Here is a 130,759-nt window from a genome sequence, read left to right on the forward strand (position 1 = left end):
TCCTGCCAGAATCAATAGCTTCCAGCAATGCTGTTGATGGGGAGATGTGTTAGTGAAACAAACTCACTGCAGTCTGTTTTCAATGCTTTTGGCGTGTATGCTCTCATTGGAGAAGAGCGCAGGGAGGGATATGAAACAAAACCACAAAACTCATTTTACGTGACACCTTATCCCACCCAGAAGCAAAGAAGCACTTAAATCCTCACAGTCGTTCTCTGAATGGTGCTTCTGTCAACAGTTGAAAGCAACATTGCCTAAAGTGGCATTTATCTTTGGGGCTATCTATCAGATTCCTTTCTAATTTTGCTGCATGCATACTTCTTGCTGTTTACGCCGTACATGGTTAAAGGGAGTCTTTGTTAGTTCTCCACAGGTTATGGCAAGGTCAGGACTGAGCACCACGCATCCTTTCGCTTCCTAAATATCAGGCCTTTAATCCCAAAGGCTCCATCATGGAGGTGGAAATGCACTACAAGGATACCTTCTCTCCAGTCTGCCTGTAAGGTTACCTCTGCAGACAAAACCTGGCAGACACATGGGAAGCCTTCTCTGGAAGACTGCCCTGAGGTCTGAAGCGTAAGGATGAGTTTATGTGGGATTTCAAGCAGAAATGAGCCACTTTCTTCCTGCTTTAGGTTTATGTTTAAAGAGCATCAAGAAGGGATTTATCCGTGTGCTGACCTATCCTGGACTTCTGAGACTGGCAAAGCACTGGAGTGACCTGGATGGTTGTCTCACCTCTGGCCAGGGCTGCACGAGGTGTCCTTGTCAACTCACAGCCCTGCTCCATTTCCAGGAGGTACAGGGTTGTCTCTTTTGCTGGCCATTTTGAGAATAACCACACAGTATTTACACATAATTAATTTGCAGCCCATTAAAACTGGAAGGCAAATCCTGCTGCCATTGGCTTGTCAGTGGACAAGTTTTGGCTTACCTATGGTGGCAGAGAGACGTGTTACGATTTAGGTGTTCAATAGTTTCTTGTCCAACAGACAAAAATTAGGACCTTGATGAACAACATCAACCATGCCTAGTGCATTACAGGAATGTGTTTGTGTGCCAAGGAGGCTGCGCCTCCCTTCTCTCCGCTGCCCCTAGGAGGAAGGCCGAAGTGCTATGCGGCGTCACAGCTGCCTTAGAAGACAAGCCACCATCTGCCACTGCTGTTTGAGAGGGACAGTCTCAGTATGCGTACCCACAGCCAGCCTGGGAAAGCACTTGGCAAAGGTGGAGCAAGCCCACCCTTTATGCCAGCGCACAGGGAGCTGAGTCTCTGTGTTCAGTTCATCCTCAGGAACTCCCTGTCCTCTGCCACTGAGAGGCAGAAAACCAAAGAACTGAGCAGTTGCACAGAGAAAAGCCATTTGATGTTGAATGCTGTCACAGGCTTCTTAACCATCTGATACACAGATGCACGGAGAGCCCCTTCTGTGGAGATACCTCCATGCGTGCCCCACTCACCATGCAAAATCTCAGGCTACAATGAGTTGTCAGAAAGGGGGAACTGAGTCTAGATTTTGGGGCAAAAGTTTACTTATGATCCCCCATTTGAGGAGACAGATGAATAACCCACGTTGACAAAAGATCTGCAGAAACAAATTAAGAGAAAAGGAAAACACCATGGGTATTTGAAAGCCTGCATGTTCCTTAGCTATCCAAAGTCTTCCATCTCCTTGAAGGGCCATGAGAGCTTGATTGATTCCTCTGGCTGCAGGAGAGGAGGTGAGGGGGGAACAGCTTTAATACCTCTGACTCCAATCGGTGAGCAGTCATGGTTTGCATCTCATGAATTTCAGTAGGAGTCTGACAGAAACAGAAAGCTCCCTAGCTGTTTATGGTGCACAAACAGCTGCTTGAGAGGAGAAACATCTCTGCAACAGATGAGTCTGTCATAAAAGTCATTCCTAGATTTTCAGGAATTTCTGGTGGTATCCCTGTAGAAATCCCTTCTATACCACAGCTGTCTGAGCCAGGCTGAGAGCAAACATACAACCTCTATCTCAGATGCCTGTAAATCTGATAGAGAAGGCAAAATTAACACCAGGCTGACTAAATTAACTTCAGTGAAGTTAATTCTTTTGATTTACGCCTGTGTGCCCAGGAGAAGAATCAAGATCTCTAAGCTCTATCTATTTCACCATGTTTTGGTTTTGTAGCACTAAATAAGATTAATGAACATGCATTAAAGGAGGAACAAATGTATGTGAACAACTTCATGGATAAATGGTTAAATTCTGGTCTGTTTTACAGCGGTGTAAGTCTTATAGACAGCGTTACCACTGGTGGCACCTCTCCAGCAGAGATTTGCTGGTCTGACAAATTTCATACTTACACCAAGGTACGCTGGAGCAAAATACAGACAGCGCAATTGGGCAAATGGCAAATGAGCTGAGATATCCCTGTTCCATTGCCACTTGCAGAGGATAACATTTCCAGCAATTCCATTTATTCACTCCTGTGCAGTAGGCACCAAAATCTTGTAAGAGCCATTAAAATCTGGCAAGGGGCATTTAATGGGCACCAACAAAATGAGATGACTGCATTTAACAATTAGGAGAACTATTAATCCACATATGTCACGGAGAGGAATAGCAGCCTTTCTCCTACGTGAGCAGTCACACAGAGTTTTTCTCAGCCCTTTGAAATGTTTATGTGCACACTGATGTGCCTATGTGGGTGTGTAATCGTGCCTCTGTGCAAAGTGGGACATACAGTGAGACACGTCTTCATTGAAGACAGGGTCACTTATAAAGTTTTCTTTCTAATCTTTCCCTGACCACAGCAAACATTTCAGGGCTGTGAGAACTTCCTTTGCTACTCGTGTGCCTGGTAAGGACACACTTCTGAATAGCAACCACAAGGGAGAATTGCCCTCATCGACAGCCTTGCCCCACCAGTGCTCTGTTCTCCTGCATAGTCTCTGCTATAGCACTTTTTGGTAACTGGCTTTTGCTACTTGATCCCCCAGGAAAGCCAAGGCAACATTTTACTGCAAAGCCCTGCGTGTGCCCGTGTGCAGCTGACGAGGACTTCTTTCTGATGGGAACTGGGAGTAGGATGGGTGAAAAAGCTGCAGAGCCATGTGCTCAGGGCTTGTAGGAATGACAGCGGTGGGAATCAATAAACAGAACAGGAGGATGAATGCACATGTCCACACTCCCTGGAAATCCCCAGGCTGCCAGTACAGCCTGCCTCGGGAAGAGTTAAAAGTGGAGCTCTGGAAAGTTTGGCCAGATGACTTCCTGATGGAGTTTATACAAGCGTAGTGTGCACAAGGACGTATGTGCCTACGTGCCACTTCTCCCGGAGCAGCCTGAGCCAAGCAGAGGGAGGAAAAAAAAAAAATAAAAACATCACAGATGGGTCCAGGCTGGAAACAAGCATCTGATGAATGTGCGGGGGTCATCACACCCCTGTCACTGCAAACCCGCCCGACAAATCTGCGCGATGCCTCCTCTGCTATGAAGCCCCCTTGCCACAGAGCAAGAGTGCAGAGGGCAGAGGCAGGGGTGAGACAGGGCAAAAGGGAGGCAGAAGAGAACATGAGCAAGAGGAATTTGCAGTATCCCAAACCAGCTGGCAATTGCTCAGCTTTCAGGACATCATCATCATTCAGGGAGATACTGCACTCACTGGAATGGCCGGGCAATACAGAAGTGATGCAAAGGTGATGCCAGGGTGATGCCAGGGAGACTGCAGGGAGATTCCAGGTTGATGCTGGGGTGATGCTTGCAGGGGCAGTCAGGAAGTATGATGGTATGCAGGCACATACACATGAGCTGGTGTCATTAAGACCTAGCCTGGATAAAAATGTCAAACACTAGCAAAAGGTTGTTAGCATGAATTGTGCAAACCTGTGCAGGACTTTGGTACCTAAACTATCCCCTCTTCCCCACTAGCTGTGCACGTGCTGTCTAGATGGCAAGCCCTCAGTGTTACCTTAATGCGCTCATTTGCATGTCAGTCTATGGAGTTGTGATAGCCAGAGCTGCTAACCAGAAGAAAAATGAGCTTGCATAGGCACAGGAACCTAGTTCTCACTACCACGATTTCTTCCAGGGAAGGACTTGCAAAGATGGCTAATGATGTCTTTGCTTTCCTGTAGCTGGCTATCCTGTGCCCCTTTCAGCCCGGGCTGTTCCTTGGGAATTAGTTGTTGCACCCAAGTGGACAGTAGTTCATGCAGTGATTTACAACAAACTTATCTTCTAACTCCTTACTCCAGCTTTGTTTTAGATTTAAGACTTCAGTATTGTAGCTATATGGAAGTGGAGGCATCTCCTAAGAATTCTTTGGCTTGTGCAAGAGTAGGGAATGCAGAACTGGCATGGGACCCAAAACAACACTTGAGATTACCAGCCTCAACTGCCTTGAGACTGCGAGCCTTTACTACTATGTGCTGATCAGGGGCCCTTGCTGACCTCTCAAAAGAGAGGATCAGGGACAAGGAGGCAGGGACAAATCAAGGAGTATGTGGAGTGGCCTGACTGATGGACTGGCTGGCTCTAGACCGGTCAGCAAGGAGGCAAACTCTGTATTACTCACATTTAGCAGTAGATCAACCTTACTCCCAGTTATGTCATTTCTCCAGAGTGCATTCGCCTCCTCCTCCTTCAGAGCAGGGTTAGAGGGCACCATCTATGAAAGGATTAAGCATCAGTCCCATTAGGGATGCTTAGTCAGTGAACCCGTGCTTCTCGTTGCATGCTTTCAACCTGCTGTCATTTGATAATCTTGTGGAAGGGTTTACAAGTTTGTGCTGTCTCAGAAATTTCTGCCTGTTCATTGCAGCTGTACTCAGAGGGGATGCTCTGCGTGCAGTAAGTCTGTTAGTGAAACCATGACTAATTGCACCAAGAGGTCAAAAGGAAGGTCTTCTGAAGAGCTACTGTTGCAAACCCTGCCTGCATTCCCAGAGTCAAGCCAGGTTGCTTACAGATCCATCGCCAATAACTAGGAAGCTGCAGATAGAATTCACACAACGCGAAGCAAAAATAAAAATTAAATAAAATTCTTTTCCCAGCAGTTGTGCTGACTTTGGAAAGTAAAAGATGTAAATAGTGGAAACTTGTCATCTAAATAAAGTGAGCATATTCACTGGTTTCTTTTAGATCAAAATACTAACACTGAATGCTATCATTTGAGCAACCAGATTCCAAAAGTAATGCTACTTTATTCAGCTGGATCCTATTTTATTTTATTTTTTAAATTGAGCCCAAAGCCTTATCTTTGACTGGAGCAACCACAAGTCTTAAATTCTGAAGTGTGATTCTCTGGAAGGCAGTTTTGACTTCTGACTTACTCGAACCCTTTCGTGGGTATTCCCATCTTTACACTTCTATCAAAGATCTCTGCCATTTCCATCTCGTTTCTCTAATGCCCAAAGCAAAAGAAACCTGTTGTGTTACAGTTTGCAGTGCTGGTAGTAGAATTAGGAGGAAGATGTGTTATGTTTTGCATGGGTAGCAAGACATCTGCTACAGATGAGAAGTCATGGGGCTGACTTTTGCATTAGATTGCAGCAGATTCAGAGCTGATTTTCTACCTTTTATCACCCTTTTATCACCCTCCCCACAGATTAGCACAGGATCAGGCCAAGATAACTATGGTTATGATGAAATGAGATAGCAGAACAGAAGTGATTTCATCTCAATGCAAGCATTTCACACACTGGGTTGTCTCCTATTTGAGCTGATGTGTTAAAGAACAGAGCTTGTTTACCTGTGTGTAACTTAATCTACTCTGGGTACACAGCCTGCATTGCATTGCAACCAGCAGTGTCCCTGCTCCCAGATTGCAGCCTGAAACACAAGTGGGGAGCAGAAAGCATGTTTCAGGCTCCCTACCTGAAGGACAGACACCTAATGCCAGCCACTACAGTAGTCTTCCTGTTTGGGTGGGAAGGACAGGCAGCATCAAACAATGAGCAGATTCATACCAGATTTATTCCAAACCCTAAGAATTAGATCCGTCTTTCCTAAGAGACAAGCTCCCTTTCCAAAAAGAAGAGTAAAATAAGGTCAAATACTTTCAATCCTAAGCAACATAAAATGAAGAATAGCAAAGTTTGGTTGGCATCCCGTGTGGTTTACCAGTGGTGCCTGGGTTAGCGGGAGGAATGCAGCATTCGCCTGCACAATGCAAAGGCCAGCAAGCCCTGTCGCAACACCGTGTGGCAGCGGAATGACATCAGGTCACATTACATGGGAGTGTGCCACGCAGAAAAGGTCATACCCTGGGCTCCGACCCAGCCTGCCCCACTTGGAAAGCGCATTTCTACACCCAGAGCTGGCTGCCTTACTCTGGAAAATGTCTGCTTAAGCTTAGCTCAGGCTCCAGGCTGCAGGCAGATGCCACCTGAGCCCCCGGCAGTGGCTGATCTCCAACAGGAAAATTCTGAGCAAGCACAGGCAGAAGGGAAAAATAAAGGAATTGAGAAGGAGGGCTCGTTTCTTAGAAGGGAAAGAGGAACAGGTCACTGTGGGTCTGGCCAGCTGGTACAGGGTGTTTCACAAACACCAGACCTATATGAACTGAAGTGGGTGCCAAGACCTGTCCAGAAATGAGCGTGACCCTCCTAGGACAACCACAGCTAACAGCTTCCCTTGCAGCACAACTTCTCCCTCTCTTTCTTCCTTTTGGAGTACTTCGTGAGCTGCTGCAAGCTAAAGGTAGATGCACAGGGGCTGGCAGATACCAGTAGTGCCTAGTAGTGTCCCCGTGGATATAACCAGTCCTGTCTGTGTCCTCCCCACCTGCTATGCATTGCTGTGTGTCACCGTGTTATAAACCAGCAAAGCTGTGCCCTTGCAGGCACCAGCTCTCTGTGACATGGCTCTGTGTCCCTTGCCCATCCATTGGAACAGCAGTGAGGCTGGTTTCTGCCCAGTTCCATAACCCCTGGGGAATGGTGAGCAATGTGGTCCCCAAAGTTCTTCAGTTCACTCAACCATTGGTACCCAAAGGAGTGCACTCCCTCTGCCATGCCTAATTTGTTAGTTTTGTACCACCAGATTCTTACTAAGGGATAAGCTTTGGCTTATCCCCATTTTTTAAAATGATTACCAGTTCGGATACTTGCAGACCTGCTGGTCTTGCTGCTGTAGCAAGTTGGGAAGGGAAGCATATCCTGAATTCCCCTAGTTTTTGGGATGTACAACAGGGCTCGTGTGGCTAGCGATGAGGTCTAGTATACCTAAGGAGTGGTGGTGTGGTTCAGTGCTCAAGCTGTAACACATAAAACCTGGCTTAAGGCAGGTAAAGCAAATGTAGTCACTAAACCACTCACACTGCCTGTCTCTAAAACTGCCACATAGCATGTCTTTCAGACAAGGTGCAACACAGTCATTTGCATCTGTTAGTGAGGCAGAGGGAGGACACTTGAGCTTCTCACAAGGGCATGTTTTTCATCCATTTGGCACCTGTGCAAAGGGTGATGCCCTGGCAGAGTGACTAAGCCATCAAGGAGACACATTGTCATGTGCTCTGACCCTAAAATGAGATATCGGCTCTCTGCAGGCCACACAATCTAACCTCTGCTTTCACACACTAGCACCTTCCACATCCCCTTTTGTCTTTCCTCATACAACTGCTGTGGCAAGCACAGCACCTGCACCTCAGTATCCCAAATGCATCTGCCTTCCCTATACTGGGCATTTAGACTAGGATACTTGGCTCAAAGCCTAGGCTGCTTGAACTGGGCTGCCGATGAAGTCCTGCCTCTGCTGAAGCCAATGGCCGTTTAACTTCAGTTTCAACAGGGAGCTCATTTTTCCCTATACAGTGATGACTTGCTGCTTGGCAGCAACCCTGCAGGACATCAGACAGAGCCCACATCCATTCTCATCCCCATCCTTCTCTGAGAAGCAACTTTTTCATTCCTCAGTTTCCCCCTCTGTATCTCAAAGGAAGCCCAAGTTGAAAATGTACCTTCCCCTTCCTTACGAAGTTCTTTGATACAGAGATCTAAAATACAACATAAAAGCTAACACTGACCTTCACTTTCTTTTACTGTGTCCAGACCTATTTAATGCCTATTTATGGCAACCTGGTCATTAGCATTACAAGAACAAATTCAGCACAAAGAAAGCTTTTAACCACTGAAGTGGGGCGTGACGGGCTGTCAGGACAGCTATTGTACAATACTTTCCTCCTTGCCCTATCAAAAGACAAAAGCTGCATTTGATGATTAAAGACACAGAGACCAGAAAAGCAACAAAAAAGGAATTCCTCCTGCAAGAAAGGAATTCCATATTTCCTAAACCCCACATTTCTCCTTTCCTCCATGCTGCTAGGTCCCCGTGGGCCTCACCACAAGGGTATCAGAGCAGGGCTCTTCCCCTAACTTTCAGTTCACCTTTTGCAGCCCCTCAAGTCAGTCCTGGGCTAGGTTATTCCAGTAGTGTTAAGAAAGCTTGTGACGCGTGCATTTGTTTAGCTGTTCTGTTTTCAGATAAACAACAGAGCAGGCAGCTGATGTGGGATGTGGATAGTCTCTGTGTCAGGCAGGGAGCTGCTGCCACTTGCTGGCATCCTGTCACGTAGAAGTGAAAAGGTTTTTCCCTCTGCATTTCTTCCCATTTCAAGGATGAAAATGCATTGAAAGGAGGTGATGCACCTTTTGCTGAGCCTGGTGTAACCGTTCATTTATGTTTTCAGGTTCTCTCATGGCTCACTTAGCATCTATGGGCTTTACTATTGCACATTTCCTTTCATTTTCTCTCCATCCCTCTTCCTGGAGCAGGGCTGCTTAGTTCTAGCGCTAGAGCCAGGAGAAGACCAGACGCTTTTGCCTCACTGAAACTCAGAGACAATGAGAAGAGCTGAGTTAACCAAATCTTTCATAACTCTCCCTCTGAACTAAAATCAGGCTGGAATGTGATATTCATGTTCAGATGCGCATCTGAACAACAGTGAGATTGCTTCAAAGAGAAAAAATACCCTAAGAATCCTATTATGAAAACATAATGTCCTGGTGGGTTTAGTTGTAGCAGTTTCATGTCCCTTGAAAACACATGCACAGGCTCCCACTGTATGTACACTATATATTTATTTTGTCACTATATCATTTCTTGTCTTTCATTCAATTCCATTTGAAAATGTCCATCTGCATACACTGCCGGCAACACAGCAAAGCAACTCCAGTCTTGGTCTTAGTCATCAGTCCTAGGGAAGTACCCACAACTCTGTGTGAACAATGCTGTGGAACACACGGGGTTAGTATTATTTTCCAGGGGTTAGTAGTATTTTCCAGCTTGGATATTATGGAAGTGAAAATCCATAACCTCCTCAAAGAGGCACTAGGTTGGGCAAGTGGATGCAGTAAGGAAAATAAAAATGCGAAATAAGACTAGATCTTACGAAAGAAGTGCTTTATTTTGGGTATCACACCCTGCAGATATTTGGAGGATGCCGTGCTGTCCCAACAGACATCTTATGGTGCCCACATTTCCTGGGAAAAGAGGCTTAGAGTTGGACTCAATCATCTGAAAGGCCTTTTTCAACCTAAATGATTCTATGATTTTATGGTTGACACAAATAAGCTGTAAGGAGGGGATTCATTCCTTCCAGAAAGAGCACCACAAAATGACCGGGGGACACTTTCTGCTGAGGAGGTGAAACTATCCTGAGAAAACTGATTGTTTTCTGACTGTTGGTTTAGCTAGAGATTAGATAAAGCTAATATAATGCAGTTCAGTCATACTATCTAGGTTAAATTCTCAACACAAAGATAAAAATTATGACAGAAAGTTGCAGGCTTATTCCAGCAGAAGTCAAGGGAAGGGAGAGCATTTTAACCACTAACTCAAAGGGTCCTATTTTACAAAACAAACCTGATTTGCAAGTTGATATCTGGTCCATGCTCACAACATCCTTTGCTTGGCAGACCAAGAGTATCACCCTGGGAAATGCCCCAGAAACAATTTCTCAAGCATGTCCTTTTATGACCCTAAATATCTATTTTCTTTATTCATTTGCAAATATTCTGCAATGTGTTGGGGCTGGCCTTTAATCACTGGGGGAAAATATCAATCCACTTATATATATGTTCACAGATTCACAATGATTTTGCAAATGACTTATCAGAAACCTTCAGGGTCACAGTGACCTATAAATAGGTATTAATGGTAGCCTCATTCAAAAAAATCTTATCAAATCCTGCTTACTTTCCAAGCAGATTCTGAGCAAATAAATTAATGCATCATAAGCCCTTTTTGACTTTCACCCAATTTACAAACACAATGCCATCTTCTGTGTCAGAGCAAATCCAGTTTCTATTACACTGATCAACCGAGTTCCCAATGAACCTAGAGTCTAATTCTTCCTGAAGCCTTCTTAGAAGTCAAAGTCCTGGCTTGTTATACCACTATAGCTACCCGAAACTTTTGCACGGTCAAGTGGCAGCCAAATGGAAAAGAAATGGACTCAAACCAGGATGGTGATTGAGGGAGAGAATAATACTAAGCAAAAGGGATGACTGCCTCAAGCTCCCAAAACACTTCTGGAAATAGGATTAAATAATAAAAAAGTACCTTGAAGCTTGAAGCACCTCAAGACTGTGAACCAAAGTAGGCAACATGAGGGAGAGGAAGGGAGCTAGGTGAACGCAGAAGCAGTTTGGTGAGCCCTTTCCCAGAGAAAACAAAGCCCATAACCCAGGGCTGAGGGTAGCAAGGCAAAATGCAGCAAAAAGAAGATGAGCAAAAGGAGAGGCTGGGGCCAGCTGATGTCCAGAGCTGTGGCCACAATGTCAGTGGGAGTGAGGCCAAAATGGCATTAAATCTGCAGAAGCATTGTCAAAATAGCATTCCCCTGGCTGAAATGCCATGAGTCCGAGGGTCAGCTATAGGCCAGATACTGCAACTGAGTCAGGCAGCTCCCAGGGACACATGTTCCATGTTCCAGCACATCCAGCAGATCTAACTTTGGCTACACCTCCTGTTATCACACCCAGTGCTTTTGTCAAACCACCCAATGGGTCCACAGCGCCTTTCTGTGGGACAGCAGCGTCACTGGAAGAGCATGGCTTGTGCAGCACGAGCCAGGGGACATGAGTTAGTACCTGGCAAACTACCCCTGCTCCAACTCTGCTGCGTTTGTAGCCAAGGAGCCAAGCACGTCCCTCCCAGCACAGCAAAGACAGGGCTCGCAAGGAAAAGGAGCAGCTGAGAAGAGGAAGGCATTTGAAATGACCTGATGAGGCTGTCCATGCTGCCTGTGGAGTTGGCTAGGGAGCAGAAAGGGTAAATGGAACGAAATAATGATCAGTTAAAATATTTGTAATACATGTAGAATAGAAGAAAATAGAAAAGGAGATAAATTATAGCATGCTAAGATTGAAAATAGTAATTTCCACTTTCCCTTTATAACGTACTCCCTCACACACACACACACAACTTTCTGCCTGTTTTTCTACAGAAACAAAGCACTCCGATCCCCTTTCCTCCAACTTCAATAATGTTTGAACTTATTGGACAATTTTTATTAAATTTACTGAGAGGCAATGATATCAAAGATATTTCATTCCCATAAGAGTTCATTCCCAGGCAGAGAAAAGGATTTGTCTTATTTGAGAGACCAGTATAAACACACTGTTTGCCAAGCAACAGAGAACTCAGGTGTGCACATGCCTCTGCAGGGGTGGGGAAAAAAGAGGACGAGAGCGGTGTCCAAACACCACTAACAGCTCTGGCCAAGCTCATATGGTCTTAGACATTGAGGCCAGTCAAACACTACACATGCTGTCTTGCTGGTAATGTGTTTGGGAGACATGCTACTTGCAATGGCACAAGACAAGCTCTCCTTTTGCTTGCATGTGCACCACAGGTTTCGATTATGCCCTCAGGCAGGGTCAGTGCTCGTGCTGAGGTTGGGGGAGCACAGTCCTAACCCCTAACACCCACCTGCAGGCACCCGCCTGCCCTTTCTTCCTGGGGGCAGAGCACTTTCCTGCTGCTGAAGAGCAAGTATGAAGCTCCCACCTTCAGGCCATTAGACATGGATGCTCTCCTCCTGCTTTTTGGCTGTATATAGCCAGTGCTAAAAAACAGCCTGCATAAAGCACTGGAACAGGAATGGAGAGCGTAACTGAATGATCATATGCCTGGTAGGAGGCCAAATGCTGACAGCTAAAAAGCCTATACGGGCTTGTTAACCTACTAAAATATCATAACTCTTTCCCCACCAGCACATTCATACATGACTTCTGCCACAACAGGTCAGCACAGATTTATTTAAGAGGTCTGTGGCACAAAGGGTAGGCAATACTAGTTGGATTCTACTAGGAGGTTGGAGAAAAACAGTAAACAGCAGCAAACTCTTGTGCTGGTGGTGAGCATAAGTGCTTTCGTACTTCTCCTCTTGCTGATTTATAGCCTCCAATGGTGGCTATAAATCTTTTGCTGCGACTTGCAGTGGGTATTTACTAATTACAGCATCAGCACGTCTTGTACCAGCCTGTGCGTCCTCGGGATAGCCTACCAAAGGAGCAGAAATAGTTTTGCAATGAAGGCAGATTCAGGGAATGAATGTCTCAGCACTGATCTCTCCACTGCTCTGGCAGAAGAGCTCGGAAACTAAGGATCACAATACAGAGAACAAGGATGTTAATTCCTCCTAAATAACAGACTGCGTTTCCTCTGCCCTTCTGTTCTGGGGAGCTAATTACACAGATTCCCAAATCAAAGAAATACAAAACAGTCTGCAAACGATTGCAATGTTGGTGTGTTGGCAGTCCAAACCATGACATATGGTTCTCCAGTATGCCATCCGAGGGAACAGGCTCACGAGCAATGCTCATTATGCAAAATAATGTCATAAATAATAGAAAGCAACTGATTTTAGAAATGTACTTGAGGTGTCCTCCCCACTTAGCCCCACAAGAAGACAGTCAGTGTTTCACAGAGCTGCTGCCGGCCTGGTGATAGGCTCCCAAATGTACCTCCCTTGAGGGGGAAGGAAGGTGAATCATATCCAGGCAGGATCCCCGCTCAGTCAATACCCACACACAAACTGCGAAAACAGCACTAAGGCGTTGCAAAGTCAAAATTTTGGCACTAACATTCCCTGAGTGCAGTGTGTGTGTGTGCATGCGTGTCCCATCAGCCCTGTTTTGGAAGCACCCCACACTGGTGTGCCACCCTTCATGTCAGTCATCAGCGGGATTTGGACCTCGAAGTTCACCACCTGAACCCCCGTCATGGACCTCATGGAGTAAGGGATGCCTGCACAGCTCGTCTGTAGGCCAGGATTGGAGAGGCATGAGACACAAGCACCCCAAGGACTTTAACATGCTTTTGCCCACAGCACCTGCATGGAGGTTCAGTGGTCAGCAGTCCCAGCTGAGGTGAGCATCACTCCTGGTGGCACAGGGCTTGGGCCATTCCCCAAAAGTGAGAGCCTTTCTCTCTCCACCTCCTTCATACTGCCCTTGCCCCAGCTATTCCTCTTCCTCCACCCTCGTAGCACCCCACTTCATGCCTTTGAACCTGACCCATTGCCACCACCCCAGCTCTGGTCAGTTCCCCAGTTCATCCTCTATCCCCATGAGCACCTCGGCCCTCGCCCAGCCAGCACACCTAGCCTTGAGCAAAAACCCCGAGGACCACACCACTCCTCCCTGGCAAGTGCAGAAGTGAATTTCCCTGTGTGAAGGTTAAGGCTAGAGCTGATTTATTTTCTTCTTACCCTTGGGGCTACAAAGTTCAGCTGCACAGAGCAGCATCCCGCACTGAGCGGCTCAGGGCACTGAGATTTTGGCCCAGAAGACAGGTAACCCAGTCTCCTTTGCCTGCATCCTCAACCCATCCTTCTCCTGCCCCATCAGGACCACAGTTTATTATTCCAGGAAAGGCTAAAAGGGCACAGTGCCATTGCACTTGTCTGCCCTGCTGCACACTGAAATCCCAAATTCTGGTGTGCTGATGGCTTCAGGTTGCCTTCCTCTCACCCCACCTGTGTCTGGCCTTCAGAAAGGCAAATAGAACACCAGTATCAGCACAGAGGAAAGCTCAGAGAAGCCACAGAAGCCTTGTGCCTCTTGGGAAGGAGACAGCAGATAAACAGGATTAGGGAATTTTGCATAGCTTAACCAGCCAGTTTCTGTAGAAAGGAAACGTAAGCAGTGACTGCATCCCTAATTCAGAGGAAAAGCCTTTGAAATGCCTGCCAGGCGAAACATGTTAAGATACAGGCTACTTTTCCTCTGTAAGAGGGTGCAGTGCAGGGAACAGCCTCCCTCTGCAGAGCTCACCCTGCGCCAGGCAGAGTTTGTGGTTCGTAGCTGGACAGTGAGCCCTGGAGACAGGTAAAGCAGGCCTGAACCTGTGCTAGAGGCTCCAGCTACTGCTGGGATTCAAACAGGCAGATCAGCTGCGAGATGTTCTGTTACAGACCAGACCAAAAGATGTCATCAAGGATTGGTTTCCCAGCAAAATCTGGATTTTTTTTTTTTCCCACCTCTTCTTTTTTTCTACTTTTTTTTTGGTTGTTGTTGAAAAGAGCAGACCTGAAAGCTAAAATATTTGAAATGGGGTAGAAAAGGGTTGGATTTGGGATTTTCTCTGGAGCATTTAGCTTTTCAAGTGAAAATGGTTAGTTTTCAGCTTTCCAACAGAAAGGCAGCTATTCCATGGGGAATACCAGCATATATCTTGCCAGCTCTGACACCTAGTCTAACAGCAGCAGGCATGTTCTGCAGTGGTGAGGGCTTTGTCCTGCAGGAACGTGATATTAGAGGGGCCACCCAGCATCACATAACTGTGATCTCGGGAGTCTCACACCCTTAAGAGAAGAAGACATGCCTGTCACTGTCTTCTGCTCTGGGACAAGGGGAGCTGCCAGCATCTCTCCTCTAAAGCAGAGTCCCCAGCATCCTCTCCCTGCTCCTGATCATGGCACCAGAGGATGACCGCTGATTTTTGAGTGAGCTCTGTGTAAGTAAGCACATAGTGAAGCTTGCGAGGGCTCTGCTCATTAAACCCATGGGAAGCATACTGGGAGAAAGGGCAAAAGCACTGTAACACTAAGTTGCTGCTGTGTGATCAGCTCCATGCTGGTCCAGCCCAACTTGTATGGTGTCACCAGACTGCAGTGTTGGTAAATACTTGGTATTATCACTAACAGCTGTTAGCTGACACTAACCTCAGGTTTGTCTGGGGATGGTGCCTTGAAAGCACAGAGCCAGGTATGGGCAGTTTAGTGGAGCTGGGGAGAGGGGCGAGAAGAATATGAGAGCAGAAACCATCACAGTCTAAGCACTCCTTGTGGCACACCTATAGGGTGCTTTGACAGGGATGAGTCCCACTGAAACAACAGTAGCATCCATCATTCCAGCCAGAGGACAAGTAGCTCTTCCCACTGCCTCTGCCACAAAGCAGAAATCTTCAGCGAAGAGCTGGGGTAAGCACATGGGGACAGAAACTGGCATGAAAAGACGGAGCTGTTTGGGAGCATGGCAAAGCCCAACCCTGAGGTATGACTGATCCATCTCTCGGAGACATGGAGGAAGGGGTGCACACACAGCAGGTCTGCAGCAACATGCAGGTCCTCTGGCTGGGAATAAGGCCACCAGTGCAGAGAGTGGTGGTGTAAGGTGGTGATTTCCTGAGTGCCCAGGGTACTCATCTAGGGTTTGGCCATGTCTCTTAAATGAGGGGAGCAGAGCAGCCCTCGGGCAGCTGTGGGGGCAGAGTGAGGCTGGTGTTCCTCAGGAAGGAGATCCAGTTCAGGGCAGCTGGTCCCATCTTTGCAAGTGGGCTGAGTCTGCAGGTCTTGCATCTGCAGAGACAAATCAAACTCCAGCACACACAAACATACAAGAAGCTGCGCTCCTGGAATAGATAGTACTAACCATGTCCAGCTAAAATGAAGAAAACTCAGGTTTTAGTTAGTTCATTATTTCTTTGCAGGCAGTGATTCAGAAAAGCTTTTCTTCAAAGTTGGTCTGGACAGCCTTTTGTTAAAACTTACTTTTCCCCTGCACAAGTGGCACCCATCACTAGCGAGTTATATGAGCAAAGAATTAAGTGAGGAATCATGTCCATTTCCGGGCATCTAATTTGAATTTTCTCTCTTTCGCATTGTATGATATTTGTGCTATCCCTCAGGGTACTCTTGTCCTTGGATGAGAATTTAGTGTTGCTCTTAAATCCTGCTTGGATGGTCTTCCAGCAAGCCCCAGACACATAAAAGCTTGGTTGCACAGCATGCGAGATGGGATCATCTGTTTTGTGGCTCATGGAGTAGGCATGGGAAGAAGTTGCTTCTTCAGACATGTGGTGGGCAGATTTCTGAAGCAGCCACCATTTCCCTTCTCTCCTGGTCCTGGGGTTCTGCAGGTAACCTGCTTTGTTGGCCCACTCCACAGGGCCCCATGTCCATCCACATCAGCCACCTGCATGGCCCAGCCATCGCAGTGTGTCCAGGCAGGCCCTGTTGAGCCAGCAGGACAATGCTGAATCAGCAGAGGTTGGCAGCACCCAGAGGCAATGCCCATGCCTGGGAGGAAGGTGAAAGACCTTGGGTGGAGGAAGGGACGGTGGTCCTGACAATGCAGTTAGATGACATTCCTATGGAGATCCTGGCAGCAGCCATGCTCGCTAGCAGGACAGAGGATGGCCATGCTGGTCAGCAAGATGGGCTTTGTCCTGTGCTGTCCTGAGCACCAATGCAGTTGGATGCTAAATATGCATAAATGTTGAACCTGAAGCTTTACCCTGGATCGTGCCCTAAGACGAAACTGAACTCCCTCTCTGAGACTTTCTCTCTCATATATACTGCATATCAAGTTATATCTATGAAGAGATTGCTTAGGCCATTAGAGACAAGCAAGAGAAGCTGTAAGTAAAGAAAATTTGTCAGAGAAAAGTTAAATACCATCTAACCCCCAGCAGTCTGAAGTACTAGCTCAGCTGCTATAAAAGGTGAAATTAAACAAGTCAATCTGTAAAGCTGTGCCATTTTATGCCAGATAAAGGAGCTAGCTTCTCATCTGCTGGACTATTTCATCATTTGCTTTTCCAAGAATCTATCTCTCTGCTAGTAATGATGTCAAATAAATCTTCACTAAAATGTAAAAATGTTTATGATTATACTTACTGACCCGTTCCTTTATTAAATGAGGACAATAGGATGATGCCCTGATATTTGCTAATGGGCTACTCCCATCTAACCTTTTCTTGTTCATCCAGAGCATCTGTTTTCATTTCATCATACAATAGTTGCCAATAAGATTAAGTCGATTAAATTAAAGGTCTATTATGTTCTTCGACACCAGGCTGAGACCTTTTTTTTCCCTTAGTCAATGCACTGAGAAGATTTTTGATAGGGCAGCTGGGAAATCTGGAGCAGATTCTCATCTGCTCTAAATTGGTTTAGCTTTCCAGAAATCAATAGAGTGGCATCATCTTACCCCAGCTGAGGGCCTCAACCCTGATGTGTATGAATAAGCTTCAAGCCTGTTTTGGGGCCAAGATTTTGATCTGGAATTACTCCCTCACACCATCTCAAAGACCTTGTCTGCTTATCAAAGTATTGTAGCAGTGACCTATAACATAAGTGGTGCGGTTACACGATGATCTCTTCCCTATGTAAATACCCCTATTCCAGTATAAATATGACCTTTCAGATTTAACTTTAAATGTGAGCTGTTCCCAAGAGGCGTAAGTGAAATCAATAAGTGTGTAATGTCACACAGTAGTGTCCGTATGAAGAGGCCTGCTTCAGTTTTCTGATATAAACCAGCTTTCTGCATTTTTTTTCCAGTAGAGACAAGACCTTAATATCTCATTCAGTGATTATTTAAATAAAAAGGCAAATAGAGGAGGGATGTTTTACATCCTCACAAAATCCTATGCTCTAGCTTTGAAATGCCATTCAAGTATCCTAGGAACTAGTAGTGGATATTACAACTATGAATGGTTTTCATTTGTGGACAACTCTTTCACTTTGCCACATCTTTGAAATTGACTGATTTCTGGGCCAGGCTTCCAGTAATGTTTTTCCCAAATCAGCTGCAGCTTAGAAAATGACATTTAGCTATTCCATCCTTAATGAAAAGACTAAGGCTGATAAGGCAGGGTGTCCATAGCTTATTCCCCTGCCTGATTGTGGGACAAATGCTTTGTAAAGGGCTGAGTGTGCTCCCCACACAGCTTGAGGGGAGCTCAAATATCCCCGGCATGACTCTCAGCTGGTGTGGTCCCCAGTTCTGTCACATCACCTATTCACCAGCAGTGCCTCTGGCACATCTGATAAAAACACGATCAGGTACAGCCTCTCATGCGGTGGGGCAGGACAGATGCCTCCAGTCAGTCAGTGGGAGATGCTAGGTTGCAGCCAGGGGCTCCAGCCCACCCAAGGGAGCGCCTTGGGGCAAGACATCTCATAGGAGACATACAAATTCACTTGCGCGTCCTAAGCAGTTGCAACTAGTAGGTAAGCCATTAGCAGCACTGGGGATATGGCTTGGGAAGGTTTGGGGCCTGCAGTAGGAGGCTGGCCTCTCAACTACCAGGAAACCTTGGACTGCAGCCTCCAGCAGCAGGAAGCGTGCCCTGCCTGGTGGAAACCCTACACTCTGGCAATCCCCACAGGGTGTTGAGACTGGGGAGCACCTTCTCCAGACACAGAAGAGTGGCAACCACTTGTAAAAGATGTGCTGCCACATGGTCAGGGGAGAAAGGAGCATCTGCCAGAGCAGCTGGGGACTACCTCGAGGAGGCTTCCCAAACAGTATTGGGCTGCAGTCCCATAGATTCCTGGAACTTGCCAAGTGTTTTCCTTCAGTCTCATCTCATAAGGTGGGGATGAGACCTGCCTTTCTACAGCCTGAAATGGCAGGCCTTGGGAAGGCAAAGGGTATCGTGTGTGGCTCAGAGTCCCAAGATATTCTGATTAACCCTTTGGATGCCATAAAGAAGTGGGCTTGCTCAGATCATCCCATTTTCCTTTTTGTGTTTTAGTGTCTTCCCTCCAGTAATAAAGACTGCAGTTTTTTTCTGTAAAGTTCTTATAGAGCTAGTGAGAATGTCAAGAATAAACTTAACCAAAACACCATCATCTAGTTTGGGCGACAGTCTTGGATGCTTTATTCAACTTGAAAGCAGTGAACCTCTCTTAATACTCTCTCTGAATGTTCTGTCAGAAATCATCTACAAACCATTAAGTCATCATATCAGTACTGCTATTGTATTTGAATCTCCAGCCGTTTGTTAGCAATCATCCTGAAGAGCTGGTGCACGAGTAGAAAGTGTTTTAATTGTCTTCCTGAAGACTTCATAGAATCATAGAATAGTTAGGGTTGGAAAAGATCTTAAGATCATCTAGTTCCAACCCCCCTGCCATGGGCAGGGACACCCCACACTAAACCATGCCACCCAAGGCCTCATCCAACCTGGCCTTGAACACCGCCAAGGATGGAGCATTCACAACCTCCCTGGGCAACCCATTCCAGTGCCTCACCACCCTCTCAGTAAAGAATTTCTTCCTTAGATCCAATCTAAACTTCCCCTGTTTCAGTTTGAACCCGTTACCCCTTGTCCTGTCACTACAGTCCCTGATGAATAGTCCCTCCTCAGCATCCTTATAGGCCCCCTTCAGATACTGGAAGGCTGCTATGAGGTCTCCACGCAGCCTTCTCTTCTCCAGGCTGAACAGACCCAACTTTCTCAGCCTGTCTTCATACGGGAGGTGCTCCAGTCCCCTGATCATCCTCGTGGCCCTCCTCTGGACTTGTTCCAACAGTTCCATATCCTTTTTATGTTGGGGACACCAGAACTGCACACAATACTCCAAGTGAGGTCTCACGAGAGCAGAGTAGAGGAGCAGGATCACCTCCTTCGACCTGCTGGTCACACTCCTCTTGATGCAGCCCAGGATACAGTTGGCTTTCTGGGCTGCGAGCGCACACTGAAGCCGGCTCATGTTCATTTTCTCATCGACCAACACCCCCAAGTCCTTCTCTGCAGGGCTGCTCTGAATCTCTTCTCTGCCCAACCTGTAGCTGTGCCTGGGATTGCTCCGACCCAGGTGTAGGACCTTGCACTTGTCATGGTTAAGCTTCATAAGGTTGGCATCAGCCCACCTCACAAGCATGTTGAGGTCTCTCTGGATGGCATCCCTTCCCTCCAGCGTATCAACCGAACCACACAGCTTGGTGTCATCGGCAAACTTGCTGAGGGCGCACTCAATCCCACTGTCCATGTCACTGACAAAGATGTTGAACAAGACCGGTCCCAACACCAATCCCTGATGGACACCACTCATTACAAGTCTCCAGCTGGACATCGAGCCATTGACCACAACTCTTGATGGCAAAGTTAGCACAATCCCCATCAAACCTAGACAAACTCTGCTGTGGAAGGAAGGCAAATAAAGATCTGCAAGAGACCCTTCACAGAGACTGAGAGGACAGAAAATGTTTACCTGAAAACCTTAAGACAAACTTAGGAATTAACACTGAACAGCTTTGTGTGGATTTCCAAGTGAGAGACTTTGTAAGCAAAGCTGCTGTCACCATTTCTGACAGTGAAACAGCTCCTAACCCTAATTAACTCAAAATGTTTGGCATCTTAAAAAACCTTTCTATCAGCCAAACCTCCACTGCAGGTCAGAAGTTTCCCTTTTCTTACTTCCAAGTTTTTCAGTTTACATCAGGCATTGTATGAACTACATGCAACCTCACACAAGATCCAACACCACAGCAGCAGAATGATTTCTTCATCTCCAGATATCCATCATGCCTACAATTCACTGATTCGCTCATGATAGAGGGCTTTAACAGGAAGTAGAAGAATAAAAATACAAACTTGCTGAACAAGATAATCTGAATTACAACCTTTGCAATGAAGCTATCCTTTCCTTAAAGAAAGATCTTTCTTTAGATCAAGGTGCCCCAAGGAGATTTAATGATCCCTTTGACCAGAACTGAACTGTTGCTGTGATAAGGATTAGCCTGGGGGCTGCAGAAGAAAGTGCACCATGCTCAGGGTAGTCCAGGGCGGCATGCTCAGTCATGGGGCTGCCCAAAGGGTTTGCAAACAAGGGACATCTGAACTGCTAAATCATATGTGGATAGAGCCTCCACTGCAAGCAATGGTCAGATGGCAAAAGCATACAAGAAAAGCTGTGTTGCATGTGCTTCTCATACAGTATAACACAGGAAGGAGTGGCTGAGAAGCTTATCCCTGACTGCTGGGAAACGGGTGTCCCTTGCTAAAAACAGCAGAGGTGTGTGGTTCTGTGCAGGATGGGCTATGCAGCAGCAGCTCCCACCCTCAGCACCCTGGAGAAGCTGTCCATCACCCAGGCAGCACCCCACGTTTGCTGAGGAAAGATGCTGCAGGGTATCCCTGGGATCTCTTCAGGCCAGACCTGCCAAGGAGGTCAGCGACCTGTTTTAAGAGGTCTGCCTTGGCTGGTCTCCTCCCCTGGCTGTGGAGGCTCAGTCTGGGCCCTGCTGCATCTAGCTCCAGGGAAGGGAGTACTGTCCCTGAAGGCTTTCACCTGGGAAAGTGGAAAACCATCAGCAGCTCTTGGCAGGAAAGTGCAATGGTTGTGGGAGAAAAGAACTATGATCTCATTATTTAATGCATGGACAGGGGTGGGTGGCAGCAAGAGAGAAGAGCAGTCATTTGATAGTCTGATTTACTGAGCAGAGGCTATTTACAACAACATCCACAACACAGCGATGGAGCTGCAGCTTTCACAGGAGTGACGTGTTTGAGCCCAGTTCTAACAGCCAAGGGGTTCCTGTGTCACAGGACCTGGCTTTCCTTTCCTGCCAGACAGATCGGACACCTAGAGTGCTTTTTTTCCTCCCTCCTCTTGCTTGCTAATGGGAAGAGGAATTCCATTGCATTAATCTGGGAGCAAAAGCCAAGAGAACAAAAAGCAAATATTTCACGACTTACAAAATCACAAGAGCTGGCAGCACTGCATAGATTGGTCTGTATGTTACCCATTCTACAATAACTGGGAGAAACTTAACCAGCCCACTGGCAGAGACAGGGACACATGGTGCCTTGTAAAACTCAGAGCAGAGGACAAACTGAAAAGGTAGTGTAGCCCAACTCCCTGCAGACACAGAACTGCAGCGTTAAGAGTCTTGTGGATGTAGTCTCTCTGTGTGAATGCCCTTGTTCCCTGCTGCATTTCCAAATCCCTGCAGGTTCCAGCACAAGCAGGTATTCCTTGAGCTTTAACCAAACTGCAGGGAAAGCAAAGTCCTTATGACAAGAGCATGAATTAAGAAAAAGAGCTTATTAACTCAAGGCAGTTGCCAAGTCAATGTGTCCAGACTGCATCCAGTAAATGCTCCCTGTGCCTTGTGGGCAGACCAGCTTTGATTCCCATCACCTCTGGCATTTCAGTGGCAATCAGCTTTTTGCAGTGTAAACATGTCCTCAGCTCACTCACAGTCCTCTGTGGTTCCCTTGGGACTTGCTTGATATAACATGATCTTCTCAATGCCACCACAGTAAGGACCTGTGAGCCACATCCTGTATTCCTCATGCATTTGATCCTTTCAGAGCTACAGAAATGCCACTCTAAGGCTAACATATCAAAGAAAAAGTTCAAGATGCCCTTTCAGAAAAATATCATGGTTGGATGCTTCGAGTCTTCTCTCAGGTCTGGAACTTCAAAACCAGTTCCCTGTATGGAGTCATGGTTTAAAGGAAAGGAACAGTTTGCATCTTGTTTCTAGACAGCCATTTGTTAAAAATGCCAAGACAAGAAGCTTTCCAGGGAAGCACACTAGCCTCATTTCTGCCTGCTGAAGGACAGCTATCTGAAACAGTCACCAGTCAGACTTTTCCCCATGGAAGCACACCAACCCTAACATCCTGCAGCATCTGCTCACTCCAGTTTGATTTAGGAAGCTATGAAAGAGGTTTCACTGATATAAAACTGTAGGAAACAAGGTATTCTTAGACAGAGTGGTTATGGAAATGTAGTACCTTTGCAGGACAGAAATAAGACAATTTCTCTTGACAAGAACCAGCAGTAACAGAACCACTAACACTGGCAAAACCAGACATTGTGAAGGAGTGAGAGACACCCGGCAAAGCTAAGTAAATACACTACAACAACCAAGATAATCCCAGCAATCTGGCAGGTAAACAGAACAGATTTTTCTCTGTCTATTCATACACACATGCGCATCTATATATACACATGCACACATGCAAGCATATATATTCAGGTAGAAGCATTATTCAGACAGACATCTAATTTTAAGCTGATGATACCCATTAGAGCAAAGAGTAACCAGCAATTTGGAAGCACTTGGAACCATTTCCTTTTGTGGGTGTAGAGCTGCTAAATTGCATTGTAGAGCAGCAATGTCTTTCTCTTAGAATGCTGCACAGCCCCAGAAGGCAGGCTGATGCCTCCATTTCCCCATCTGCCTTTCACTGCAAGTCAGAGCTAGTCCACAAGTAGGATTTGCTGCCTTATCACCACTTCTTGCCCCTTTCACTGGAGTTAATATCAGCCTGAATCTGGCCTGGTTCATTTAAACAAAGCCACCAAACAAAATATCACTGTTTTCCTAAGCACAGATGGATTTAGAGAGCCTAGCATAGCAAATAGCAATGTAAAACTCACTTGTTTTACAAGTACAATCTTGCTGATGTAAACCTAAAGACATATGCCAAGGGAAAGTTTAATAGTCACCTGGAAAAAACATTAACCTGAGTTACATGCACTTTCTAATGGCATATTGTGCATGTAACAAAACACCCACAAACAATTTTGGGACCAGAGATGTTCCCCCTTCTAATTGTTTTCATCATGGGGACCGCCACGGCTCTTACGTGCACTTTCGACTGCCGCTGTGAAATATGTGTTCCCTGTTTGTTCTTGTTCTGCCTCTGCAGGAAATCAGAGACTCTGGCTTCCTGTAGGCTGCAGATGCTTTATTCTTTGTATTCCCCAAATAGGAAGTCCTGGGGTCATTCTGCCAAATATATGGAAACTTAATTTCATTTCAACACAGGATTAATCACTAGGAAGTGTCAGGACATTGATGGTCTGATAACAAGACAGTTACAGCAGAAACCTTTTATGGGCACCAGGGCCAAAGCATTTGGCAACAGACATGAAGCTGTAAGTCTCAGCATCGAATGGGGAAGGAAGGCTACCTGATGAGAATTCATGCCGGCAATTGTAACAGCAGTGTTTTTTTAATGCCCTGTAAACCTTACCAAACTTTTAAGACTCACTATATTTTAAGAGGAAGGTAGATTGGTTTTGATGATTAACCCCTCTTTTTGATGACTAAGCTCTATGTTTTTTTCTCTACAAATCATAATCATCTGCGGTAAACGTCCTCTTGTTTATCACAGCCCAGCAATGGCACACCTCCACTCAGTTGAAGGAAAGGCTCCTCACTTCGAAGTCACAAATCAGTCCCCTGCTGCCACTGCATGTCATAGGGGGTGCAGATTTCTCAGGCTAATGGATATAATGAGAACACTGGAAAAAACAATTGCTAAATTTTAGTTCATAAGCAATTAAACGGAGTTTCACTAAGCATGCTCAGACTGTTTAGAGCACTGTTCAAACACAGCCAATGCCACACTGCTGGGAGGGTAGCAACGGTTATTACTAGCATTGCAAAGGCTGGGAAAATGAGGTGCAAAGATGGAGAGCTTGTCCTTTACCCATTGAGTTGGGCTCTTCATCAGCACTCAGGGATTGACAGCATCAATCTTCATGCAGTGTCCAGCTTTTGCTCAGGGTTCAAGATAGTTCACAAAAGAGTTGCTTTACCTTGGTTCCAGTTTGAACTGATCAAGTCCAAACAGCATGACCTTCATGACACATACTCCTGTATTCCCTTGTGTGCGGGCTAGCTGTTACAGGCCCCATCTCTTATATTGCACCCTGCTCAGCTCAGGTACAACACAGTTTTATCATGACACTGGGCTCTGTTTACCTTAGCTGCAAGTGGGACAGAAATGCAGCTCTGTAAGGGATTAGAATGTTTTACGGCAAGCCATTAAGGACAAGGGTTTTTAATGGTTGTGCAAAACATTTCATGAATATAATGTCATCTCCTGCCTTAGAGGAAGAGATCTGTGACTTGTGAAGAGATCATAGGACTTGTGGAGACAGTATGCTTCTAAAAACATATCCTGTTTAGCATTTTCTACAAGGAATAAACAGGGACGGAGGAATCTCCTTTACAGAAAGCAAGAATCCCTTCATAGAGACCACCAGGTGTGTGGTACTGTGCCCAAATTGTTCTTGCGCAATATACAAATAGAATTGTTACCTCTTCTTTTCTAAAAACATGCTGCAGCAACTGACTACTTCAATTTCTACCCTTCTGAGCTGTGTGAAACTTGCTATGGAAAAGCAGTCAGATCAGCCTACTGTGCTTCATGTGCCTCCTCCATCTCCATCAACTGAAGTGGTGATGAGAAGAACTAGGTGTGTAGAGGGATGTCCTCTGCACACTGTATGGGATTATCCAGCTACCACCAATTTCCCATGCAGCAAAGCTGAGATGCTCACCAAGGCCTTGAGCAATCCCACAGACCATTTCACCTGCCAAATCTGACACTACAATAATGTCCCTTGATGAGCAAGACAAAAACATCAACACTGTGTCCTGGGAGTAAACTGCTGGAACTGGGGATTTGTGCTGGCCTTGTCCCCATCCTGTGGCTCGGATGAAGTTGGGTCAAGGTGGCAGTGGCTCTCTGGGGCTGCCTGCTCCCCATATTGGCACTTGTGGTGCTGGGTGATGGGAGAAGGCAGGAAAATCTTGTGCACCAGTGAAGTGCACAAGAGGATGGATGCTGACAGCCATAGGGAACCTGCCTGACTCACACAGCCGCTCTGTGCCTCAGTTTACCTGTCTCTACCTTGAGACCCCTAATGTTGCTCTTTCTCAAGGGACAGAGACATCTACATGCATTTGGAAAGCACTTGGGCAGTAAAAGTATGGTCCCAACAGCATTCCCCTCCCCATGTTAGTGTCTAACCACTGCTGCCACCCACTGAGTAGAGACCCTGGGCTCAGTGCTCAGCTGTGAGAGCATCCTGGCCCTGGGAGCATCCCGATCCTGCAGGGTGGAGTAGCCCCAACACGAGGAGCTGGGGGAAGCTGACCCCAAGCAGGGTCTCAGTGGGGCAAGGGGAGTGGGGCAGAGCAGGCTGCCAGCGTCAGGCTGTGTTTGCCTCTGTGCAGCCACAGCACAGCAGGTATGATTCATTACTTCTTCTGCAGTACAGTTTATGTAAAGCTGCACTGTGTAAATAGCCAGATGATACATGAACGTCCTCCTGGCTCTCTAATTAGTGATGCTTCTGCTGGAGCTTTTGGGTCCAGCAAAGGTGAAAGGAGGCTGGTTCATTGCTGAGCACCGGATGAATGGCTGACAGCTCTCAAGGGGAGGTAGTGGCCTGTCAGAGCCGTCTCCATTAACCTGGCTGTGAGCAGTGGGAGGCAGTGAGTGACAGGTAGGCTGAAGGGTTGATCTGGGGGTGAAAGCAACATTGGTCAATTTCTGTATCACTTGCCCACCCTGGGTTAGGCAGGTCTGCGCAGCACCTGCCCCGAGCTGGGGAGCATCCCCTAGAATATCCCTTTTCTCCCTGCATCTTCCCCTGCAATGCCATGCACCATGTCCCTGAGCACCCAGGTGGCTTCTCCAGCCCCATCAGTGCACCCTGTCCCCAGAGACTAATGCTCCTTCATTCCAAGCAATGTCGCACATCACCCTGCTTTCCCCCTGACAGCTCTTCTTGGTGGATTCTGTTGGCTCTATGAGCAAGCCTGCTTGGGGCACGTGGATGCATTGAGTAAACCTCCTGGTTGTGTAATTCATAGAATCACAGAATCTCAGACTGGTTTGGGTTGGAGGGACTTTAAAGCTCCTCCAGTTCCAAGCCCCTGCCATGGGCACAGATGCCTTCCACTGGACCAGGTTGCTCCAAGCCCCATCCAACCTGGCCTTGGACACTGCCAGGGGTGGGGCAGCCACAGCTTCTCTGGACAATCTGTGCCAACGCCTTACCACCCTCACAGGGAAAAACTTCTTCTTAATTGTCCTAGTGCTGTTGGTGCCAAGAGGCACGTAACCAGCATGACAGAGGCACTTGTTTCTCGGGGGGGGTGTCTGCCTTCTTGCAACCATGCAGATGGTTTGGGCTGGGGACCACTTTGGGAAGGGTGGGTATAATGGTGCAGGGAGCATGGAAGGGATGTCGCAAACATAGCAAACAGGACAGCATTCTCAAGCAGTCCCCGCATCTCAGGAGATCAACATCCCCCGTGTGCTAGCAGCTGGGGATGGAGCCCTCACTGGAGGAGCCTCTCCTGGAGCAGTGTAAAGCTGGGCAGAGTTAGAACTGTCGCAGTGGGAACACTCAAATGCCGCTAAGGACGTCTTATAAGAAGCCAGCAGCACCCGTCCCCTGGGGTGATGGCTGGACTTGATGATCTTAAAGGTCTTTTCCAACCTAGTTGATTCTATGATTCTATACACAGCTGGTGGAGGGGGAAGCCTTGGGCCAGCAAAGCTCCCCCTTCCTTGTAATTAACCCCCTTCTCATTCAGTGATGTAGTGTGCACATTCATCAAAATTCAATAATAAGCCATGGGATTTGAGCATGTGTTTAGTACTAAACTCACGGTTAAACACTGTGCTGAATAGAAACGGAGCCAAAAATTGGCTTACGTGCTTTGCTGAATAGAAACAGCTTGCTGCAGTTCAGGATCAGTGGAGAAGGGAGATTATTCTGTGAGGATGATTCACTTCACTCAAGCCCAGGCAACTCCAAGCTCCACAAGCCAGATCCCACCCTGCTTGTAAAGGAGACTTGAGAGCACAAGAGGCTGGAATGGAGCAGTGAGGCATACGATGACTGCCAGACACCCAGGATGTGAAAATAACAAATGTAAAAACGTTCGCTGCAGAGTGACCCTCCCTCGGGGTCTAACGTGCAGAAACGCTGCATGAATAAAGCAGTGACCTTATCTAAGTGATGCATGGCAACTGAGTCAAACCACTGGCACTTCAGACAGCTTCACTTAGAAGCACTTGTCTACACTAGAAAGCCTTTACCAGCAGCTAAACTGGCTGATTTATGTCAGCAGTATCTCCTAAAGCAGACTAAGCTTATATTTGGAAGGGGGTGACTTGGAAGATTTATCTTAATGGCATCCCTGAATAAAATAATCTGTGCTGTGCTGCTTACTTGACAGGTTTTCCTAATCTAACCTGGTTTGGGAAATAATCTCTTTTCTCCAGAGAAACGTCAGAACACCAGCTTGACTGAGGAGGCCGATGCAGCAGCAAACACACATGAAGAGGGCTGCCTAGGAGAAATGAAACATAAAGATGACAAGAAGTAGGAAATTTGGGACAAAAAACAGGCAAGGAAAGGTTTCCCAATGGTAAACCATTTATTATTGCAGATGAAATCCACAGGAAAAAGAGCTAAACAGCGTACCTCAGAAAGAGTCATGCTAAAAGCCTGTCACAGAGAGTTTACATTAGCTGACAAATAAAAGACATCAAGAAAGGCATAAAATGTTGCCCTAAAGGACACATCTTTGTAAGAAATGGCCAGGCTCTGGAGGGCAGAGCAACCGGGGAGAAGGAAGCTGAGAGACCTAGATCATAGAATCATAGAATTGTTTAGGTTGGACTTAAGATCATCGAGTCCAACCTTTAATCTAGCACTGCCAAATCCACCACTAAACCACATCCCTAAGTGGCTCTCCACGTGTCTTTTTAAATGCCTCTAGGGGTGGTGACTCCACCACTTCCCTGGGCAGCCTGTTCCAATGCTTGACAACACTTCAACTGAACAAATTCTCCCAAATAGCCAATCTAAACCTCTGCTGGCACAACTTGAGGCCATTTCCTGTCATCCTATTGCTTGTCACATGGGAGAAGAAACCAACACCCATTATCGCTAGAGCTTCCTTTTAGGTAGCTGTAGAGAGTGATAAGGTCTCCCTGAGCCTCCTTTTCTTCAACAATCCCGGTCTTTTCAGCCACTTCTCATAAGACTTGTGCTCTAGACCCTGCACCAGCTTTGTTGCCCTTCTCTGGACCCGCTCCAGCAAGTCAATGTCTTTCTTGTAGTGAGGCGCTTCACCTCAAATACTTGAACACAGCCTCACCAGCGCTGAGTACAGGGGGACGATCACTTCCCTTGTCCTGCTGGCCACACTATTTCTGTTACAAGCCAGGATGCTTTTGGCCACTGCTGTCTCATGTTCAGCTCACTGCTGACCAACACCCCCAGGTCCTTTTCTGCCAGGCAGCTTTCCAGCTGCTATGCCCCAAGCCTGTAAGGTTGCATGGTGTTATTGTGATCCAAGCGCAGAACCTGGCACAGAGCCTTGGTGAACCTCATACAACTGGTCTCAGCCCATTGATCCAGCCTGTCCAGATCCCTCTGTAGAACCTGGGTCTTCTTTCCCACCAGCTCGGCTCGTTTTTCAGCACATGAGGACAGCCTGCTCCTGTGCCTTTAAGGTTTTCTACTTGAAGCATGTCCAGCCTTCCTGGACTCTTTTCAGTATTGACTCCCAAGGGACTCCATCAACCAGGCTCCTGAACAGGCCAAAGTCTGCCCTCCAAAAATCCAAGGCAGCAGTTCAGCTGACCTCCTCCTTACTTCTCCAAGAATCAAAAACTCGGCCATCTTGGGATTTTGATTAAAGGATCCTGCTAAAAATTGTTGAGGTATCATCTGTTTCACTATTTAAATTCTGAACTAGAACAGCCCCCCAAAAAGTGAATAACACCAATTCTTCAATTGAAAGGTTTTACCAGAAGCCCTGTGAAGATTTATGATGGGCACATGTGTACCCCAGGGCAGGAGCTGGCTACAGCCCCCAATGGCAGGCATGAGTGGCCTCTAGCTGGTCTCTGTGCCGGCCACTTTGATCTGTGGCAAGCAGAGATCCCCTGTGCAAAGGAGCTGGCACCAGTGAGGTGCCTTCAGGACCAGACCAAGCCCCTGGGGGAGGCAGGTTTTGCAATATCACTGACATCTTTGTGCATCTGTGCAGAGCTGGGGTCAGGAAAAGGGGCAAGGGGTCCAGCAGGGGATATACTGAGAATAAGATATCAGTGAGCAAGAACTGCATTTCACAGAAAAAGGGAAAAAACAAAACCAAACCAAAAAAGCCCAATTTCAACACTTGTTCCCCACTCCATGCCAGAGAAGGAACTCAATTTTGGATGGTCCCAACACAGAGAGAGGAGGGAGAAGGGACCAGGGGAAAGGGTGAGGGGAAAACGTGGAGTGCCTCAGCAGCAGGCAGCTCGGGCTGGGGTAATGCCAGCATGGCTGAGGTCAGACATGAGGAGCACTTAATCCTCAGCATGGCCATTCATTTCCTCACTGTTTTAAAAAATACATATGTTTACAGGACCTCTCGGGGAAGGGAAGTTCTGTGAATCAGTGTCTGACTATTAGCTGCTGACCCAGATGAAGGCATTAGCAAGCTGGAGAAGACTTTTCATGTCGGCTCCCCAGGCATCCTGTTAGCTGTGTGCCATTAGAGCTAACCTCACCTGACCTTGCATCACTGACATAGCACTAGTTATGTCTTTCATGGACCTAAGCTCACCTTCGGGGGCCTTCTCTCCCTGCCTTGAAACTCTTCTTTCAAGGTCCTTGGCTTGTTGAAGTATAAAATCTTTCGGTTTCATAATAGGAAGTTCTTCAACAGGAGGTACTTTCTCTCCATGCTGCACTATCCTTGGAGATTCTTGTGGCAACCAAGTTCCTAACTACTTTGAGGTACTTTTGATCATACCATTGCTCTGCAGAGCACCCCAAAATACATACTGTCGGTTTCCAAGAACTATGGATTGCCAAAGAAAATCTTTCAGCTGCCCATGTCCTGCTAGGTATTAAAGAGGCATTCCTTTATCCTTGTCAGCAGCCATCAGGCTCTGAAGTGCTGCTCTGGGGCTGAAGGGTCACATTTGATTTCAGCCTCTGTCAATGAGGCCCTTCCTGTACATCACAGCCCTGGCCCCGGGCCAGAGAGGTTGGTGTTCAGGCAGTGTGGCTGCTGCAGCCTCCCTGGGTTCCTCATCTCTTCCACAAGGAAAACCCTCAGAGGAGAAGGGTCACTGGGAGCCCTTGTGAATTAGACAAGTTGTAATTTTTCTTGATGGCATCTTCCAAACTGCTAGCCAAAGACATCCCTGGGAGGTGAGGAAAAGCAGGTCAGACCAGCCCAGGGAAGCATGGCCACACGGTAAGGTGACGTCCGAGCTTACGGAAGTGACGGAGAACCTTAACAATGTGAATGGTTTCTGGTTGAATTAGGCACCTGGAGGCACCCCCAGCATGGTTTACAAAAGATCCCCATCTCCCAGTAAATTTATCTCAATGGAACCTGGGGACCAAGGGACCTCCCAAAGCCCCACTGCTCCACGTGCCACACAGAGATCATTGCATGTCTGGCCTTCAAGAGCCATTGATATCATTCACCCAGCAGGCTTTCAGTCCCGAAGGCTGGGGCCCTGCCACCATGGAAAGCATCAGCTTTCCATACTAGCCAGTCCCTTGGCAGGACAAAGCAGAGCCTGAGCAGTCACACTCACATGGTTGCATGTCCATTGAATTAGCCACAACACATAGCCCAACGTCTGTGCGGCTTTACTCCATCACCCTTGCCTCGTGCCAGCTTCAGGAGGACATGTAGCACCTGACCTAGCATGAAAGCTGCTGTAATAACATTAACCCTTCCAAAACCATGTTTTCTGGTGAATAAGAAGCATCAAGGAGATTCAAAATAGCAGCTCACTGTTTTGTGGTATATGGTTGCGGTAGATTTGGGGTAGCAATAAGTGCCCTAAAAGTTGATTTACTACCTCATTGAGCTACAGCCTCTACTAGATGGGAAATTTGAGTAACATTTCCAGAAGTACCCAAGTACTCCTGATAAATTTTACTGCCAAATATTAATTTCCTACATTTCCTCTTTTTCCTCCCACTTTCTCCCTGTATTCCCATTATTGTTTCAGGAGCGAAGAATTGATGTCAGTGCCATGAATAGCTCTGAATTCATTTGGTTACAGCTTTGTGTAGGGAGATTATTTATTTTTTCATTGGAAGGTCTTATTGCACTTATTCTCTCCTCCTCCTTTCTTGCATTGGCCTCTTCTTCCCTGCACTATCATTTGAAGACTCCCCCTCAAGCTGCTCTCGTAATGGAGGCATCACAACTGAGTCATCCCTTCGCACCCAGCTCCTTGCTAACCCACCTCTTGCTGTTTCCTTCACAAGGGTTATTCACTTCTTCATCCTCACATCCATCCCCAGCGGTCTCTGATTTGGGCATTTCCACCTTCAGTCACTGCTGTTTCCTCCTCTCTGAATTTTCTCTTCTTTCTCTGGAGTCTGCATCATCGAAGGTTGTGCCTGCCTCTTTTGTCTACCTGCTGTTTATTTGAATGCCTTTCTCAGATAGCCTCCCAAGCTTCTGGTCGTCTTCTCCTCCCCCCCGCTACAAAAGTATCTACCTCATCCTCATCTTTACGGTCATTGTGGAGGCAGCAGGGACAGGCTCGGCAACCTTTCGTTTTGATAATTTTCCATGGCAAACAGATTCCCCTGGTTGTTTTTGCTTTTGTTTCTCTGCTCTAGCCACTGCAGTCCTGAGACCTCCTCCTAGTTCTCGCCCTCCTCCTTCAGAGGCAGCTCTGAGGAAGGAGGCCTGGCCACTCTTGAAGGCTGGTGATGCAAAGTCAAAGCCTCTCCAAAAACCTCTCTGTGCCTTGTGCTGTTGAGCCTGATTCAGGAGGAAGCTGTAAGCACAGCTCCAGTTTGAGGTGCAGGAAGGGCGAAAGGAGGAGACCATTCCCTCCCTGGTGCTCCCAGACACACTGCTCGGGTTTGCGGGCAGCTACCTCCCTTCTCTCCAAAAAGGCAGCTGGGGTAGGACAAAAACTGCTGCTCCCCACACCAGACTGTAATCAAAAGAATCATTATTTGTAACACTACACACACTGTTCAGCCACAAGTCTAGGGGCAGGTTGCTTGTACTGAACCAAAAACATTGGTTTTTCCCATCCCTCCAAGAAAGGACAGGACATCACAGTCCTTCAGTTTTCCAGGTCCTTCCCCCCCAGCTCCTCTTTCTTTGCTTGTAAGGCCATCTGTAGATCTGGGGACGCAGAGGGTTTCTTTCTCAGGCTGCCTGTGCTTGAGTGTCTGGGAGCTCAGAAATACCTGGGTGAGCATCACAGGAAGAGGGAGTCATACCAAGTGTCTTTCAGAAAGGAGCTGAGGCTCCTTTGAAGAGTTTGAGTCCCCAAATCAGAAGCAAGTCATTATTATCACAGACAAAACACACTTCAGAGGAGTGGGATGCAGCCAGGAACAGTGACTGACAGCTGACAGCTACCACACCGCAGGCTGCATGGTTTTTTACATCAGGAGCTTCCATACCACGTCCTCAGGGAAGGACTGAGATTATCTAGATCATACCCTTTCTCACCCAAGCAGCAGCTCTGCCCTCCAGTACAAGCAAAGCCTCTGGAATGTGAGACTCCCTGTGCATTAGCATATCAAAACAGGCTGTCACACCATGAAGTGTGCCATACCAGCATCTTCGTGGTTGTCACTCAAGAAGTCCAATGTCCAAGATGGAGGTAGAAGACAGGCAGGGAGCTGCCCTTCCAGCTCATCCAGAGACCTTTCTTTCAGAGGTATATGAATACAGTCTGCGTAGCCAGGACATCAGCTGGCAAAGCTCAGTCACCCAAGTAAAAGGGAAAGTTACAGGAGGTTTTGCCAACAAGAAAAATAAAAAAGAGGAAAAAACAAGTTCAAGTGGCAACAAATAATTCACCCAATAACAGCAACAACCTTTCATGAACTTGTTGGCTATTCAGTAGCTTTTGGTGCACTTTTTATTAGCCATATGGGACAGAGATTATATGATCCTATCCAGGTAACATTGTTAAACCAGAAAAAGATACTACAGCAAAACAGCCTTTTCTGTGGCTTAATTGTATGGCCTTGATCCAAACTCCACTAAAGTCAATCAGAATCCTTGCCACTGACTTAAAAGACTTTATACGACTGAATACTCCCAGCAGGGCTTTAATAGGAAAAAAGACTGAAGTTTAAACTGCAAAATACAGAACATAATCCATACAGCAGGAAAGCTGCTGACATAATTCCACAGCACAGGCAACTGCCACTGATGGGAAAAAGGAGATTCTGACCTAATGGGAGAGCTTTAGGGTTTTCATCTTTGTTTTCTCTTTATGGACTTGAGGAATGCTTTGGGATTTACATCAATAAACTGGTGCCTAACTATAAAGCGTACACTGTCAGAGGGCCAAGGTACACGTCTGGTCTGTGCATCCTGGAGAGGTAGAGTGCGTTGACACCCAGAGTTTGTCTTCTTACTGTGCCAAATCTTGATTAGGTTGAAGTGAATGGAAACACTTCAGCAGGATGGTGATTTAGCACATTCTCTGGAAAGGGCTGGCACTATTGCACACTCTGGACTGGCTATCACTTTGCAGAGTCCTTTTTATAGATGCTTTTTGTTTATAAGCAAAAGTACTTACATTAACATTGCAAAAACAAATAGTCTAATGTTACATTTTAAGGGCACATTAACTTGAAAGTGCAGCCAAGTTTGTTGACTAAAATGATTTACACAACTCTAAGGGCACTAAATAAGTATTTCTCAATGTCTCAGCAGCAGCTCAAAGGAGTAGAAGCTAAAAATGTTACAGCTCAACAAACAGTTCTGTGTTCCTACTCTTGATAAGTACAGCATGTTTCTTTGCAAAGGAAAGACTCAGGGATTGCTTCAAGGAAAAAAGAAAAATCAGAACAACAAACCAACAAACAAACCATAAATAAAAAATAACACAAATAATTTCTAAGTACATACCGTCCTCTTACCCTCCGTCTATTTCCTCATATCACTTCATTACAACAGCCCCAACAAATCATCTGCAATATGCCCAGGATTCCCTAATTACCTTCAAACAGGCTGCTGGCTGACGGAGAGGCAACCCCTGGTACAGCTGTTCCAACAGCCCTTTGCTTGGCAGGGACAGGGAAGTCCAGGCATCAGCAAACTCCATTTACACAAGGTGATCATCCAAGGTGTCCCAGTTGCCTGAGAGCTGCCAAATATCCTCCACCAGCAAATAGTTTGATGTGAGGTGAGTGTGTTCAGCACCACACATACATCGTAAGCACCTCACAGGGGCAAGCACAAGCCTTACACACGGCCATGGGGCCTTATGTGTAATTCCAGTTTGCAGATGCACCCCTTGATCACGGATAGCTCCCTGTCAAAGGTTATCATCGACTGAGAGCTCAGTTGGGATCTTTATGCAGTTCACCAAAGGGAAGTGCCTAGGTACCTTGTCAAGGAAGCAGTATAAAATGGAGGTGGTTCTTTACAAAAGCAGGCAAGGGAGAGGTAAAATGAGCAGCTGGAAACTGAATTCAGGAAAACATTGTGCTAACAGACATCTAATACTGAGAGCAAACATTCAAGAGACTCATTCCCAAGGCACAATACAAAATCCCTGTTACTTGATGCCTGGAGAAACTTTCATTAAAGACATTGTTCAACCAAAAGCTGTTGTGCTTGATTTTAGGAACTGGAGGATAAAATTCAAAGAAGTCCTCCATCATACAAAAGTCAAGCAGGGTGATCACAAAGGATTTAAAAACAGTGAAGAGTATGAATGCAACCATTTAAAAGGTCTGAAAAGCTTTTGTCTCTGATAAAAATGGCAGAGAAGCAGAATGGGAGAGTATGTTCTGCAGCTGGACTGCAGGCAGGGAAAATACCAAGATACTGCTCTGTTTGGTGACTTCTATGGCCATGGTGCCAAACAACAGAGATCTTCATTGATGTGTTGACCACAGCAGGCCTAGTGAAGCATGAGCGTGGCCAGCTTTCACAGCTACAGAAAGAGATGAGAACCAGTGTTTTATGTCATCCTGTCACACAGCACATAAATATCTCCTAATAGAGGCATGCAAAGAACTTGCCTTACTTCTTCTGCTAAGTCAGCTGAGAGTATGTTTTGTTGTTGCAGTTAAAATGGTCCAACTGCTGAATGTGATATTTGGGGCATACATCTTCCATGACATATTGTCTGTCTTTTCTGCTGGTTTTCCTTCTTTTCTCTGTGAGGTAGCAAGAAAGCTTCATTCTGAATAGGCAGACATCTTGCAGACTTGATCTCAGGTCCTCTTATGATGCACATTTATTAGGTCTGTTTTGTCACAAGAAGATGGCTGGTCTTTTGCCTGTGATATCATCATTCGCCAGGGATGATTTTAAATAGAGCAGACGATGATCCTGTTATGTAGAAATGTTTTCCGCTAATTATGTTCTGTCACCCTGAGCTAAAAGGATATAACATCTGTATGCAAACAGTTCCTACACTGATGCAGCCTGAGACCTGTTTTCTCTCTGCACTTTCGGTGAACAATGCAAGACAGAGCAGGTAAATGCTGCTTTGAGTAACATTGGCAGTATCTCTGCGATACAAGGAGAAGCCCATGAGATGAGCTCTATCTCCTCAATAGGGGATAAATCAGTACTCTTGAAATCAGTATGTCACCTTATTTCGACATCAAACTAAAGCTTGATGTGAAAGTTCAGTCAGGGCTGAATCTGGCCCCATGATTTATAGTGTTTATTAACTTAGGAGCCAGCACAATAGTAAAATATCTCAGACATCTCTTTAATCTAGATAGTTTATATCCAGAACTACATTTAACTATTGGAGGATGGGAAGGAGGGAGACTCACAGTTTGGACCAGGTTTTATTGGGTGCAGTGGGAACTGCTTCTTGGATGCCTGCCCTGAGGAACAAGACCTGGAGAGCAGCTCCAGACTGTGGGTGAACTCTGGCCTTGGAGGACAGAGGAGAAGCAGAAGAGTAGGGAGGGAAAAGCATGTCCATACAGAAGGGCAAAGGCACTTTGTATTTCCCCAAAAAATGTATGCTACAGGGCAGGAGGCTGAAATGAGAAAGGCATATGCTGAGCTTGGCACAGGAGACAGTCTGACTACTGTGGCTGCCCCAGAAGCAAATGGGAATGGCTTCACAGGCTGCACTGCACTGTTCAGATTCCTCTCCTTTTCCCTCACTCTGTACCAAAGGACACTGTATATCTCCTCTGCAAAGGATACAGACCAAAACCTGGGGCCAAGCTTTGAAACTGAGAACATGTCCCTTTCCGCAGGCTGTGAAAGAGGGGTCACACCACTGCAGCTGGCAGGACTGACCCCTGCTTCCACAGAGGCTGCTGAGGGACCAGCTGGGAATGGAGGGCACTGGAGGGCCCTAAGGGTCCAGCACCTGGCTACTGAGCCACACACAGACCCTAATGTAAGGGTTGTTGTTATTTTGGATTCACTAATGACTGGGCTGAAATCTGCTTCAGTAAGGAATTACCTCCAAATCACCTTCTGTTTGGAGGGTCATCAAACAAAATCTTAACAATTTGCAAATTTCCCCTCTGGCACACACAGGGGAATGCACTTGGATTTTCATATGCATATGCATTTGGATTTTTAAATATGAATTTTCATGTTATCTATAACATAAAGATATATATATTTATATACACGTATGTATATAAAACTCAAGAGACTTTTAAAAAGACATTTAAATGCAGTAGAAAATTGTCCCACTTCCCTTCAGGCAGGGCCCTGAAATGCCTCTCATGGCCAGATGGTATTATTCCCTGCCTTTCTCCACAGATGTCTCAAGGTGGTGGTGGAGGTTTGTGCGTGCTGGAGAGCCAGAGCCCCTCTGGAACTGCTGAGGGACCCGTGCTGCCCACCCCACACAGGCTCAGCAGGGAATGGACCTGCCACGGGTGAAACTGGGTGAGGCCAGGCCAGACATTCTGCACAGAAAAAGTGAGGCTGTTACCCATAGGGTGCTGCAGCTGAAGTACTTGGCTGCAATATCAGGGCTGGCACACCGCAGACCTGCCACAGGTCCCAACGCAGATCTGCTGTGGGTGGCACAGGCACAATAGTATGCTTGGACCAAAACCACATCCATCCACAACTGCCATGTTGAATGGTTTGGTTCATTGGGATGGTGACAAAGACTTAATGAGGCTTTGCTTTATCCATCTGCTTGGTCTTGGTTAGCCTGTGCCAAGATCTCTTCCAAGACACCATGATAAACACCTTGGCTAATGGATCCCCATGAAAAGCCAGGATTTCCTGCGCCCCGAAAACAGTCATCACTGAACGGTCTAGGAGGCAGACCTGAGTAATTCCAACAGCAAAAAAATGCCACAAAGGGGATGATTTCACTGCATTTTTTAATACATATTCGACAGATAAGCCTAGCAACAGGGACCCTTGTCTGCAGGCTGACTCCCAACAATCAGCTACTGCTGTAGCTCCCTGTCATTCAACTGCACTGCTGCAAACGCATGAATAAATAAATAATCTCCTATAGTGTTTGTGCAATAAGCAGAATATTAGCATATGGCTCTCAAGATGACCTTTATCAAAAGAAGCAGCATTTATATACTGAGAAACTTATCTAAAAATAAATGCCTATCACACATGTATACACAGAAATACCAAGGGCAAGATATGACTTTCTATAATGTGAAATGACTCATTTTCCCCCTGAAGTTTTAGTGAGTGTCAAAGATACGTACTTCTAAGAGTGATTCACTCCAAATGGCCACTGGGTGACTGGCTGAGTTTGAACTAATCTTGGGGAGGAGAGCTGACGTAAGGGCCAAGGGCCGTGGGACTTGGAATGCATTGGCTATTTGCAGGGCAAGGATGGCAGACGTTAGCACTCAGTTGTCATTAGCAAATCTTAAATTGCTTTGACAGGAGGCAGGTTGTGAGATGTGAATGGTTACAGCTTCCAGGGGAACACTCCTCTTCATGGAAAGTGGGATAAGGCCAAGGGAACAGACCATAATTCTTCTTTATATATATATGCGCACATGCACGCACAGACACACATACATATATAGCTGTAAAAAATAAAGCAGCTCTTCTATGGATCTAACTTGAACCCTCACCCACACTTGGTAGCTCAACCCCAAAGCAAGAGCTCAAGCTTTCTGGAAGCGCAGCTGGATTGCCAGCCTCCGGAACAAGCCCCAGAAAGTTCTGGTGAGTTATCTACAAACTTTGTAAGCATAAGAGAATTCAACAGCTCTGCAGATATTCTTGGGGGAGTATGGAGCCTCCTCCCACTGGGTTCAAACCACTCCTGGGACAATCAGTGACCACAGCATAATGCCTGAAGTGGCTGGGGTTTATTTCAGTTATCCCAGTGAGGTTTGTCCTCTGTGTCATTCCCAGCTGTCCACGTCAGCACAGGCAGCGATCGGCACCCCAGGAGATGGCACAAGCCCTGGGGAGCAGTGGCATCCCCTGTCTTCCTGGATGCAGACAATCTGGCCAGCATATTAGTTGTGACAGCACCAGGGGAAAAGCTTTCTTCTCTCTTCCCAGTGGCACAGATGGAAATTGAGGGTGACAGGGCTGAGCAGGCATGGCTGCAGTGTGCTAATTGGGTGCACAACAAATTCCTGGCTCACTTAGGAGTGCCTCCCCCAGGGCACAGGCATTACATATACATAAATATCAGCTTCTTACTGGAGACATGTCCCAAGGAGAGAAGTGAAAGAGAAGCAAGCCATGACTTTACATATTATCTTACAGCTTTTTACAGTCTCCCTTTAAACAGTGATTAGAGCAGCTGAGGAGGGAAAGATCTCCAGAAAGCTCAGAGGAACTTAGCAGCCTCCATAAGCAATGTATGTATAACTGTATGTATAACTGTTGGTGATAACACATGCCAGTACAACATGTCACACAGTCAAAGTGGGCTGAAACAGCAATGTACCAATACCTCAGAAATGGCAGCACAAGCAAACTCTACAATCTGCCACCTATAGCTCCAGGCATTGATAGAGCCCTGTGTCTGATGTGTGTGTGTGTTCTTTACACTCAGTGAACTCAGTTGTCAGTAGTAAATCTTACAAGGCTTTACAACCTTCTAGAGGACTGTCCGTCCTTCATTTCCCACTCCCAGAGGGAGCAGTCAACACAGCTTGCCCTGCATTTTATAGGGAAGTTTGTGGAAACTAGTTACACAGGGGTACAAGTTTTGCTGTGGGCTGGAAGAAAAAATGTAAATCAAGCCAAATCACTTCAAGGCAAACTTGTTATGAAGAAATGCTTCCTCAGAGGACACAGCTGTCAAGCAAAAGGTCCGTCAGACAACAGGAGAAACCTCTTTTGCCATAAAAGATCAAATCCTTCAGGAATTTTGAAAATGAGAGGGAAATGTGGGTGTTTCCAGTACTGCCACAGAGATTTTGTGTGACCTTGGAACAGTGGTTTAACCCCTCCTTTGAACCATAACTTCTCCCTTCCTCCAAAGGCAGAGAGATGAAAGGAACACCTGCGGTTCCTCCCAACCTATGGGGGCATCAGAAAGTCTAGGACACTGGACATGGATGCATTTTAAGCAGCTGAATTACTTGCTATAAAAAGTCTTTTCTACTTTGCTAATTATCCATGTATCTACTTGGACTGCTATAAATTTGGTCATGATTATTAAACAAGAGAGGGATGAATCTGTACTTTATCCTGTATTCCTGTACACAACCTTCTCACAGCAAGGATGGAATCAGCCCTTGTCCTGCTGCAAGAGCTGTGCAGCTGCACAGCCACAGCCAGCTGCTGCTTGGGGAGAAAAAAGGATCAAGATCTCTTAGCCAAACTTACACAGGAGTAAAGCAGGAGTGCAAACCACAAATTCCCTTGCTGCCATGGAGTTATTCAGTTGAACTTCCCAGCCACAAAAAATTGCCAAATTGATCCCACAAATCCTTCCAAATATTGATATATTTGCATGTTTCATTCTTGAGAATAGTCTCAAAAAAACATACAAACTCCTTAAGTAAGTGGAGTCCTCAGTAGCTAGTAACTACTGTGGATTCTAATGAAGTTAAGGCTTCTGGGTCCTTTTGGGAAGAATTTAAACTGGTCTGCTCTTACAGTGATGCAGCTTTTCTAAAGGAAAAGACACTGAATAAAAACACAGATATGCTGGTTTTAAATCCCACTGCACCCTGACCCACCTCTGTCATTTCGGAGAAACAGGGTAAGCATTAACTACAGCTTCCATTTTCCACCAGAGGACATTCAAAGGACTGTTATGCCAACAACTGAGACGAGCTCATGAACTACACAGAAGAGATTTGCACAGGTGAGGCAGAAGACTTCAACATAACATGTTTATTTAACAGACAGCCAGGTTTCCACTCTTGTCACAGGTAATAGCTGATACCTGAAGAACAGATTCCTGCATGAAGAACTTTGCTAAGTATATCCCATTTTCAGTGGCTTGAGATTCTCCTTCAGAGAATAATTAAGTATGCAATATATGATCTAAAACAGCCAGGAAAGGGACTGGAAATATAGAAAATTGAAAGGAAATTATTTCAAACTGGAGTGCTCTGACTCTGGAAACTAAGTCATAAATGCTTTTGAGAACCTGCATTTATTACTTGCAATAAATAACTTTTCTTCCAAACACGCCTTTGTGTGAGAGATTAGCAGTGCAAGTGGAGCACATTTCTGCTGTGCAGAAGTTACTTATTTTAGAATAATGGACGTCACAAATTGGCCCTGCATAGCAACACTCACTGGAAAAAGATCACAGCTCCACTTAACACAAAAGTGCAATCTCGAAGCCCATTGAAACTGAAGTCTCTTCACAGGGCAAACACTGAAGTAGCTCCTCATTTGCGTAAAGCCGGACAATTGCTCCACTTCCATACACAAAAAATTGCTTAGATATCTGCTATGCATGGGGAAAGGCTCATTAATCACATTACAGCCAGCGAACATCCCAAGGTTAAATCCTGCCGCTCCGGAGGACTTCAGTGTTTTATAAAGGCATCTAAATGGGATTCGTATCTGCAAATCTTCACGGTGCGGTGAAGATTCGGAGCTTACCTTTAAACTCCAGGCACTTCTTTTTCCCTGCAAGAAAAGCACAGTTCTGAAAAACAACTTTAGATACGTAATGTCTGATTCTCCGCTACGTTAAGCCTGTTCTACCCCTGTGTCAATGCAGTGAAAAGCAATGGAGTGGCACTGGTGGAAAAAAACCAATGTAATGATGACAAAAGCTAGCCCAGGCTCTTTAAAAGGGCTGTTTATGCAGCCATTCCCTCAGGTTTTCTTCAAGTCCATTTTGCTAGCTGCCGTGGGGCAGGAGGATGTAGGAAAAAATGGCCATGAGATGGTAAACCTTCCCGCCCTTGTTTGCTTGTTTTATGGCATTCCTGTCTTTCTGCCTTTGCATCGTAACTCTGCTTTACTTCAAGGAAAAGAAAACAATGAGACCTAGATTTACCCTCACTACACGAGCTGCCTTTCCTTACAGTTTTATCTGTGAGAAGCAATTACACCTGCATTTGTTGCAGTGCCTCTTGCCGCCTGGAAGCAGGGTTGGGAGCATGGGCTGTAAGCCAGCACAGCTCTAAACGGGCCCAAGGGAGCAGTGCTGATTTACACCCACAGCGTATGTCTCGAGAGGCTTGCTATGAGGCGCGCTATTTCACTTGTGGAGTCTCCACTGTCAGACATGGAGTTTTCTTTCTGAAGCTGGCCAAAACTGCCCAGAATCTTGCAGACCACTTCAAAGTCACCTTGAAATTGCTTGTAAGCAAAAAGGGGCAGCTCCTCTGCTTGTCGCCAGTCACATGCATCCCTCCCACTGCTCACTGCCTGCCACCCAGCCCACACCAGCCCCAACCACACTCCTCTGGGACACCATGTGCGGGGCCGGATCCAGCCTCACCACCCAGTCCCAGACAGCTGATAAGGTACATGGGCTGGGGTTTTCTCCTCATTCAGCACACCAAAAGCTGCTCTAATGTGGCTGGGGCCCAAACACAGAAAGTCTTAAATCGATGTTTGAATTTGCTACAGACTCCCTGCATGGGATTAGGGAGGACAGTTGAGTCCTGTGTTTCTCAGCTGGCCTGGCTCTGATGCTGACACCACAGCTTGTCCTCCCATCAGAAAGGGATGGGACAGGGGCAGACACCACTCTGTCTTGTGCATCAGCTTTTGAGGACAGAGGATTTTTATGTGCCCCCCGCCCCGGTACATCCCACCACATCCCACCTCACTATATGAAACTCCATTCAGAGCTTAAAAAATAAAGGTGGGTTGCATATCTGCGCCTGCATTCACTTCCTCAGACCAAGACGCTATTCCAGAGTTTGGGTACAATGAGGCCAAGTGGGAGGAGAGCAGGGTGGGTGCTGGGACTCTGCTCTGTGCTGACAAATCGAGTTGCTGGCTGTGGAGGAGGTTGGCACAAGACAGCTGGCAGCAAGGAATTATCCAAGTTGGGAGCATCTGAGTGAAGGAAGGTGTGTATGAGCACGAGCTTTCTTAAAAGAGGGGGCCACACCTGGGACTATGGCTCTGGAGAACTGCGAAGGGAAAGCAGATAGAATAACAGGGCAAAATCCTGGGGAGGAGTCAAGAGCCATGTAGGCACAGAGCAGCCACCACAGCGGCTTGAAGTTTTCACACCTCTGAAACATTCCTCTTAAGCACCTTGTGTCACATGGCTGCAAGTGTTCTTTTGCCCAGGACAAAGCACTCTAAACACAGATTTGCCACCTCCAGGATGCATGGCCCTGCAGCTGAAGCTGTGCCTGTGCTGGAGTCAGCCCTGGAGAAGGGATACCTGTGCAGCAGGGTAACTCTCTGGTCACATCTCCCATAGGTGCTGCTTCAGCTGCAATGTATACATGTGACTGGCAGAGCTAAGTCACCCCTCCTTAGATTAACAACCAATTCAAAGGCCACGCAGCTGTCATATCACCCATCCCATTCCTGGGGTCACACTGCTTTAATTTTAGCAGCCCCACATACCTCTGGAGCTACTTACAAGGTTAGGAATAGGGGTTTCCAAGTGAAAGCCATGGGCAGCCAGACCCACCCAGAGCTGCTCCATTCTGAGCTGCCGCACCCAACTGGCCATCAGAAGACAGACAGCTCCACGAGGTGGCTGCAAGTCGCTGCCTGCGGCTTCTGATTTGTTTTCCCTTTGTCTGGAGGTAGAAGTGAAGTGCCGTGACTCCCGGTAAAATGACAAAGCACAAGCACAATGACAAGATGAACTGCAGGGATTCAGCCAGTGACAAAGTAATGAATGAGGTAGGGAGGAAATTGCCTGGAGGACTCTTCTGTTAATCCACAGCTGGATAAATTACTCCTCCTGATAACAGGCACGCATTGTTCACTGACAACAGGGTGGGCTTGAGATTTTCTGCAATGTCCAAGAAAGTAAAAGATTCAGCACTAGTTGGTGGGGACATGGGTCCAAGTAAAGGAGTGACGTGACAGTTAGCTTTAAAAGGTTAGCTTTGTCAGTGGTGTAGCCAGAAGGAAACACAGGTAAACACAGTTTAACCATTTCTAATTCAGACACTTCCTTCCTTCATGTATGAGGAAGCAGCCAGACAAGTGAGTTTACCCACCTCCTTCCTTACCAGCTCCCACCAAGCTACACTGTATTATATTTAGTTGAAAAGCCAGCTCCAGCACTGACCTTTAAAGCACTATAAAACTCTTTCTAACCCTCCCTGTAAATAAAAGAGCCTTCTATCCTAAGGATAGGCAGCTGGAGACACCCAGGCTATGTCCGTAATGGGTATGTATCACACATACCCAGGCTTGTCCTCTGGCACTAGGGACAGCCAGCATGAGATACTCTACTTCCAGACTATTGAACTTTCTTATCTGCCAAAACAAGGCAGTTTCATCTCAAATGTCGCCTGATAATGGTCTCCAGGCCCTGCTGGCTTCCAAGCCATGCCTGGGAAACATATGAAGTACCACAGATGTGCTCAGACATCCTATCAATTTAACAGCATAGATGACTCGGACTTAAATGTGTGGGAATGTACCCTGGCACCATTTAATTAGGTAGCAGAGAAGTAGCTTGAGGTGCTGAAGTACTGCAACTCCAGCCAAAACAAGGGGACAGTTTCAGACAGCCAGTGGCAGCCTGTCCTTCAGTAGTCTGCACTCAGCACCAGCTTCCGAGGCTTTCTAAAGAACAAAGCAGCTTTCTAAAGCCTCTTTGTTGTGATTGCCTCACTCAAGTAACAGATGTGTCAACATCACTGCCCCACAGCATGTCTTGGATGCCTCTTATCTCCTACTAGAGAATGATGTGGGAGTGAGACATCCTTTCTCTCATCCCCATTGTGCTCTAGTTCCCACACAAAGGAAATCTGAGTGCACCAGCTGAGCTAGACCCATGCCACAGCTTTGTATAAAGTGTAGATGCAGCTGCAGTGATCTAGAAGAACTGGGAAATATCTCCCCAAGAGCTCTACCTCTCTGCTGCCTTTTGTCCCAACTTTCTGGACAGTCTTCTTCTGTGGCTAGGTCATGGAATCAACCTGAGCTTAACTGCACAAATGACAGCATGCAACTCACTAATTAATGACAGACATGTCAGTCTCCTTGCAAGGAGCTGCACACATACCATGCATTTTTAACATCACTTAATAAATAGTGGTGATGAAACGTGACAAAGAATGCCAAATGTTTAGCATCGATATGATGCCCAGACAGGTTTGAGTGCCTTTGGCAGACAAGGGAGAGGGTGAGCTCCTTTTCTTTGCCATCACAATAACCCAGCAGTCTCACTAGAGTCCTATCTGAGAGATCTCGGAACTAGGCAGGATGTCCTGTTCATAAATCAAATCCCAGCAGACCTCTCCCTCAACAGGCTTTTCCCTTCCTGGACTGGACTTTCTGGAAACTTAACATTTAAGATTCTAATCCTGCAAACACTTGTATACGTTTTCCTACCTAGAAGCCCCATTATTGAAGTTAGATCTATGCACGAATGCTGACAGGACGGGCCAGTGCTTAGGAAGAGGTTTTGTAGTATTTCTTTTCAGCAGGTTACCTATTTCTAAACAAGTATCTGTATTTTTCCACATGACCTCATAACTCTGGAGCAAAAAAAGAACTGTATACACCCACCGAGTGACATTGTAATCAGTTGTCTTAGCAGCCCTGCCCTACACCAGGTTTGGGATGTGCCCTGTGGAGTACCGCAGATATTGCTCAAGACTGTTGCACTTCCCTCCCTATTATTTAGGCAATAATAGCTGATGGGGAGGGTATTTCCTGAGAGTCATCTGGAGAAAATGAGGTCCCTGCCGTAGGCCCATAATTCAGCGACGAATGCATGGCCAGGAAGTAAGATCCACCCTGTCCCCCTGTGCTGGGCCCATCCATGCTACAGCAAGCCAGCAAGTGGCAGCTTGGTTTGGGGTCTTCAGGTGTAAAAAATACATCAGACCTACATTTGTGTTTTCTTCAGTGCAATACTTCTCAGGTGCCAGGGTGACCGGTGATTCTGGAGACATGGAAGGGGCTGCTCCGCTTCCAAAGGGAAATTTTGCCCTCTGGAGTCAATGAATTGTGGGATGTCAGGCTGCAAAAGGGGAGATCTACAATAGACAATATATGCAATATACAATAGACAAGATAGATAGATACACAATCAATGTATGATTGCAGTCATGTATCAGGTATTGATTGCTGTGCCGTCACAGGACAGAGGGGAAGGCTTCACAAGCAGCAAGGGCTGCACTCTGCATTTGAAAAATCTCTGCTTTATATAAGGACAAATTTAGTGGTTCAACTACAGACTCGGAGCCCCTGCTCTGAGCCACAAGCTGCCACCCGTAAGCTGGGTTTATGGCTGTACTGAATTCTACACAGCAATCAGAGCACAGAGGAATCTGTGCAATTATTTTATACCAGTGTGTCTTTGACAGATGTGTTCCTCACTTTCCATGGAACCTTTCTTTGCTTAAAATTGTCATGATAGTGGGACTTATTATTCTCCATAGTTATACATATATACACATACGCTTATATGCATATACATACATAGGTATATATTTTCCTTTTTTCCTAACAGAGTAATATAAAAAAATCACAACCCTACAGGGATTTTAAAAACCTTGGATTCAAAACTGGAAGAATTCCAGCAGTGGGATACACTGGGGAGAATTCTGTTAACTTTATTAACGTGAACTGTGAGAAAATATTTTCTCAGATCTGTACCTGTACGACTACGAAGACTGTAGTACAGCTCCGGCAGCCTGCAGAACTCATTGCCACAGGACAGCAACACGCTGACAGGCTGGGGAGAACTGATGTGGAGTATTTGGAGCCACGGGACATTCCCTAAAATTACTAGCTGCTGCAAATTAGCACACTTCTCCTTACTTCAACAGAAAGCTGTTGCCATCAGCTGAGGTTTCAGCTGCAAAGATTCCTGTGGACACAGGAACACCAGGTCTAACAGGCTATGGTTTCACAATACAAACCCATCAGCAGTAACAGGGCTCAGGCAATTAACACTGTCCTCCCTTCTTGTCCCCCATGTCATTCCCCCACACTACCTAGCACCACTGTCTGTGGGCCATGTTTTGAACTGGCTTAGGGAGAGAATCCAGCAGAAAAGCAATTTCAAAAACCCAACAAAACCCACAACAAGGAATCCTGGAATCTTTGGGTTTTCACTCAACTCAGGTGTCCCACCTGCTTGACAGCAAGGGCCAAAAGCAGGTGGGCACCACAACAGAACGCAGGCAAGGCGAAGAGCTGAGGGCACCCACCACTGAAGACAGTAGTTCTGTCAAAGATGCAGCAGTGCAAAAGCAGAGCCTGTCTGAGTCTCCTGACTTTCCATGAACATGGCAACTGTACATGTTGCCCTTCCTGAATGCCTTTCCAGCCTATGGCCGCTGGGATTTCCTGAGCCAGCTGCAGTGCCTATAACCCTTCTGGTGATGCTTAGTGAATTTTCCTCCACATGTGTGGATCCACACATGCTTTCTTAGCATCTGTAATATCCCCGTAAGGAAAAAAGCTGCTCCACCACCAAGTCATGAGATGGGACCAGCCCACCATGTGATGGAGGAGGGTCCAGGCAGGGAGTGTGTGACTCCTAGCAGGACTCAGCAAAGCCCTGCTGAGGACAATGCAGCACAGACCATGGGTCAGGCTGACCCCTTGCACTGGGCACAGTGGTATGGGTTGCTACGGGGCAGCAGAGATACCGCAGTGCCTTCTCCTGCCAGAGCACGAGGTAGTTGCCAGGCAATGTTTGGTGAAGGCCAGGGGGCCAGCTCATGCTTCAGAGTACAGATCAGAGCAAACAATGGGGCTCAGGACAGTGTCCTGTCCCCATCCTCCTCCCAAGAAATGCACCTATTCCCAGACTTCAAGCATTTTTTTTGAGAGCTCCCTGCTAGAGACAGGATACTGGCTTAGGGTTGTGATTTTGCCTGGTACAGTTGCTGCTGTCTTTGCACATTCCCCACCACAGTGGAAACAACCTGCCTGCGGAAGACCAGTTCTTGTTTCTTTAGCGCTGATCAGCTGCACGTTTTGGGTGCGAATGTGTGGATTACTGCTGGTGTGACTTACGGCACAGTGTCAGGTCGTTAAGCATCCAGAAGGTTTCAACATCTTGCACCTGCCACTTGGACAGCAAATCCTGGCATTTCACATTTCCACCAGACATAACTTTAAGCCCTTTACAGGAGCTGAATTTTCAAAGACACCAAATCCTCCAGCTTGACAACACTGACAGCATTTCTATATCCACTGTAGTTTGTCTCTATTTAAAATGGCATCTACACCCTCGCGTGCCTGAAACTCTGGATGTACAAATCAATTGAAACTGAGTCACTAGGCTTGATAAAAGCAAACAGACGTCATCGTAATGGGAGTGAAGCCCCACTTCAAGCCTCTACTGCCCTGCTGAGTTACAAGATTAATTATAGGAATGTAGAGAACTGTAATGAATGAAGCAATTATTAAACATGCTGCTAATATTTAAAGAATCCTGGCCAAAAATAAAAGCTAGCTAGCGGACTGGTGTTTACATTGTAAAATATAAATTTGCCATGTTAACTTTCTCCAGAATGAACCAATAAATATTTTAAGCAAGCAAAAACCACACACACTTTCAGCAAATATTGACACCTTCTTACACTGGGGAAATTCTTGTCATGCTTATCCCAAGTGTGGCACAATGCCTTGCAGTAATTATCCATTATTGAAGCTTATCTGGGCTTGCTGATAGCCTGGTGTTCCTGCAGCACATAAAGAAATGTGTATTTCACCTTATTTATCTTGGACACCAAGCGTATTTAATCCACCCGCTGCCTTAGAAGGCCATACTGCCTGAATGCTCAGCATAAACCAAGAAGCACTTGGGTGCTTGGAATGAGTCACTTGGGGCTACAGTCAGTCTTTGGAGATCTGACAAATATATCAACTCAGATGCCTAAAGTAGGGCAGGCTGAGTATTTACTAAATATCCATCTGAGGATTTGAGGGTTTGGTCCCCCACTTACAGTTTCACCAATGGGAAAGCCACCCTCAGTGACTTTCCACTGATCTTCCCAAAATTACCCAGCAAGAAGTCAGGTTTTCTTCTAAATCTGTGAATCTGTGCTGCTCCACAGGCAGATGTTCCAGTACTGCTGGAAAGTGTATTCTGAGCTGAGGATGTGGGAGCGAAAGGGTAGATGATGACAGAGAGGACAAAGCCTCTTATTTGGGGAATTGTAACACAATACCATGCCCTGCTTTCATGACCCAGGGAAAAGCAGAAGAGGTCTTGTCTTAAGACCACCTCCATGGACCATTAAGAGTGTGCCAGTGCCCCCAGCTGCTTTCATGGTAGGGACACCCCACCTTGTTGGAATGGACTAGTGCAGACAGCCATAGGAGAATGTTTTACTTGTGAAATCATGCTGTGAACTGAAGCTGTGGTGACACAATTACTCTGACCTTCAGAGATCCTCTTTAGGGCAGCTGGACAGCCAGCTAAAGGGAAACCTTTTCCTAGACCAAATTAAAATGTACCAGTGATCACAAAATAGCCAGGGCAAACAGCCAGCCAGGTGCTGATGTTCCAGCTGCACTTGGGCTGTGTGGACGGACTCTCCCGATCATACTGCATGGCAAATGTATCCCAAGAGGCAGAGCTGCTGTGGCAACACAGGAGGGCAGGAGCCTTACAGTCCCCTCGCCCACACTCCTCTTGTTACCGCAGTCAAATCCCTAGCAAAGTGAGTATCTATGTGTCTTTTTACAGATTTTCCCATCTTTATGTCCCGTTTGTGGCCATGGGCATGGGGGGATTGCATGTTTGTGGCATGCATGTGGCATGGCCATGGGGGCTTGCCCCCATGAACAAAACACTGTCAAACTTGGAAGTCAGTTCTCAGTGTAATTACTGATGGAACAGACTTGATTCAAGTGATAAAGGTTTCACCTTTTTTCTGCCTTTCTTTGTTGAGAAAGCATTTACGTCAGGTTACATTAGTGGGCCTGTGTCTTTTCTACTGATGTGGAGAAGGGATAACGCTTTCCACTCACCCCAATTCCTTTCATTTGGAATAGGAGCTAAAAAGTATTATTTATCCTTACAGCAAAACCCACTTTTATCAGATCTCAGCAGTAGAACCTTAAGTTCTTCAGTTATGCCTTGAGTCCTAGTCTGTAATCCAAGAATTTAAGGATATTGGTGAGTCAAACAACAGATGCACGGGGAACAATGGGGAAATAGGGAACAGACGAGAGAAGACAAACAACCATATTATACTCTTCTCACTTCCAACAGATCCACATTTTCAAGCCACAGAATGTAATTTTCATGCTGTCTCTAGACATAAGGATAACTGCTCTTCAGGAGCTATTTTGTATGTTAAACAAATATGACATTTACAGATTGTTTTCTCTCACTATTTATTTGTTATGTCCTGAGCTAATGACCTTAAAAATTGCTGTCTCTGATGGCATTAGTGTGAGACGATTCCCAAATAGCATGAAATTGCAATAAACTGTCAAGTTTGCACAGGTGCATTAAAGATTAAGAGATCAGCCACAGAGCCATTAAGATCTATGGCAAAATGCCCAATGGGACCAAGATCAAACCTTCACAGTGTTTTTAAAAATGTCATCATTAGTAGAGACATGCTTTGCCTGGCAGTCCCAAGGGTTCAATGTAATGCTGGCTTTTAACCATACCCTTCTGCAGTACTCCTTCGAGATGGCAGCTGCTGGAATTTCCTATTCATCTCAAAATAGATGAAGCAAACATTAATTCTGCTGGAGCACAGATCAGTGGAACATCCCTACTGAGATGTTGGTATATACTATGGAAGCCTTCAAATTCTTCTTTACCTGCAGGAAGAGGGCATCTGACAGGTGCAAGAAGCCCATCTGCACTCATTGGACAGGAACGTATTTTTACCTACTATGAAAAACTCGAAGGAGCCAGCTTTTGTGAAATATTACATTGGCCATCAGCAGGCAGGTTTATGATAGGTAACTGTCTTCTATGCAGTCACAGAAGTTTCATTCTTACCCCACTACCTTTCCACATGGAAGGACTCTGGCCCAGGCAACTTCTGCTAGCTGATGCGGCCTAGGGCAAAGGGTATGTCCTGAGCTGACTGCACAGAGAAGGTGCGGAAAGAAATTGGTGCGCAAAATCCCACTGTTTTCCCTGATCTTTCCCTAGAAGGACAGACAAGTTTCCTTCTGACTGCCTGGGAAGCAGCTCTAGAGCATATCAGCCCAAAGAGCCATGAGATATGCTCAAGGCATACAGAGGCAAATGCAGAAACATTGGTACTGCAAGAATGGAGGCAGAGATTTGACTGGCAGTGCTCACACATGGGGTTGACACTGCAGACAGGGTAGGTAAAGAGCAGAGCATTTGTAATGGCTTGGGAATGCCTTTCAGTGCTTCTCATCTGAAAAAATAACATCATCAGTGCTGAGGTTACATTTTGCTACAGTTCTCCATTGCAAACCCATTTCTGTCCCTCTGTACTGTTGCTTTTGCTCTGTACAGTAAGTCTTACCCCACACAGGAAAACAAAGACAGAAAGAATAAAAACTAATCCAAGTTTGTTTTTTTGTTTAACAGCCCATGCTGCTTTTCCCAAGAGGAAGCCTGGGATGTTCATGGAAGCCCATGCCCTGTATCATACTGTTTAGCACATACCTTCAATTAGTTCTTCAAATATTTTTGTGAGATAGAAAAGTCAAGCGGGAGGCGGGAAATGACTAGATGTGAGGGAACACATGCTTGGCAAGCTGAGTCACTCTGAATCCAGCCAGCTGCCTGCAGACAGCTCCTCTGCTGCTCAACTGCAAATTAGTTCTGGCCTTGTGCAGAAAATGTGTTAAACAACACATAATAAGTGCTGCTTGTGTAACGCTCTGTTGTTGCTGATGTTGTCCTTGTCCCCTGCCACCATGGTGCAGGCACCTGAAGCCCTGCAGTTGATAGCATTATCTGTGTGATACTGAAGATGTTTCCTGCCCGCCTGTTCACACAAGTCCAAATCAGATAAGCATCAGGTCTAGTACTGCTGACAAGAGACAGCTACACCCCACCTGCTACAGCAGCTTTCAGCCTTTTTCAATACACAGGCCCATATGCATTTCCTGCTGCTAAATGCCCAGGAGAAGAAAGAGGACAGAACAGAAGACGCCTGTCTGTGGAAAGGAATGAAAGGGCCAGAAATGGGAAAAAGATTCCCATTATCAGCCACAGACACCCAGGAGACCTTCTGCCCTGCCCCTGTTGTTGCACCCTTGGCCTTGGCTGCTATTCTGAATTCAGGGACAGTGAGAGATTCAGAGCAAAAAACCAAGCATCCCCTGCGGGGCAGAGGAAGGAAGGGAACCACAGCAAGCCCTTGGGAGAGGGTCAGGGTAAACAGAAAGTCGCAGCACCTACCTGTCTGCCTCCCTTCCTCTCTCTGCGGGCTGTGGCCATGGAGCAGACAGAAGAAGGCACCTGCTACAGCAGGGCCGCTCCTGGTGCCCTGGCTTTGCTGCTCAAGACAGGCCAGTTAACTTTACACAGCACTCTGGTCACGGCTGCTGCTGTTCTCCCTTTTCAGTTCCATTCTATCCCCTGCAGCAATACCATGCTCATCACTGATGCAGAGAAGCTGAAATATCAGCCTGCTTGGTTAAGACAGGACCTGCAGCCCCTCAGGGATAGCATCACTGCAGCTACTCTGCTGTCAGCTTATTAGATACACCGTCCAAAGCTACCAGCAGGCTCAGCAGTAAGGGCAGGTTGTGGAATGAAGGAAGGAACTTTTTGAGACCTGACAGGGAGATGAGGGCTGCAGGGGCAGCACAGACACACGCTGTGCTCAGCTGAAAGTCTGGGAAATGTGCTGATCCACAGTCAGAATGATGCCATAGACCCAAACAGCTTCTCCAGACCGCTCCTAGGAGCAGGAACAAAGCACACAGGACACACACTTAGTCTTAGGTTGCCCACTCCCAACCGTATCTTTTACTTTCCAAGGAAGTTGAATTCTTCAGGAATGAAAGATTCGGTATTCCAAATCCTGCCCTGACCCTGCACGAATGAGTGCTGACATGGTCCTCCTCAGAGCCTGGCCCATGAACAGCAGCGCACCAGTGCCACAGGCAATGCAGCCACAGACAGTGGTTTCTGCTTCTGAGAGACAAGCTCCCCAAGGAACAGACCTACCTCTCTGCCCTGTCCCAAAGGACAAGCTTTCTTTGGCCAGCTGCTTCTTTCCCTGTCCTTTCTCACTTCCTCTGTAAACAGAATCTCCTTCTTTCTATGTCACTGTGCTTAAGGGTTGAATCCTTGGAAACAAGTTTCTTTTTTCTCTTCCTTTTGGTGCCAGAATGCCCTTTGTCCTTTTGTCTTCCCTCAAAGCATAAGAAGGGATTGCTTCATTCTCACTTATAATCTTAGCATCTCATTTAAGATCTCAAGATCCTTATTTAGGATCTTAGCAATCTCCCAACTGGAGGGGCAGAGGAGCACAGGGCTGGAGTACTTCTTCCTCCCATAACCTATGGTAAAAGCTGGAACACCAGTTTTAATCCTCCCTTCAATATAGGAGCTGCTCCTCCTGGCACTCATGTCCTGCTTTCACAGCATGAGCCCAAGAGAGCTCACACCACACAAATTCAGACTGTTGTGTGCCAGCTGCGCTGCAGATAGGCAGAAAAAGCATGGCCAGGGCCTTCTTTTCCACTGAGTTCATAGAACTCATCATCACAGAACGGTTTGGGTTGAAAGAGACTTAAAGATCATCCAGTTCGAAACCCCTGCCATGGGCAGGGACACCTTCCACTAGACCAGGTTGCCCAAAGCCCCATCCAACCTGGCCTTGAACACTGCCAGGGATGGGGCAGCCACAGCTTCTCTGGGCAACCTGTGCCAGTGCCTGAACACATTCCTTGTATCTGTTCTGTAACCTGGCAGTAGCAACATCTCCTGGGATGAAAAGGACTTGCAGGACTTTGCAAAGATGGGTCCTCTTAGCAGCTTGCGTGGGTCTCACTCATTACCCATGAGTGGACTATCAGATCAGCAGAGAGGCCATGTCACAGCTACGCAATCAACTTAGCCAGGAGCCAGCCAGAGGCTGGAAGCAGTAGCCTGGGTATCCTCCATACCTCAGGCTTCCTCTTCTCCTTCCCTCTGCCACCCATTACTTGGACTGCAATACTAGCCAAGCAAGATGACAGCCCCCTTCTGTCTGCCAGATGCTTTAGTTACTTATCCCAAAGACTTTTGCAACCCAAATAAAAGTGGTCAGACTAAGACAGAAAGGAGTGGAGCTATATGAAAAGAGAACCAACGCAGAAATCTAATTTGGAGGACTGAAAACTCCAGCATACTCCCTCTGAAATCAGGAATGCTCCAATAGGAGCTCAGCCCCTCAGCAAATTTCATCCACATGGCTTACTTTGGCATACAGGAGGTCTATGACTGCTCAGGGAACCAAATCCACATCCCTGAAGTCCCAGATAAGCCCAGCAGCTACACCCTCCTCATCCTGGAGCAGAAACTATGGAGAGAGTATCTCCTGGGCACCAGTGGAGCACAAGCTGTACAATCTTCTTGTACCCAAAGAAACTCAAATGCAGGTCTAAGAAACTATAATTCAGTAGCGGCAGAGCACTTCAGTGGAAATGCTCAGTTTATGTAGTAATGTTTCATTTTTTGTGGCATTATAGCACTGCCTTAGAAACATTTCCTTTATGCTCCTCTTGTAAACAGCCTTATCAGGGAGAAGGTTGCCAGTGGGCCACCCCCTGCTGTAGACAGCCTGTATAGCAGAAACTGCCTATCACCGCAGAATACTCCATTATCATTAAAAATTAATGGCAAATGCACTTTCTCCCTTTTTCCATCCTGAAAATTGTGTACTAACCCGGGGGCAAAGGCTTATGGGATACCAAGTGCTTTCTGTTACAGGTTCAGTACATTGCTCAAAAGCTGCTGCCTCTGTGGCAGCTTCCACATCAGTTTCATGGTGCTCTTATACTCTAATCCGCCCTTGAAGCCTCCCCTCTCCCTAGGCCACTTATAGCAGCACTATTGGTTTTAGCAGCTCGGCATTCCAGCTGACTTTCAGATCCCCAGAGGCAGTCCCTTTTTTCTGACTGTGTTCCAGGTTGCCATCTATGCTCATGAAACAACTCCAGCACCTTTTGGTCCCTTGCCACTTACAGCCAAGAGGGTACCTCCTTTCCCTTGGCTTCCTTACCCGAGATCCGTCTGCTGCTAGATTAGCTGCCTGGGCACTGGAGACACTGACTGTGTCTGACTAGCAATCTCTGAAGGTTTCCGGGGCAGTATTACACACTGTCAGCATTGTTAAAGCTGAATAGCTAGGCGGCGGATCCGGGCTGCACAGGACATCATTGCTAGAGAGGCTTCCTGAAGGGGCTTCCTTACTGGAATGAGGGTGACTCACTCCTACTTAGCTACTCTTGTTCAAAGAGATTAAGCTTCTGCTGCAACAGGGTAGTAATGATGTACGGGAAAATCGCTCTGAAGGAATAAACAGTTACTGCAATAAAAAGAAGAGAAAGGATATGTTTGGGAAGAACAGCAATCGCCATCATTAGCTTCTTGCTGCTGAACAATTTCTGAGTGCACAAGGAGCTCTACATCTCTTTGTGTCAGTCACAGGATGAAGCATCCACTGCATTTTCCAAAATGCAGCCGCACCCAGCCAACCTGTGAAATCAAGAAAGCAGTCACAAGAGCACACATATTTCTGTATGTGCACGCTGGGGATCTTGCAAGCACTATGGCAAGCCTACATGGGCAAAGCAGAGGTAACCACCTGCCCATCTGCTGCGCCAGTTGTGACTATGGGTCCATTATGCATTACAGACACCCCAGAAGTCCCGTTTACCCTGCAAGCAGCTCTGCCTGCACACCTCCAGTGCCAGCAAGGTCTGCCAGGGCAGGCAAGGAGATCCCTTTGCTCACCAGTGCTCAGGCTTACAGTGTCTGCCTGCCCTTCAGGCTGGCCACCCTGTCCTTTGCCCCAGGTTTGTTACTAGGAAAAGGCATCCCGCACAAAGCTAGTGCCACTTCCTGGCACAGGCAAGGCTCTGGTGCTTTCAGCTGTCCTCCCAGAGTAAAGCAGCTCAGGAAACTCATTCAGGATCACCACTGACCCCCACCTGGGCAGACACGTCAGCCCCACCGACGGGGAAGAGCCCGGAGAACTGCTCAAATCCCAGGAATGTCTGCTCCACACCACTTGGCCACTCCGCCTTGCTGGTTGCCTCCTCAGAGACTTCACTCCCTCCTACCATAGCGTCATAGAATCATAGACCGGTTTGGGTTGGAAGAGGACCATAAAGACCATTTAGTTCCGAAACCCTTGCCACAGGCAGAGACAACTTCCACCAGACCAAATTGCTCAAAGCCCTGTCCAACCTGGCCTTGAACAGGGATGGGAAGTGATCCACAACTTCTCTGGGAAACCTGTGCCAGTGTCTCACCACTCTCACAGTAAAGAATTTCTTCCTAATGTCTAATCTAAATCTACCTTCTTTCCATTTAAAGCCATTACCCCTTATCCTATCAGTCAATGCCCTTCTAAAAAGTCCCTCTCCACATTTCCTGTAGGCCCCCTTTAGGTACTGGAAGGCTGCTCCAAGGTCTCCCTGGAGCCTTCTCTTCTCCAGGCTGAACAGCCCCAGCTCACTCGGACTGGAGAGAGAGGTCCTGAAGATCTATCCTTGTGTTGCACCAAAGGACCCAACGAGCACTATAACAGCTGTAAAAATGCCAGGAACTGTAGCTGCAAGTCCTCTGGTAAAACTCTGTGTATGCTGGGAATAGCAAGGGGTGGGTTGCACTGATCAGCTTTCACACATGCCATGGCTAAGCCAAGGTGCCCTTGAATCTGATTGTGGACACCACAGATCCTGCTCAGGAGGCAAGGGCACAGATCTAAGAACTGGGCTTTATTTTCCTACATTCACCATTTTCTGCTTTATGCTAATACAGTGTGACTGCCGCACTTAAGTTTGACCCCAGTGGTGATACAGCTACAGGAGGAGGCATTTATCTCTCTATGGACAGCTTCCAACAGCTCACTTGCCCAACCCATTCCTTGCTTCAGTGCAAAGCAAGACCGCGGTGGTGTGAAAGCCACTTATGTAGCTCAGTCAGACCTGACCTTCCCCATCTACCATCTACAACATTCTGCTCCTCCAGTCCTTTCTAAGGCCCACACCAGCCTTGCCCTCGGTGACTGCTGCCTTTCCCAACAGCAGCCCAACAGCACAGAAAATGAAAAGCACATGCACTCAAGAAGACTGAGCACCTGGCACCAGAAGTGCTTTAACTGCTGTCGCACCCACAGTAAAAATTATAGTCCTGTAAATTACATGCAGAACTGTAATTCGGTCAAAGTCTTTTAGAGGTGTCTGACAGAGCAAGTTACAGATTGTAAAGGTCATCCTAAAGCACTGGGGAAGTTAAAATCTGTATGAGCCGGAGTTTTCTGGTGACTTTTTATCAGCTGTAACTTGTAATTCACATTTACAAGGAGCAACTAGCAGTTGCAAAGGCTCCTGCATACAAATCAGGAAAATCACCTACAGAACAACACAGACATGGTCACATGCAGCTGCAAATTAGATGCTAAGAAAGGGAGGAGCAGCTATGCTTTGCTTATCCCTTAGAATCATAGAATCATAGAATAGTTAGGGTTGGAAAGGACCTTAAGATCATCCAGTTCCAACCCCTCTGCCATGGGCACGGACACCCCACACTAAACCATGCCACCCAAGGCCTCATCCAACCTGGCCTTGAGCACTGCCAAGGATGGAGCATTCGCAGCCTCCCTGGGCAACCCATTCCAGTGCCTCACCACCCTCACAGTAAAGAATTTCTTCCTTAGATCCAATCTAAACTTCCCCTGTTTAAGTTTGAACCCGTTACCCCTTGTCCTGTCACTACAGTCCCTAATGAAGAGTCCATCCCCAGCATCCTTGTAGGCCCCCTTCAGATACTGGAAGGCTGCTATGAGGTCTCCACGCAGCCTTCTCTTCTCCAGGCTGAACAACCCCAACTTTCTCAGCCTGTCTTCATACGGGAGGTGCTCCAGTCTCCTGATCATCCTCGTGGTCCTCCTCTGGACTTGTTCCAACAGTTCCATGTCCTTTTTATGTTGAGGACACCAGAACTGCACACAGTACTCCAAGTGAGGTCTCACGAAAGCAGAGTAGAGGGGCAGGATCACCTCCTTCGACCTGCTGGTCGCACTCGTTTTGATGCAGCCCAGGATACGGTTGGCTTTCTGGGTTGCGAGTGCACACTAAAGCCAGCTCATGTTCATTTTTTCATTGACCAACACCCCCAAGTCCTTCTCTGCAGGGCTGCTCTGAATCTCTTCTCTGCCCAACCTGTAGCCGTGCCTGGGATTGCTCCGACCCAGGTGTAGGACCTTGCACTTTGCATGGTTGAACTTCATAAGGTTGGCATCAGCCCACCTCAGAAGCGTGTTGAGGTCCCTCTGGATGGCATCCCTTCCCTCTGGCGTATCAACCGAACCACACAGCTTGGTGTCATCAGCAAACTTGCTGAGGGCGCACTCAATCCCACTGTCCATGTCACCGACAAAGATGTTGAACAAGACCGGTCCCAACACCAATCCCTGATGGACACCACTCGTTACCGGTCTCCAGCCGGACATCGAGCCATTGACCACAACTCTTTGTGTGTGGCCATCCAGCCAGTTCTTTATCCACCGAGTGGTCCACCCATCAAATTGATGTCTCTCCAATTTAGAGACAAGGATGTTGTGTGGAACAGTGTCGAACGCTTCGCACAAGTCCAGGTAGATGACGTCAACTGCTCTGCCCCTGTCCATCAGTTTCGTAGCCCCATCATAGAAGGCCACCAGATTGGTCAGGCAGGATTTCCCCTTAGTGAAGCCATGCTGGCTGTCACCAAGCACCTTGTTGTTTTTCATGTGCCTTAGCATGCCTTCCAGGAGAATCTGCTCCAAGATTTTGCCAGGCACAGAGGTGAGACTGACTGGTCTGTAGTTCCCCGGGGTCATCCATTTTCCCCTTCTTGAAAATGGGGGTTATATTTCCCTTTTTCCAGTCGTCGGGAACTTCACCTGACTGCCATGATTTTTCAAATATGATGGCCAGTGGCTTAGCAACCTCATTTGCCAGCTCCTTCAGGACCCGTGGATGGATTTCGTCAGGTCCCATGGACTTGTGTACGTTTAGGTTTTTAAGATGGTCTTGAACCAGATCCTCTCCTACAATGGGCTCAAGGTCTTAATTCTCACAGTCCCTGTGTCTGCCTTCCAAGACTTGGGCGGTGCAGTCAGAGACTTTGCCAGTGAAGACCAAGGCAAAGAAGTCATTAAGAACCTCAGCCTTCTCCAAATCCTGGGTAGCCAGTTCTCCCGATATCTTCCAGAAGGGGCCTACGTTGTCCCTAGTCTGTCTTTTACTCGCTACGTACCTATAGAATCCCTTCCTGTTATCCTTCACATCCCTAGCCAAGTTCAATTCTAACTGGGCCTTAGCCTTCCTCACCTGGTCCCTAGCTTCCCAGACAGCATCCCTGTATTCTTCCCAGGCCGCCTGTCCCTGCTTCCACCTTCTATAAGCCTCTTTTTTCCTTTGAATTTTCCTGAGCAGCTCCTTATCCATCCAAGGAGGTCTCCTGGCCCTCCTGCTGCACTTCCTTCTAGTTGGGATGCAACACTTCTGAGCTTGGAGCAGGTGATCCTTGAATAACAACCAACAGTCTTGGGCCCCCCTGCCCTCTAGGGCTGTATCCCATGGAACCTTACTAAGCAGGTTCCTGAAGAGACCAAAGTCTGCTCTCTTGAAGTCCAGGGCAGTGATCTTGCTGCACGCTCTTCTCACTGTCCTGAGGATCAAGAATTCGACCATCTCGTGGTCACTGCAACCAAGGCTGCCCTGGAGCATCACATTTCCAACCAGCCCTTCCCTGTTGGTGAGCACAAGGTCAAGCATGGCACTTCTCCTTGTCAGCTTCTCTATTACTTGCAGAAGGAAGTTGTCTTCCACACAATTGAGGAACCTCCTGGATTGCTTGTGCCGGGCCGTACCTTCACTCCAACAGATGTCAGGTTGGTTGAAGTCTCCCATGAGAACGAGGGCCTGTGAGTGTGAGGCTGTTCCTATCTGCCTATAGAGCACTTCATCCACAGATTCCTCTTGATCAGGCGATCTGTAACAGATCCCCACAGTAATGTCCCCCATCACTGCTCTCCCTTTAACCTTGACCCACAAACTCTCTGTCCCCAGAGAGACACCCATCCCCAGACAGAGTTCCATACTCTCCAGCCTATCCCTAACATAAATAGCAACTCCCCCTCCCCACCTGCCAGGCCTGTCTTTTCTAAAGAGCCTGTAACCTTCCATTCCAACTCTCCACTCATAGGAGCCATCCCACCATGTTTCTGTGATGCCTACTATATCATACTCCTGTAGTTGTGCACACATCTCTAATTCCTCTTGTTTGTTTCCCATGCTATGGGCGTTTGTATAGGGGCATCTGAGCCGAGCTCCAGATGAAGCCGGCTCATTGGCTGGAGCGGCTGGAATGTCTCCACATTGCTCCGAGCATTTATTGTAGGTGCTGGCAACTGACTGGGTGTGTTGAGATGAAACAATGCCCCCCTCTCCCAACACATCTAGTTTAAAGAAACGTTGATCAGCCTGGCAAGCCTCCTACCAAAACCTCTCTTCCTCTTCTTTGTCAGATCAGCTCTACCAGCCCCCAGTAGACCTGGCCTACTAACTAGGGTCCTGTATTCAAAATACCCAAACCCTTGACTATGGCACCATCCTTTTAACCATTTATTAACCTGGCCAATCCTCCTAGCTTTTTTAAGGTCCCCCCCCGTGTCCTGGAGAATTGATGAAAAGACAATCTGAGCTCCAGAGCCCCTAACCACCTCTCCCAGGGCTCTGTAGTCCTTCTTTATGTTCTCCAGGCAACCTCCCTTAACTTCGTTGGGCATGCATTGGCAGGGATAAAAGAGGAAACAGAGGCTCCTTATTCCCCAATAAAATCCCTTTTCCTCATCTCCAGCATCCTTGCAGGACTGGAAGCAGCAGAGGTGGTGAATCATGCAGCACTTGCAAGACTTGTAAAGTCTTATCAATTCTGAAGTCCAACTTGCGCTAATCAGTGCATATCACCAGTGCAAATGTCAACCCAAAGGAGCAGCAAAATGACTGGTGCAACCAGCTGAAATTGAATCATCTGGAAGTTCACTCGTGGCTGTATGACCAAATTATCACCCTTTCCCATTCTTACTTACTTCTCTCTCTTAAATAACCATAATGGGATGAAGTGTCGTGTCTTGACCTTTAAGTTCACCACCTTTGTCATTAGCTCCTGGGAGTGAGCCAGCATCAGCATGCAACCAACACCAGCTTCCCTCAGGAACTGGGCAGCTGGTTGCTCTTCTCATCCAAGATCTCACAGTGCACTCCAGAGACACCAGGCCACTCATGCTGCCATGCCTGCCACTCAGCATGTGGTACAAAGACACCATTCAAATTGGGCCTTACTTTCTTCTATTGAGGTTTTCCAGTTTCTTTTTGGCTAGGTCACAGTCCAGGCCAAAGATCAGCCTAAGATAACCACATGAAAAACTGGTGGGAGAGTCCATTACAAAGCTAAACTTAAGTTACAGGAAATACATTTGAGGGGATCCTCCTTAATTTCCCCTTTGCCTCTAATTATCATCAACATCAAATACGAAAAGCTGGTTATTTCCCAGGAGCATCAGCAAACTGACGTCATTTCAGTGGCTCTGTACACAGTATGTAAAACTGAAAGGAGTAAAGTTCAATTTTAATTGTGCAGCTGATACTGTGAAGTAAACAGGTACTTTCTTCAGAGGATCTTTAAAAGAGACTTCTAATCTTTTGAGACAGCTTGTCATAAGAACCAAATCTTGCTTTGAGTTATATGGGTATAAGTCTGCAGTAACTTTGATAATCTGAAAGCCAAAACCAAACTCACATTTTCTTCTTCGTTGAAACTCTGAGATTGTGCAACAGAGGAAATGGCAACAATGGACTAACTCGATACTTTGAACGCAGCTAGTGGAACTAGTGCTTTGGCTGTGTGAACTGCCTCTTCTCCTGCAAGCTTGTAATGCAGTTAATCAACTACTACACAGAAGAATCCCACACTTTTCAACAGGATCCAGAAAAAGCAACATTCTAAAGCTGGTGTATTCCAAAGCATAGTCTGCACACTTGATCTTAAACCAGTAAAACTTCCTAATGGCCCCCAGTTTCAGTCTGAAGCAAAACTTCACAGCAAAGTAAACCCAGAGATTTATAATGTGTATTGTTAACCAGTTTTCAACTGCAAGAGCACCTTACAGTGTCACATTGTGTTCTGTCTATCACCTGTTGTCCAACTTTGTAAGTGCAGCTTTGACAGGCTCTGAGTTTTTGGAGCACCACTTGCTATTTAAAGACTTTCTTCCATTCATAAACTGTCAAAACCCACATGTGTTTCAGGGAAGAGAGAGACTCAAAGGGGATCCACAGTTACTTAGCCTAATTTCTGGCACTAGCCACATGAAGACAAATTAAGAGTTTAAATGCTCTTCTGCTCCAAACAGGGATTTCTCAAGCTTATCAACAAACAAGATTCTAAAACCCTGTCTGTGAACAGTAGGGCAACCTGAAAACTAGCTCTGTATCTATTACTGCAAAATAGACACCAAAAGGAAGGATCCATCTCACCCAATTTTAGCCATCTAAACTAAGCAGTTGGCACCTTGTCTCAGCAAATAGCTGGACCTTTCTCTACAGCCAGTGGCACAAGACTCCCACTAATTTTAGGGTGGAGAAAGAAACAACAAAGAAGGCATTGATACCACTGATTGGAGAGTACAGACCATTAGTTTATGACAGATGCCAAGGTCTGGAAGAATCCCACCATGACATATCCAACCATATGCATGGGATATAGCAGATCATAGAATCACAGAATGGTTTGGGTTGGAAAGGACCCTAACACCATCCAGTTCCAACCCCTTGACACGGGCAGGGACACCTTCCACTAGACCATGTCACCCACGGCCCCATCCAGCCTGGCCTTGAACACTGCCAGGGATGGAGAAGACACAGCTTCCTTGGGGTTGCCTATATGGAAAGCTGCAGGCTTCATTTCCACAGCAAAAAGGTTCAACCAGTTGCAACATAGCCCTAGGCCTGCAGAGGAGCAGGAGGGGGCTGGTCCCCGGCTCCATCAAATGGGTGACTGGGGAATAAGGGAACCTGAAAAACAGCAAAAGGAACTAACAGCTCATAATGCAATCTGCAACTAGGAATGTCCAATCTATTTTACTATTTAAGTATGAGAAACCTTTATGAAATTTCAAACACTCTGTAATTAATGTTAAGGGATCAGGCTTATCCCTGGCTTTCATCCACTTGCCTTCAGCACAGCTTGACTCAACTGACCCCTTTTTTCTTTCCCCAAACCAAAAAGTATTATGAATTTGCTTCCCCTGACAACAAATTCCCCTCAAATGTTGCCTTTTTCTTTTCCATAATCCAAATAAAGAATTAAAGCTTTAGCATTGATTTCAGACACCTAGCCAAAGTAAATTTAGGGAAAACATACAGACTTTGCTAGAGACCTGTCTGTCACAGGTTCTTTCTGATGCTTCTGATATTTTTGAAGGTACCGTGTGTTTCATAGATGGGGTGACTTCTTCTAATTTATCGGTCTTGCATAATGAAGCGCTTAGTACATAAAAAAGACTTTCTCAAGGTCAGTGGATCATTGATGGCTTGATTCTGAATATGATTCTGAAGAAAAAGTTCTGGCAAACTACACCTGAAAATAAAGTCATCTGGGAGACATTCAAAAGCTTATCAGATATAAGCAGCTTGCTCCAGAAAAACTGTAGCGCCTCAAATCACCTATTTAGCATGGCTTTTAAGTGCTGACCATGCCAGTGGACACACAATTAACATGAACAGTCCTGAGCATTTTGTTTCCCAATTTCATATGGAAATGAGGTGCAATTGCATTGCCAATGCCTCTCATAACACTGAATCTATCAGTCAGCTCTCAGCAAAGTTGACAGAGGGAGAAGACTTCTCAAAGGTAATTAAAAGCTCCCTCAAGCTACCTGACCAGCTAGGATAACAGCAGAAAAGGCCTAAATTAAAACCTTCACAAGGGCAAAGGTGGCAGTGTAGTGTACACCTTGCTTGGCGGCAGCTAACCAGCCCATCACCACCACTTACTAACCTGGCCAAGAGCATCCTTGTCACTCTCAGCCTGTGCACTCCCTGCTGCTCCTTGGGTGGGCTTGGTTTCAGGGGAAGGGCTAGGAAGGACAGGGAAATTTTCAAGAAATATCTCAAATCCACAGGACACGAGGCTTATCAGCTCCTCTGCTCACAGAATTACTTTCCTTTTATTTACTGGCTTCCAAAAGTTTGATGAAAGACCTTCATGGGCAGATACCAAACAAATGGAAAGTGGATGCCCTTTAGTCTTTCTCAAAATTGAATGCTTTCACGAGTCGATATTCCAGGAAATTACCGATTATCATTTTGATCACTTTAGCATTAAACTCTAAGAGGTTTAACTAGGAGAGCAAGATAAGAAAACAAATCCAAAAAAAGCATGCTTTAAAGAAGATTTAAATGCTTTCAAAAATCTGCAGTTGGTAAGTTCGATGTATTCAATCAAACAAAGAGGAACCCTATGCAACCCTTTCATGTATGTGAGATCTGTATCTTAGTCTTCATCTCAGACAGTCCCAAATCAGACTGCTACCATCTGTAGCATTTGAGGCAATTATTATGAGTGATTTATTACATTTCTAACTCTGAACATTCATCATTCTGCAAACAGCATAATGGGAGATGACCTATAACTTAACTTACAAATTTTACGATGGTCTTCCTCTAAAACTGTCTGCCAATCACAATATTTAAATCCTGCAATGTTTACTTCATATTTTAGAATCACAGACTGGATTGGGTTGGAAGGAAACTTAAATATCATCCAGTTCCAACACCCATACCATGGCCAGGAACACCTTCCACTAGACCAGGCTGCTCAAAGCCCCATCCAGCCTGGTCTAGAACACTGCCATGGATGGGGCAACCACAACTTCTCTGGGCAACCTGTGCCAGTGCCTCACTAGCCACATTAGTAAAAAATTTCTTCCTAATATCTCATCTAAATCTATCGAAGAATGTTTTCTATACATTTGAATTAGAAATCCACACTCTATTTTGTTAATACAAAATTCACAGCAGAGGGTTCACAGCTAAGGTACAGGAACTTTAGTATGGAAAATGTTGCTACCACAGCATTGCATTTCTCATCTGCCATTTCGCTGAACAGCATCACCCAAACAGCTGGGTTTCTGTCACCACATGAATGGATGCTATTTTTTTCTAAAAAAAAAAGTGTAAATTCTACTAATACTAAACACGCAAATGTTTGCATTTACCATTGAGGTAAACGATCTGTACACAGAAGTTCTAAGAAACACAACAGTTGTGAGGGAATGCAGTGCTGCTCTTGACAGAGCAGCAGTTCATTTTAGCCTCTTCAGCACACAACCAGGTACCATAGACCAGTAATTCATGCCCTTTTTTCAGGGCTTTTGAAAAAACAATGGCTCAATTTCTACTACGCCTGGCAGCCACAGACTGGGTCAATTTGCAGTTTGAGTGAATCTGAATGTGAATTTTGAAAGCAGAATCCATTTCATGCTACAGAATTTAAGTTTTCTTTTATTAAAATAGAAAAGGTGAGAAATAACAACAATAAAACTGGAACTTGGGATGCATTCTGACACAGAAGAGTTGTGAAAAAGCACAAAGTTGGATCAAAAGGGTTACTTACCACTACAATAAACTATATATTAACAATGAAAGAAATTATTACTTTACTCCCTATATATAGCAAGTAGGTAACATAACCTGGATCATTTCAGACACTTGTTACCAGCAAAATCCTACTCAAAGAAATTAAGTCTGTCCCATCTCTAGCAGATCACCTGAGATTATATTTGGGCAGGCAAAACCCACTTTTTCCCCAAGTATTATTTTAGTTGGGCTACCTAATTTCTGAACAGGATTTTGTCAGAGAAACTTAGGCAGAGGCTTTTTTTCAGTCAAGCCCACCTCCAACAACTCTTGCAGCATAAAAATATACGAAAGACGTAAGCAGTTGATGTCATAGAGCTCTTCTATGCTTCATACTCAAGTATTTTAAGATCTTCAAGTAGTTCTTTTGCAAGTGCTTGCAGATCTGCATTGCGGCTCTTCGACAGTGCAATGATACGCTGAAATGGCAAAGTATCACGCATCTCAGAGGCTGACTTGGCCAATACTTCTGGCTCCAGAATCACAGACTGGAGGAGCCGCAGCACATGAAGACAAACTTCGGTATCTGGGTCTAAAAGTGGGGGAAGAAAAAATCCAGTGCTTACTCGAAGCGAGTCCAAAAAAGTAGCATTAAAGCTCTACAATGCCATTCATCATGATCCCCCAGACAGGGAATAACTAAAGTTTCGTAATTCACAGCTGCCATGTGGTGCAGGCTGGCTCTAGAAGGAAACTGAAAACAACGTCTTTGCCCTTCTCAGCAGCTTGTGCTCAGCAGTGCTTGGGAGGGAGAGATAACCAGGAACCTTTCTTGTTTCTCAAATGTTGGAAATGCTACAAATCAGGGAATTTATCAATTTGGATTTATCCAGTCAGTAGCCAAGAGGTACCGTTGGATGCAATCTGATTTAAGAGCAGAACAAGCTATGTTCCATGACTCTTCAGAGTTAAAAACCAGACCAACTGATCAAATCTGCAGTCAATCACCAGGCTTTTCCTTAATTTCTTTTTCTACAAGCCTTCAGATTTCTTCAAAGCTCAATAAAATATTAATCTTTTTAAAACTTTCTGGTAACCATGTATAACCTTCCAAGTGTTTAATTCCATCTACACAAAATTGAAATGGGTACTGAAGCTAAGCACTGCTGCTTAGGAATGCATCAGAGAAATGCAGCAAAGACCTTTGACTAACTTAAGCTAGGAAGACATAACTCTACTGTTAAGAACACAGGATGCATTTTTAATTACTGGAACATTAGGAGCATTGTATTTTAATTGCTCACAACAGTCCATTTGCATTTAGTTGTTTATAGCTTAATCAAAAGCATCTGGTAGAAAGCCCCAGTTTTGAACTTCTCTATTCTGCATATTCCAAATGAAAATGCGTAATATATTTTTATGGCTGAAGTAGTAATTTGCTCCACTTGCCATGCATTTTTAATGTGTTTGTCATTAGCATACGTAGTCTCCAGTAAGCTTTTGATAAAGCCTTGTGCAGAAATGTTGTGAAAAACTAATTTGGATCACTTTGTGCACAAAATCACCACAGAGACCAAAGTCTCACTGAAGGAGCATAAATGCAGTGCAGCAACAAACCACACTGTATTGAGTTTGAAGGAAGCCTTTGGTGGGATGAGGCAAATTCTTTCCTTTCCTATCTTATTTAATACCTAACACTGGTGACCTGAAAAAGGACTGAGGAGGATTATTCATTAAAGCATAAGGAGAAATGTTGAAAGCACCGAGGAGAGAAAGCAGAATATCATGGACAGTGAAGAAAACTATGGCTTTGGGCATAAACTTAACTGTTGAGATGGGAATTTTTAAGTAATCCCCACTAGCACATGGCTGAAGTACAATATTAAAGATTGTGACATCTGAGCTACACCCACAAGCCAGTCACTCACTCTCTCTTCCTCCATTTTCCATGACAAGTGACAGATGTAGGTCTTTTCTATCATACCTTCTTCCCTGTTTGAAGCATAAACCTCTGAAGAAAGGAATTCTACTTCCTCCTGGGAACCAGCAGAGTGGGGTACAGTCTTAGGACACAGGAATTGTCCAAAACCAAACAATAACATGCATTTTCTGTGCAATGAGAATTGTAGCTATTTGGAATACCAGACAACTTTAGACATTCAAATCAGTATTTTAAAAACCAAATGATTAGTGCTGCACACGCTGCAGAAGCGGCCATACCCATAGAACAGCAACTGTTGCCACCTGGGCTAAAGGCTCTAAGGAGTCTCTTTCCATCATCATCTCCCGCAGTACCTGCAGGTGCCATTTTCTGAGAAGTCATAATTCACGGAGAAATGCTGCAACTCAGCCTCACAGACAGCAAGGTTTTATGTCCAATGTCTTGGACAGCAACCCTTCTGAAAAAAACCTGGGTACAAGTTTTGGTTTTCAGATTTGTTCTGACCTAATCAAAATATGACTAAAAGCCTTTAATTCATCCTCCCATTCCTTTCATTTTTGTCTTCATGCCTGCCAGAGGTTGTCCACTTTCTCTGTACTTAGCATTATTTTACATTTATTGACCTTAAATAGCACCAACAAACCATAGCCCAAATAGGTAAGAAGAAATAAGATTTTGGGAGGGAAATCTATGTAGTTCATTACCACCTTTCTCTGTGTGACATTATTCCTCCATGAAATAAAGCCATTAATACTTTTAATGACTTGTAGTACTGCTGGGAAGCTTCATATATATATGATGTTTTAAATCCCTGGATAAAAAGTGCTTTGTTATTAATACTGTTACAGGCATTTCTGTTACTATTACTAGCAAGTGTTTAAAGGCTGTAGAAAGTAAAGAATTGATCAGGGAAGAAGTGTTAGCAGGGGAGCTAACAAAATTAGGATCTGTAGGAGATCAGGAAACGATTTCCAGCTTGACAAGCAAGAACATTTTCCAGTAAGAGCAAAATGGTTCTAGGAAGAATCTCCAGCAGCAGCCAGGGGAGCTCAAAGGCTTGAGTCACTCAAATGAAGAACAGATTAGGCACTCAGCCATATAGCAAAGGAAGGAAATGATCCAGTAGCAGAAGATGACTTAATATGCATTTAACCTCTGGTTGCCATTGTTTTGCATGTATTCTGAGATGCTTCAAGTTAAATAAATATATACGCCTTAAAATACGCTCCCTTAGGATTACATGTGGTTTTGAGAATACTACTTATTATGGATAATCATGTTTCCTAAGAGGATTAAAAAAACAACCCAACAACTTAGAAGTCTTTCTCTTGTCTCTCCAATCTCATTAGGGATTTTCGCTAAAACTCCTGTCTTAGGAACACTCAGAAGACACGGAAGGAATCTTCATTATTCAGCATTATATTTATTTCAATAGCTTCCAGATTTAGTCATTTCTACACTAGCTGAGTAACATTTTGTTTGAACAAGATCAAAAAAAAAAAAATCCTTTAGCTGTAATCAAATCACTGCATCATATCCTCAAACAACTAGCACACACATCTCTTCCACTAAAATTTCAAAACCAAAATCATTATTTCTGGAGAAAAGGGGAAGAAATCAAGCTGCTTGCCTCAGTTGGTGATCACAAGCGTCACATAAGCCTACCACCACCATAAAACGCTGATGCAATTTTAACAAGGTGTTGAAACTGCTGGAGTTTGCTGACGTTCTGCTAGCTGCCAGCACTACGGTTTGATGTCACTGACTTTCAGTCACTGACAAAAGCAAGCGATAGCGTGGACAGATTTTAGTCACATCTGTCATTAGCACCATGCTCTTAGATGAACTGTTCCCTACAGCAGGGTTTAAGTAATTGCCTTACATCAATGCTAAACAGCTTATCTACAATTGGCTCCGAGTTGTGTGAACTCAATTTACACGTGGCCATACCATTCCCTGGCCACCTGAATGCAAGATTTATTACCACTAACCTGTTTACAGCTATTTTATGTACAGGAGCAATATTCCAAAAGCTTCCCAACACTGTCATAAAGGTCATTCAATTCAATTACTGTCAGACTCTAGCATGGAAGGGTGACCTTCCACTCTCCTTTTCCTTTTTATGGACTTGTCAGACTACCTATGTTCACAGCATGTTCAGCACAGATAAGGCCACAGCTTACCCCATATAAGATCTCTCTGCATTGCCAAAGCTGGCAGAGCTGAGCCAGTATCAGCAGCAGCAGAGTTTTCCAGACATTTTTGTAATGCTGACAGGTTGAGGAGACAAGAAGTGTTGCATTAAAGATGCTATGTGGGGAAGGAGCAGGGAGAACAAGGCAAAAGGAAAACAGAGCTTTGCCGCTGCAATTCCTATGGACACAAATAACCTTTCTCTTTGCATCACACTTGCCCCAGCTTCTGTGTAACTGCTAGGTTTGCTTCAGACTCTGCTCACCTGGCCAGGTGGCTGCTCTCACATGCAGTTCAGCTAACCAGAATTCCTCACTCTCCTGCAGACCCACGCTTGTCACACTTTCATTTGGGAAACCCTTGAGAAAGATTGTCAGGGTCCGGACTAAAGCAGCAGTTTGGTCCCAATTTGCCCAACTGCTACTTAGGGGCTGTGAGTGAAAAGGAGCTTGCACAGACTCTGCTTTCCAGCAGGCGGACTTGTGGGTGAGCTATCAGATATGTTGTCCAGCTCCTATGAGTCCTAGCTTGGGCTTCTGAGGATTCCCACACTAGCTAGTAAGAAAAAAAACCGATGCTTTACAGCAACAGATGCATTTACCAGAGTTAAGGCTTTCTTACACTCATTCACAAAAGGAGAAACACTGTACTTCACAGAAGAACACCAGTTTACATGAGTCTGCTGCTAAGTACGGCGAGGACCTAGTGAAGCAGCTCCAGCTCAGACGGCAAGAACAGCCACACTGTACACAGCCAGAGATCCATCTGGGCAAGTACTGTCTGCAGCAGCTGCTTAGAAAGGAGTATGGAAAAGGGCAAGCATCCAGCGAGACTTCCCCCAGCCACTCTTCCAGCCTCTCAGCTAACTTTGCTTCAGGGATTTTGTGCGTCAGAGCTTACATCTTTGCATTTAAGAAAATGGATGTGGCCTTAAAGGGCAAGAAGGGCAATCCTCTTTTTTAAGATTAGTTTCATAGTCTCCAGAGCATGAAACTGCTGAGCACTTGAAAGACTGACTGAGGTTTTTATTTACAAACCAAAATTTGTCTTAATACAGACATCAGTTTATAAATAGGGAGGTTCTGTTTGTACAGATGTCTTTTAAATAACACACTGCCATGCAAATAACCTGAATTTAAAAAACTCTCACTGCCATAAGCAAGTCAGAAAGAAAAGCAAGGCATTAGAAAGCTTCAGGGTTAGTCACGAAAAACAAATATTGAAGGTTGCAGGCAGCATTAGCAAAATGAGAATGTGCTTCATACAGACATTTATAATAGAGACCGTCATTTGCAAAGAATTTGGATAAACAAAGTTAGATTTCCGTATGGAACTGTGGTGGAGGAAACTGAAGGGCAAGATCTAAAATTAGTCATACTTCTCTTGCTGTCTTTTGGTTAATGAAGAACCTGGAGCAATTTCTCAGCTATAGATGTGAAATGTCATTGGCATAGTCTCTCTGAATTCTACACTTTCTCATGTATCCATGGAAAGTAATCTTTTTTAACTTCACAGACTTTATTCATAGAAGAGTGGGGGAAACCAAAATAAAGATACAGAATAGTAAAAATCAGAAACATCCAAAACCAACACAAAAAACAGAGAAGAGCCTAGACCCTTTTTCTCCAGCACCCATTTGTTAGTAGATGTTCTGTATGATCAAAAATTAAAAACATAAAGCTAGTCTTTGTTATTACTACCTGAGCTGACTGTCTTATTCTTTAAAAGGTCCTTGGCAGAAAAAAGTCCCAGTCTACTTCTTTGGGAATTACAGAATGAAAGTCTTATTACATCTGGAAATGTAAAGCACCCAAAAAAATTACTGAGAAAACCCAGGTGAATTTCTAACCAAAATTTGTAACTTTTTTTCTATTGCTGAGAACAGGATTTTTTAAATCTGAAAGTTATGCAAAACGCTTAGCCAAGACATCAAAACAGGGACAGCAGCTGATGGAAAAAACTAAAGCTGCCTATTTTCTGCAAGATGGGAACAGCTGCTCTGCAAACAAATGGTGCTCCACAAGAAGAGAACTCTACTGGTCCCACAAGCTGCTCCATGGACAGAAGTCTGAGTCATCATTCCCGTGTTTTCTGCTGGCACCAGCCTGGGAAGATACAGGTAGGCATAGCTGATACCTACGCAAAAAAAATACAATAGCTACATAAGTTAGCTGAGAATATTACTGTTGCTTATTAAAGTGCCCATCTTGTAGACAGTGTTTAAAAAGCAGGAAAAAAAAAAGAAAATAGCCCACCTCATAAAGTGCTAAAACTACAGAGATCTGCATTACCTTCAAAAAGTATGTCAAACATTTGTTTTTCTCCTATTATCGATATAGCCTACAGCAGAAAGAGCAGTAAGAATTCTTGTTAGCAAGTATGAAGTCATACCAGCTCATCCAAATTTTACAAAGACAGTAGGACAGATGAACCCAGTTTACTGTTAACATTCTTACTCCACTAGAAATCTTCATTAGATTTTTTCCTCCTTTCTCTTCCAATGATGTATTCAATGTCAAGGCATATTCCTGTCTCTTCAAAAAGCCTGCTAGACAACCTGAATCAAATACCTCTTTACTTCAGATACTACAAAGGGGAATAAAGAAAAGAAAGGTAATTGTTTGCTCTCTTCACTTAATGGGAAGGACATTCTTCTTCAGGGGACAAGACTGAGCAGAGACTGGAATTCAGAGAAGGAATTTGAGAGATGTATCAGCTGCATACAGGCCAGTGGGAGGAAACTGGCCTTGATGTATAGACTGAGGTCACAGACACTTGTAGACTGACGATGGAAAAGCAAACAGGATGATTCTCTGAAAATAAAAGTCAGAGGATGATTTCTGGGGCCTTTCTTAGTGGGAATGCTGATAATAGCTTACAGGACTGTGGAAAGCTGAATCATCTCATAAGCCTTAATCAAAACACTCTTCGAAGAAGCTTCCTGCAGGAAGGCAGCATATACAGGATACCCCACCAGCAGAGTGTAGTGCTCTATTCTCTTGCATGGATAGAACTGTTAAGACCTTATGCTGCAGCAGCTCCAGGTGTTTATAAGCTGAATCGCAGCTATCAGAAGTTGAAGATGGTGGCTACAGAAACAGAAGAGGAGCAGGAGTGGAAGGAAGCTACTAAGTTTTATGAGTCAGAACATTTAGAAATAGATTATATGTAGAGAAAACTACAGAGATCTCATACAAAATGACTGGAAAAAGGTTGAGTCTTGGATCTGAGCTCTCACCTGATACACAAGCTAGTCAGCCCCCTCCCTTGACAGTAAGCAGACTTCCTTCAAAGTCAGATAAACTGCATCTTTTGGTTCAGATTTCTGAGAATCTTCCTCCTTTGCTGTAACTGGAGAACTTTATTATCAAAAAGTGAAGGAATTAGCCATGCCTGTCCTTCCTTCTACAACCCAGCCATGCACATTAACACTTTCAAAGTGCACAGTAGCCTTCCCATTTCCTATTTTCATTATCAGCTGCAAATTAATTATAACTGTGCCTCATCTGATCCTCTCATGTAACTAAGGAGCCTTCTTGAAAGACCAGACTGCATCAAACAATTAGCTTCTTTGTTTTATTACAATATTTAGAAGGGCATACTTGGGAACTTAGAGGGGTTTTAAGGGTGTTTGGGTTTTTGTTTGGTTTATTTTGGGGTTTGGTGAGGGGTTTTTGTGGATTTTTGCTTTATTTGTCTTTTTATATATACTAGCCAAACGTAAAGGAGAATCTGGACTAACATGTTAAATTTCTAAGCACAGCATAAGAAAGGACCGTTATTCAATGTTCTCTCAGAATGCAACTTTTCTCAAACTATACCAAAAGAACAAAACTGGTGTTTTCCAGCAGTCTTACAAGGGTTACTTAATCCTCTGAGATCCCAGAAAAGAGAGCCTTTGGCACTGCAAAGCAAGAAATTATTTAGTGAAAAGCACAAGTACCCATATTTTCTGTAAAATTGTTGAGGGAACTGTGAGCAATGTCAGTAGCTTCCAGTTTACCAGCCCAAATCAAAGCTTTTCCAAAACTTCAGTATCAAATGAATTCCTTGAAAAAGCAGACACAGCCTCTCTCACTTCAGCTGCTGTTTGTATTTACCAGTTGTATTTTAGAAGGGCTTTGCATAGCAGCAAAGGGTGTCAGGATGACCAAGCTGCCCCAGTCCTATGAACTGCACACCAAAATCTTCTCTCAGACAAGCCACAAAACCTTAAGAGAGCCAAGAGAGACCAGCTCTAGGAGCCATTCAGAGGCAGGACAATGTCATGGCTCTCTCCTTACTGCTGTCCTCACTGTCCCTTACGAGCTGTGCACACAGCTGTCAGCCAAGTCCAACGTACATGGGTAATGTCAAACTCTGCTGGCTCCTACACAGCGATTTGAAGCCTCCCAAAGAGCAGAGCCTTGATGTCACTCATGTACCTGAGAGTGGAAACAGAAGTCCTGGACATCCCTGAAGTTCTGCACTGGCAAAAGCCAAAACTGGGAATAGTACTCAAGCCCTGCAAGCCCAATTCCTATTAGAGCACAAGGACTCTCTTCAGCTGTAGGAAGAGCCACTTTTGTCACGAGGCAGCATAGTTACAGAGATCAGTTTCTTTCCCCAAAATGTGTTAGAACAGAGCCATACTTTCTTTTGCTAAACGGCAGTGAATTAATATACAGTTTCCCCTTAGAGTTTATTTTAAAGTTGGTATGTGAAAATACAGGTGGCTTTCTTTAATCCACTCCACCAGGTTTCTCCATTCCGTATTTCTAATTCTACTACTCATAAATTTTGTATTAATGGAACATTACATACAGTGCCAAAAATGTTGTGTGATATGCACATCATCTCCCTCTAGCTATTTGCCCTTTTTGTTTACTTTTAATTTGACAAAAGCTATACATAATCAGGTTACAGACACAAACTTCCGTTTTGTCTTCTGCAACACCTATTGCCAGTCTACCAACACCTATTGCCAGTCTACAATCCCAGAAGTCACAATTCACAAGGCTCTCTGAGCAACTTACCATTCAATAGCCACCAAAGCAAAGGAATAAAACCTGGACTTTCACTGATGTACTTCAAGCCTTTCAAGTTGATACTCACATTGTAAAGCGACATTAGCATTAGCCTAGAATTGAAAGAAAAAAAGATGTCATGTCCTTTAATTACTTTATGTTTTAGCATCTTTTGCTATTTATGCCAAGCATGTACTGATGCAAAAGCCTATTCTAGTAATTTATGTTTTGATAAGAGAGACAAATCTCAAAATATATATAAGCAATGTTGTGCAAAACCTTGTTTGTACTGTTAAGTAACATATTTCAAACTCGTGGAAAAGTACCCCATGAGTGAGTAAGAAACTCTTGTCAAACTCCGTAAGAGTCATTATGAGATGTGCAAAACCAGGATTTGGCTTCACATGACCACACAACCTATACAATAGAGCTTTTGTGGTGATGATCCTCACTGAGCAGACATCATCTCAAATAAGCTGTTTGCCTTGACAAATGAAAGGGCAACTAGGAAACTCAGAAAGCAAGACTGTATACTGAGTACGAGAAACGTCAAAGGAAGTCTCTGCTCCATTGGTTGTGCAACACTGGCCTTTCTGCACGTTGATCCTCCAGTTAGCTGAAATGCAGACACATGGCTTATGCCATCCTCTTTCATGGATCTTCCTGTTCCTCCTGCAAATGGGAGCAGATGCACTACATAGCCAGCATACAGCAACCACAAATGTAGTCTCTCTCCACTGACAGAAGTAGTTAGTATGCCTACAGAAGTATCTGGAAGAAGGGAACAGGCCTGAAGGAGACAGAAGGTAGATCCAGCTCAGCTTAGCACACCCTCCTAAGCTAGACTCATCCCTCCTGCAATGGGTGCAATGGGTCATCAAGTGAGACCCTGCTGTGAAATAAACAACTGCTGGTCTTTTACAATGTCATCATCAATCAAAACTGATTACGTTCAATGTACAATGGGATGGTTTTAATCTTTTTTCTTAAGTCAGTAACACTGGAATTGAATTTGGCTGTAAACTGTTTTCCTGTCTTAGCATAGATCAACGCAAGGATAACACAAGGCCAGATGGCACTCTCACCTACACCTCTTCAAAACTATTTTCCAAATAACATTTGGGCCCACTCAGAGACGTATTTTTTTTTCCCCAGAAGGTGATTTCTTCTTGTCATTTATCATGGTCATTGATGTTGAAGGACAGAACCCATATCCTGTCTTCCCGGTAACAGAGAAGATCTGTGGCTTGGCAGCTAGGAAACGTTTCCTTAATTGAACATTGAAAAAAACCTAAGATGACATCTCTGACGAAGCAAAACCAAGACTGTCCCTTGCACGTCAGTGTGTAAATGACAAAATAAAAATACACATAGTAAGTATATGTTCACTTCAGCCACATTTTTAAAAGCTTCTAAACCCAGGATTTCCTAATTTGTCAGCCTCCTAAAATAAGAATTTCATCAGTCATTTTGGGGCTGCATACATCATGGATTACAAATTAAACCAAAGTCTCAACTTTTCTACAGAAAGAAAACAAGGTAGGCTGCAGAAGGCTTCGCATTTTACAAGGACTGCTCTAGCCTGCCTATCCCACTGGCTTCTCCCACAGCCGCTCATACTTTCCGTCATAGAAAGGGGGCTTGGCTACTGGTAGCCCTCAGCCTTAGCCACAGCAGAGCTGAGGAAATGTTGTAAGCTACAGAAAGTTGCATACAGAAATGGTAGCTTTGCCTCTTTATGCAGATAAAGTGCTTGGGTCAAAATTTACATTTACTTGCTTCTGACTGTCAGACAAGTACAGTAACTTGGGGCTCAAAATGAGTCTCCCTTTCCAGAGCTATCGAGAATAATTGCTAATACTTGAAGCAAAGCATTTTGTTAGATCTTCTTCTGCAGTTTCCACTAAACTAAATTCTGCTTTCAAACATTTCATCTTGATGTTGTTACACCATCTTCCACATGGTTTTTATTGTTTTGGTGGATAAAACCTTTTTCAGCTAAGCACAGTCTCAGTGGGCTTAATGCAAATTATTTCCCTCTAACTTCCAGTAGGAATAGGACCCAATACTCAAAAGCAGAAAGCATCAAGACAAAAATCCCCACCGACATTTACAAGACAAACTAATGCTCAGTTTCTTTCCAAATCAGATCACTGCTATACTGTGAACTTCAAGCCAAGCCCCTGATGTCCCCACAAAAAGAGCCGTACTCTGGAGTCAGAAGTTGTCTTTGAAATTCTTCCACCTTTTTAGCCATGTCCTCCTGTCCTGCCTTTCACGTTAATCATCTTCACAGCAGTGCAGTTTAGTTGGGGGGACAGTGCATTAATGCACTTTATGACGTGTTATGATGGACACTATTACTTTTTATCTTATCTCTTTTCAAAGATGATAACACACAAGTCAATCTTCTGGACAAGGAAAAGCGCAGACGAATGAGCAAGGCTTCTATAACATTGATGTAACATGTCATCATACCCACTCACAGCAGGGCACCGGGTTGCATACAAAACAATTACAGAGGAACAAGAATGGGCTGGAATGTTCTCTGTTCTGGGGCCAGCTTGGCTGTTGCTATCTCTCATGACTGTGACAAACCTGCATGTCACTGCAGTGTCACCATTTCCAAACAAAAGGGAAATAATGTTATTCTGAGTAGACTTCACACCTCACGCCCCATTCTCAAATCTGAATCTGAACTTCTCAAGCTTAAGCTACTATGTCACCAGCAGACTTTCGGACATTCCCCATACACATACCTTCAGAAAGCAGAAAAGAAAGTAACCCATTGCAGGATAAACTGAGTTGTAAGAGGCATAACTTACACTGTGTGCTGCATCACTGTGAATTTGATCACCTAGGCTCTCAAGCAGTAAGAGAAAAAACAGATTATTAAATCTACTGCATCAATGGCCACAGACAAGCAGTGAGGGGTGCTGTGGAACTGAAACTGCAGCTTGTAAAGCCCATACGCTGCCTTTCAAACAGCCCTTGTAGTTCTTACTTGGCTTCCAGAAGCCAAGCCCTGACGAAGGCGCATAGCCAAAATTACCTATAATCAGACAGAATGAAAATGATCAGTAAAATGGCATCTCATAATGGAAAGCGTTGTTTCTTGACAGTGTCTTTCATCCTTAATCTGTTTGACATTGGCAGTTAGAAATAAAGTGACATAAAATGATACTGCTACGTTTTTATTTTTATTTCACTTCTTTGCTTTGTGTAGACAAAAGGGACGGGTGGCAGTGATCCAAGAACTGCGGTTTTGGAGTGTCAAAGGAAGACATAATCCACCCCATAAGCCAATGTAGTAGCATATTACTGCTAATTAAGCACTCTCACCTGAGCACAACATAGGAGCATTTCCAGGCCCTTTACACCACCTTCACCTCTAGTACTTGCACATTCTAGTAAGTATTTTTTGCAAAACTTATTGCAAAAGTGCTCACTGAAGCAAGCGTGACACACATAATTACTGGATAAACAATACTTTCTGGGGTTTTTTGATGTGGAAGGCTTTTTAATTATGTACTTCATAGTCTTCCTATTTAGACAAGCCAAATTTAATTAACTTTGTGTACTACTTTATCTGTCAATGCATTCTTTAAAATCTAGAACTAAAAGCACAGCTAAAGCTAAAGCCCCTTCTCCTCTACTTAATACATGGGATTAGTACATAAAATGTACTAAGATGTACTAAATTACATCATTTCACTGGCTACATTCAACTGCTACATAAGCCAAGTTGAATATTCTTAATAGTTTAATTATAGCTTTGAACAACTGTATGAATGTTTATTGACTGCCTAACAATTACAAATGCTGAACAAACCCTACATCAATGTGAAGAAAACCTAAAGTTTTTCAAACTACTGCTATTTCAGAATGGCAAAGACATCCTTGGGAGTTCAGTTCCAGCACTCACGTAGATGTCTTGAATAAATTTGTTACATACTCGTGGACTAGAATGGACACTGCAGCAGTGCTAGAATACATGACAGCTTTTCCCTGTAAATTTTTTATTTATATACTGGTACAAGTAAAACACAGGACTGCTAAAACTAGAAGAGGAAAGAGAACTCCTCTCTGTCAGCTTACTTTGACAACTGCTGTGTGTAGAATTAAACTCTGTTTCCCTGGATTTGTCACACAGTAAAGAAAAATATTTTTGAAAATAAAAGCTAGAAGAGATTTGTAAAACCTCAAAACTGGGCAAAGGACAAACAGATCCCTGAAAATAACAAGCCAATGTTTTTCTTTAACAGATTAAATTTTAAATTGATGATGGCCTTCCATGTAATAGCATGGTGATGTTTTGAGAAAAACACTGCATTTCCAATGCAATGCACACGCATTTTCATCCATGAGGTACAGTTTTAAAAGTGCGTCTGTCTGTGTGTATACGTATATAAACAGTGCGCGTGTAAACATTATTTATGATGACTCCAGAGTTCATCTATACATAACTTTGAAATTTCACTACAATTTATGTTAAATATCATATCCTTATCTCTTAATTGTCTTTCATTTTGTACTGCCTTATGTTCCTTACAGTAGGGAGAAAAGGGAGAAAAGTCTTCTGACACACTCGGCTCTGAAAGAGTTATTTAAGATTAACAAGCAGCTAAAAAACCTTACATGAAGAGAATTTAAAAACAAACCAACCAATCCCAAAACCAACTCCCAAAACCCTTCTTTGTTGGGCTGGGAGAGTGTAAAAGCCCCAGAAAGGACAGGAAAGAGATCTAGCATAAGTAATAGGTTTTAAGGACTGAACAGTTACAAGACACATAGGAAGCTCATAAACAAAAAGGAACCTGACCACAGATACAGAAGACAAACACAGGGGAAACATTTTGCACTAAAATATCTGAGCAGATTAAGATCCCTTGCTCCATGACAAGACCATGAAGGAATCTCCTTTCTGGCATTTGCTGTAATGTCATAATACAGCAATTTTTTTGATCAAATGGCAAGTTTAGAACAAGGGAAAAAAAAAAAAAAAAGAAAAAGCTGGCTCTGTGGAACACCAGAAAACACTGAATTGAAGCCATTATAACAAATGCGTAATGCTTCTCACTTATCAAATACTTTTTGCAACCTTTTTTTTTTTAAGTTTCACTAAATTTGTAAGCCTAAGAGACTGGCCCGTGTAGAATCTCTAGCCACTTCATGGGATTCTTTTATATAAATTTTATCAGTATTGCCATACAGCAGCCAAGTTGATATCACTATGTGTAATTCTTCTGCCAAGCAGGCACATTTTGAACTATAATTAAAAACACACCCAAAACATCAATTCAAAACAAAGGCCCTCAAATCCAATTGCTTTGTCCAATTGTACGTAACTACACATTAATGTATTACTTAATGCATTAATACAAGTATATTGATCATATATTAAGACAACCTGCAATGATAAAAAAATAATTAATCTGCACCCACAGACACATATTTGCTTCAAATACAGAGTATGTGTGTGTTTAGGAACATTTTCACTTCTCTCAAAATCAATACCTCTGATTTTTTTTTTTTCTGTGCAGATTTTGAAACAGTATAGGTCCTCTTTTCATGTTTTCTTTTTTTCTTTATATCCATGAAGGCACAAATTACCTTTTCTTTCTTAAGCTGAAATTCTCATACAATTCTTCAGTTGGGGCTTTATAAAAAAAAAACCCACCACTGCTGCAAAAGTTAACTACCCTGTTCTGACTACTGACCTTCAAGGTCAGCACTTGGGAAAGAGTAAATGGCCAATATTAAAGTATCTACTCACTACCTACAGCACAGGCTATTCAGCTTCCTCCTCACTACCCAGTGTGAAAAAAAGCAAGCACTTTCAGAGGGCAACTCATTCTCCCTAACACAGGTTGAGCAAGCAACCATTGGACAGCACCATCTCTTTCTATTGATTGTGGGAAGGAGCCCAGACAGTTAGCAGATATGTGACATCTAGCTTTCTGATAGCTGAGGTTAGGCAAGGTAAATTCTATCCAAAGTTAAGACCAAGCCTGATTTCATGCCTATCACAAAACCTGCCTAAATGGGTGCATGGACGCAGTCCATTTTGATTGACAGGGTTGCTGTTTGTCAGATGAACTGTGACAGCTGGCTTGGGTATGAATTCTTAGTGTGTGTTTGTCCCATTGATAAAAACAAAACAAAACAAAACAAACAAAAACAAACAAAACAAAACAACAAAAACCACAAAAAAAAAAACAAACAAAAAAAAAAACCAAAAAAAAACCCAAAAAAAAACCACAACAAAAACACAAACCAAAACACCCCAAAACCAAAAAACCACCACAGTGGCTTCAGCCATCTTCATGAATAAACTAACTCGGTGTATATGGCAAGTGCCCACTGCTTACAGCTGAGCAAGAACTCATTTAGGCACCATAATTTGCTTGGTTTATGTATCGCCAGCTTGTAACAGCTCTGAGAAAAAGGCAAAGACAATAGTTTATTTAATCTCTCCATCAGCTGGAAAGTACAACTCTTCCAGCATCTGAACTGTGCAACGTGGCCTTTCCTTTGCAATGCTGTATCACAAGGTCCCTTTATAAGCATTGTTTTTTGCAAACCTAAGTACATGGTGCTGCCGGCTACTAAGTAGCATAAATTAATTTTTGCTCTTAGCAGATATATAACTCACTTTCTGCACTAAGCAGATGTAGCCTTTTATAATCTTCATATTGAAAGGGAATAAATTTCCAGGATCCTCTGTGTTTTATAACTTGACCTCGTACCTTCCTTATCTGACTCGCAAATCATGACCCTCTCCTAAGGTAGAACAGTACATCCCTGCTCATCTCTACAAATGATGGTGCTTAAGAGACTTCTGAAGAGACAAAAAACCTGGCTGAAGCTAGCATTATAGCCAAGCCTGGTATAGCTGCAAGGAACGCTACTGTAAAAAGTTTCCAAAAATTATGTTTCCTCTCCAGGAAAGAAAATAATGGGAAAGTGGGAAAACTACTGTCATCGCTGTGCCTTACACTGCAAGACAATGCATTTCATTTGAAAGGGACAAAAAAAAAGTCATCATACACTTTAAATTTGGTACAGAGTCCAGGCTTCATGTCTCCCAGGAGATGCATCATTGTGTCTAGTAATTCGCGACTTGTACTAACCAAGAACTCACGGCCACATGCCAGCGCAGCCACATCTGTGAGAGAACACAAAACATCACCATAATTTCATCACCATGTTTCAAACAAAGGTTTATGCTAATTACAGGGCCACTAAAAAGATCTGCCACCTGTGATAAATGAACTATGGTATCTCTATAAAACTCAAACTATATTCATCTTCACAGTAAATACTGAAGCGACAAATCATGCTGGTCAAATGCCTTCACATAATTCTACTTTGGTAATTAAAATATTTTTTTCAGAACGGCCAGTACCCTAGCAGTAACACTTTCCCAAATTACAGAGACAAAGAAACAAAGCTTGGTAATATCAAGTTCACTGGCAAAATTCATATCATAATTTATATATATTTCATAGATATTAATTTGTATATCATTTACATATATATAATTTCTATTGTTTCACCAAAGCAAGATTTCATTCCACCATCCTGCTTCCTCCTCAGGCAGGACCCAACACTCTCCTTTCCCCGCTCCCAGCATCTAAACATTGTATTTGTTCAGACTTTATTTCTGCTTTTTTGAGTTTTGGGTTGGTTTTTTTTCAATGAAGCAATTGGAGAAAACTGTATTCTGCTTCAGTGAAATGACATAATGCTCCACATACTGGGTTTCATTACAATCTTTAATGGCACCACAACACCTAAAATCACACATTCAAATAAGCTGTTAATGCAAGAATCACTTATTTGTATCAATACCCATTGCTTCATCTATCTTGCATCATATCACTAGCATCACTTTGACAGCTAGCAGTTTCACAAAAATGCCATGACATATCAACCCCATTTCTCACAGCCTTTCAAGCCAGTGGCAAACATATTAAGATAGATCTATGGGTTTCTACTTATTTCCTGACCCTAAAAAGAAACATTTAGTATGGAAGTCAAGTTTATTACCTTTTACTTCTCTTAGCACTACAGACTCAAGACAGCGAAGGTGCAGTCCATCTGATAGCAACAAAAATTCTTAAGTAGTTTCAAAATGCTGAGCACATACCTTAAGATGAGGTTTATCTACTCACATCATCTGCAATTCATACATCTTGAAGATGTTAGTGCTATTGAGGATTCAGAAAGTAAATTACTTGACATTTACAAAGTAAGGTGAGCATACAAGACTAGTAGAACAGTCCTTGTTTTACTCCAGATTGAAAAGATGTGTTAGGGAATTTCAAAACTCAGTGGCTCTTAGCCATCTAATCCTTAACTGTGTCACAGACAGTACAAGGCCCCACAGAAGTGTCAATGAGAAAATCTGCTAGAACTTTTAGGAAGTCACGCAAAATACCAACGTGAACTAAATATCTGACTCTGAAAAGCTGTATTTACAGCAGCACATACAAGGCACTATAGTACATGCTGAATTCTATTCTGAGAGATAACATTAACTTACTTGTTACAATCCCTGCCAAAGCTAACACAAACTGATTTTCATCAGAATCCAAATCCTGCTGTTTCATGTCTTCACTTAATGACTTCACAAAGCTTTCCATGGTCTGTGCAGTGATTGTGAAAAACTTTACTGCTTTACTCTGCAAGCGCGGAACAGAAAAAATTATTATACACACTACAGCAACTATGATTATAAGATGCTGCAGTAGAACTGGACAATCTTTAAACTTACTAAAACATCCAGTTACTTAAAAGAACACCAACATAAAATAGCAGTATGTACTAAGCGACATGTTTGATCCCCTAATACTTGAAATCTTTACCTCAGAAGAAAATGGAAAATTACTCAAAGCTACATTTATTTATAAAACTAAACCATTGTGCATTTACCTCCTAAACCCACAATAACATATACAAACCATCAGAACTAAAGCTTATTTCAAAAGTCAGGATATTATCTCTTTGCTTTGCAATAGCTGCATCGGGTGTTTCACATGTACCTGGGCTACTACAGCAGCTTTTGTCAAAATCCTATCCAGCTGGAGAGCAGCCTCACATAGTGACTTGACATGAATTCCCCAAGAAACCCAGAAAGGAAAAAAAAGAAAAAGGAAAAGGGGAAAAAAAAAAAAAAAAAAAGAAGGCAGAATTCCATCGGATCCTAACAATATCCATTAATCGCTCCATACAGGATGCAGAACAACAGGCTAGGTAGAAGTTCTTTAGAAAAGGAAATAGAAGTCTCCCCTGGGTCACAGGTTGAACTAAAGTCAGCAATGTCATATGAGAAAGATGATCATCATACCAGAGTTTACAAACAGGAATTCAGCCCATAATTACGTTATGCTTCTTTTCCCCTCAGCTGTAATACTGCTCTATTTTGAGGCATCTTAGTTGAGGAAGGAACCACCTGGTACAAAGCTCAGAGAAGGTCAAAAAACCTGGTCAGAGGCAGACCCCACAAAGAAGGATGGAGAGAACTGTTTGTTAATAATTCTGACCTGTAGAACATTGCTAGAACACTATTCAACACAGAGGATGCTGGGTTTCATAACAAAAATAGTATAGCAGAGAGCCTGTAATGCCAGGTTTCCCATTGTCTTTAATAATTCTGCAAGTTGTTTCACGAAGCAGCTGAAATTCTTAGTAATTCCCAGAAGCAACTCAGTGGGACAGCCCAAGAAATGCCTTAACTTTAATGCGTTTTGCAAAATGACTGAAAAATTTGATACTTTGTCAAAACTACTGTTCTCACAGTATGCACAAAGCTACTGGTAACATTTATTATTCCTCCACCGCTGCACATTCACCATCTAAAAAAAAAAAAAATTGTAGTCACCAGCAACAGGGCACCAAAAGTAGGGTCACCGAAACTCAGTATCTTCACAAATGATATTGTGGTCCCAGAATAATGGGAATGAAAGGATCATGGGGAAAGAGAATGGAAAAAAGTGCACCTCTGCATGTGCTGGTATACTTTTTATAGTTACACAGACACTGCACCTCAAAGGTGGCAATCTTAACATAAGGAGTGACTATTGTTCAAGAGGGCATGAGAGAAAATGGAGAGTCTACTACAGCAGACTAGCATAAGCTATTATTATGAAAACATGTATTCACATGGGAACGTAACAGAGTACTAAGGAAACCAAGTATGTTGCACAGAGAACAAGCAAAACCTTCTGTTTGCCAGTCTTCTGAGGTGTTGCTGATGCCCTTCCTGCTCAACCTTCTTTTCAAATAGCTATTAACTAGCACTGAGGTCTGAGGAGCTGCAGCAGAGACCAATCAAGTTTATAAATAGCAAACATTACATACTCTGTAGCCTCTTATTAGCTTGATGGTACTTTCACGGGACTGAAGAATGTCTCACCCACAGACAGAGATAAGGACAATTCTGAGAGCAGCCATTGAGGTGTCTGAACTCAGATAGTGCCAACAGCCCTTTGCTATCCAAGTAACACATGTGAAAACATCAACTAATGTGCAAAACTGCTGCCATAAAATATAAAGCCATTCAACACCACAGCAGACAACTGAAGTAGCAGACCACCTTGTAGGATCCAAAATTTCTCAAGTTGAAGCAAGCCTTCATGTTGTTCTGAAATCAAACCTGGAGTTTCCATGTGAGAGCCCTGTCATGTGGGTGTCTGGCTGAAGTTTTTTTGAATGACATCTAAAACAATCTCATGGGAATTAATTTACTTCTTTTTTCAAGGATGCCTATCTGCTTGTGCCACAAACCTTCTCTCATGCTGCTTCTCTGGATATTTCTTCAAGTTCTCTCTATAAATGTTAAACACTGGCAGAAACAGTAGCATCTGTCCCCCACTGCCTTGACAACTATTTGTGTTACATTTCAAATTTGCTACTTGAGTTTTGACTTTTCTGACCTATATGGACACCAATAGTATACTGGTCCCAAACACTATTTCAGTCAATCTGCCTTATAGAACTGTCTGAAAAACCTATTCTGTATGTGTGTAAAGACTGCAAAAAGCTTCAGCATTGTTCCCCAAGGCATGAAATGATTTTAAATTGATGCCACCTTCCACACATGCTTAAAATATGAGCAATTTTTGAAGCACTTTTGATGTTCTTATACATTTCTGTAGTTCATAGCACCTTCTCAGCTGAGGGGGGGAATGCTACAAGCTGTACAATTTGTCCAAAAATAACCCAAAGCAAAAAACTTTGTATGACCAATCTCCATCATCTTCTAATAACCTGACTCATTGCCAGCTGTAATGTGTGCTTGATGCAATGCCATACAACCCAGTTATGTTTTTTCTAGTAGTCTTGTTGCAAACCCTGACATGTTCCTTACTGCATTATGCACACCATCACAAGAAAATTATGGCCAAAAATGTTGCTATGACCTTCACCAGAAGTCTAGCAGTTTAATGGACTCTAATGATTGCTGGGAATGACTATAACAGAAGCATTTTGCATTGCAAACAAACCCAGAAACAAAAGTATTCCATCTTCACAGTTGGGTTTTTACCCTTATACAAATCATGAGGTTTGGTTTTACCTAATTCTATTTAATTTACAAGTCTTGTTGAAAGCAAGTATCAACTAATTTTACTCTCATCTTCTATAAATACAGTAATTTTCATCACTGCTAGCATTTTGTTTGTACAAAACATACAATTTCATACTGTTTCACAGTCAGATAAGGACTAGTCAGTAAATATTGTTAACTCTTACAGTTATAAACTGTTCGGAAAATACAGAATGCTATTTTACACTGGTTTTGTCACTATGTGTGGGCTCTGTAGTAGCCACCTGCCTTCCTTTTCCCCCCTCAGCCCTCTTTTTTTAACTGCGTTATACAGTGTTTTTACAGACTTTTTTTCCTCAGTTACTGCTGCTGCTTGGATCTTGAATCATCAGAAGTTACCATCAAAGGCATCACTGTACAGCTTTCTGATATCCAATTATAAAGTTGTAATTTTATTTTGTGGCACCCAAACTGGAAAACCTTATAAACACACTAGTTCACCACTTACTATAATGAACTAATCCTATTCACTCATCTGTTCATACTGCTGAAAAAAAATCAAGCCAGAAGAAACTATGGCATCAGTTCATTTGGATTAAATACAATTCCTTTTCATGTTGGCTGCAACAAGACTGAACATCAGATTTTTATCAGGCCTGCTCCTCTGATCCCTTCTAATTCCATCAGCTGCACTTGGCAGTGAAACTGTGTTCACTGAAATATTACTGTCATTAACTGTTGCTGTTTTGTGGTTTGGTGGTTGCTGTTGTTTGTTTTTTAATAAGCTACCTGTCGACATTTAACACTGAAGTTTTAGTAAGATTCACTAACAGCTAGGGTCTCTAAATTTCCAAGAGTTACACAAGTATTAAGGCAGCACAGAGATTTAAAGAAGTTGAGAACTGATGAATCTGTCTCCTTTCCCTGGCAATAGCTCCTCCAAGCTCCCTACAAGCATGAAAACTGCTGCATGTGCCCAAGAATTATTTTCTTCTTCTGTTAGCTTGCAAAAAATATTTATATTGTGCTAGCTGTAGACACAGTTTAGCTGTGTGTGGTGGAAAACAGATAATCCTTGTTTGGTAACATAAGAAATAATTACTGCATTTATTTCCAGCCTGCTTCATAACACTTCATAGTTCCAACACTTCTTAAATGAGAATGGATAGTTCTCAAAGAATATATAATTCAGAAAATATTTTTGCTGTCCAATTAGTTTCTGAAATATATCCTTATATTAAAGCGGATTATAGAGCAAACTCCTTATTTTAAAGGCCTAATAGTATTACCACCAGTTAAGTATTCACCTGCCATACTTACTCCTCCTAGAATGGTTTTAACAGCTTCCTCATTGCTAGATACACCCCACAAGATCGTGCACACCACTGCACCCATTTCTGTGCAATACTCTGCTTGCTGCAGGAGCTGCTGCTTGGCCTCATTCAACTGCTGGCGGAGGTCTAGTTTCTCCTGAAATAGTGTAAGGAAATTTTGGTTACACTTCATATCAGCCAAAAGAAGTTTCCAGGCTAAGGGACAGAACAAGAAACATCATCATGGCCATATACGAAATGTAGGGAAGGGAGGGTGTGGAGTGGCAAACTCATAGCAGCTGCAGATACATGCCTTCTCTCCTGAGCTATATCTAAGTAGTAACTGCACCGTGGAGGCTGACAGTAACCAGAAGCCTGTCCACAAGGTCAGACCAAGTGACCCACTGAGACTGAGTGGCACCTAGAGAAGTCTGATAGGAGAGTCTACTCCTAAGAAAACAGCTACTTGTCTGAGAGAGAGAGGATTTCAGCATCAGAGGTCAGCCTTTCCAGACACCTTACAAAAGATACTGGCAACAACTTATAGGAAGGGAGAGTTGTTTCATTTTTACAAAACAGACTTTTGCTTTAGCCAACGTGGCAGAGATGATGGATATCTAACATAAATACTACTGTCTCTTCAAACATTTTACTATTAGCGTATTCCTGATCAGCAGTGGCACAGTAAGACAGAAGCCCTGGAAAAACACAGCTATGGTTTGAAGTTTGGAGAGCACTTCATACCAAGAAAGCCCAGCACCATTATGCATCCATCACCTAAGTGAGCTGCTCAATGGTCCTTGCCAAAAGGATGAAGACAGAACAGAGCAATCTAACACGACCAGGACACAATTTCAGTTTGGCAGTACTTTTTTCCAATCACATGGGAAGTTGGCCAGAAAAGTATCATGAGATTAGGCATGATCCTAGGTCTCACTGGCTTCCTACCAATTGCCACAGGGGTAGCAAAGCTCCTGCATTTCTCAGCTTAGAGACAGTGTTTCTGTTAATAGTTTTGCATGGTATTTTCATTAGGTTGCTGTTTTGCTATAGGCATCCTTGTGTGCAGTTTCAGAATTATTTTCTACATATTTATCTTCTGAAGGAAAAGGGAACGATTCACTCAGTGTGAATCAAGGCACGGATACCACAGTCTTGTCTCTCAGGGTGGGTAGGGGCTCTCCGCTAACTCTGAATGGGGTGGTGCAAGACAATGCTGGAGGGAAAGATAAAGGCCAGACAAGAAAAATAAAGCTAACTCAAGTATTAACAAAGAGAGAGAGAGAATCACAGATCACACAATGTCAAAAGAACACAAGGATCTTGCTCTGCCCATTTTGTGGGCATGGGATTTTCAGATTCACCACAGAAAGCACCCTCCTCAGACCAGCCTCCCCCATGAGTTTAGCAATCAGGATGAAGGATGGGAAAATAGGAAGGAATCCTTTATATGTTAATTTTGCAAGCAAGTAAACAGAACAAACATTTCAACCATGTATTGCCATCTAGGTTTTAAAATACATATATTGTCATTTTGCGGGTTTACCTCAATGCTTTGTGTTGAGAGTGTGAAAAGAACAGAAACATAAACTCATCTGAGAATCTACACAACATGGTATCAACCAGTACAAAGCTGCTTGTACTTCGCTTGTACATCAGTTACCCACCTAGCCTCCTGTGTCACACCTGACAGCCTGATGTGTATCAACAAAATGTCCAAAGGCATCTTCCTGTCTAATCCCTACATTGTCCCTGTCCTTCTTTCCTTAACTTAGGAAAATATATTTTTATCACATTTTATTTGCATTTTGCATTTAGATACCAATACTGAACAGGAAGACATAAAACTCTCAACACCAAAGCCAGGTCCCCCAACAAGAATGTAAAGCCAGTACAAGAAATGCCAGAATTTTTAATAGATCAAAAGCAACATCAGAACAAAGATATGAAGCAAGGCAAAAAAAATAGTACATTCAAGAGCCAGGAAAATAAACAGCTCGCAAAAGCAAACAACCTAGCTGGAAGCAAAGCTCCTGAGAGTTCACATCATGAAGCAACCACTGTGCTATGCAACACCACCATCTTCAGGAATGGGTCAAGGCACAAGAACACAGCAGTGCTTGACAGGGACAAAGAAGGTATTAGCCAAGAATAACATGTGCACTTCAAGTTTCACTCTGGTTCAGAAAGCACAGCAATTCCCTAATCAGTGAGACAGTGCTGCACAGAAATTTTGGAATGCAAAATGTCAATTAACAATCCTCTAAGAAGAGGACACTGCTCAACTAGAAAATGCATTTATTTTATGTTTGAGTGAATTGTTCCCTTTTCTTTCAGAAGATAAATATGTAGAAAATAATTCAGAAACTGCACACAAAGATGCCTATAGCAGAACAGCAACCTAACGAAAAACACCATGCAAAGTGATTAACAGGAACAAAAATCACATATACATACACCATCTTCTATCATCCTGAAGAGCTAAAGACTTTCACAACACACATAAGCACGATCCACTCGGACAAATACACCTTTGTGACACCTAATAGAAGCCATTTAGACAACCAGTGTATACTGCACAAGAGCAAATACAGGAAAAGAAGAGCTTTCATCAGGAACACGAAGATAACAACTACACTTAGTAAAACATACACACTTTAAGTAAAACTTTCATCCAAAAGAAATCACAAACCTAAACCACCTGCCATTCATTTTGTAATATTAACAAGAGTAAAGGGTAGAGCCACTTCATTAATATCTAAAGCAGCAACATTAAATCTCACTGGATGCTTATACAACTAAAGACCTGTGTGCACAGTAAAACTAACCATGTACATACTGCCAAACTGCACTAGCTATCCCAGAAGATATTTATTTTGAACTAAGAGATATCCAGATGGACAACTATTCCATCATGCTTTACATTCATATCAAACTTCAGTCCTGAATATCTTCCCTAAGCAGATATCCCCTAAAACCACGTCTGAACTCTTCATTAATTTCAAAAACTGTATAGAAGAGGCTCTTAGTGATATGGTTTAGTGGTGGACTCTGCAGTCCTGGAGTAATGGTTGGACTTGATGATCTTGAAGGTCTTTTCCAACATAAATGATTATATGATTCTATGACTACCTCCCAAAAATGAAATCGTTTCTGTAGATTCATCAATCTTTGTGCAACCCTAAGACAGGCAGATGCTAACTCTAGAACCCAAAGTGAGCTTCTGCTGACTCCAGAAGATACCACCAGCTCCAAGGAAATTAACTTTTGCAGCAAATAATCAAAATTTATTCTCACACCTCTTAGAAATTAAGCCAACAGTCTGTGTAGTCCTAAGTGAATCCCAATGGCTTCACAGAAGACCCACAGTCTGAGATGTCACAGTCTCCACTATTCCTTCATTGTCCAGAATCTCCCCTCTCATAATCACTAAATACAATATTGACAGAGCAAAATAAGACCTGTAATTGTTCTTAAACTCACAGCTATACATGACAATTGGATCAACAGGTGCATTGGGAAAGACTATTAAAACTAAACAAAGCTACACTGCTTATAGTAAGCCAAAGGAGACACTGTTTTCATTTTGTATATTGCATTGCTTACATTATCTTCTACAGTCCGCTTTGAAAATACGTTATAGTTACATTTAATTCAAAACATGTGATTCTGCAAAGGACCTTCTGATGCCAGCTACACCACAATCTTCCCCAACACCCAATGTTTTACTCCAACATGCTAATATAAGCAAACCACTAGTGGATGATTTTCAACTTTACATTCACCAAAATGAATTCACCTGCCAAGAATGACGTAATGCAACCCCATACAACTGCACTTCACACAGTACAGAAGTTACAATTGATCTCTGCAGTTATGCAAGAGTTATGTACCTAAGTGGGAGACAGACTCACAGTGCATACCTCTATTTGTACACATTGACTACTTTTTTGGTACTCATCATACCATATTTTGTCTAGTTATAACATTGACCTTTTTGCTCTAGAAATATCAAGGGGAAAAAAACATCAGTTACTAACTGACAAATAACTTACTCACCACCTGACTATTTGAATAGAAAGTCCAGATTGTTTTTCAGGCTAAGGATGTATTTTGTTACATGAACATGAAAAAGCGATCATTAGTCCTTTTGCTATTAAAACTAAAGCATACAGATACCAATACTCTGACAAAAATCTACCTTCTTTTCTTTCATGCAATCTGCCTGGGCTGTTTCCAGACGGGCTCTGAAGTGTTCACAATCCATTTTCAGCTGCTCCATTTCCTCCTCCTTTTTTTCCATGTCTGTGATAGGATAAAGCAGATACACGAACTAGTAAGTTATGACCAATGGGCTTGCACTAAGGAAAAAAGAATCCACAAAGTGCAACTTTAACGAGGTGCTTTAACTATTTGCTTGTGTTGGATCACCTCCTCGTGGCTAAATTGGCATATCGCAATTTGCAACATTTCAACAGTTCTGACAAGGAACTAAACGAACATGATGTTTCTGATTTAAAGCAAGGAAAGACTGACAGAATCACATCTACCTGTTAAACACTGTGTGCCAATAAGAAACCATTCTGGAACTCAGCTTCAGCTCCTCCAGGATTTTTAAAAATTAACCCAATTTTCTACTTTTTTTTGTAGGTTTTCATGCTTGATATCATTGAAATTCAGTGAGTTTCCTCACTCAGCAAGGATCTAACTAGCTGAGAATCCTGAACATTTAATACAACTGGAAACAATCCCTGATGCCTTGCAACAGCATAAAGGAACACTTCCAGATCCTACACTACTTCTTTTGACGCAAATGACATCTTGACTGGCAGCAGGAAAAGCATGCAGTTTTCATCTCTGTTAGGATATGATGGCATGGAAGAATCTTGCCAAAGAGCAGTCAACTGAGGCAGCTGGAACCTCTGCCCTAATTGATATCATGAAAGGCCTTGAGGCTCTGTCTTGTTCTTTTCTTAACTAGCTGTTGCAAATTAATTTTCAACTAACCACTTCACATTCTAGAAGAGATGCACTCTCTATAATCCTCAGTTTTGTCTCAGTGCTTGTCCCAGGTCTTTTCAGACAAAAACAACTCCTAGAACAGGTCAATTGTACTGATGCACTTAGGCTACAGGCTAGGAATGGAGCTTGACTCAGATTTGGTCTTGATGTCATATTGGAAGCAGAGAAGTTGTTGAAAAAATAATGCACAGAGAATCATAACACTGGAATACTGGGCTTTGGGGACAGAACTAAAAAGACCTTTGTAACAGAGCATCTCCAACTTCTTTTATTATTAATATTTATGGCAACAGAAGCACACACGCAAAAAAAAAAAAAACCAGAAAAGAAACCCAACAGGCTTAATACAATGATATTATTTCTTCCTTTACACTTAACTTTTTTTTTTATCCACAGCTATTTACTACATTGTTTTGCTAATGTTCATCTAAAAAACATTAGATTTCAAAGACATTTTGAAAACAGAATGCTTTCACCTTTTCTCAAAGAGGAATCACTTTTTTCTTCATACAGCTCCCCTCAGTGTCTGAACTAAGTAATAATGCTTTTATCCACAGTTTAAAAAATTGATATTTCTAATGCAGTTTGTAGTTTTCTTCATTACAAATACTTAGTCATTGCACATAACACTTTAATCTGGAATACTTCCTCAAACTCTACAACTATTTGTGGGGCATGACAGTTTCTTCTAAATAGTTTTAGTAGAAACTATAAGAGCCTGTAACATGGTACTACTCACTTGATTCAATAGCATCCAGTTTCTGGAATGTCCCCAGGATATCCCCGTTTATTATTTTGGGTAAGAAATCCCGCAATTGCATAACTTCAGTTGTCAGCCTTTCCAAATCCCTCCTTCTAATTTTAACAAATTCATCTTTGGTCTCAGCCTTCTGAAATAAAAACAAAAGCAAAACCCAGCAACAAAAAAATACCACACACACACAAACTTCACCAAAACCACCAACCAAAGTGTCAGAGATGGACTCTTTGTAAGCTAATGTTTTTCACACTCTGGCCTAAAGCACATCATATCACCTCTTTGTATCCATTTCTTCAGCTAAAATAGGTACAATGTACCTTAGAATGCTGTAGAAATTAGCATCCACATTTTAATATGTCAGCAGCTAATGCATATGCCAAGCTATTGTTTTGAGACTGTTGTAAAGGATACAATAACTCAGTTTTTTAATTAACTCAAATATTTGCAAGATCCTCAATCACCTTACTAAATTACAGCAGCTCTTTGAGAGAAAATGGTATTTTTTCAATAGAGTCCATCTTTTGTGAAGAACAAAAAATATCTGCAACTCTTTGCAAGCAATTCCATGTAAAAGTAATTTAATCCTGAGTTAAAACAAAAAATATTTTACTAGTTTCCTCTTCTACCAAGCTACTGCTACAAATTGACTTTAATTCCACAGTCTAAGAGAATGTACATTAATTTTAAAATTATAAAGAAATTTCTGTATCAAAAACCTCCTAAACTCCAATTTCTGATGTATATGCACATGCACACTGCTGTATCTTAATAAGGCTATCACACACACACAGACATAAAAAAGGTTTAACATCCTTTGCCTAAAAAAACATTAATCATGTGATATGCTTTCACAAAGCAAAATTGTAATATATCTTAGTACTGTTTTGCTCTGCACTGAGAAAGGTGCATGTATAATTAGACCCTTTATATTTCCCACCTTATTCCAAATGAAAACGGTACTACAGAACACAAGAAACTATCTCCTACAGGTAGAAAACATGCTATCCCCACAGCCTTCTCACATCCAGCTGCACAAGACAAAGAGAGGTCATTATCACCAGTACAGATGCTACCCTTGTATTTCTGTCCTTTCCAACCATTTCCTGTGATTCTCCCTTCTTCCTTACTTCCTCAGGTTAAACATTTCCTTCTGAGTTTTGCTTTCTACTCTGTTTTTCCCTAGCTGTCTTTCAAACCCAGCCAGAACAGGCCAGTTTCAGCTTTCCTGGTTCAGAGGCATCAGAGCTGCAATAAAGGTATGGACAAAAGATCTTGCTTTTAACTTTGTTTGTTTGCACTTATCTACATTTACGAAGTGCTTATGGCAAAGTTAGTACAGCCAGGTATCACCACATTACATGATTCGAGAAAAATAAAACTGATGTAAGGTCTCATGCAAGTATGTAATAAGCACATGGCAAGAGGACTCCTACAGAGGAGTACCATATGCGTGTCAGCAAACTGGAAGGACAGAGTTCAGTATTGTCAAACTCATGGAGCACAATTTGGTACGGGCATAAAAATAGCTCTGTTCACTAGCAGAAGCTAAATTCAAATACAACACAATGCTGAAATACTGGGATTGAGACATAAAACATACAGTAAGGAGAAAATTCTCATTTATGGTTCCACTGTAAATGCTGATCTTTGCAATACTGCAGTTCCAGCAGCCAAGTTTCATTTTCCCTGCTTAAACAGATATTCAACATCCCTCCCCACTATAATAGTATGTGAAACGCAAATATAGACCATGGAGAACAGTTGTTCTCTGTCCAGCCCCTTACAAGTAACAGCATGTTGTAGGATCTCCTACACGTAGGAAATCTGACTTCAGTCCTCACAGACCTCTTACGCAATGGTCAGGTTATGTACCTTAGCTCACAACCTGCCTCATCTGCATCCCCCTGCCCTGCCTGGCAGGGGGCTGAACAGGGCAGAGATCCCTGCTGGCAATGAACGCAGAATGGTTTAGGTTGGAAGAGACCTTTAAAGCTCGTCTAGTTTCAACACCCCTGCCATGGGGGACACCTTCTACTGCACCAGGTTCCTCAAAGCCCTGTGCAGCCTGCCCTTGAACACTGCCAGGGATTAGGCACCCACAACTTCCTGAGGCAACCTGTGCCAGTGTCTCACCACCTTAACAGTAAGAAATTTCTTCACTATATTTAATCTGAATCTCCTTTCTTTCAACTTGAATTTCTTACTTCCTGTCCTGTCACTAATGCCCTTGTAAAAAGTCCCTCTCCAGGTTTCTTGTTGGCCCCTTTAGTACTGGGAAACTGTTCTAAAGTCTCCCCAGCACTGCCTCTTCTCCAGGCTGAACCCCAACTCTTTCAACACCCAGCAGAGAATCACAACCAGTCCTTTCTCTGCTCTCCACCAGCCCAGGGTATCTCTGTCCCTCTTCTACACAGTCCCATCACATTCCACCCTTACCGGAACGAGGAGAAGGTATTACAAGACAACGCTGCGGGCAGGAGCCCACCCAAGCACCCACCACAGCTCCCGACGGTGATTTCCAGAGACCGAGCCACTGCCTGCCTCGCACCACCAGCTCCACAGCGCTGGCTCTGCCGGCCAGTGCATGTCCCCCTTCAGAGCTCTACCGCGCAGTTCCCGCCATCGTGCCTCTGCGTCCACCAGGCCGGGCCGGGCCGACCTCAGCAGCTGGGCCTCCACCTAACCTAACCTCACCGGACCGGACCGGACGCGACCCTGGGGCGGCGCCAGGGAGGGGTCCGTGCGCGGACCGCGCACTTTACCTGCGCGTCGCCCCCGAGGCCGGCGTGCCGCCGCATCGCGCCAACAGCTGCCGCCAGCCTCGTGCGGAGAATGAAGGCGGGAAGGGCGCGACCCTGACGTCACGCCACGTCGACCCCGCACCTCCCCTTAGCCCCGCCCTCCCCCCGCGGTGTGAGAGGGGTGGGGGCGGGAGCTGGGGCTAGGATCCCTTCTAACCCCGGGCACCGGGATGACTGGAGCAGTTTGTTGGAGATTGACTGGAAAGCAGCTCAGGTGAGAAGGACCTGGCAGTATTGGTGGGTGACAAGTTGACTGTGAGCCGGCAGTGTGCCCCTGCAGCCAGGAGGGACAATAGTATCCTGGGGTGCATCAGTAGAAGTATTGCCAGCAGGTCGAGGGAGGGGATCCTCTCCCTCTACTCAGCCCTGGTGAGGCCACATCTGGAGAACTGTGTTCGGTGCTGGGCTCCTCAGTACTACTGCTGGAGCTACTGGAGAGGGTCCAGTGGAGGCCACAAGGATGATCAGGGGTCTGGAGCATCTCCCTTATGAGGAGAGACTGCAGGAGCTGTGCCCGTTTAGTCTAAAGAAGAACAGACTAAGAGGGGATCTTATTAGTGCATATAAATATCTCAAAGGTGGGTGCCAAGAGGACAGTTTCAGTGGTGCCCAGTGACAGGACAAGGAGCAATGGCCATAAACTAAAACAGAAGAAGTTTCACCTCAACACGAGGAAGAACTTCTTTATGTTGAGGGTGGCAGAGCACTGGGACAGGTGCCCAGGGTGGTCGTGGAGTCTCCCTGTCTGGAGACATTCAGGGCCCGCCTGGACACGTTCCTGTGTAACCTGCTCTGGGTGGCCCTGCCTTGGCAGGGGTTGGACCAGATGATCTCCAGAGGTCCCTTACAGCCCTAGCGGTTCTGATTGCCGCTTGTGAGCCTGTCACGCCTCAGCCACGCGATGAAGCCGCCCCCGACCGCCGCGGTGCCCTGATGACGCGGTTCCCGTGATGACGGCTCAAACAGGCGACGGGGCTATGGGTCACGCCATCAGAGGGCGCCCTACGCGGTTCTGCGCGGCGCGGACGGGACGGCCCGACCGAGACGGGACGGGAGCAGGGATTGGCCATGGCTCCCGCCACCGTGCAGCCGCCCGAGATCCAGTTCGCTCAGCGGCTGGCAGCAAACGAGAAGCGCATCCGGGACCGCGCCCTGAAGAAGCTGCGGGGCTACATCAGCGTCCGGACCCAGCGCCCAGCCGGTAGGGCCCGGCAGGGTAGGGCGGCGCTGTCCGGCATGGCCCGGCCTGGGGGCGGTGGGGCAGATGGGGACCGCAGTGTGGCGGGGCCCGGGCGGGGCTGTGCCGGTGCTGTCAGCGGCGCGGCACGGCACGCCTGGAGCGGCGGCCCCGCAGGTTGGTGGGGGGTGGGGAAGCACGTGGGGCGGAGAGCCGGTTTCGGCCGCCTGTATCCCAGCCTGGGCTCTCACTGATGGGCCTCCACCTGTGTGGTCTTCAGAGGATTTTTAGGGTTTGGTTTTGGCTTGGGGGACGGTAATTTTTTACGCATTTTTCATTAGAGGAAGTTTTTGCCTCGGAGACACCGCAAGCACCGCACGCTGCCAGCAGCCCTTAGGGCAGCCAAGGGCTTTAAGGATACACGCCCATAAAGTTTCCCCTTGGTGGCCGCGGGCAGGCCGGGGCCCAACACCGGTTCAGGGGGCTGGAGGACTCGGGATGGGGGGTGGGTTTTGCTGGCAGCATTAGTGTTGCCGGGATCGATGCAGTGTAGCTCATGCACTCTCCTTCCCAGGAACAGAACCTAAATGCACTGAGCTGATACAGACTGAACCAGCCCAGTACATGGACCATAGAGTTTTATTTTCTGTGATGCTGCTTGGTGAGGCGGTGGCTGCGTGTTTCTGTGACTGATATTCAGGATCATTGAAGGGAATTGAGAAAAGCCCAGGAGCGTTTCAGCATTTGTACAACTGCAATCAATTTGCTGTTACCTGTTCAGATTATCTGGGTAACCTGTTACTTCCACATTCATGGTATGAAAAGGTTTTCTCTAACAAGGTTTATTATCCTACTTGGAGCCATGTATTGTCACCTTAGAACCAAGAGTCCAATGCATGGAGACTTCAGTGGTGTACCTGGAGACAACTAGTGTCTAGCTAGGCCTCTCTGAAGCTGCCTGCACCAGAAGCTGCCTCCTGTGCTCCCTCTCCTTACAGATACAGGTTGTAGGAGATTTATGAGTTGTAGCAACGTGTGAATGCATGGATGCAGTTCAGTAAACCTTCCTGTTGGAGTGATAAGGAGCACAGTACAGAGATGTCCAAATGATTCTGTGATCTTTCTGGACTGCTTTTTTTGAGCATGCTATGTTGCAAGCTGGACACAACATGGGAAGAGAAACTGGTCATGAGCATTTGCAAGGGTACCATGTCTGACCCTAGTAAACATTCCCGCAGCATTTGGGAAATGCATGAAGGTTTATGCATACACACTCATTTGGTTTTGAAGAAGCCAGTCTGAACTTGGCACCTCAAGAGCTAAACTGAAACTGGAATGCTAGTCAAACCCAAGTTAATTCCTTGAAAAGATGGTGGGAAATAGAGGTTGTTTGTTCCCTTTACCCTCTTCCCTTTCCAAATAGTATTTGATCCATTAGCCACATTTGACGGAAGGAAGAGCACGTAAGAACAGGGTCAAGCCAGAGAGCCAAATAGCCCATTATCCCATTTCTGACAGTTACTATAGATCTAGGGGTTACTTGGGGACTAATAAGAGCAAGTGAATGCGCATTGTATTCTTCCCAGAATTTTCTGACCCTGCAGCTGTTTTTAGCTCTGGAGGCTTCCTAAGCTGGACATGGCTTCTGTGTGTTCAGTAGTGCTCTGTGCTTCTCTCATTGCAAAGTGCAGATTCCTTTAGGTTTGTGGAAGTAGCCTACCAGATGGACAGGAGTGTTCTAACTGAGGGAAAGGGTTGCAGGTTAAGCTGATGCCTTGAGATAACAGAAAACAACCGCAGGGAAATTGTCAGTTGGGATGTGAACCTTTTGCATGTGCAGTCAGCCCACCATGAATTGCAAATGAGTAGGAAAAAAGGGTGACTAATTTCCAGAGCTCTTAGATTTACTTACTGTTATGTACTATACAAGCTAGTAATATTTAAACAAAGGTCACCTTCTCTGGGCTTGGAGAAAAAGCTGCATGAAAATAGTTTGGTGGAAATGTGGGTTTGGTTTTGGGTTGTTTTTTTTTTCATTTTCATTCTGACTTCTTTGCTGTAGGTGGCTTCAGTCAGGAAGAACTGCTAAAAATATGGAAGGGCCTGTTCTATTGTATGTGGATGCAGGATAAACCTCTGCTACAGGTATAGTAATTGGTTTTATATTTGTTTGGGTGGGTCTTTTCTAAAATACACATTAGGCAAATACTAATTGAGAATGGTGAAAATTACCTTAGTGAGTTTTACTCATATTTTTTTCTTACCCTGCTGCGCTTAATTGGCATGTGCAGGAGAGTTGACTATACCTGCATGATCCTCACCACGTGAATAGAATGAATGGCATCATGTTTGGAGTCACCCTCTGAATGGCAGGTGTAGCTGTTTACCTTCCAAAACCAGAATTGAAATATATACCATTGTCAAGTACATTGATCTGGTGGAAATAAAGCAGTGATGTCAGGTTGCCCTTAATTGCAACTACAGCGTATGTGCAACCTTTAGTTAGCCTAGTTTGAAAGTTTCATGCTTCCTTTTCTTTGTTGGTTTGGTAGCACTTCCTCTCCACTACTCCAGCTTTGTCTCCAAGACTGACTTTAGTCAGCTACCAGCAGTTTTTCTCCCTACTTTAAAAAGATACCAGTTTTGGAGTCCCAGATCTTAGTAACCTTACTTCACCAGTTTTCAAATCACTTGTCTGTTTGCATGAACATGGTTTCTCTTACACACAGCACAAAGACCTCCACCTAGAATTACGCTATGTGAAAAGAGAACCCCTGAAGTTTTACATTATTTGCTAATTCAAGCACATGGGGTTTTTCTCCTCCTAATTTAATTTTGTCTGCTGTCGAAAAGATGATTTATGCAGAGATCTGGCGAAATAAACAGGGTTTGATATCCTGGAATCTTCACTTACAACTGACCTAATCTCAGTGGGAGGATAACTGCAGTACTAAAGTAGCTGTTAGGAGAATATTTTTCATTTTGAAGGATGTTTAATGATATTCATACTTCTTGCTGGTTTCTGGTTGCATGTTTAGTGAGACGAAGCTCTGAAATGTGCTATACTAAATGTATTTATTTACTTTAGGAGGAACTTGCAAACAATATCTCACAGCTTATGCATGCAATGGAAAATACAGAGACTCGTAAGTACTATTTCATTATCTAATGCTTTTTAAAGAGCTTTCATCTTGGATGATTTTGAGGCTATTATCACAGTGCCAGAATAGAGACAGCCAGATACAGATGCTGCTTTGGGTTTTTTTTCTTTGCTTTTTGTCCAACCGGTCTGTGTGGTTGCATTAAGAGAAGTATGAGATGCAATTTGTTTGTGGTTGTTGCAGGAGAAGAGTTATATCTCCAGGGTGATAAAGGTGAGACTTTGCAGGGTGTGTAGCAAAGCAAACTTGTCCCGTTACTTTGCCATTCTATGTAGACTTACTTCTTGTGTGTATTTCCTGCTCAAACCCAACCTTGTTTCATGAGCTATTACGCACCTAGTGCTCAAAATGCAAAATGCCAAAACTTGCATGGGTAGAAATGAGTGCAGAATGTATATTTAACTTGTGCATATATAACACAAATTAGATACAAAGCTAGTCCTGTGATTACATATCTTTAAAAGTAGCTGTGTGCCTTTTCTTATGTGCTGAAGTTTAATTGACGTGTCCTTGTACCTGTCCCAAGCATGTCTTTCCAGAGCAATATCCTTGTCACTAGGCAAATCCCTTGGGAAATGCATCTCTTTCTCACATTGAAGTGATTTCTTGAGATTGTTTTAGTTTAGCAAAATAAACCATTGTGCCAGACATGCAGGGATTTTTTCTTACTCTCTCACAGGACGCCTGTTCATTCAGACATTTTGGCAAACTATGAACCGTGAATGGAATGGGATAGACAGTCTGCGTCTTGATAAGTACTATATGGTAATTCTCTCTTGTAGCTGTTTTCTGCAAGAAAAGGTGTAGCCATGGTGTGCTGGAAGGCTGCTTTATGCACATGTATTTATGTATATTGCAAGAGAAGAAAAGTGATCATCTTCTTTATGCATTGCAAGAGATACTTGTTTTAAGGCTTTCACTGTCCACTGCAAATCTAAAGCTGATAATGGTGTATGTCATGCTGCAAGTGCTTTCATAGGATAATTTGTTTGCCTTTCTTTATAATATATTGATATTTCTCATTTATTTATATACAGAATATAAGTACTGTCTCAGAGGGTGCTGCAGCCACATCAGTTATTTAGATCAGACTGTTTAAAGACTTTTTTATTACTCTTTATAAATTAGTTATCACTAGAACCCAAACTTTCTACCACCAAAGTATCCACTGTCATACATTAAGCTATCAGAGTTCTTTCTATAGGAAACACTGTATTAAAAAAAAAACAGTCAAATCAGTGAGAGAAGAATCCTAAAAGACCTACTTTTATAAACTAAAAAATCACATTAATTTCTTTGAAAGAAGTTAATTGCATGCACATTCAGTGCTGATTTTTGTTTCTCAATGGATTATTTTTGGCCTGGTGGGCCCGTGACACTTCAGGCCATCAGGGCAGAGATGCAACATGTGGACGGGCTCGTGATCAAGGGGTGGACTTAACAATGGACACTATTGCCCAGGTTATTCATGAGTGTGAAACATGTGCTGCAATTAAGCAAGCTAAATGGTTAAAGCCTCTTTGGTATGGAGGATGATGGCTGAAGTACAAATATGGGGAGGCCTGGCAGATTGATATCACACTCCCATCAACCTGCCAAGGCAAGCGCCATGTGCTTACCATGGTGGAAGCAACCACCAGGTGGCTGGAAACATACGCTGTGCCCCACACCACTGCCTGGAACACTATCCTGGGCCTTGAGAAACAGATTTTGTGGAGACACAGTACCCCAGAGAGAATTGAATCATACAATGGGACTCACTTCCGGAACATGTCTATAACATGTCTATAAAGACGCTTGGGCCAAAGAGCATGGCATTGAGTGGGTATATCACATCCCCTACCATGTGCGGAAATCAGGTCTTTCAATAAGTGAAGTGTTTTGAGCCAGTTCAGTATAGTTGTTCTACTTACGGCTGTCTCTTAGTGCAAGTTTCAAGTAAATAAAATTATTCTTGTCACCTGTCCCATATTGTTGTCTCCAGTTTAAGCTGTGGGGGTTTTTTCAGATTTGGCAGCACTTAATGAAGAAATCAGGGTGATGGTGCAAGAGAAAGCCATGTAGTAGAAATAGTCATGAATTTTTCTGGACTTAGGATATGAAAATAGCTTAATGTCTTTTGAGCTTCACAGCATCCTGCTGTTGCTTGACATGATAGACGAGTTTGTCAAAATGTTCATATCAGGAAGTTTTCCACCTTGTGCTGCGAAGAGGTTTACTAAGTAGTCTATTCATGTTATAGTCAGAGTAACACCTTAATTTTCATGAACATGTATAACATATTTTGTACTTTGCAGCTAATGCGTAAGATTTTGAGGCAGTCCTTTGAAGTGCTGAAAAGAAATGAATGGGATGAAAGGTAAGCAGATTTCTGAATCTAGTTGCATCATAAAGAAGTTGCCCAATTTACCTTTATCAAATATATTTTCATTTAATAGATCTTTTTTCTCCATAGATGGCACTGTTGCGAAGTCTTAGACTAAAGGCTTATTTGTTCTCCAGATCACTTATGATAGGTAGTTTAGAAACAAAATTAGGTGTTATTCTTCATTAAATTAAATACACACTGCAGTCGATAACTGACATTCACCTAAGCCATTTAGTGCATGTTTCACAGAAAGAGATTGGAGAAAGTAATTCATGTATGCTTATGCAAAACCTAAACATAGGAGCTTGTCGTCTGGTATTCCGAGTAGTCATGAAATCTGAGGGCTCCAAATGTTTCATGGAGGTTGTTAGATCTGACTGATTTAGTGAGGATAGCTATCAGTGGAATATCACCTGGGGCTTTGGCCTCCCTTTTCCAGCTTCACTGGAAAGATGGCCTGGAGGCCCTTCACCAGCAGAGACCGCAATGTGGAAAGATCATGATTCCTTTCTTTGCAGAGTGAGGCAGGTCAGGAGCTGCCTTTCCCTCCTAGGTGAGCCTAGAAGCTGCCTAGCATGTCTTCCATTTCTCTTTTCTTTTAAAATGGTTTTGAAGAAAGGAATGTTAAGGTAAAACTGAAATAATCTTTGTGGTTTTGGGATGCTTTAAATTCTTTTTGGAGCTGAAAGCATCTCTTCTGGGCAAAATTTCAGGAGGTCCCACAGAATAGTGGGGAGAAGCATGGAATATACAAAGCTTCACTTTGCTGAAAGATAGCAAGGATAGGCCTCAGGAAAAAAATAAAAAAGTCTCAACTGCCGCTTAAATGCAGCAACGACAGCACGTCTCTGATCCATGGATCCATGTCACTCCATCAGTATTTGTTAGTACTCCAGAAGTCAATAACTGAACAGAGCCACAGCTGTACTTGTAGGCAGCTCAGTCTCTTCTGGCTTGAGCTATGGCGATAACTTTTTTTATGCCTAGCTTAGCCCTTGATGTGTTCTTCAGCAAGTGTAATTGTTTTGCTGTAAGAGACAGCAGATAACATTGATTAAAGAAGGTAAAGTCTGCACAGTTAAAATGAGTTTGAGAAGGATCAGTGTTAAATTTAGTCCTTGGGTGAGCATCAAAATCAGTATAGTCTTATAAACTGGAAGGTTACAAGGTGTAGCACATTAGGGATGGATGAACTTGTCTCTTCAGAACATCCTGCTCATATGGCAGAATTCCCTCCTCCTAGCCATCAATCATATGGCATTTACACCTCGGTCCAAATTGGGTGTGAATTTTAAAACAATGATTTTCACCAGACTGTATTGAGTGGATTGTCTGATGCTACAAAATCATCTAGACTATAAAGAGCTTTATTATGGATGACTTGTTTTAAAAAGTTTGCTTTAAGATGTGAAAATTTGCCACTGGATTTCTTGTTTATGAGTGTTGAATAATCGTCTTAGAACTGATTAAACTTGAATGACTGAAGTTTGTTTTCAAAGCAAATGGGACATGAGCAATTGAATATGAATATCTTGTTCTTTTTCTCTTTAATTTTTTTTTTGCCTTTTTTTTTCCCCTAGTCTAATTGAACTATTCCTGCAGCTACAAATGAAAGCAGTTATGGATCCTGACAGCAATGCTCCCACTGGGATAAAGTTACATTTCATTGATATCTATCTGGATGAATTGGCTAAAGTTGGTGCAAAGGAGGTTAGGAAATACGTTGTCATTTTCTTTCTGATTAATGTTAACTGTGGTATGCAACGTTTTAGAAGAAATACAATTTTTAGATTCTGTAGGTTTTTAAGTTTTACATGTATCAAAGCAACATTGAATAAGCGTGAAGAAGCGACTTATTACAATTCATGCATTTACTTTTATTCATAGTGTACAGTGTGAATATAGTAGTTTCTTGCAAGTTCCCGAGAACTCTCCTGGGTTCCTGTTATAGTGCTCCAAATTAAGGTCGGAAATAGCAATAGAAAAGTCAGACCATTTTCATTTGTTTATTTCAAGAGAAAGGATTTAACATATTTTCCCTTGTGTGAACATGTTTGGCAGTCTTTGCTTTTGCAAAAACTGACATAAGGCCTGCTCTTGGCTGATTGTGTAACACCTAATAGTGGAAGAAAGTGTGCTTTCAAAGTTGTCTAATTGCATATTATCAGCTTCAAATCTTGTTGGTTGTGCATTGAGCAATTTGCCCTCTGCATCCAGTTGTTCATTTTGGTAATGACGACTGGCTTTCTCTGCTGTACATTGCTGTTTCAGTTGCCCTTAATTTTGGTTGATGTTACTGTGATGCAGGGTTTTGCAGCAACTGAAAGCCTGTTAACTGCAGCTGTTGCTGCTGAACTTCCTCCAGTTTCTCCTGTTACTCCACTAGGGCGAGCTACCGCTGCCCCACACTTCATTCGAGGCTTCTGCTCATTTACCTCCTCTTGTTTCTGACATCTAATGCATTTCCTTGCAGCGGATGAAGCTGTTTGCAGTTTTCCATGTGTATCCTTTGCAGTCAGTATTGAAAGCAGTCCTGCCTGCAGCTTTTATGGTTCTGTATTGTGGAATGTGAGGGAGAAGATGTCTGCGCAAAAGCAGTGCTTGCACTTGGAGCCCAAATAATGTATGCAGCTCCACATGCACAAAATCGGGGTTAAGTCAGTCACGGAATGCATGGGGAATTAGTCCCTTGACTATTTGAAATCACAGCTGATACTCATGAATTGAATTTAGGGAAGGACTTTTGTCTTTAGTGCTGCTGTAGCTGACAGTATTTTGTCCCACGCAGTCCAGTTAAGAGAAACCCAGATCTTATTCATGTTTGCTACAGGCATTCTTTGTGATAGCTCACAGAATTACTTAAGTTTTCTCTGCCTCATATTTCCATATCTAAAATAAGAAGTTTTGTTGTATTTCTGTGCTCAGTAGATTAAAATCTGCAAAGCAGTCAACATTTTTATAATGGTTCCAGGGAATATCTGGAAGTTAGTGGTAGCAGTGATAACAAGAACTCTCACTGGATACTTTTGTCAGTTGGAAGTAGATAGTATGCTGAAAGACTTTGACTTAACTTCTTGAAGAAGATTCCCCTACACCAAACATTCAAGGAATTTGAATGTACACATACAATATTTACTATACTAATTCTTTTTTTCTTTTGAATCATACAGCTTACAGCAGACCAGAATCTCAAGTTCATTGAACCTTTCTGCAAAATTGCTGCCAAATCAAAGGAGTAAGTTTCATGAAATATTTTTCTTAAGAATTAAGAAATTCTGCGTATACACATGGTAATAAATGGATCAAAGAAGAGTCATAGTATAACTTCAGAATGTGGAGAAAGAATGATGTTTTACTAACAATGTGCATAGTCATTTGAAGATAACTTGTGTTTATCAAAGCTATAAATAGTCTTCATGGATTTATAAGAACTATATCGATCTCAGTTGGTTTTGTCTGGTTATTTTTTATTAAACATGCATAGATCAGCTGAGCTGGTTAGATTCTTTGTTGTTGCAGTGTAATATAGTGCAGCATGTAAATACAGTGAAATCTGAGGGGGAAGCATTGGCAGGACACTGTTTGGATTAAAGGACTTACATTTAGGAAGTAATGGGTTCACTTTACTCATCTGGAGAGCTATATGCTCTTCCACTTTTCTTACCCATTTTCCCTCAAATTTCCATTTCTTCATGTGAGAGGGGAGGTTGTGTATGCTTTTGCCTTTCAACTCTCATCGCTGCTCTCTTGTAACACAGTCGATGTGTGCTGCATGCCATAGCCACTGGTATCTTTGAGATCATTGTGGATCAGTCCCCCTATGCCATCGAGGACCTGATGAAAGAACTGGATAACAACAGTGATGAGGAGGATGTGTCTGAACAAGACAAACAGGAAAATGAAGAGGTGCTTAAAACCAAAGGTGAGATGGAAGTTCTAAATTGCCTTAGTAACACTTGCTAGGATTTAAATATCTTTTTCTTAAAAATACATTTATGCTCTGAACCAGACAAGCACATTTAAAGTATTGGAGGAATAATTGTGTTTTCCATTCGTATGTGCTTAAACAAAGTGACTCCAAAAGAACATGGAATCATAGAACAGTTTAGTTAGAAGGGGCCTTAAAGGTCATCTAGTTCCAACCCCCCTGCCATGGTCAGGGACAAGTTCCTTTAAACCACGTGGAACATGTCACAAAAATCAGTGTTGTCTGTATTTCTGCAACAGTGCTAGATGATAAGCTGGTCTGGCTTTTGGCTCTTGGATATCCATAACATTTTTGAAGAAGACGAGATTTTGGTGTTCTGTGGAAGTTTTAAGTAAAAAAAAAAAAAAAAATAAGCTGAGCAGGAAAATTTTAAATTCAGATACACTCTGGTACAGAGGGAATTTTTTAAAAGGCGCTTAGATAATGCCACAGTTGTATATTGCATAATGGTGACACAAAATAGTTAAATCAGTTCAGACTTCATAAGATCACATGAAGAAAAATGCACCTTCTATTCTGTCTGTTAGAATAGTGCATGCTGTCTTGATTTGGTAAAGTGATACCGAGTTCAGCTGTTCTGTTAATGAAGCAGCCGTCTCAAGCTATCTCAAACAAAACACTAATACTTAGTCTTTTTTTTTTTTATAATAGCAGACAGATGTTTGTCAAGAAAATCAGCACAGAGCTCTGAAAAAACAGAGGATGTTAATGAAAATACAGGTGGTGGTATTGGGACTGTCCTTCAGGTTTGTGGCTTGTTTGCTCTGTTATGGATACTCCCCCTCTGTTTTCTTTTTTCCCACCCCTTTCAAGGGGTACAGAAGTAAAGGGTGTTAATCAGATAAATATGTTGCAAAATTTTAATCTTCTTCTGCTTTAATGTAAGGTGGTATTTATGTAACAGGTGTACTCTTGAATAGTTCATAAGAAAAAAAATCCATGTCTAAATTCTGAATTCTTCCTTCCTCTCTCCCACACCTTCTTCTTTCCAATCCTCCCTTTCTGTTTCAAGAGTTCAAAAATGTATGGTAAAATCCAAGTCACTGTGAGTGTTGAAGGAGTCTACATAAGTTTCATTGACGATAAGAGAGAGGGTAACATGGTGCAATCGGGGTTTTTTTAGACCCCTTTCCAGTGCAGTGTAATGTTTTTGACAGACTCACCCGTCAAACACACATGCAGGTAGATACACTTCATGCATCTGTGTCTTTCAAACAAGAATTAGGACATGACGCATTTTAATTCTAATGGAGTTCTGAAGTTGGTTGGCTTCTCTCATGTAAGAATGAAGGTTAGGAACATTTGAGAAAGTGATACACTGAGTTCAGCTGTTCTGTTAATGAAGCAACCATCTGTAAAAGTCAGTATACATGTCTGAAAGGGGTGTAAATATCAACAGAGAAAAAGTATTTTGGGTTTAAAGGAAGTGGCTGTTTAAAGGATGCGTAACACTACTTGAAGTGTCGATAACATGAGTTGCAGTGGGTTATCTTGCATGAGTAAGCTGACTAAGAAAAGCTGTATCACACTTTCCTCCAACAGTTTGATTACAGAGCTGTTGCTGACAAACTCTTTGAATTGGCGAGCAAGAAAAATACACCTTCCCTTAACAGAAAGCGTCTGTACAAGCTGATCAAAAAGTGAGTTCTGTTGAAATACACCTTGCATGTGCCACCTTGTCTTGAACAACTTTTACTTTGCTTTCTCTCCACTCTCGCTTGTCGCTGTGACTATCACTAGAGCAGGCTTGTCTCACAGCCCTGAATAACATGCATAAGGTGCCTGAAGCCTGTGCTACTGTTACTCCGTAGTACTAGACAGCTGCAGCTACCTGAGGTGCATCTACACTGGGTGGATTTGGACTGCAGGATTGTGTGTGATTGGAGAAGTATTACAGATAAGAGAGACGTTAAATTGCTGTTTTCTCAGTGCTTTCAGTGATTTGGTTTAAGTTTGTGGATTTCTGAGGCAGATCTCTTCTGGGAGGAGCTCTTTGTAACTTCCTGTGCAAAATATGTTGTTCCTCTTCTGACAAAACCGTAATAAGTACAGTGACACTATGTTGCTTGTGTTGTTATTGGTACTAAACCAATAATGCTGATTTTTTTTTCCTTCTTTCCTCCCCACCTCCAGGTTCCAGGACTTAGCAGAAGGTAAGGACTTGAGCAGCATACAGAGACAGTAGTTTCTTTCCATTAAAGGATATATAATGAATCTTTTTTTTTTCTTTTTTATTTTCTCTTTTAATTTGTATTTCAAGAATATTGATTTTGGAGGCTTTGTGAGTTTTTGAAATCTCATTAAGACACATTACATGTTTTTGCTGAGATGGCCAAATCCCCTTCACAATTTGAGCAATACTTTACTTTGTCCTTAAAACAAAGATTATTATTTTTACTTAAACAAATAGGAATCACTCATTATTTTCTTTTGGATTGAGGGGGAACAAACAGTTGATTTTCTTTCATTGGAAGTTATGCTGTGTATGAACAGCATAACTGTTCATAGAAATAGAACTATTGGTTTTCAGATACCTTATCCTTCCTCCTCAACAGGAATCTTCCCTCAAGATTTTCCTGAAGATGTTTCTACAGATGAAGATGATGATGAATTTAGCAGGAGAAGGCGAAAGAAAAAAGCTGTCAAGCCTTGGAAGGAAAACAAGATGGAAAAAGGAAAAGGTAAGGCCAGATCAACCTTTGGAAGAGACACAGCCTGAGGACTGGAGGAAAGCAAATGTCACTCCAGTCTTCAAAAAGGGCAAGAAGGAGGACCCGGGTAACTATAGACCGGTCAGCCTCACCTCCATCCCTGGGAAAGTGATGGAACACCTTATCCTTGATGCCATCTTAAGGCATGTCAAGGATAAGAGGGTTATGAGGGGCAGTCAACATGGCTTTACCAAGGGGAAGTCATGCTTGACCAACCTCCTAGCCTTTTATGAGGAAATAACATTGTGGATGGATGATGGCAGAGCGGTGGATGTGGTCTACCTTGACTTCAGCAAAGCATTTGACAAAGTCTCCCACAGCATCCTCATAGCTAAACTGAGGAAGCGTGGTCTGGATGATCAGGTGGTGAGGTGGACTGCGAACTGGCTGAAGGAGAGAAGCCAGAGAGTTGTAGTCTATGGGGCGGAGTCTAGTTGGAGGCCTGTATCTAGTGGAGTGCACTATATATATATATATATATTATATGCACAATAATACTGGGACCAGTATTATTTAATATATTCATCAATTATTTAGATGAGGGAATTGAGTGTACTGTCAGCAAGTTTGCTGATGACACTAAGCTGGGAGGAGTGGCTGACACGCCAGAAGGCTGTGCTGCCATCCAGCGAGACCTGGACAGGCTGGAGAGTTGGGCAGGGAGTAACTTGATGAAGTATAACAAGGGAAAGTGTAGAGTCCTGCATCTGGGCAGGAACAACCCCAGGTTCCAGTATAGGTTGGGGAACGACCTGTTAGAGAGTAGTGTAGGGGAGAGGGACCTGGAGGTCCTAGTGGACGGCAGGATGACCATGAGCCAACACTGTGCCCTTGTGGCCAAGAAGGCCAATGGCATCCTGGGGTGTATTAGAAGGGGGGTGGTCAGTAGGTCGAGAGAGGTCCTCCTTCCCCTCTGCTCTGCCCTGGTGAGACCGCATCTGGAATATTGTGTCCAGTTCTGGGCCCCTCAGTTCAAGAAGGACAGGGACCTGCTGGAGAGAGTCCAGTGCAGGGCAACTAAGATGATTAAGGGAGTGGAGCATCTCCCTTATGAGGAAAGGCTGAGGGAGCTGGGTCTCTATAGTTTGGAGAAGAGGAGACTGAGGGGTGACCTTATTAGTGTATATAAATATATAAAGGGGGAGTGTCAGGAGGATGGAGCCAGGCTCTTCTCCATGGCAAACAATGATAGGACAAGGGGTAATGGGTACAAACTGGAACACAAGAGGTTCCACTTAAACTTGAGAAGAAACTTCTTCTCAGTGAGGGTGAGGGAACACTGGAACAGGCTGCCCAGGGGGGTTGTGGAGTCTCCTTCTCTGGAGACATTCGAAACCCGCCTGGACACATTCCTGTGTAACCTCATCTAGGTGTTCCTGCTCCGGCAGGGGGATTGGACTAGATGATCTTTTGAGGTCCCTTCCAATCTCTAGCATACTGTGATACAGCCTGCATTCACTCGTGTAATTTGGCGAAGTATCAGATACAAGCTGTTCTGAAGAAGGCAAACCTGTTGTTCAGGATGTGCTGATTTGTGTCATGTTGTGATGAAGGTTAAATTTGAAATTAAGGTCTCTTTGAAAGTCGTGGGAGTTTTGTTAACAACTTTGAGGTAAGCATTACCTCCGTTTTAATCAAAAGCAGAACTGGAAGCAGTTGTTCGCATTGCTTCATTGAGCAGTTCCATTTACTGCAGGAGAACAGAAACACGTCTGTCTTCTTAAAATCGGATGATTGTTAGAATGTAGGAATTTGGGGCTGTTTCTGGAAAGGTGAAGTGTTACTAAGAACCAAGTGCAAGTATCTCTAGCATTATGGCTTGTATTGACGTCTCACAAGCCCAATCATACCCAAATATATCTCACCAAACTACTGAACCCTTGAGTTGCCCTTCTGATGGGCTTAAGAGATGGGAGTAACAACTTTTTTCTAGCAATATTGCTACACAAAATAGGGTTACCTCAAGAAATAGCTTAGATGTTAGCTGTGCTAAAGCAAGATTGGCAAAATATTAATTAGACCGGATGGCAGAGGACTGCAGTGTCCTCAACAGCTGTAATAGTAAAACACTGAAATACTTGTGCTGGCTGGTAGGAGGAAACTGGTACACCTGTTTTAGAAGAAAAGAAAAATTTTTAAAAAAGGAAAAAAAAATAGAATAAAATTCAGTTGTATCTTTGTGTTTCACATCTGTCTCATATGGCATTCTTTTTGGGATGGATTTAGAGGATGAACAAGAGATAGCAAGTGTGAAGGAGGCACCAGTTCCCCAGAAGAAGAGGAAAAAAAGGAAGAAGAAGGACAGCCTAAGTGCTAATTCTGGACCAGCTGATGGAAATCGTGAGGAAGGAACAGCTGAAACATCTGGAACTAATGTTTGTAGCCAGGGAAAAGTGCCAGAAAATAACAAGGAAAGAAAGAAAAAGAAATTGCTAGTAAATGAGGCAAATGAGACCACAAATGTAGCAACTGACACCAGAGAAAATCACAATATCTCTGTGCAAAACAGTCTGACTGACTCAGAACAGAGTAAAAAGAGTCAGTTGAAGAAAACTAATCCAAAAGTGCAAAATGTTCCTGTAAAACCAGCATGTCAGAATGGACCAGCTAATGCCAGTGAGGCAGACGATGTCAGTCCATCTGTCACACTGTTAATTCCTAAGGTTGTGAAAAAAAAACAGAAAGCTGAGGCTGTCTTGGTGAATAGGGATACGCTTTTGCAACAAAACATGAAATCCAACAGGGAGGGCTTGCTGGGGACCCTGTCAGGAGATGCACGCTCTGAATTTGTACCTGCCAGAAAGGTCAGATTGAAGACAAAGACAAAGATAGTTGGTTTGGAAGGGATGAAAGTTTCCAGCCAGAAAGCAGCAACCTTGAAAAAGAAGAGAAGAGTAAAAGAGGTCCTAAACTCTGTCGAAGCCAATGGAGTTCTGGAGACTGCATGCAAGAAAAGCAGGCAAGGGGTACGTATATCTCACTCTTTTCTCTGCTGTTCTTTTGTTCATGAACTGTTAGGCTCGTTTTCAGATTTGGCTTTAGCTTTTTGAGTGTGGGGCATCATGGCCAGACTGCATGTTGATGTCACCATGCATTGTCACCAAAAGAACTCAGTTCTCCAGAAATCCTCCTCCACTGCCTTGGTCTTATGCCCTCTAGTACAATGACACTAAAGCCTGTGCCAGCTACGCAGCTGAAATAACTTGTCTGCACTCTGATAAGCTGGGGAAATGTATTACAAATTCTTCCTTCTTTGCTTTGCAGTGACTTTCCTATTTCTGTGTAAGCTTGCCTTAAACTTCTGTTTTCAGTCATGCTAACTGCAAAATTAACTCCTGAGAGTTAACCATGATGATTAGCTTCTGTGAGTACCAACTAGATCTCTCTCAGTTGTGGCAATATTTACTGAAGTCATGTATGGTAAGCTCTGAGCACTGATTGCTATACTAGGTATAGTTAACTACAGTAGTTTTATACTGACAGCATTTTTTCCTTTCCCTCCTTTACAGGAAAGCAGTGTTGCTCTCTCATCATTAAAGAAAAAGAAAGCAAAACCAGGAAGTGATTTTGTAAAATTTGAAAAAACAACATTGCCAAAGGCAGTATTCCTCAGGAAAGCAAGAATTGCCATCTCTTCCACTAGGGCACCCATACAGGTAATGTGATTTCACAGATGGCAGCTGAGTCTGGCACAGGTCTCTTCTCAAGCCACCAGTCCCAGCAAACGGTGTGACCTGCTTTTTACTGTCTTTTCCACTCTGTGTTAGTTTCCTAACACAGGCAGATAAAACTGGAAATGCTGTTGCAAATGAGGGGAAGGCATTTTTAAATCTCTGCTTCCTTCCCCTGTTCTCAAAAATACCTTCTTGCTGAAACGACCCCATTCTGAACCTGCTCATTTCACAGGAAGCAAAAGCAAAAACTGACTTTCAATCTTGCTAAGGGACTTTGAGCCATGAGAGACTTTCTTCCCATTTTTGGAGCCTGGCAACGGTTCAGGGCTTCAAAATACTGCCCTCTTTTCTAAATAGTTTAAACACATAATACTTTTTCTGTCCTTCTTTGCACTTATGCAGTGGGGCCAGTGTATTTAATACACATGTATCTTCATGTTGTTGAATCATGTAATGACATTAAGGAAAGTATGTGATTTTTCTATAAATGGAATATGTTTGCTTTTGGCTAAAAAAGCAGTGCTGTCTTAGCAACGTCAGTGCTAGACGACTGGGGGAATTTTAAATAAAATGAAGGAAGTGTAGGCTGCTTTGCATTGGTTTTGTTAGAGTGCAGGTTCTTTCATGTCTGTATTTTGCTTTACAGCTGAACAAGCTGCAGTCGTCCAGCTCCAAAAGAGTCACGTTTGGCTTGAATAAGAATATGACTGCTGGTGAGTCTAACACATCTGTGTGTCTCCACAATCTCTCTTGTAGCCAATGAAGGGGGAACCTGTATGCACTCATACAGAGCTATATTCCTCACCTCTCTAGAACAAGATGATTCTGATCCTTTTTTGTCTCAATATTTGTATACAGTTTATAAATCATCCTTCAGTTCCTGTCCAGAGGAGATGGTAAAGTGAGGATATTTGGCCCAACAACTAAACTGGGCATGATTCCAGAGTGCTGCAATACAGACTTGTAGAAAACAGGGATAGAAAACAGTGCAGCAGAGCAATAGACTCATCTACTTGAGCTGCTTGTTCTGCAGGGTTCCTCTTAGGGAAACACATGCACTTCACAGGCTTAATTGCTTATTTCTGTTTCCCAGGACAAAGGTTCTGATATGCTGATAAGCTCAGGCTGTGTAATAGCAAAGTTTCAGTTTTGTCTTGGCTGCCTGTGGTTTATTAAAGGCAACAAGTAGATAAAGTCACTTCTTGTCTGGATCCCACACGTAAGCGGAAGTGTCTTCCCTGTTAAATAAATGTCTTGCTCAACAGCATAAAAGTTTATGCCATGTATTCATTTAGCTATTTTTCTTTTAACTTTCTAAGGTGTGCTATAGGCCAAATTCAGATGGAGAGCAATGTGTTTAGATGTATGTCTTTATATTAATATAACATAGCTGCACAAATTAAAAAATGCCCGTCTGCCAGCAGAAAGGGGATAACCAAGAATCTGTCCAGCAGTGCTGTTTAGCAGTCGGAGAAGAGATACTTCTTATCCATTGTCATCTTTTAAACTCAAGTGCGATGTTCTTCAGGATAGCTGTAACACTTGTTTCTGAAGAGTAGGCCCAGACTCTCCAGTGGTCTGAAACCATGGGGGAATGGTTCACAGCCTCTTTGTGGATTGCAACAGACCCTGTTCTCAAAGGCAGTCTGCTAAGAGGTGTATTTCACCACCATCTCTCCATTTTTTTTTGGCTGTCTTAGGCTTCTGAATCCTTATTGGTGGACTTAAGGATCTCAGGCAGACTTCCAGGGCTGGGCAGTTCCACTTTGATTGATGGGCCCAGTTATTCCAGGAGTTGTATTTCTTTTAACTTGTTGCTTGTTTTTCAACAGAATTTAAAAAGACTGACAAAAGCATATTAGTGAGCCCAGAAGGACCCTCCCGTGTGGCTTTCAATCCTGAACAGAAACCCCATCATGGGGTGCTGAAGTCACCCGCAGGCACTCCAGCAGGAGAGCCTCAAGTGAAGAAACCATTTACTGTATCAGCTAAGAAAAGACCAACTGCTATGGACTTATTTTAGACCAACAGATGTGGCCTACTTTTGTACAGGGCGTTTTGCTAACCTAGAAAGTTCTCTGGAAGTATTTTGAACTTCTTTATTTTTTTAAGTTAATACAGATTGTATATACAAAATTCTGATTGTGACCTGGGTCATTGCTATTTTGACATCACTTCAGCTGTATCTTGAAATATTTGTTTTGTTTATTTACAGAAAAGAAACAAAACCCAGTCTCTGGTCAGGTTTGGTCTATAAAAAGTATGGTCTCTGCCCATATAATTTCCAAGAGACTTGTTCATTTAATTAAGGAATGTTCAGGGTTTGATTATTCCAGTGACGGGGTTTTTTTCAGCGAGTCTAAGAAAATTTGTGCTTCATGCTATTGAATTGTCTTTCATTGGATGGGGTTGAAAAAGGAAAAAGACAATGTAATTTTACCTCCTCATGTATTTTAAAATTTTGCCCCACCGTTTTCCATGTGTTGCCCTTGGCATCCTGTTAATTCTTCTTCTGGAAGTAATGATTACCTCAAGTCTCTGTTTAGTAACAGTTGGATTTGGGAGCTTTACAGATAGTAAGCAAGCTTTCCCTTCCCTAGGATAAGAAATGTCTCGCTGCGCAAGTGGTCACTGTTGTAAATAAACCTTCACAGCTGGTTGCCTGCTGCGTAGGGAACAGTCACCACATTATTTTCAGTAACACAAGTGCCAAAGCTGGCTTACACTTTCGACATATTGTAAGCTGGCTCCTTTTTACTGTAACCGAAGTAAAACTCTCACACAGGAGAAATCTTTGTTATTTCCAGGTCTTCCTACACCCCCACTGCTGTCTTTCCTGAAGGTCTGACAAGACTCCTAATTTTCTACTTTAGCAGCTCTTGTTACCACATGTTACCAGAACTCAGATCTCATTCAGTGAATGAACCTCTTGATTGTACTGAAATCAGCTGGATTGGTGTGGTGTGTCTTTTGTTCAGACACACATCTCTAAAAGCTTTGGTGTCTCTCAGTACAGGGTAAAACTTTACAGCCTGGGCAGCTTGGTTTTGGTTTTGATGTAGAACCAGAATAATTCTTTCTGCAGCATTTCCTTGTGTTAGTTTTTTATATAGATATTTTATTACTACAGTGCATGTTTTGTTTTTTCTTTGCTTCTTTGGTAAAGAATGAGATGTGTTTCTGTGAGAGACCATTAATGTATTCTGAGGGGGAACTGTGAGGAAGGAGAGAGCAAATGCAACTAAAAACATTTTTGATACCACTGGAAAATTTGAAATCTTTATTTGGAAATTTTGCTTATGTGAATGAGGCAGAGGCTTTGCAGCAGATCTCTTCGTTACAGCTCAGCTTCAAAGCACAACCTAGTGCCAGAGCAAAGCTATTCATGAAGCTTCCCACCAGATATTTCTGTGACCCTGTAAGAGACAGGGTAGGCCTACTTCGTTATCATGTCTTCCAATACTGGTGAGCATATAGCTGCTTCAGCCAGCAAAAGTACATATTTGTAACATATGTACATTTTTGTAACATATTTGCGTACTTTAGCAAGTGTCTTTGACGCTAACTGTCCTCTGCCAGATTACTCCGTATAAACAACTGGATTAAAACTGCTCTTTTATAGCTCATCTAGAATTTCTTAAAAACACCTGTGTACTTGCAGATTGCAGGTTGGCCTCAGTTGCTCAATTGTAATCTGTGCCAGTTCTTGCAGTACTTTTGCAGTGGTCCATGGTTTGTGGTACCACCAGAAAGTCATTTGGCTCTTGTCTTTTCTCATTTAAAGTGAAGGACTGAATTTCATTTGGTTTTGTTTTAGTTTGTATTGGCTTGATTGATCAGTAAAGAACTCTGCAGAAGACATCTGATAAAGTTAATAATTCTTGCTGTTTGAGCAATATTGTTCATTTATGTTTTTAAAATATCTAATTGTATATTAACGTAACGGATTTCTTTGACAAGGCGATGGTAAGTAGGATTTAATAGACTGTTCAATGTGTTGTAATGTTTATCTTGTACTGTGGCTGAGAAGTCTCTTGTGGAATATGCGTAAAAGCATTTGTATATGCATGGTTGTTGATGCCATAGGTTGAAGATACCACGTTATTCCAAGGGTACAGTTGCAATCAGCAGGTGGATCTGGGATGCTCATTAAAATCCAGGATCAGGACGCATTGGGGTTTGGTTTTGTTTTTAATACATATAACTTATTATGAAAATGTATTTAAATGGTTGTCTGGATCTTTTTCTATTGGTTGTGGATCCATTGAACCTGTTGCTTGTCCAATTACTTTTTTGCCCACAGTGCCAAATGGAGAGGGCAGAAACGGCAGTCAGGTTTTTATCTCAAATTTTTGTGATGTGATTGCTTCTTGGGATTCATTCATAATCCATCTGTGCCATGAAACTGGTGGGATGTTTTGTAAATGTACATATGTAGTATGTATTGTCTTCAGTGGTGTCTGGAATTTCATTCAGGACAACTTTACAAACAAAACCCAAGCAGTGTCAATGCATTTTAATAGTTGTTGGGTTAATCAGTTGTTGGGTTAAATATAGTACATTACCCAAAATATTTGGTAGTGACAATTCCAATAAACACTGAAGACAAAGAGGGAAAAAAAAGGAGAAAGGAGTGTAATATCTGGGATATTCACTCTGCAGACACGATGGTACTGTAAGGTGAGAATGTATCAATAGGAAACAAGAAAAGAAAAACTGATCTGACCTGTTTTACGTCTCTTCATAGGTTTTTTCATAGTGTTATTCCAACTCTAGAGCTGCCAGTCATGCTCCGAGTCAAAGTCAGTGTGGCTTACCTTTTAAAAAACAGTATTTTGTAATGATTGTCTCTACATTTTTGTTATGAATCTGATCAACTTTGTACTTAACCAGTCTCTAATAGTTTATAATCCTTTATAGTTTCAAGAGACCGCAAAAGCACAAAATGAATACAGCAAGGCAAAAAGTTGACATTATATTTAAATTATTGGGTATGCAGGATCTTTATAGTCTATCAAAGCTGTGTCACTTGGAAAGCAACAGATACCCTTTTTGTCATTTATTTCCTGTGCTTAGACTTACAGGCAGAAAAAAAAAATTCCATGTGTCATTTTATGTACCTCTGCAATGGTATTGTTAGTACAAACACAGTGTAATGCTGTGAAGCATTACACCATTTGGTCTAGTCCAATAAACCATCTTTTTTTGTGGATATTGTATTTTTGGTAAATCCATAAATTTTGGTAAATTTGGGGGTGGGAGATGGGAGGGTACCATTGTGGAAGGACACCTGAAAGTACAAAGGAAGTTGTTCTTGCATGCATGCATGTGCTCTCTCTTTTTTATTTTATTTTTGTTATATAAATAACTAAAACTGATGGCGACTCAGACACATGAGAAGTGAGGAAGGCTGTGGTAGGGTACACCTGTTCATACACCTTGAGCTTCTGACTTCTGTAATTAGGCCATAGATAGAAAGATTGCTCAGGAGAAACAAGTAGATCACACACTGACATTCCCTGACAATTAAAATTGGTAATTGAAGTGATAATGTGGCAGGATGTCTACTTCAAAGGTATAATTGTGCAGATGCCAAAGTAGGTAAGAGGTGGACACTCTGAAAGCTATTTGCTCATTTGTTAGCAGCAGCACGCCATATGGAGTTACATATGTACAGGAATCCTGCATGGAGTGCTGCATCTCCGTCTCGAGACCTGACAGGCCCTGAAACTGCACAGGATCAATTAAAAAAAATTAATCATGTTTTCTTGACAGGCACAGAATTTTCAGAAATACAAAAAAACCCAACTTCATTCAGACAAAGAAAAGTGACCTATCCGCAGCAGTGGCACTAGTAAAATTGAAACCTAAATCCTCAGGTAAAATGAAAACAGATTTCCTTCAGAACAGAATTCTGTAAAAGTGACGTTTTTGTTACATCTTTAAAATAATTCACACATCTAAGTCCCTGCCCGTGGCAGAGGGGTTGAAACTAGATGGTCTTTAAGGTTCCTTCCAACCCAAACCATTCTGTGACTCACTGTTTCTAGGTGGTAGTATATGTTGACAGCATTGAAGGACATAGTAAAAGCATACTAAATTAAACTAAACTAAGTGCTGCATGTGCTTTTATTATACATGGTGTCAGGTGGAAATCGCCATTTGTAGTTCAGCCCTGGGAGCAAGATACTGCTTCCTGCCATACTTTAAGCCACTTTCATGCCACCTTAGGACCTTATTCCCTCTGGTGAAATGCTGCACAGCAAAACCTGTAGTGCCTGCCCTCAACTTCAGGGGATCATTAAGATTTGGTGCCCCTTGAGCTTCTTCATGGGCTCCATGCAAGTAGGTTGGACCTGGATTGCCTTTTCAGTGATCCATACTGGCTGGTGTTTCCAAGAAAGCAGAAAATGTCTGTCTACGCAACAGTCTGCAAGGTAACACAAGCACATTTTACATTTTATTTTCACCTTACAAATCAAGGAGAAATGTAGTGCCTCTTTCACAGTTAATATGATCTGTTGCAGAACTGGAAGTTGAACCATAGAAACTGTTTCTGGGAAAAAAACTAAACCAAAGTATATGGATTCTGTTACTTTTAAAAATATATTTTTGACAGATAAGATTATTAACATGACCATTCTGTGATCTCTAAAGTAACTTCAGCATATTGGACCAGTCTGCTGTAATCAGGCATCCTTAATGACTGCGTACAAGATTATATAAATTCCCACTCAGGTAACAGGAGGGCTTCTGTAGGCATGCCAGCCAGAAAAGGAGCTTTAAATCCTTCCTAGAGTTAGCTGTGTATTGGCTCCTTTTCGAGAGTTAACAGAGAAGAACACTTACTAATAACATTCCTTTAGGATTTGTATGCCGTTCTTCTGAAATACCACATTGTTTGGGATTCAACAGCAGCAGATACTCGTCAAGTTCAGAGCTGTTTCAAAACAACTCCAATGGCTTCAGCACAAGGCTCCACTTAGAATGTGTAGCCCAGTGCTGTTACACAGTTCCTAGGCTAAACTGGTCCTTATTTACATTTCTCTTTCAGATATGTGTCTTGCATAACCGAAGTAAAGCCCTGGGAGGTTTGAATTCTGCTCACTGTGTGATTTTGACTGTGGGTACAAGTTCTGCAGTCTTGGAAACTCTACTGTTTGCATGCCTGCAATGTTTGTTGCTGAAAAGCTGCCATCACTGTTTCTATGGTCCACCTTCCCTGAAGACTAACATGATGGTGAAGGTAATGCTCAGCACGAAAATATGCATACAAGGTCAGAAAGACAAAGAATTAAAACAAGAGGGAAAAAGACTGAAACTGGAGTTCAAGATCTTAATGGCAAAAAGGCCAGACTTTTCTTTGAAACCCAGTAAGATTTCTGGGTGTATGATTTCTTAGAATCTCCTTCTGCTGTTGAAAGCTTTAGTTTAATGAAGGCTTGGTCAAGCTTCAGCCTGGACCCTTCTCTGTGATCTTGCTCAGAGGAGGATACAATACTAAAATATCTGAAAGGAAATTTTGCTCTTTACAAACTACGGGAGAATGTGGAGAGAAACCTTGATTAAATCCTACTTTTCTGAGACATATTTGTGAAATATGTGGAAGTGCCAGAGTTAGGATCTCCAAGGAAGTGAATTCCACAGTCAGTTGAGGGAGCAGATCTTATTCCGGTTTTGACCCGTGTTTTTGTAGGCTGTGTACTATGGAAAACATCTGGGAGACATCTGCTATAAAATGAAGGCTGAAACTGTAAACACTTGCATAATCCAGTAATGTGTACTTGCCACTGCAGAGTATTGCCACGGCATAATTTTGTTTCTGAAAAGAAACCCTCAAGTCTTTCCTGTCATTAATCCCTTTGAAAGGAAGAACAGGAATCATTCATGAGGTCTGCACTGCCTTTAAATAGAGTGACAGCAGAAAATGCTCACTGTTTCTTACTTAGAAATCCACTCAGGAGCCCTTTATGGCCAGAGGGGAAGAAATTACTGTTTGATGTTCACAAGCTGCAAAATTGGCCATTGAGGGCCTGAGCTCCAACACAGTTGCTTGTCAAGAGTAGGAAGTATTGTATTGCATTGTAACATCAGGCACAGGAGTTTGCAGTTGACACTGTTTAGGACTTGCATATGATGCTGACATTTTTACTGATTATTTCTAACCAGCTGTGGACAATGATGTTAACTGGCTAAGGAACTTACTATTGTTGCTGATAATAACAGGCAGCTCACTTACCTGCCAGGACCAGATGGCAACTTTTAGGTTTTTCATATTTATCCTATGCAATCTTCATATCCTTTCTGTATCAGTTTAGCTTATTTAAAGGTTGTTGGTTGTTCTGGAGAAAAATCTTTGCTATAAAACCTACCAATATCTTGCTGGATGTTTTTCACTATGTTGTGATGGTAAGTTTTATGTAAAAAGTTCTCTCTTCTCTCCTTCAATCTCAAAATACCAATTTTAGGAATATGAAGGATCCTCATAAGAAATAATCTTGTATGAAGCATCTTGCTTTCACTTAGGTAAGAGACTGAAATGAGTCCAAAACAACATTCTGTTTTCTGGCTCTCACTTTTCAGAAGCCCAAATCCAGATTCTGTGGCTTGCACATAATTGCATTACTCATGTTATGCTAATGGTCTGTAGCCAGAGGCTCTCATTTTATGCCTTTTACATTTGGTAGAGTTTTGGGAGACTGCCTATTAATTGCTTGTATTTGCTGAGAGGATCTTGAGCTGGATTTCGGAAAAGAATTGTTCATCATTCACGTTCCAAGATTGGAAGCTAATGATTAATGTTCCACTGAATTTTTGTAACTTTGGCTATTTGTGTGAATTGCAGTTCTGGAGAGGGGAGTGGGGCAGTGTTCAGGCTTCTCTTTTTTTTAATTTTTTTTTTAGGTACTTCATCTCAAGGTCCTTTCCAACCCTAACTATTCTATAATTCTATGGGTGCTGAACCAATAAAGTACTAGAAACTGCTAAATCTAGCAAACTTTGGATCACTCTGAAATTCCTGATGAAAATTTGGTATGAAATCCTGGTCCCACTAATGTCTGCTAATTTCATCCTGTATTTTTGTAATAAGGAAAGACCAGGAGACCTTCAGAACCACATAGGTTAGCTGTTGCTACTAGTCCCAATGGTCAAAGCTACAAATAGTGGGAAGAATTGTCCCCTACTAACACAGACAAAAGCAAAAACAAATCAGAAAGGAATTTCCAGCCTGGAACAGAACTAACATCTTTCAGACTCCTGAAATCTGTCCTCCATTATCACTATTTTGCTAATTAGTGAAATCATGCTAACTGGAAAAATTACGTAGCATGTTCCTAACTTACTGTATTTCCTGCAGATGTTTAAAGGTTAATTTAAAGTAGAAAATCTTTTTGTAACTACTGAAGGAAAAGAACAACACGAAATTACCATTACCCAGGTAACAGGGCTAGAAATAGATGTGGTATTAGTCAACTTAGCATGTACACCCTGCAGCTTGAACTCAAATGCAAATCTGCTCTGTTTTGAGCGCAGCAGTGCCCTGACTTCCCACTGCTTTGTGTGCACATTTCCTCAGGGAATAAGCTGTGTAGGTTTGCCAAGCTATATCCCTCAGCAGTGGGAGATGAAGCAAGTGACTCATGACTGCAAGACGACAGCATGTGATGCAAGACATGCACAGGACAAACTGCTGAGAGATGCAGTTCATGACTGAGAGGTTTATTCCCATTGCCAGGAAAGTCCTTGTTCTTTTCCAGCTGTTACCATGTTTTATAAAACAAATACACATCATGTGGCATTTCTGATCCAAAATCTCTATCAAGCAATTTTCAAGGTTAAATATTAAAAACCAGGCACAGAAATGTCTACTAAAGTCAGAATACTAAAAGCAACAAAGTAGCAGATTTCTTCACCCTTTCCCCCCAAGTGCCTTAAAAATGAAGCACAACCAAAATCAAAATATTTGTATGCATTTCTCTAAAGCTGTTATCATGATCACGTGCCACGTCATGCTATATTGCACTGTAACTGCTTGCATCTCCTATCTCTTTCTTTGCCAGAGGTTCGGTCTGCTGCTCAAAACACATTGGTTGATGAAGGCCCTGCTGCCTCTTTAGTGCTGGTGAATGGTTATTCAAGGATCAAAAAGGGTAACTGGGATTAAACTCCTGATAATAAAGTGGTTCTCTAATGTTAGGCAGTAGCCACTAAGTGCCATAGGACTGGGTGCTGAGGATACAAGCATTAGCATTCAGCACAAAACTGCAAGCTGATCCTAAGCACTGCAGCTCCCTTAGCCTACCAAAGGAGGCCTTCTGCTTCCTTTTCATCAACTTCAACCATTTTGTTAGATGGATGCTGGAACCAAAATGGGCAGGCATTGGCACCAGCCAAAATATTTGTGTACAGTTACTGGGAATTGTACCAGTGTAAGGGGTGTTTTAGCTTAGAATTTCACAGCAGAGTGGTCTTGCATTTTTTTAGAGAGGTGCGTTTTTAGGTTCCTGAAGGAGATGAGGATCAAAACTGCCATGCAATGCAGTGCCGTTCAACTGTGACGACTTGTGACAGTGATACAGCATTGTAAAAAGAACTTTGTTGTCACTGGCCAGTATCTTAGCTTGACGCCTGGCCCCTTGCGTAGCAGCAGTTCCATTTACTTCAATAAAACAACTGACAGGAGGATTGCAAGACCAGCCCTGATATTTGAAGGCTGATATGCTGCATGATCTCCTAGGCCCTGTTTTGCAAAAATGCTCAGAATATAGCGTTTCAGCAAGTTGGTGATAGAGAACAGGTTCAAGTTAGAGGTGAAGAGAATGGATAACCCACTGTTACTCTTCTGATCATATCATCTCTTAATATATAAATATAATAAATATATAGGTCCTTATTCCTCAAGTTTCAAAGGCAATAACAGAAGACAGCACCCAGCAGTTTGCATAACTGGGCCTAGAGCAAAGAATTACATGTACCACTTTCATTATTTACTGCCCATTATAAGGACTGTTTCTCTCCATTCTGGTTAAAGAAGCTGGGGCACCTATGAGTACTGGCTCTGCATGGATAATCGCTAGCGGAGTCAGTATGGATTTAAGTCCAACAATTTCTCTGCAGGCTGTTTTTTCACTCAAGCTGACAGCATGTCAGCCTTGCTAGTTTGCAGTTCTGTTCTATGCTAGGTTTTGGAGAAATGGCACTGATGAGTGCTCTTTTTGTACTAGAGACAGCAGCCCACCTGTCTGTCAAAGGGTTTAGAATGGCCTGTCTAGTTCTCCCATGTATAACAGCTTTGATGGCAAGATCAGTTTTCAATGATCTGCTTTCCTTTGCTGAGAAAATGGCCCCTTCTCTGCCATTTTTGACAATTCCTGACAAGGTTAATCATTTTAATACAGCCCAAGTGAAAATTTGGTGTGAAACAAGAATAACAGCCCCTCCTACATCAAATGCTGCTGATACTTTATTATTACTATTGCAAACATAAATTGGTACTTTACAATCTGTCTTAGCAAAAATTCAACTGACCAGTAAAAATCAGTATCTCAAATACAGATGGTCTTCTGGTTGGGGAATGCACAACTGTTACTCTCTGCTGGTCTAATTCTGCTGCCTTGAAGGGCTGTTGAGAAAAGGAGAGGCTATTGATATGACATTTACGTGACCTTGACCTTTTATTTTCTGTCAATGCCTATGATGATTTAGAGAATCCATATATAATTTACAAAATCTGATTTAAGACAGTCTCTCTATGCATCTTTTATCAAGTTGAGTGTGCCATATTCTTGGCAGCCCCATACCTTTTCTGTTGTGCTTATATAGAAAATCTGAACTTCAGGAGATGTTGGTAGTTAATGCAGTCTGTCCCCTGTTCCAAGACAAACTTAAATATAGATATTAATATTTATAAAAATATTTCTTCCACTAGTTATGAAAAACAAAGAAACTGAAGATAACTCATCAGTCTTCCAAAGCAGTCTCTTCGTGTGTTTCCATAATCCTTTGCATAATGGAGGTAAGCCCTTCATTATGGACATTAGTTTATTCCCTTCTGCTCCTTCATAGCTCTGTGTTATATGTATTTGTAGGTTCTTCTTAGAGTAGAGCTTTCATTAAGCTGAAGAAACCATTTCCTCCTTAGTTGTGTGTCCTGAGCTTTGAATCCTCCTTACGGCCTCTCACACTGTTCCACTGTTTCATTGCGAATAAAATGCCATTCCAAAAACTTGGCAGTACTGCCAAAGACCCTACCAGTGCTGAATATGCTGCAAGGATTACTTCATATGCCTTGCAGACTATATTGTTGTCTATGAAGTCCAAAGGGAGATTACCTTTATTGCAATATTGTGACATTGTTGACCCATGTTAAGCTTGTTATTCACTGTAATCTCATGATTTCATCATGCATAGTGAGCTGAAATTCCAAAGGATAACAACATAGACCTTGGAAGGCAGGCAGTCTAAGCAACAAATGGCCCATAAAGATGTTTATCCTGTCTGCTCAGGAGCAAGAAGGTACACAAAGATGTGTATCTCCTGAATTGCTGGCTGGCTAACTGTCATGTGTATTAATGCCTCCAGTCTGGCACGGCATGTATTGCTTTTTGGTGCAATGACAGGCTGAGCAGAGAAATGAGGGAGATGTGAGAAGGATTTAGGGAGTTGTGGAAGGAGAGCATATGAGGAACAAGTTACATTTGTGGAAGAAACATTTTTCTTTTTTCCTCATGAAGCCCTCTGTCACACACTGAACGGTTATTTGCTCTTTGAACAGTCCTAGTAACCTAGTAAAGTTTTTGTTTTGTTTTGTGGGTTTTTTTCCAAACAGAAGAGGCTTGAGAAGGATAGCATAACAGAATGCATGATGACTGGAGTTGAAGTCTAGTTTCACTTCTTTCTGAGACACAAATTCTTTTTTATGAGGCAGGGGCCTGACTTCTTAAAGAATAAATTGGGCAAAGTCTGTAAAAAAACACCGCTCAGAAACTGATGCTCACATTTAGATGAGCTGTTTTCTGGAAGGGAAGGAGAATTGTTTTCTGGCCTTTGTTTTCCTTGTGGCAACTTTTTAATGTATAGATATATATGTTCCCCCGTATTCTGAAAAATGTTAGAGCTCAATACTGTTGAGTCACCCGCTTGTTTACTTTTGGTCATTTATGCAGGTTCTACTCCTTAATCCATGAAAAAGACTGCGGTTTTTACAGCTTGAAGTATAAAGGGAGGTTTCAGGTGTTCCTCTTGGGTAAGCATTAAGATTGCTAGAAGTACGTGCCTTTGTTGGACCTTTCAGAATATTAGGTAGAAGGTAGCAATCCTGCATAGAATGGGTTTCTCCACTTGCTTGGAGAAGCAGCATGTGTTCTTCTGTAACAAATACTCTTTCACTCCCAGCACCTGCAGGGAAAGGCAGAGCAATGCATTTGCACCCTCCCTGCCTTCCTGCAAATGGCCTCAGCACTGTCACTCTCACAGACCTTACTGCTCTCTACAGCTACCTGAAAGGAGGTTGTACTGAGGAGGGTGCTGGTCTCTTCTCCCAGGTAACAAGCAATACAAGAGGAAACAGCTTCAAGTTGTGCCAGAAGAGGTTTAAGAAATGTATCTTCACCAGAAGGGTTGTCAAACATTGGAACAGGCTACCCAGGGAAGTGCTTGAGTCATCATCCCTGGAGGTATTTAAAAGATGTGTAGATGTGGTCCTTAGAGACATGGTTTAGTGGCGGACTTGGCAGTGCTAGGTAAACAGTTGGACTCAAGATCATTGAGTTCAGCCTAAATTGTTCTATGATTCTATGATTGCTACCTATGCTGTAGTTTCCTCACTCAGGAGTAGGAACAGTCTGGTATCAGCTGTGCTCTGCAATGTGAAACCTCCTTGAGCCTATCCTTGCTTTGCCTATGTGGTCTACTAGGTGCAGCAGTAGTGGTTGTACAAAACCAAAGGGCAGACATTAATAAATGTATGAGGTGTGCTTTCCTTCTTGGGGGAAGAACTTGCTCCACTCAGATTGTCAGACATGCTTGGGCAGTTTTGAGATAGAACAGCTGTAAATCATAGAATCAGCTAGGTTAAAAAAATATCTTTAAGATCACCAAGTCCAACTGTTACCACAGGACAGCCAAGCCCACCACTAAACCATGTCACTAAGGGCAAACTGATCTCCCCTCAAGATCTCCCATTATGCCTGACCCTCATGATCTCTACTCACAGCCACCCCTCATCTGCCTCCCATAGTGGCCCACACTGTATAGCTGCCATCTCTACCCTCCACGGCTGCCCCTCACACCCCATGGCTGCCGCTGCTCTCCCCTCATGATCTTCCCTCATGATCTCCCCTCATGACTGTCCCCCCACCCCTCCTGGCCACCCTTCACATCCCACGGATTCCCCCTTCATGATCTCTCCTCACGACTGCCCCTCTTTCCTGTCACCATTTTCCCTCATGGCCGAACATCTCCCCTGACGATCTGCCCTCACGATGGCCCCTCACCCCTGATGGCCATCCTTCCTCTCCCCTTATGGTCTCCCCTCATGGCTGCTCCTTCTTTTTCCTCACCATCTCCCCTCATGGCTGCCCCTTCTTTCCCAACACCATCTCCCCTCATGGCTGCCCTTCCTCTCCCCTCATGATCTCCCCTCATGGCCACCGCTCCTCTGCCCTCATGATCTCCCCTCATGGCTGCCTCTCCTCTCCTCTCATGATCTTTCCTCGTGGCTGCCCCTCCTTTCCCCTCATGATCTTCCTTCATGGCTGCCCTTCCTCTCCCCTCATGATCTCCCTCATGGCCACCTCTTCTCTCCCGTCATGGTCTCTCCTCATGGCCACCCCTCCTCTCCCCTCATGATCTTCCCTCACGGCTGCCCTTCCTCTCCCGTCATGATCTTCCCTCATGGCTGTCCTTCCTCTCCCCTCATGATTTCCCCTCACAACCACCCTTCACCTCTCATGGCCACCCTTCATCTCCCCTCATGTTCAACAGTGTTTAAATTAATATTGTCCAATTTTTGTGCAACAGCCATATGTATGCACTGCAGAGCCTTTTCCAAGCTCTCCACCCATAACAAGGATAACCACGTGCTCTCTACTTTATTGCATACACTCCCTTCCCCACTCCATGTACTTCTACAGGCTCTTCTTCTTTTTGCTTCTCCAACTACACAAACTTCACTAATTTAGCTACAAGGCCTGATTACCAGCCGAGCAGCCTCCTTTCTACAGTTCAGCACACTGTGGACCAGGATATGATCCTCTCCGATGCTCCATTTCTCGCTGTAAAGTGGGGTAGGAAATGCTCCTTCCAAGAGACTCTGGAAGATTTTGTCTATAATTGCCTGTAAACCACATAAGTAGTAAGTGATACAGGCTTACCCTGCCATCCAGACCTGTGTCCCCTTGAGATAAGCTCCTTGTGTCAAGGAGGTTATCCTTCATACAAGGATAACTCCAGCAGCTTTCTCAGACTGCTGGAGCTGGAGAATACATGGTGTAGATCATTCATTGTTCTGGCCCTATACTCCATGGAGATGCGCCAATTCCTACAGTTCAAGAAAAACCCTGAATTTATAGGTGATGAAACTCAAAATAGTAAGGCCAGCCTAGAAAAAGCCCTGTTTCTTGCAGCTGGAGTGACGACAGAAAACAGGACAGTATGCTTCCTCATTTTCCAAAAGATTACTTATGAGGAAAATAATCTTTCATGTTGCTAAGAAATAATGACACTATTCAAGAGTCAGTTTAAAGCCATCCATGAAGAAGAACAAGAGGCATCAGGCATTAGTTCTTGTTGTGATCTTTGACTGGACCTGTGATGGTCAATAATGACAAATGGCCAGAAGAAGATGAAATTCCCAAACACATTATGAAGTCCTATCTCAGCAGAGTCTTGATGTATTGTAGCACTTGCCAGATAACACATACATCTTCTTTCACTTTGGCAGCCCTCTGAAGGGGGTGTTTTGTCTCAGTAACACACAATTGCGCTCACTTCAAAACCCAACTGCGAGGGTGGTGCTCTATTAGGGCACCCACTGCTTGGGTTGCTGTGCCACTGCAAGGCGTTGTGTGGGGCTGCTTGTGGCATCCGTGGCTCCACAGGACTTTCTAAACACTTGAGAAGGGGAAGCACAGGTGGGATGTGTGTGCTGCTCTTTGCTGCTCTTGTGGCGAAGGTGCAGGTGGCTAGTGCCATGGTGGAGTGTGGACAGCAAATGATGGTTAATGTACAGGATGGGTGGCAGAGGACTGGATGGCCAGTGTTATGTGCACTGACCAACATGTACGTATAGACACTGGAAATGTGCTTAGGGTACCTGGTGCCGTGGTGCTGTGCACTGAGGGCAGGAGAGAGCCCAGTATAACACGCAGGACTGGAAGAAGGTTGTCCGCATGTGCGGGCCATGGGTGCCGCCCTGCATGGTGCTTCGGTGGGGACATGAAGCCTCTACAAAGTGTATGTGGTACCCATGGTCTCGGGTAGTCTGGGTGACATTGCTGCAGTGCCTCTGTGGGGTCAGCGACCGCCTCACTGCAGTGCTGGATGGGTGCACCGGCACCGAGCTGAGGGGCACAGTCCTACTGCTGCCGAGGGTGGGCGAGGGGGAGGAGGCACCCTGCTCGCTTCAGGGGACGGGCAGCATGAAACGTTAGCCATGCGTGCGGGATGGCGCCTGTCACAGCAGCGGCGCCCGCCGAGTGCGGGAGGGGAGGCCGTTAAGGTGCCTGACGAGGTGTGTGCGTGCGTGTG

At 43.6% G+C, this 130,759-nt stretch overlaps 2 protein-coding genes across 3 annotated transcripts; one reads left to right on the top strand and one right to left on the bottom strand.

Moving 5' to 3' along the window:
- Positions 1–66,726: 66,726 nt before the first annotated feature.
- HSF2BP (heat shock transcription factor 2 binding protein) lies at positions 66,727–96,928 on the bottom strand (the record flags this gene model as incomplete). Of its 2 annotated transcripts, none has more annotated exons than XM_080613252.1 (8): positions 66,727–66,935; positions 75,494–75,597; positions 82,535–82,652; positions 84,033–84,171; positions 88,356–88,505; positions 92,550–92,653; positions 94,110–94,257; positions 96,893–96,928. In XM_080613252.1, 8 exons carry the CDS (start codon positions 96,926–96,928, stop codon positions 66,727–66,729), a joined length of 1,008 nt encoding a protein of 335 aa, XP_080469378.1. The 2 variants fall into 2 exon arrangements, with proteins under 2 accessions (XP_080469378.1, XP_080469377.1); XM_080613251.1 differs by having other exon boundaries at positions 94,110–94,260.
- Positions 96,929–97,999: 1,071 nt separating this feature from the next.
- On the top strand, positions 98,000–116,051 carry RRP1B (ribosomal RNA processing 1B; the record flags this gene model as incomplete). The annotated part of the gene is made up of 16 exons (XM_080612286.1): positions 98,000–98,132; positions 100,171–100,253; positions 101,197–101,254; positions 101,949–102,034; positions 103,567–103,628; positions 105,218–105,347; positions 106,808–106,872; positions 107,396–107,559; positions 108,277–108,371; positions 109,168–109,265; positions 109,759–109,778; positions 110,181–110,306; positions 112,563–113,302; positions 113,846–113,992; positions 114,657–114,723; positions 115,843–116,051. 16 exons carry the CDS (start codon positions 98,000–98,002, stop codon positions 116,031–116,033), a joined length of 2,265 nt encoding a protein of 754 aa, XP_080468412.1. The 3' UTR covers positions 116,034–116,051.
- Positions 116,052–130,759: the final 14,708 nt, after the last annotated feature.

Source organism: Psittacula echo, assembly GCF_963264785.1.
Source record: "Psittacula echo genome assembly, chromosome: 3".
In the NCBI taxonomy this organism is placed as follows: domain Eukaryota; kingdom Metazoa; phylum Chordata; class Aves; order Psittaciformes; family Psittacidae; genus Psittacula; species Psittacula echo.